We start from the raw sequence: 123,785 nt of genomic DNA on the forward strand, positions 1-123,785 counted from the left end.
CAGCTTCCCACTACTGCTAATTCCAGGGTGCTTTACTATCCCCATGTGTGTGTTATCCCAGTATATGCATTTGCAGAAAGTGACTTCATTAGACTCTCTTCAATTGTCTCTTTAATGTGCCATCTGTTTCCTACTGGATGCTAATACAGTAAGTAGTACCCAGGAGACAGACTCTCAAAACATAATTCTGAAATGGCTCACATATCTGATGAAAGCACACATAACCTCTTTTCCAGACATAAGGTGGCCTCACAGTCACTGAAATCATTACTCATAGTAGCAAGGGATCAGGTATGAGTCCAGGGACAGTAGTTGAGAGGTAGGTATGGCATTTAGTTGCTAAGAAAAAAATGTGGCACTTGTTTGTTAAGGTAAGTGAGTTCATGATAAAGACCGTGAGGCCAGCTGGCTATTTCTGACTATCTTACGCAGAGAAGAGGACACTGAAACTTTGAAATCCAAATTCAAGTATGGGTGTAAAACCAAAATACAACTATGAAAGGAATCTCTTCTCTCCTATGACCACAGAACAAATTTAGTTGAGGATCAAACTCAGGGCCTGATTGGAAGGATTATGAAACCGCAGCGTGAGTTACCTGGGAAAATCTTCCAAGTCCCTCATACTAAGGTAAAGACATTGGTGTAGAGAGAATGGTGTGGCAACATTGGGGCAGATACTAACAAGCCTAAGAATTTTGAACCCCTAATTACCCTTTAATTTTTTTTACTGGAATACCTCTTAATCTATTTTACTGGCAATAGTAGCCACACACACACACACACACACACACACACACACACACACATACACACCTGGCCCTCATCTAATGAAAGCAGACTTTGCACCATTTGAAAAAAAAAGAAAGAGAGAAGCAGGATGGCGGAGGAGTAGGAGACTGGAATATTATTGGGTCCCAGGAGTTTAGCTAGATACTTATCAAACCATTCCAAACACCTACAAACCCAACAGGAGACAGAAGAGAAGAAAAGCAGCAATTCTAGAAACAGAAAATCAACTACTTTCTGGAAGGTAGGACATGGAAGAAGTGAATCTGAAGTGACAGGAAGATAGACGTGGGGAGGGGCCAGCTCCTGGCAAGCAGTGGAGCAATGGAGCACAAAATCAGAACTTTTAGAAGTCTGTTGCACTGAGGGACATTGCTCCAGAGGCTAAGCAGAGAGTGGAGTCCTCACGGGGACAGTGTGGTCTCAGGACCTGCGGGGCCACAGAAAGACTAGGCATGCCTGAGTCTGGCAGAGCTCTCAGGTATTGGAGCAGGGAAGTCGGCTGCAGAGACAGAGCCAAGTAGTGAGCTCTCAGCTTGGGGTTACCTTAAACCATGATCCAAGGCACAATTGGGCCACTGCTGTATAGGTAGGGACCCCACAAGTGGCAGATCCAGAGAGACCCCCCTCTTAACTCCTCCATGCAGCAGTAATGGGCTGGGCTTGGAGACTCCAAATGAGGCCGTGCGCCAGAGATAGAAATGCTCAGTCACAGGCCAGGTGAGCATGGAGTGCGGCCAGAGACCAAGGAGATGGGAGGGGTTGATTGCTTTTCTCTGAGAGCACGTGGAGGAGTGGGGCCCCAGGCTCTTGGCTCCTCTGGGCCAGGGATTTGGAGGCCGCCATTTTCATTCCTGTCCTCCAAAGCTCTACAGAAAGCTCCAGAGAGCAAAACTGCCTGGCCCCTGGCAAAGGCCATGTAATTCCACCTGGGGCAAAGACATTGGAGAATCTCTGGGCTTGAAAGGCATGAAAGATATTAGAGAATCCCTTCCTGGAGAAATAAAATCCCTTTCTGGAGAAATGAAAGAACTAAAATCTAACCAAGTTGAAATCAAAAAAGCTATTAATGAGGTGTGATAAAAAATGGAGGATCTTACTGCTAGGATAAATGAGGCAGAAGAGAGAATTAGTGAGATAGAGGACTAAATGATGGAGAATAAACAAGCTGAGCAAGAGAGACAAAAAAACTACTGGACCATGAGGGGAGAATTCAAGAGACAAGTGATACCATAAAATGAAACAATATTAGAATAATTGAGATCCCAGAAGAAGAAGAGACGGGAGGGCAGGAAGAAGGTATATTGGGGTAAATTATAGTAGAAAAGTTCCCTAATATGGCAAAGGGAACAAGCATCAAAATCCAGGAGGCACAGAGAACACCCTTAAAATCAATAAAAATAGGTCCACACCCTGTCACCTAGTAGTAAAACTTACAAGTCTTAGTGACAAAGAGTAAATCCTGAAAGCAACTCGGGACAAGAGGTCTGTAACATACAATGGTAGAAATATTAGATTGGCAACAGTCTTATCCACAGAGACCTGGCGGGCCAGAAAAGACTTGCATGATATATTCAGAGCACTAAACGAGGAAAATATTTAACCAAGAATACTATATCCAGCTAGGCTGTCACTGAAAATAGGAGAGATAAAAAGCTTCCAGGACAAACAAAAATTAAAAGAATTTGCAAACACCAAACCAGCCCTACAGGAAATATTGAAAGAGGTCCTCTAAGCAAAGAGAGAACCTAAGGGTAATAGGCCAGAAAGGAACAGAGGCAATATACAGTAGCAGTCACCTTACAGTCAATACAATGGCACTAAATTCATATCTTTCAATAATTATCCTGACTGTAAATGGACTAAATGCCTCAGTCAACAGACACAGGGTATCATAATGGATTAAAAAACAAGACCCATCAATATGCTGTCTACAAGAAACTCATTTTAGACCCAAAGACACCTCCAGACTTAAATTGAGAGGGTGGAAAATAATTTGCCATGCTAACAGACATCCAAAGAAAGCTGGAGTGGCAATCCTTATATCAGATAAGTTAGATTTTAAGCCAAAGACTATAATTAAAGATGAGGGAGGACAGTATATCATATTCAAAGGGCCTGTCCAATAAGAAGATCTAACAACTTTAAATATCTATGCACCTAACATGGGAGCAGCCAATTATATAAGCCATTAATAACAAAAATCAAAGAAATATATTGACAATAATACAACAATACTTGGGGACTTTAACAACCCCCTAACTGAAATGGACAGATCATCTAAGCAAAAGATCAACGAGGAAATAAAGGCTTCAAATGACATACTGGATCAGATGGACACCACAGATATATTCAGAACATTCTTTCCTAAAACAGCAGAATACACATTCTTCTCTAGTGTACATGGAACATTCTCCAGAATAGATCACAACCTGAGTCACAAATCAGGACTCAACTAGTACCAAAAGATTGGGATCATTCCCTCCATATTTTCAGACCACAATGCTCTGAAGCTAGAACTCAATCACAAGAGGAAATTTGGAAAGAACTAAAGAACATCCTACTAAAGAATGAATGGGTCAACCAGAAAATTAAAGAAGAATTGAAAAAAATCATGGAAACAAATGAAAATGAAAACACAACTGTTCAAAATCTTTGGGACACAGCAAAGGCAGTCTTGAGAGGAAAGTATATAGCGATACAAGACTTTCTCAGAAACAAGAAAGCTGGGGTGCCTGGGTGACTCAGTGGGTTAAAGCCTCTGCCTTCAGCTCAGGCCATGATCCCAGGGTCCTGGGATAGAGCCACACATTGGGCGCTCTGCTCAGCAGGGAGTCTGCTTTCCCACCCCCCTCCACCTCTGCTTTCCTCTCTGCCTACCTGTAATCTCTGTCTGTCAAATAAATAAATAAAATCTTAAAAAAAAAAAAAAAAAGAAAGAAACAAGAAAGTTCTCAGGTACACAGCCTAACCCTACACCTAAAGGAGCTGGAGAAAGAACAGGAAAGAAAGCCTAAACCCAGCGGGGAAAGAAAATAATAAAGATCAGAGCAGAAATCAATGAAATAGAAACAAACAAAAAAAAAAAAAAACAAAAACCAGTAGAAAAAAAATCAACTAAACTTGGAGCTGGTTCTTTGAGAGAATTAATAAATTGATAAACCCCTGGCCAGACTTATCAAAAAGAAAAGAGAAAGGACCCAAATTAGTAAAATCATGAATGAAAGAGGAGAGATCACAACCAACACCAAAGAAATACAAACAATTATAAGAACATATTATGGGCAACCATATGCCAGCAAATTTGACAATCTGGAAGAAATGAATTCATTTCTAGAGATATAAAACTACCAAAACTGAACTAGGAAGAAATAGAAAACCTAAATAGACCCATAACCAGTAAGGAGATTGAAGCAGTAATCAAAAATCTCCCAACAAACAAGAGAGGAGGGCCAGACAGCTTTCCAGGGGAATTCTACCAAACCTTTAAAGAAGAATTAATACCTACTCTCCTGAAACTGTTCCAGAAAATAGAAATGGAAAGAAAACTCCCAAACTCATTTTATAAGGCCAATATTACCTTGATCCTCAAACCAGACAAAGACCCCATCAAAAAAGAAAATTTCAGACCAATATCCTTGATGAACACAGATGCAAAAATTCTCACCAAAGGGGCACTTGGGTGGCTCAGCGGGTTAATCCTCTGCCTTCAGCTCAGTTCATGATCTCAGGGTCCTGAGACTGATCCCCACATTGGGCTCTCTGCTCAGCAGGGAGACTGCCTTCCCCCTCTCTCTGCCTGCCTCTCTACCTACTTGTGATCTCTCTCTCTCTGTGTGTCAAATAAATAAATAAAATCTTTTAAAAAAAATCTCACAAAAATACTACCCAATAGGATCCAACAGTACATTAAAAGGATTATTTATCATGATCAAGTGGGATTTATTCCTGCACTGCAAGGTTAATTCAACATCTGCAGATCAATCAATGTGATACAATACATTAATAAAAGAAAGAACAAAAACCATATGATACTCTCAATAGATGCTGAAAAAGCATTTGACAAAGTACAGCATTCTTTCTTGATCAAAATTCTTCACAGTATAGGGATAGAGGATACATACCTCAATATCATCAAAGTATGAAAAACCCAGGGCGAATATCATTCTCATTGGGGAAAAATGGAGAGCTTTTCCCCTAACGTCAGGAACACAGCAGGGATGTCCACTATCACCACTGCTATTCAACCTAGTACTAGAAGTCCTAGCCTCGCAATCAGACAACAGAAAAAAATAAAAGGCATCAGAATAGGCAAAGAAGAAGTCAAACTCTCACTCTTTGCAGATGATATGATACTTTATGTGGAAAACCCATAGGACTCCACTCCAAAACTGCTATATCTCATAGAGGAATTCAGTAAAGTGTCGGTATACAAAATCAATGTACAGAAATCAGTTGCATTTATATACCGCAACAGCAAGACAGAAGAAAGAGAAATTAAGGAGTTGATCCCACTTAGAATTACACCCAAAACATAAGATGCCTAGGAATAAACCTAACCAAAGAGACAAAGAATCTAAAGCTATAAAGTACTCATGAAAGAAATTGAGGAAGACACAAAGAAATGAAAACAATGTTCCATGCTCATGTATTGGAAGAACAAATACTGTGAAAATGTCTATGCTACCTAAAGCAATCTACACATTTAATGCAATCCCTATCAAAATACCATCCATTTTTTAAAGAAATGGAACAAATAATCCTAAAATTTATATGGAACCAGAAAAGACCCTGAATAGCCAAAGGAATTTTGAAAAAGAAAGCCAAAGTTGGTGGCATCACAACTCCAGACTTCAAGCTCTATTACAAAGCTATACTCATCAAAACAGTATGGTACCGGCACAAAAACAGACACATAGATCAATGGAACAGAATAGAGAGCCCAGAAATATACCCTCAACTCTATGGTCAATTAATCTTCGACAAAGCAAGTAAGAATGTCCTATGGAAAAGAGTCTCTTCAACAAATGGTGTTGGGAAAATTGAACAGTCACATGCAGAAAAATGAAACTGGACCATTTCCTTACCCCCCACACAAAAATAGATTCAAAATGGATGAAAGATCTCAATGTAAGACAGGAATCCATCAAAATCTTTGAGAACACAGGCAGCTACCTCTTCGACTTCGGCCACAGCAACTTCTTCCTAAAAACATCACCAAAGGCAAGGGAAGCAAGGGCAAAAATGAACTATTAGGACTTCATCAAGATCAAAAGCTTTTGCACAGCAAAGGAAACAGTCAACAAAACCAAAAGACAACTGACAGAATGGGAGAAGATATTTACAAATGACATATCAGATAATGGGCTAGTGTCCAAAAATCTATAAAGAGCTTAGCAAACTCAACACCCAAAGAACAAATAATCCAATCAAGAAATGGGCAGAGGACATGAACAGACATTTCTGCAAAGAAGACATTTAGATGGCCAACAGACACATGAAAAAGTGCTCAACATCACTTAGCATCAGGGATATACAAATCAAAACCACGATGAGATACCACCTTACACCAGTCAGAATGGCTAAAATTAACAAGTCAGGAAATGACAGATGCTGGCAAGGATGCGGAGAAAGGGGAACCCTTCTACACTGTTGGTGGGAATGCAAGCTGCTGCAGCCACTCTGGAAAACAGCATGGAGGTTCCTCAAAAAGTTGAAAATAGAGCTACACTACAACCCAGCAATTGCACTACTGGATATTTACCATAAAAATCTACTGATCCAAAGGGGCACATGCACCCGAATGTTTATAGCAGCAATGTCCACAATAGCCAAACTATGGGAAAAACTTAGATGTCCATCAACAGATGAATGGATAAAGAAGATGTGCTATATACATACAATGGAATACTATGCAGCCATCAAAAGAAATGAAATCTTACCATTTGCAATGACGTGGATGGAACTAGCGGGTATTATGCTGAGTGAAATAAGCCAATCAGAGAAAGACAATTATCATATGATCTTTCTGATATGAGGAATTTGAGAGACAAGGTGGGGTATTGTGGGCGGTGGGGAAGGAAAAAATGAAACAAGATGGGATCGGGAGGGAGACAAACTATAAGAGACTCTTAATCTCACAAAACAAACTGAGGCTTGCTGGGGAGTGGGGGAGTAGGAATAGGGGATGGGATTATGGACATTGGGGAGAGTATGTACTACGGTGAGTGCTGTGAAATGTGTAAGCCTGATGATTCACAGACTTATACCCCTGGGGCAAATAATAAATTATGTGTTAATAAGAATAATTTTTTTAAAAAATACAACTCAACAACTACTCCTGAAGCACTTGACTCACTAGATTTGCAGAATTTCATCACCTATGCTGTCCCTCATTGGCTCTGGACCTAAAATAAAAGTTAGATTTAAGCATAGTCCTAACAGAGCAGTATAACTCTGCTCCTGGAGAGACATATCATATACCAAAAGGAGTGATGGGATATCACCAACTAGTATCATCAGGATTCCAGTTAACATGTATGGATGTAGACCCCAAGGGTATTATATTAAGGAAAATTAAATATGTGTTTTGAGTTTCAATATAGATGCACTTGCTGGAATTTGGTTTTTTTTTTAAAAAGGTTTTATTAAGTAATCTCTACACCCAACATGGGACTCAAAGTTACAACCCTGAGATCAAGAGTTGTATATTCCACTGACTGAGCCAACCAGGAGCCCCCAGAATTTGAGATTTAAACTATAAAGTGCCTTTATAGTTTCTAGTTGGTAGACTAAGATTGAAGCTTAGACACAACAACAGCCTATAGTCTATGAGTTTGAGATGCCAAAACTTCTGTGGCATGCTGTAGAACAGTGATTTTCTTACATTTTTACAGTGATTTTCTTACATTTTTACATGCATCAATATCCCATGGAGATGTGCTTAAATAGTTTCCTGGATCTCACACCCAAAAATTCTGATCCAGTAGGTTGAGGGTGTCCTTGAATTTGCATTTCTAACAACCACAGGGAGTATGCCACTGCTGCCAGCACTGGGACCTGGGACTACACTTTGAGAAGCACTACTATAAAGGAATCTGAAGACTAGGGGAAAGAAGAACATTGGAGTATATCCATTATGTGCAACTGCTGAACCACCACTTAGTCCTACTCACAGAAAGTGCTTTGGTAAGAGGATACCCAACATCCTCAGAATTTCCATGGTGGTTGTCCTCTGCAGTTTAGAGACGACAATTTTGTGATGTCAACATGGAATTGTGCTCCCTGATCTCAATGGGAATGATGAGATCCCAGTGCACTAGAGGCCAGATTTTGATCCTTAGCAATTAGGTAACAATGGTAATAATTGCTATAAAAAACCTCAAAGACAGAGTAGTACTCAGAGTAGTGCTGTGTGGACAAATGTGACTAACAAAATGGACCATTCAGTCCCTGGAAATGAAATAAACAAGTAGCCTAATGAAGTGTTGTTTCATAATATATAAACAGAAAATGTCTTAGTCCGATAAGTGGACAACAGATTGAAGTTGCCTTAGTGGAGATTCAGTGCTTCTTGCCTAGTTCCTGGACCAAAACCATTAAACAGACTCAGAAATCTTTGTTTGAATGGGAGACTAAGTCCCTCTGAAGAACGATCTTGAAATACAGCCATAAGCATGGACTATGATTCTCCTTCGAAGTCTTCTTTGGAAAGATCTATGACCATTTACTAGAGAAACAAAAATACCCAGCCATTCTGCACATTATTAGATACTGCCTCTGAAGTGTCACTAATCCCTGAAGAATCACAACATTGCTGTGATCCACTGTTAAGCATGAAAACTTACGGAGGTCAGGTGCTATGTAGAATCTTAGCCTGAGTCTGTCTTACAGTAAGTCCAACAGGTCTATAGACACATCCTGTGGTTGTTTCCCAAGAACTGAACCATAGAGTAAAGAAACTACTTATAACTGGAAGAATCTACACATTGCTTTCCTCCTCACACAAATTATGGAAGGGTCAAGAGGAAGCCCCTGGAATACTCCTCGCCAAAATAGTAAACAAAAAGCAATATGCATTCCCAAAGAAATGCAGGAATAATGTCATTCCCAAAGACCTGTAAGACCCAAGGGTGGTAATTTCTTCATATCTCCATTTAACCTGCCAAAATAGCTGGTGTGAAAGTCTTCTACACCTTGGAAATGACTCTTAATTATCATAAATTTAATCAGGTGGTGATGTCAAGTGTACCTGAAGTTCCAAATATAGTATCTTTTTTAAATCCCAGTATAGCTAACAGACAGTGCTACATTAGTTTCAAGTGTATGATGTAGTGATTCAAGAATTCCATACATCACAGGGGCTCATTACAAGTGCACTCCTCAATCCCCACCTTCTATCTTACCAGTTCCCCCACCGATCTCCCCTCTGGTAACCATTAGTTTTTCTCTATCCATAAGAGTCTTTTTCCTGGTTTTCTCTCTCTCTCTCTCTCTCTCTCTCTCTCTCTCCTTTACTTTACTCATTTGTTTTGTTTCTTAAATTTCACATGTGACTGGGCGCCTTGGTGGCTCAGTGGGTTAAGCCGCTGCCTTCGGCTCAGGTCATGATCTCAGAGTCCTGGGATCGAGTCCCGCATCGGGCTCTCTGCTCAGTGGAGAGCCTGCTTCCCTCTCTCTCTCTCTGCCTGCTTCTCCATCTACTTGTGATTTCTCTCTGTCAAATAAATAAATAAAATCTTAAAAAAAAAAAAATTTCACATGTGAGTGAAATTATATGGTATTTGTCTTTCTCTGACTGACCTATTTCTCTTAGCATTATGCTGTCTGGCTCCACCAAATATAGTATCTTTACTGTAGCAACCACAAACACCCTAGCAGCTGGTAGGTAACAGTTAATGTAGGAAATATTTCCTTTTATATTCCCATCAATAAAGATTGGCAGACAAAATTTGTCTTCTTGTGTTAAGGTGATCAGTCCATCTCTGTGAAGCATTGTTTCAGCTGCATCACACGAATGTTCTATGTTCCATTTTTATTTTAATTCAATTAAAAAATATTTTCTATATTCCTTTGAGAATTCTTCTTTGATTCATGGGTGACTTAGAGATATATTGTTTAATTTTCAAATATTTGAATATTTTCTATATAACTTTCTGTTATTGGTTCCGCACTGAGTTCCATTATGGTCATAAAATACACTTTATATGATTTTAACTCATTTAACTTCTTTACGGTTTAGCCCAGAACATGGTCTATCTTGATGAATCTATCATGTGTACTGGAAAAGAATGTGTAGGTTGCTATTCTTGGGTGGAGTCTTCTATAAGTATCAATTAGATTAAATTGTTTTTAGTGTTGTTCAGGTCTCCCATAACTGTTCTGATTTTCTGTCTGTGTATTCTAGCATTTACTGAAAGAGCAGTATTGATGTTTCCAAGCATAATTGGGTATTTGTCTATTTCATCTTTCAGTCACATCCCTTTTTCTTCATGGTTTTTTAAATCTCTGTTTTGTGGGAGGGACACACACATCCAAGATTGCTATGCCTTTTTGATGAATTTAGCCTTTCGTCAGTATGTAACATCCCTCTTTATCCCTGGTAATTTTCTTTATTCTGAAGTTTACTCTGTCTAAAATTAAAATAGTTGCTTCACCTTTCTTTTTCTTAATGTTTGCAAGGTATTTGTTTTCCCATCATTTTACGTTTAATCTATGTTATTTTATTTAAAGCGGGTTCCTTCCAGATGGCATGTACCTGGGTCTTCTGTCTTTAAAATACAATTTGAAAATCTGTATCTTTAATTAGGGTATCTAGACCATTTATATCCCAGTTAATATTGATATGGTTGTATTTGTTGTATTGATAAGTTAATATTGATATGTTTGTCCCCTCTTTTTTTTTTTTTTTTGTTCCTTTTTTCTCCCCTCCCTGCATTCTTTTGGAATATTTGACTATATTTTAGCATTCCATTTTAATTTATTCCTTGACTCTTTGGCTATATAACCTTGTATGATTTGCTGTTGTTGCTTTGGTTTTATTTTCTTTTTTGTTTTGGTGTGGTTGCTCTGGGACTTACAATATATACATACCAAACTTTCACAATTGACTCGAATTTAATATTTACCACTTCAAGCAAAATTAAGACTTACCACCATATAGATTTCTTGATATCCTCCCTTTTTGTTAGGATTGTTGTAAATTGTGATTTACAAAAAATATATATTTAAGTGGCCATGATTACTGGCACACAGTTCCTAAAAACCTTAGAATTTCCTAAGTGATAAGAAGGGAGATAAGAAGGGAGAGATCACAGGTGGGCAGAGAGTCAGGCGGGGTGGGGGGTAAGCCAGCTCCCTGCCGAGCAGGGAGCCCGATGTGGGGCTCTATCCCAGGACCCTAAGACCATGACCTGAGCTAGAGGCAGAGGCTCAACCCACTGAGCCACCCAGATGCCCCAAGAACCAGCGGGGGGGGGGGGTTACTAGAAAACAATTTTATTAGTTTTCTTTTTTTTAAATTTTTTTTGTTTTTTTAATAAACATATAATGTATTTTCCCAAGAACCAGTTTTTAACCCCCGTTGAGAATGCTTCTTCTAGACCCAGATCTACCATTACCTTGCTGTGTTTACTTAAGTTAACATCATTTATGAGTTTTAGTGTCCTCTTTGCAATCTGACCAGAAAGTGTGAGATTATTCTCAAGATTCCCCTAATGTTCTGCCCCTTCACAGATACTATCCCATTAATGAACTTGCTCTTTTGATCCATATGCAGTATTTGGATGCATCTCAGTGAGGGGTATACACTGAAAAACTGCCAGTGAAATGAGTATGAAAATGAACTACATTCTTCCTTAATCTGGAATCAGTGTTGCTTTTGAGCCAACAGTCGGCCTAAAGCACATAGCTTAGTCTATTCCATTCTGGTAGGCTCAGGACAGTCTGACAATTTATTAGTCAGATTTAGGACATCTCATTACCAGTCACCTTCCAGTTCAAAGAATTTTCTCCTCTCCTGGGCCCCTTATGGCTGAGAAACTTTACATTAAACAAGAAGAAACAGGTGTGGACTGCTTTCTATTCCTCCACTCTATTTTCTGGTCAATGTACCTGCTTCCAAGTAATCCTTCCAGCAGAGCCCAGAGGGAGCAGTTTCTTCTTAGCTACGGCTTCATTTCTCTTCGGTTGAGGTTGGCACAGTTGGATCTCTGACTCAGACAGAGAGATGCTGGCTCTGTTGTGTATCACCCACCATGATCTGCTGGTGCCCATCTAAGTGTATTTCTGGAAAGGGACTGCCTCACTGATGAACAGTGTCTTAAAGGGTGCAAACAAGCTAGCCCATACTCACAGCTACATTCTTGGGTTTATCCAGGTCTCAAGAATTCTAGGAATCTGACCTGGCAAATTTTAAATCCAAGACAAAACAAGGAGGGAAGATCTTGACCCCTTCCCACCTGCTTTGTTTTCTGCCACTTAACAAACACCATATGAAAAGCGGCTACCAGTTGGCCCCCCATGTTCACAAGCATAACCAACCTTTCAGGGAAGCACCTTTTCTTTGTACGGAGACACATTGAGCACATTGGGGAGAGCAGTGGTAAAACCTTCACAAACTCCCCTTCCAACTCTCTTTCACCTACCCCACGTCTCCTGATCGAAAAGTTTAGTGGGGGAAAGGGAAAAACATCTCCACAGTCCTCTTGAATCTTTTTAACCAAAAAGAAAGAAATTCTTTTTTCTTCAGTCCTTGAATCTGATTTTTCTCCTCTACAACCCAGCAGTTTTCATTTAGTCAGCAGGTGGAGGATAAGGAACCAGTAAGCAGGCTTCAGTAAAAATAGTGGTGGATATACAGCATTAGGATTCATAACTCAAGTCATGTTCTGGTTTCCGTCCTATGCTCCAAGGCCTTAAAACCTGAGAACTTAGAGTTTAACACTTCATTCTGATGCTCGCAGGCAGGGTCCAGGGATCTAGAGGGGGTCATGCAGGACCAGCCAAGAGGGTCCTTGGTTTCCTGTAAGATGGAAATTAATTGCGAACCAGCAGGAAGTGAGAGTAGAGTTTATGGAAGATACAGAGCAAGCAGATAGAGAGGGAGTGTCTGGGAGACTCAAGAAGGAAAGGACCATGAGTCTTGTCTTTCTTTGTTCAGGGTCTGGGGGTTTTAACTGAGGAGGGTGGTATGGTATACATGTCCCGTCAGGCATCCAGAAACTGGTTAGAACAAAATGGGGGCCCAGGTGTTATTCCTTGGAGCCAGGGGGCCTTGGCTTCTAGATGTCTAGCACTGTGGTCTGGAATATCCATATAATTGCTCTGTCCAGCTATTGTCACCTTGTCCTTCCTTAGATGTTATCGATTCTAAAGAAATCATTAACTCCTTGTCCCTTACAAGGAGGATATTACAAGGCATATGTAAAGTGGGGTGGAAGTGCAGGTCCTGGCAAGAATAGAAGCAGGAAAAGAAGCAAAAACATAGATTTTCGTGGAGTCCTTCAAATTCCCTGTCTCAATACCAACTTTTACTTACCTACTTCCCCCACATCTGTATCTCTTTCCCCCTCCTATCTCTAAATTAATGGTGTAATTATCCACCCAATTTCACTCAATTCAGAATACATGGATTACCCTGGGTGCCTCCCTCATCCTTATCAGCTATATTCCATCAGTCATTAAATCCTGGATATTCCTCCTTAGTCATATATCTCTGTCATAAACCCCCTCTCTGTCCCTCTACTCTCTTAATTCCAGCCCTCAACACCTTTTGCTTGAACAATTGCAATAAATTCCTAATTAGTTTCCAGTCAAGGAAATCTCTCCCCACCCCACACTCAGTATATCTTCCCAATGATGTGACCAGGTAACACTCCTTTTTCAAAATATCTGACATCTGTGGAAACAATACAAACCCCATACTCGAGAAAAGAAAATAATGCAATCAGAAATGTATTTTTCTTTATAAGGAGAATAAGCTTTAATTAATAAGAATCTTATAAATAGCCCGGGTGGCTCAGTTGGTTAAGCATCTGCCTTCTGCTCAGGTCATGATCCCGCATGCTGGAAAGTAGCAGGTCAGAGTCCCTGTTCAGCAGGGAGCCTGCTTCTCCCTCTCCCTCTGCCCCTACCCCTGCTTGTGCTGGCTCTCTTTTTTCTCTCTCTCTCTCAAATAAATGAAATGAAATGAAATGAAATGAAATGAAATGAAATGAAATGAAATAAAGAATCCTACAAATCACTTAAAAAGGCATATTGTTTATTCAGGTACTGTGTTGTGAATCCCTTCTCTTTGCTGATAACAGAAGCTATAGGGAGAAGAAGAAGAAAAAAAAACACTAACGTAGCTAAACAAAGAATCCATTTGCTAGCTAATCAAATTGGGTGAAGATCTAAAGATTAAATTGATCTTGCTTGACCTGTTCACTATCTTAAGTGACAGCTTCTCTACAGTGTTTTCTTGCCATTTTCAAAGTACAGATATAAAAATTGTGAGCTGCCAAACTGTTTTATTATCCACATAAAATGTAAACCTTTATGTTTGTCAAGATTTACATGGTTAGAGGATTATCATAAATCACAATTAACAATAACTGAGGAGATAAGGCTCATGAATTTTACATGTTGTTAATCATCTTATCTAAAATAACATCCCTCTAAGGCTTTATGCGGCTTTATTTTTCTCCATGGTACTTATCACCACCAAACGTTTTGTCTATTTTTTGTCTCCACCAGAAAGTCAACACAGTAATGGCAAGGACTTTGTTTTGTCCAAACAACAGTATTGGTTGTGTTTTATTCATTTGTATACATCCCTAGTTCAGTGTTTGGTACAAAGTGCGACTCAGCAAATATTTGTATAATGGATAAAAGATAGTGAAAGAAAAAAACAAAACAAAATCTCTGTCGTGTAGCCGAGAGGTGGCTTTTCACTTTATAAATTATGTGTAATGAAAACATCTTCACAGTCCTCAGGACAAAGTAAGACGCAGAGACTGTTGTATCATGCTTGTAATACAAGTACACACCAAAGCTTGAAAATGTTTCGTGGAAGATCAGAGCAACCGGGAGGAAACCCTGCTAAAATCCGGCCGGTGACCTTGTGTGATTTAGACCCCTTCCTAGATTTCATGAGCCAGCCTTAGGCGTCAGACCCAAGAAACGGACTGGCTCCACTCTGAAACTACCACGTTTGGCACACTCTCCATCTCGCAAAAGGAGAAAAAAAGCAACATGAGGAAAGTAAAGGGGCAACGGAAAAATTTTTAGTTCTCACACATTTAATATTCTTTTTCAATTTTTACATTTTTGTTAAGTGCCGCTAGTGAAACTGTTCAGACAAAAAAGACTAGCCCCGCTACCCATAGCTAACATGGCTGAAATGCTTTCGCTGCCCACACCCAAAATGGACTCCGACTATGACGCTTCCCTCTGGCCCGGAAGCCCACCTGCCTACTGTACCAGCTCTTCCGTCAGAGATCTGCTCATGATTGGGTGACCCTAGTGTTTGGCGATTCTCCGGATGTTGCGTCACTCAGTGAGTAGGGGAAACTGCGCGCGCAGAGGCAGTAAGGAGCGGGCGGAGGTCCAGAGAGGTGTGCGCGTTTGCGTTTCGCCGGCCCGGAAGGGTAATTGTGCGGTTGAGGTGACCGGGGACTGAGGTATGGCTACTCCGGGCCTGCTAGCACCGGAGATCCGCTGCCCTGACGATCGGCTTCGTGGGGCCGTTGGGTGCATCTGAAATGGGCTGAAGGCGGCGTCGCTGCTGGATGCGTCACAGCCTGGCGGTGCCACAGCTTGGCGGCTCGTTAGGGTCATCGTTCTGCGGGTGACCGGGTGAAAGGGGGCGGCGGCGGCGGGGCCTGGGCTGGCGGGCAGGGGCTCGTCCCCGCTGCCCTCTTCTCCCTCGGGCAGAGGTGCTGAATCACCCAGCGGCTGGGCCGCACAGCCGCCGCCCTTTCAGATAAGGGAGTGCGGGAGTGGGGGTGTTAGAGGCGAGGGTGTTGTAGGGTTATGCGTTGACTTTGGGAGACTGGACGCTTGCTGCCGAGTTCTCTACCGAATCTGGAGAGCTGGGTGAACTTCCTCGGGGGACCGGGCCTCTGGGCTCGGTCATACTTCATCCGTTTTATAGCCAACGCACCTGAATCTCGGAGGGCAGACACTCACGAGGCCACTTTGGGCAGATTTCCATTTCGTTCTGTTGCGCGACATGCAGGCCACTCAACGAGGCCTCGTTCCGGGTCAGTGTGTTAACTACCGAAGGAGGTAAACCGCCACAGGCTGAGATGATGTAATGGCGTGAAAGTTGTAGAAGGTCTCGGTACATTCTCAGTGGTGTACACCCGGTATAGATTCAGGGGCAGAGCTGGAAGTTCGCTGGGTTAGGTATTTTTTAGCGAAGATTCTTAGCTTTGGGGGAATGCTAGGTAAAACATTCGTGGGTCCCGGTCCTAGAGGTTAAATCATTAGGACCAGAGTTAAGACCCAGCATCTGTATTTTAAGATGCATCCCAGGTGGTGTCAGTGCCTTGAGTATTTTTATCACATTTTGAAGGGAAGTAATATTTGGCATGTTTAGCAGAAATTTAAATGTTTGATTACTGTTGTGAAACCTTACAGTGCAGCATGACCTTGAAGAGTTACTAATCTCTTCCTTGGATGACATTTTTCTTCTGCTCAAAAGTTATACAGTCTTGTTTTAAATTTGCCCATTGAATGCTTAAAACCACATTTATAAAAGCCATCACATACACTGCAGTCGTAGTAAGATATTACCATCTGCACAGACAAGTCATACACCATACTGTTCAAGCTGGGATTTAATTCTGTTTTGGTGATCATCCCAAATTGGGTTCTGTGGAAACCCATTTGTGAAATAACAAATAAGCCGACAATTCATCATTAAATTTTAAAAGGTCCCTACTCCATTTTTCTACTAAAACATGATTGACCGGCCCTTCTGTGTCTCTGCATCTTTTCTGTGCCATTCCCTTAGTTGGTTAATGGGTTATTTTTTGTTTGTGTCTCAAACTAGCATTTCAGATCTGCTTGGTAAACCTGGTGCACCATCATGCTGGCAGCAAGATTTGTGTGTCTCCGGACACTCCCTTCCAGGGTCTTCCAACCAGCTTTCACCAAGGCCTCGCCTATTGTGAAGAATTCCATCACGAAGAATCAATGGCTCTTAACACCCAGCCGGGTAAAGATAATCTGATATTTTAATATTATGTCCATCTCTTTGTGCACGGGGACTCTTTCCTTTTTTTTTTTTTTTTAAACTGTATGAAGCTCCCTGTTCTACCATTAGTGATTTACTGAAACACTTAGCCATGATAATAGTCCCACATCAGCTCTTACTCCCCATTAGTTTTGTGTCATTGTGTTCCTCCTTATCATATAAGATAGAAAGAGCTTCTATAACTTTCTCTTTATCTACAGCTTTTAGAGTTTTATTCTGAGAATTTACAGTGATTGTGTGAGATTGAGAGCTGTATGGTACAACAAGGAGATCTTGGAACCTATAGTCAAAAGCTTAAGAACACAGGAATATTAACATTTCATTAGTAGCTTATTAATAATGTCATTTCAGCTCTTGATTAAAGAGTGGTAAAATCCATCAGGTTAGAGATTTTCTTTTTCTTTTCTAATAGATTTCTCCAGAATTCAGATTAGAAGTATAAATTTTGAAATGTGAGGTAGATAAAGAAATATATATAAGCTAAAAGAGACAACTGTTTTCCTCTTGAATTAACTGTTCTGCTGTTGAAAAAGAGCTAAAAAAAAAAAAAAGGTAATAATCATCCATCCCTTTGACTTTATGTTAAGGAAAGGTAATTTTCTTGAGCCCATTTCCCAGGTGAAAAAAAAAAGGTAGCCAATACTTAATGCATGAATGTTTTTTATAATTTTTTTTTAATATTTTATTTGTTTATTCGACACAGAGAGAGATCACAAGTAGGCAGAGAGAAGAGAGGGGGAAACAGGCTCCCCGGTGAGCAGAGAGCCCGATGTGGGACTCGATCCCAGGAATCTGGGATCATGACCTGAACTGAGCCACCCAGGTGCCCCTGCATGAATGTTTTTTAAAAGCTAGTGTTTAAAATATGATTCTGGAGATATAAGTCTGTAGTTAATGAAGTAATTATTATTGAAACTTTAAGAAGTTAAGTTGTAGGGGCACCTGAGTGGGTTAAAGCCTCTGCCTTCAACTCAGGTCATGATCTCAGGGTCCTGGGATCGAGCCCCACATCAGGCTCTCTGCTCCACGGGGATCCTCCTTCCTCCTCTCTCTCTTCCTGTCCCTCTGCCTATTTGTGATCTCTGTCTGTCAAGTAAATAAATAAAATCTTTAAAAAAAAAAAAAAGTTAAGTTGTAAACTAAGTCTTTAAGTGAATCACTTCAAAGATAGACCATAGGTAGGTAGGGTCTGCATTTAATTTTTTAGATTGGCTAACAGACCTTTATAATGAAACTACATACATAGAAAGTACCAAGTTATATAGAGTTTTCTAGTATAATGAGATATAATTATCTTCTATTAATAACATTGTTTTGATTTATGTGTCAATTGTCTTTGTTTTCATGTATATCAGCAATATGCCACCAAGACAAGAGTTGGGATCCGGCGCGGGAAAACTGGTCAAGAAATTAAGGAGGCAGCAATGGAACCATCAGTGGAAAAAATATTTAAAAGTAGGCAGTAGTCTTCAGTTTTTGAACTAGAGTATGTGAAAATGTTTTAAGAAGTCCATGAACAGCCTTCTAAAAATGTGTGCAAACTTATGTATGTGACTGTTTTCTGGGAAGAAAGGCAGTCATTCTTCAGGAACTCATGATCCAGAAAAGGTTGATACTTCACACTGGTTTCATTGATTCCAATCATATTTCTTCTAAAGAAAATTTTACTTTTACCATTAAAGTAAAAAAAAGGATTAATAGTTAATATGCCATGATATAAAAAATACAATCTGTTAAGGAAGTTCAGTTGAAGTTACATGAACTCTTAATTCAAGCATGTAATTATGAATGTTTTAGGAGAAAAATCACTAAAACAGATATTAATAAAAGCCTAGCTCTTCAATAAGAGTCCTCATAATTGGTTGTTCATATATGGCCTCCCTGGAAACAATACCTTAATGAAGTTTGTTTGAATTTCATCTTTGCAAGTTTAGATTGTTAATCTACCCAAATCTATTCATAGAACACTTGCTGGCTAACAACCTTACAAAGTGTCAATATAATGGGAAAGAGCTGTAATCTGTATCCATCTGGACAGTTCTTCCTGATTAATAAGTTTGCCCTAAAAAATAAATTACATGAATCATAAACTATAGCTTAGTAGTACTCTGAGTGAACAGATTCAAACTAAAAGGAGTGAGGTGCAGCCAGGTAAGGGTTGGTCAATTGTTTGTTTCACCTGCTCTTCTTCAGGGCACCCTCTCCCTTGATTGTGCTACATAAACACTGATTACATCCTTGGTTCCTTTTTTCCTTTGTCTACATCAAGCATCATCTTTGTTAATGGCACTTTATTTTATTATTTTTTAAGATTTTATTTATTTGACAGTTAATGGCATTTTATACACTGGTATAACTATTAACATTTCTTTCTCATCTTTTTCTTTCTAAGAGCATGAGGACATAACCCAGATTCTTATGAATGAAATAGTATGTATTAGAGAAATATCCCCATGTCTACAGACACACTGCCTCCTTAAATTTCTTCAGAGTGAAATTAGAGGCTAATCAGTTCTGGTCCTTTTTGTATTATTACACCTATGTTTTAGCAGTGCCCTTTTTACTGGTCCCCTAATTTTGAAGCCACTTACATCCGCATATGTTCTAATTATGGCTGTTACAAAGGACTGTGGTATATAGATTTTCCCCATACAAATATTAGAAAGGGCTTACCGTTAGCATGTTTAATTTAGTCAAGACATGACTGTATTAATTAATGTGCATTTCCCCCTGTGTTCTGCAGTTGATCAGATGGGAAGATGGTTTATTGCTGGAGGGGCTGCTGTTGGTCTTGGAGCATTGTGTTACTATGGCTTGGGAATGTCTAATGAGATCGGGGCTATTGAAAAAGCTGTGTAAGTAAATCATTCCCAAACATTTCCTATCTTCAAGGCTCCAGTTTTGTTTTCATCCATCTCTTTTGCCACTTTTGGAATGTTTTATATCTAAACTTCTAACTATAGAAATACACTTGCATGAAAAAAATTTCTTAGCATCTGTTCAAACGTAAGTCTTTTGCTAAGGTTATATGTGTTTAAGCAAGGAGGAAATGTGTTGCTTTGTATATGTGCCGAGCACTTACGTTTTGTATCATTTAATTTTTTTTTTTTAAAGATTTTATTTATTTATCAGAGAGAGAGAGGGGGAGAGAGCTAGCACAGGCAGACAGAATGGCAGGCAGAGGCAGAGGGAGAAGCAGGCTCCCTGCTGAGCAAGGAGCCCGATGTGGGACTCGATCCCAGGACGCTGGGATCATGACCTGAGCTGAAGGCAGCTGCTTAACCAACTGAGCCACTCAGGCGTCCCTTGTATCATTTAATTTTATAACTCCCAATATATCCGTCATTTCCATAATAAATAAGACTAGAGGAATAAATTGGTATTTCCCAAAGTTTCCCAGCTGTGAATGATTTAACCAAAACTTATATCCATATTTCTGTAAATTAATCATGTTGTGTTTCTTACAGAATTTGGCCTCAGTATGTGAAGGATAGAATTCATTCTACCTATATGTATTTAGCAGGAAGTATTGGTTTAACAGCTTTGTCCGCCCTGGCAGTGAGCAGAACTCCTGTTCTCATGAACTTCATGATGAGAGGCTCTTGGGTGGTAAGTCAGATTTGTTTTCCTTTTTCACTAATTATCAAATGATTAAACCAAAAATATTGGGGGGGTATTAAATGGAAGGGAATCCCTTACTATATTGAACAGTTGTTCAGATCTATGAATTAATAAGGCAACTGAGACAAAGTAGAAATTATATTCTGAGGTAAATCACAGATTATTCTTTGTTGAGTATTGTATTCAAATAGTGGCAAAGGGGTTGAAAATCAAACTTTACAAGGAATATCCAACTCACCTGGGAGCAGAGATCAAACAGCCTGTGTTTTATAGAGTTTGATTAATGGGAGGTGGGGGAGGCCGGCAATAAATGCAAAATCATCAGTGGAAAATACTTGTTGCTAACACTCTGAACTCTCTTGACCCTGTGTAAGGTTTTAGATTCTATGTTTCTTGAGCTTTTGTTATTTTGCTAGATAAAAAAAAAATTCAAAAGTGATAGCTATTTTTCTATTGTCTGGTTGAAGAAATGAGCTTGAGTAAGTGGTAAAGGATGAGCAATAGGAATTAGAAAATGTAAAACAAGTTGAAAGACTGTTTTTGTCTTAGACCAGTCGTGACGTTCTATGCAAGAGACATTATTGCATCAGAACTGTTGGAGGTTGGCATTTTTTATTGCAGGAGAGGACAAAGGTAGTCAAGGTTTGCAGAACAACTTGAACAGAGGAGAAGAGGAGTCATTAAAACTGGCTTCACACATGATCTGAGGGTCCTGGGATTCAGCCCCGCACTGACCTCCCTGCTCAGTGGGAAGTCTGCTTCTTGCTTGCTCACTGTCTCACTTGCTCACTCTCTCTCAAATAAATAAAACCTTAAAAAAAAAAAAAAAAACTGAGATAAAACTGGCTTCACAGTAGTGTCAAGAGTGAAGTTGGAGTATTTGAGGTCTAGAGTGTGAAGAAGACAATTAGGAAGACAATGTTTAATTGCCACACTGAGGAGAGTACCCAAGTAGTCAGAGGCCAGGGCAAATACTGAAACAGCAAAAAAATTTTTTTATTTAAGAACTCAAATGAAAGACACGAGAAGCGAGTATACCAACTACGGCTTTGTAAAATCTGTGAAATGAGGAATTGTAAGAATGTGAACTATGAATTTGAGACTAGAAGGGACTGAGGGAGGGGAGAGTTTGTATCATACAGATGTCCCATCGCTAGCCAGATCTAACTAACTTCCATCCATCTTCCAAAACCATACTATTTCCACTGCACTTTCCAAAGGAGAACCATTTAGGATAGCGTGGCCTTTTGGACACAAGTATAATTCAAATGGGTGTTATGAATCTCCTAACCCAGAAGTTCATGAGGGCACAGACTAAGCATGGTGCATTCTCACCAGAAATGTAAGTTTTATCAGGTAGATAATATAAAACAGGGCTTTTTAACAAAACACTATGGCTGCAAGAGAAAAATTAAAATATACAGAAGAGTTCAGCCCCTGAAGTAAGACTTCAAAGAAGTTTTGTGCTTGGGCCATATTCTCAGCTTCCTGTGGGCAGAAGATGACTCACCTGCTGTTAGGGCTACTTAAATAAAATAGTTTGGAAGGCCAGGCAGCTGCTACAGAGATGAAGATGAAGCTTTTGAGGGGTGACAGACATACCAATAAGGTCAAAGTTAGTACCAAGTGATTTTGGAACAGAGAAGAGGCTTGTGGCAGTCAGGGTCCCTCCCAGAAAAACTTCCCATGCGAGAAGGTAACCCTTGGATAAGTCAGCCAGATAGAAAAGAGGATTTCTTAGGCAAAATGAATAGAATTAAAGATCTATTTGCAGCTCCACCATTTCATGTAGCTGGAGTGTGTAGAGTATGGAAAAGTAAAAAGCAAAAAATGCAGTCGGGTCATGAACATGAAGAACCTTAAAGAAAAAAAAAATGTAATTGTAAATATCCTGAAAATGCCTTACATTTGAATGAAGTATGAAGAAATGTATGAAGTCATTTTTAGTAATTATCTCTCCATTAAAAAATGATTAAGTAGAACCCAGTGTGCTTATTTATATTAATGGGAGAAAAAACAGCTCTACTTTACATCAGTGGTTGAACATTCTCGTGCCGTGGGTCAGACAGGTAATGCAGAGGAAATAAATTGATCTTTGAATAGTTGGGCTACAAAATATCTGCCATTTTATCCAAGAGCTGCAGGTGTGCAGTTCCTGCTTCATGTTTTTTAAAGGTTCAGTATCATTTTCTATTATATGCACAAGGAATATTTAAGTGTGAAAAACAATATGGCAATCTAAGGCAAAGAAAAGGGATGGAAGACCCAAGTCAGCCAGAAAACTAAGAGAATAGATAAGTAGAATCTTACCCTCTCCTCTATTTTCCATGTGCTTCAGTTTTTTAGGTTTTTATTTAGCATATGATGGAGTTCAAGACAATGCACTATTATGTATATATTCTAATTAGTGTATCATGATTAATTTTTTTAAAATGCTGTCTGTGCTATACAAAAAAAATATTTTGGAATTCTTATTTTTTAAGATTTATTTATTTAAAGATTTTATTTGAGAGAGAATGAATGTTGGGGGTGGGGCGTAAAGGGACAAGCAGACTCACTGCTGAGCAGAGAGCAGGATGTGGGACTCAGTCCCAGGACGTGAAATCATGACCTGAGCTGAAGCCAGATGCTTAACCAGCTGAGCCACTCAGGCACTCTCAAGATTTATTTATTGAGAGAATAAGTGTGATGGAGCATGTGTGCCTGAGGAGGTGGGGGGTGGGGGGGTGACTGGGAGTAGTGGGGTAGTTGGGGCAGAGAGAGAGAATCCAAAGCTGACTCCATGCTGAGCTCAGAGCCAGACATGGGCTCCATCTCATGACCCTGAGATCATGACCTGAGCCAAAACCAAGAGTCAGATGCTTAACCAACTGAGCCATCCAGGCATCTCTATTTTGGGATCCTTAAAGAGGTTTTGTTAGACCTCTCTGTCTATCAAAAATAAAATTTTAAAAAGATGGTATCTGTCAAAGCTCAACTCACTTGAAGGTGTCTGCAAAACTTTGTGTGGCAGTAGGGGGCACTCTTGCCTCCTGCTTGGATCCCTTCACTATCCTTTAAGTGGGGTGTTTTGGAGGGACTAGCAAAACTTGGAACTTGTAGGCTTCTACTTGGTTGTTGTATAAAGATTGATTTTTCTCAGTAATAATGTGTCTTTTAGACGATTGGTGCAACCTTTGCAGCCATGATTGGAGCTGGAATGATGGTACAATCAATACCATATGACCAGAGCCCAGGCCCAAAGCATCTTGCTTGGCTACTGCATTCTGGTATGTTCTAATTTTAATTTTTTACTTAGCAACCTTCATTACTTTTTTTTCTTCTTTTTTTAGTGGCTCTTCATAACTGTAAATGACTTGTGTATAATTTAATAAAACCTTGTGTTTAGAAAACACTTACTAGTTCTTTTGTACTTACTAGTGGTTGTTTATTGCCAGACATCTTCTCTGAAAAGTTAATGATTCTGCTGCTTAGACCATGGGCATCCCCAGTATTACATTTGGCCTCCTATGGCAGTCTAGTATATATGCAGAGATTTCCTTTATGTATTTTGTGTGCTTCTGGGAGGGTTTCAGACCTGGTACACATTACCTGAGAATTGTTCTTAATGTATTTTTAGAAAATTTTTTAAATGAGGGTGGAGAAGAAAAGGAGGAGGTAAGACACATGAAAAAATAGGAGTAGAGGATTTTGCAGTGGAGCATTGGAAGAAAGAACCCAGTAAAAAAGATCATTGGAAATGCACATTTGTGTCTGATATGGTTAGCTCAGTCATTATTTAGATAGGTTTAGCACAAAGTTACTGTAGACAGGGCGAAGGCTACCCACCTTGGGTATTGTAGGACAGTTTTAATATCCTTTTGTAGGTGTATGTTGTGATTCCTCCCTTAATTGTGGAGACACAAATACTTTGGATAACATGTTTTCCTTCTCAGGTATCCCAGGAGAGTCTGACTGTGGGTTGAACAGAGGCAGCTAGACCCAGAAACAAAAGTACTTAGATACATGTTCTTTACCACAAAATGAGACATATTTTGTTTTTTTTCCAGTTGTTTTTTTTTTTTTTTAATTTGAGTATCGCTGACACAATGTTACAGTAGCTGCAGGTATACAGCATAGTGATTCAGTTTCTCTGTATGTTTTGCTATACTCCCCACAAGTAGCTACCATCTGTCACCACACACAGCACTATTGCAGTATCACTGATTGTGTTCCCTGCGCTGTGCCTTTTGCTCCTGTGACTTGATTGCATAACTGGAAGCTTGTATCTCTCACTCCCCTTCACCCATTTTGCATACCCTGCCACCTCCCCTCGGGCAACCATCAATTTGCTCTCTGTCTTTATGGATCTGTTTCTGCTTTTTATTCGTTTATTCACTTAAATAAAACAAGACAAATTTTATAAGCATTTTCCTTGAAACTTACAGGGAAACAGACGGAAATGTTTCTAACCTGGGTCAGTAAATGGAAATTAGGTATTTGGCATCCAGTATGAAAAATTTCTGGCGTGAACTGTCATTTATATTCTTCCCGTGCTGTCTTTGTTTTGGTAAATATGAGACAGCATGACTTGACAGCCTTAGTTTTGAAAGTCTCTTCTGTTAAGGTCTGAGGTTATTCAACTGTAGGTACTCTCCAGGGAGCTTTACCAGATAAAATCCTTGTGATTGAGGGAGGTGGTCTATTGTCTTCTAGTACCAATAACCTGCTTTTAAGGAAAAAAAATTACTCAAGATACATGTACTTCTATGACATGTAATATCTGAGTGCTATCTGCAAATATTTAAGGATTATTTTGCTTTAGAACAACTACATACCATAGTAGTATACAAAACTTTTTTCTCTCAGGTATATGTATTCTTGCATTAAAACACCAAAATCCTCACCATCTGAGTTTAGCATTAGTATGTTACCCAGAGAATGGAGTTCTGCACCTTTTTCCCATTTTAGACACTGTTTTCCTTGAGAGGACAAGTTCAGTGTTTTTATCTCTGATAAGTATTAAATACTTAGAGGCTTATTGAATTAAGTCAAAATAGCTATATAGTGTGAGTTTAGAATAAGGGCTCTCTGGGTTGCTTAGAAAACTCCTTTAATGTGCTATAAACTACTGGGCTCAAAGTATTTTATGTGTTGGAGGAGGCCCCCAAGACCACCCATTCATTCGTTTAGAGTTCTTTTGGTTTTTTTAGAAGAAGCATATACTTGTACTCAGAGCTAAAGTTTATTACAATAAAAGGACACATGATAGCATCTGCAAGGGGAAAAAATACGGGTAGAGTCTGGAGAAATTCATCCACAGGCTTTCAGTGCTCCCTGCTTTCTTTGAGGGGACTTAGCAAGGAAGTGAAAAGTACAGTGAGATGGAAGCCCATTAGAGACTTGAAGCCTGAGGGCTGAGGGTTTTTATTAAGGGCTAATCATAGAAGTACCTTCCTAGTAACTACCAAGATACAGATTTCCAGAAGGAAAGCAGGCTTTCAGCATAACTCACATTGTTTTCACAAGTAGTCTAACCCTGCCAGTTACAGAATGCTTCATGTGCCAAGTTCTTAAGTAGCCAAGGACCAGCCCAGCAAGCAAGTCTTTTTAAAGATGACCTTGGGCTTGCTATAGTGACCTTTCGCTGTACAGCATGAATGTCAGTTTTTGCTTTACATTTCATCTGTATCTTGAGCCATGCAGGCAGGCATTCGCATTTCCATTTCATGGATGAGGAAATAGAGGCTATGTGAGGTCACACTGGCAGGTGCCACAGTCAAAACTGACACACTTACTTCTTCGAGTCCAGCCCTCTCTCTTCTACTCTTTCTTTCGCTGGTATGATTGAGATGAGACTTGCAGGGAGTTTGGATGACCCAAAGGCAGTCCCTCACAATATTAAAGGGACATCAGAGTTGGCTTTTGACGAGTATTAACTTACCAGTGCATTCCATTTTCATTTTTCACCCAGATGTTTAGCATTGTGTTAACACAGCTGTGGTCTTACTCAGGATTAAGTGATACTATGTAGGAATTACTGAATGATCATTGGAAAAACTATTCTAATTGTGTTTTTCCTCCCAGCTTTATTAGGATATAATTGACACATAACATCCTATAAATTTTAAGATGTGTAACTGGTTGATTTAATACATTTATATATTGCAAAATGATTACCACCATAGCATTAGCTAACACTCCATTCCACATTTACTATTTTTTGTGGTGAGAACATGTAAAATGTATTCTGTTAACAACATTCAAGTATATGATACAGGATTAGCTGTAATCACCATGATGTATGTTAGGGCTTCAAATTTGTTCATCTTATAATTGGAAATTTATATCCTTTGACCAGTTATCTCCTCATTTCCCCCACATTTCTACCCCTGGTAACCACCACTCTTCTCTGTTTCTCTGAATTTGACTTTTTACTATGACTTTTTTACTATGTAGGAATTACTGAAATGATCATTTTTTTAGGTTTCCTAATACAATTGAGATCATGTGCTGTTTGTCTTTTTATTCTTTCTTTCTTTTTTTTTTTTAAGATTATTTATTTATTTATTTGACAGAGAGATCAGAAGTAGGCAGAGAGGCAGGCAGAGAGAGAGGGAGGGGAGCAGGCTCCCTGCCAAGCAGAGAGCCCAATGCAGGGCTTGATCTCAGGACCCTGAGATCATGACCTAAGCCGAAGGCAGAGTCTTTAACCCTCTGAGCCACCCAGACGCCCCTCTTTCTCATATTTCACTTAGTGTAATGCCTTCAGGGTCCATTCATGTTGTCAAAAATGGCAAGAGTTTATTTTTTTTATATCTGAATATTACTCTGTTTTATATATATGCCACATTGTCTTTATCCATTCACCCATTAAAGGACAATATGATCTTTGCATCTTGGAGATTGTGAACAGTGCTGCAGTGAACATGGGGGCACAGTCACCTCTGTGACATCCTGATTTCAGTTCTTTTGGTTAAAAGCCCAGAAGTGGGATTGTTGAATGATATGGTAGTTATAGTTTTAATTTTTTAAGGAACCCCCATACTCTTCCATACTGGCTGTACCAGTTGGATGAATGCCAGTTTGATCCACAATAATGTTGAGCTATCCTTGTTCTGTAACTGATATGTCCTTAAGTAGCAAACATCTGTTACCATTTAAGATTTTTATGAGAAAATATTGAAAGATCTCTGACAGCCTCCCTAAAAGTTTTGCTAAAGGTGCAGGACGGCTGGACTACAGCTGCCTACACCATCAGAAAACTAGCCTTAGAGAACAGACTCACCAAAGAGCCAGATGGTGCGGAACAGACCTTTGGAGGGACCTTCCTGCAGCTGACAAGAAAGTCTGGAGGACCAGACTACCCCCCACAAAGGCCTCTAACTTAGGGGCTACTGTTGTGAAAAGGCCAGGACTCAGGTGCCCACATTCTGTGAGGACAGGTCTCCCAGAGGGCCAGAACACACGAGCCTGATTGCCAAAGAGTTAGGCCACGAGAGTTGGACCTCTCAGAGGACTGTGGCGTCTAGGATGAGGCCTTGGCAGAGCATGGTGGCCAGGATCTTTGGAAGATTAAGCCACCCAAGGGCCAGCCCCCCAGTGATAAAAGCTCCAGAGATAGAATCTCCAGTGAACCTAGCCATGAAGAACGGAAAGAGGATTGTACCATGGTTGTCAAGGCCAGCTGGGAAATTGTTCAGCAGGGTCAGCCTACATAGAAGAGAACCATGGGAGGGACAGACCATGGAAAACAGGACCACCAAGCTGGACCCTGGAGAGCCAGGGGACGACCAGGTGTCATGGGGTGGGAGGTGAAAGGGCCATGAGGAAGACAGGGCCTCATTCATCCTTGCTCCCTGGTACCAGCTCTGTGTCCTACCCCCCGCCATTGGTGGCTAATGGGGTCAAAGGAAGCTGGAGAAATTAGCTGGCACATCAGTATAGAGAAAGGAGGAAGAAGGACACTCTTTCATCCTCTTCCTGTGGCTTAATCCAAATTTCAGGACAGGGAGTTACCTGGGGTAAGTAAAGTTGGGAGCCTGATGGAGAATAAAGGTTTTTCTTGGCTTCTGCAAAAAAATACATTTTGGGAGCACCTGGTTGGCTCAGTGGGTTAAGCCTCTGCCTTCAGCTCAGGTCATGATCTCAGGGCCCTGGGATCAAGCTCCACATCAGGCTCTCTGCTCAGCAGGAAGCCTGCTTCCCCCTCTGTCTCTGCCTGCCTCTTTGCCTACTTGTGATCTTTCTCCCTGTCAAATAAAATCTTTTTTAAAAACATTTTTTTGCTAAAAATTTTGCTGTCTGTTGTAAAACTGTTGGGATTCCTTATACACAATGGAATACTATGCAGCCATCAAAAGAAATGAAATCTTGCCATTTGCAACGACGTGGATGGAACTAGAGGTTATCATGCTTAGCGAAATAAGTCAGTCAGAGAAAGACAACTATCATATGATCTCCCTGATATGAGGAAGTGGAGATGCAACATGGCAGGTTAAGGGGGTAGGAGAAGAATAAATGAAACAAGATGGGATTGGGAGGGAGGCAAACCATAAGTGACTCTTAATGTCACAAAACAAACTGAGGGTTGCCGGGGGGAGGGGGATGGAGTTATGGACATTGGGGAGGGTATGTGCTTTGGTGAGTGCTGTGAAGTGTGTAAACCTGGCGATTCACAGACCTGTACCCCTGGGGATAAAAATACATTAATATGTTTATAAAAAATTTAAAAAATTAGAAGAAAGACAGTAGAGTAACCGAGAAAATTAAAAACATACACACACACACACATACACACACCCCTACACCTCTGTTGGGATTCCTAATAGAAATGTAAAGATTCCTAGAGGAATGTTTATCCAGTGTCTTTCTTACAGCAAAATATATTTTTAATTATTTATTATCATGAGTTATATCTTCCTACTCAATCTAGAAATGTTACTCTCAACAAAAGAGATACTGGTGTTGACATTATATATGGCAATAGCTGTGCCTATTCCATGAGTTAAATATGGACATTTAATGTTTAAGAGGATTGATAACTTGCTCTACTTACCACTGAAATAATGCCTTGTCTACAATTAATTTTTTTTTAATTAGGGAGTTCTGTTTGCTAATTTTTGATACCTTTTGCTGTAATTTTTCTGAACTTGTTTGTAAATATCTGACAACTGAAATTACTATTCAGAAGCTGAGATGATATTCCCTATTCCACAAGGAAACAGCACTGCCTGTCCTTGAAGTTCCTGCATTTTAGGATTAGCATCCTATACCATTCTCTCGCTCTACCTTGTTCCCTCTTGGCAGGAGCCAAGACCTTCAGTTATTCCTATCAAGGCGTTTAATCTCAATTCTCATACATAATGGTCGTTGTTGCATAGAATACCAGTAGGCTCACATCCCGGTAATGACGTATAAAGAATTTGATAAAGTTACTTAAAAATCTAGATTAGTGTTTGTACTCTTGATTTGAGACAGTTTAAGAATAGTGTTATTGGGGCACCTAGGTGCCTTGGTTAGTTGGGCGACTGCCTTCAGCTCAGGTCATGATCCTTGGAGTCCTGGGATTGAGTCCCACATCGGTCTCCCTGCTCGACAGGAAGTCTGTTTCTCCCACTGACCTCTTTCCTCTTGTATTCTCTGTCTCATTCTCTCTTTCCTTCTCTCTCTCTCTCAAATAAGTAAAATCCTTAAAGGAAAAAAAAAAAAAAAGAACAGTGTTATTGTTGTGATTTCGAATTTGGATAGCCGCAAGTTTAGGTTGTGGGATTCAGGGGTAGTATGACCTAGATAAGGGAGAGACTTCGTAGTCCTGTTGTTTAACAATGAGGTGTACGATATTCACCTAAAAGTGGCTTTTTTTTTTTTTTTTTTGGTTATTTAGTAAAAACTGCTTGCTGTTTCTCCAGGTATAATGGGTGCAGTGGTGGCTCCACTGACGATATTAGGGGGGCCTCTTCTCATCAGAGCTGCGTGGTATACAGCAGGCATTGTGGGAGGCCTCTCCACTGTGGCCATGTGTGCACCCAGTGAGAAGTTTCTGAACATGGGAGCACCCCTGGGAGTGGGCCTGGGTCTCGTCTTCGTATCCTCACTGGGTAAGCGGCTGTGTTTTGAGACTCTTGGTATCCTAAAATCATTGTTGGTACTCAGTTATCCTAATGGAGGGAATTTATTAAGAGTCACTTTTAAAAGTTTAAAAGGGAGACACTGATTAGAGTGTATTTTCCTGTTTGGCATCATGGTAAACTATTATTTTTTGTTTTACCCAATACATCTAAAATGGAAAAGTTGGTCTGAAGAACATGAAAGTTACTCTTGATCAAGAGCCTTTCTGTAATGTAAGCAAGTGACCTGCTGCAGGAATGAGTATAATGGATTTGGAATTGAATATGCATGAAATTATATAGTGTATATAGTCAGTCCTTTTCTTATCTGTGCCGTACATCAAAAGAAGTTTGCTTGTTTCTGTCTTAAGTAACATTCATCATAGATCAATTATAGAAATGAGGCTAGTTTTTTTTTCTCCCCTTCCAGGATCTATGTTTCTTCCACCTACCACTGTGGCTGGTGCCACTTTGTACTCAGTGGCAATTTATGGTGGATTAGTTCTTTTCAGTATGTTTCTTCTGCATGATACACAGAAAGTAATCAAGCGTGCAGAAATAATACCAGCGTATGGAATTCAAAAATATGATCCCATCAATTCGTAAGTAGTCTTTAACGTCTTCCCTTTGTTACATAGTACGTTTGTGGAATTATCTATTTTAGTTTCCTAGGGTTACTGTAACAGACTACAAACTGAGTGGTAAAACAAGGGAGATTGACACTCCGGCATTTCTGGAGTCGAGAAGTCTGAAATCAAGGTGTGACCAGGATTGATACCTTCTGAGGTCTTTGAGAGACTGTTCCATGCCTCTCTTCTAGCTGTTTGTTTTGGCCAGCAGCCCTGGGTATTCCTTGGCCTGTAGACACATTACCCCAGTCTCTACCTCTGTCTTCACAGCACTCTTCCTATGTGTCTGTCTCCAGTCATTTGGGATTGAGGCCCACCCTACTGCCATATTAACCTCATTTTTTTTTTAATTTTATTAATTTATTTGACAGGCGGAGATCATACGTAGGCAGAGAGGCAGGCAGAAAGAGAGGGGGAAGCAAGCTCCCTGCTGAGCAGAGAGCCTGATGTGGGCCTCGATCTCAGGACCCTGAGATCATGACCTGAGCCGAAGGCAGACGCTTAACCCACTGAGCCACCTAGGCGCCCCATATTAACCTCATCTTAACTCACATCTTGTTTACATTTGCAGACATCCTATTTCCAAATAAGGTCACCTTTACAGGTAGAGGGATTAGGATGTCAGTGTATCTTTTTAATTCAACCCACAGCAGTAGGTTTGTCAAATTGTATCATATTTATTTCTGTTGCTGTTTGGTCTGTTTTTTATCTCGTCAGTAAGCTAAGTATCCACAGAACATTTGATTAGATCATGACTAAGTAATATTTAGGTATTCGGTTAAGGCAGTATTTACCTGTTTTTGTTGATTAGCTTTATGGTGCAACTGTTACATAATAATGCTTTTCCCTTTTCTTGGACTCTTCACCAGAATAGGTTGTTTTAGCTTTCTTGAGTTTCATGTTGTCTGTCACATTTTTTGAAGTAATTTTTTTTCCCTTGAAACTGAAATTCAGTGTAATTTTTTTTTTTTTAAATGCTGCTTTAACACAGATTATAACACTTTTCTTTGGTTGGTGGTAGGAAGAGGGGTTGCCTTGAGGAGATATATTTAAAAATGCTAGACTTCTGTCTAACACATTTTTGTGAAGGTGTTTCTTTGGTTTTGGCTCGATTATTTCATTGTCTATCACCCAGGGGATTTTTTTGGCAAGATACTACACTCATAAGAACATGTCAGAGGATAGAATAATGATTTTTTAAATTGCCTTTTAACATTTCAAAGATTAATCTGCCAGAAAACCTTGACTTCAGTCCACGGCTTCCTTAGTTGACATCTTTTCTTTTTTTAATTTCCATTTCATATACCTATGACAAGTAATCAGTATTAAGAAATAGCTTGTCTAGATTAAGAAATAGTTTTTATCATTGTTATTAGAATTACATCCTCTATAACTGACCATAATTTGCTTTTCCAGGATGCTGGGAATCTACATTGATACATTAAATATATTTATGCGAGTTGCCAGTATTCTAGCAACTGGAAGCAACAGAAAGAAATGACATGCCTCAGCTTCTGACTTCTTTATACGTCAGATATCTTGCTTGTTTAATAGGGACAAGTATTCATTAAATAGTTCGTACAAGCAGCTTTCACTGAAGTTTAGAAGATAAGACTTGTCACCATGTTTCAGTTGTTCCGGTGATGTGATGCTTCCGGTCTCCTTTTTCTTCTGCAGAATAAATTCATTTCTCTTCCAAATAAGCACACACATTTCTAGTGCTCATGTTTGAGTAATTCTTAAATGTTTCAATGAATGTGAAAACTAAAGTTTGTGTTGTGAGAATTTAACTGTTCTATTCTAAAATTAATTTGACTGAAAACTAGACAACTCTGTTTTGCTGCGTATCTTTTGAAATGCAGAAATATTACAAGTAATCTTGTAGGTGATGTAGAGGTTTGGTAAAGGGACCAGAGAGAAGCAAAGAGTCACCTGCAGTCATTCTTTGAATATGTAGCACTTGTGTAATTGGTGCCGAGCTACTGAGAGGGTTTTGGCTATTTAAAAACAAATCATAGCTATTTTTACATTGATCTGTTGAACTTTTCAAAAGCATTGAGCATAAAACAAAAATACAGGTGATTCATTCTCCTGATGTTCCTTTCTTTCTCAGTGCTATCTTTACAACATCCATATAATTTTGTTTGGCTTCTCATTGTTTGACATTGCTAGGACAGTCCAGAATGTTAATTGTATGGAGAATTCCTGATACGTGTTATGTATGTGTAAGTTTTATTTTTGAACCTTATAGAACAAAATATCCTTAAAATTCTTCTCAGGATAAAGCATTCAAAGCATGAAAACTCTTGCATTTTCAAATATACAAACACTGTGTTCCTAATTGCTGGATTTTTGTGCATATTTATTGAGATATTACTGACATATTATTAATAGAATACATGCTTGCGTTTCCCATCTCACTTCAGGCATCAGAAAAGCCTTATGTGGCTCACACATAAGATTATGAAAGCAGTTTTTCTCCCAGCTCCCAGGACTTGGTTTCTTCTGTTCCTCTCAGACTAAGCACTTAAAAAAAAAAAAAAAAAAAAAAAAAAAAAAAGGGAGGACGTAGCTAGTCTTTCTTCATGAACTGTGTCAGTCAAAACTGTAATAGGCAAAATGCTTTGTCAGAGTTTCCCACAGCAGACTTTTCCTTCACCTGCATAGACTATTACTTGACTCTCTTGTGACATTTGTGTTTTGATACGAAAGAGTTATTTTTGGAAGTTCTTAATGAATGAACTAAGTATGTATGATTATCAAAATGACTTGTATTTTTGACAAATATTTATTACAGTAATCCAGAAGTAATTATTCTTACCACCTCAAATTACATAGGATGCTTCTTTCTGAAATAATAAAGGTTTCAGCCAGATGGTGATTGGTCTATAATTTTTCCAGCTGAACCATATGCATACTGTTTGAATAGAGGATTTGTTTCATTTGTTTTCTCTTCCTGACCTAGTATGTAGAATATAGTGTGATGATGACCATGGTGCTTACCTCCAGACTACCTTTAATTGAGCCTGCCTTTTCCACCTATTTCTTAGGTGACCTTGGGCAAATTACTTCACCTCTCGTGCCCATTTTCTTATCTGTAAAATGGAGATGGTAACAGAACCAGCATCATAGGATTGGGGTAAAATGTGTGGACATTTAGCACTATGTAAGTTTTAACTGCTATTGCTGGTTTGTGGGGGGCTGGGTGGTGAGGAGAGTTGTCCTAAGAAAAATCCAAGCGCCAAACTTCTATTTTTTCCCTTCTCTACTTTAGTCACTACCCTTCAATGTGATCTTGAAGGTCCTTTTGTCTTCAGTCATTTTAGAACCCAAAATTTATATCCCTATGTTTGGATGGTATCACACAAAACAGAATGATAGAATTTCAACAGTAGGTATTAGGCAGAAGCTTATTTAGGAAAACAAGGTGGTTAATTTAGTAACTTGGTATATTTTTACATCACTTTTTCTGACTTTGCTAAGACAAGACTTCAATATATAAAGTGAATTATATAAAATGTGAATTCTACAAAATAAAATACTATATAAAGTGGTAATGAAAAAATCCCTGGTTCCTAGGCTCTGTTAACATGCTGCTGAGGGGTTTTCTTCACATCACTCACAGGAAGAGTGAAGACCTACACATTAATAGGCTTTAGGCAAAAAACAAAAACCTTCTCATTTTCTGAAGCATCACCTGAAGTTTTACAGAATAACTGAGATGTGTGTTTAAAAATAATCACACAAAAAATAAAGGCCCTTTTGGTTTGCCTAGAATGCTCTTGTGACATGCAGTCAGAAAATGAGTGTGGCAGGCACCGTGCCACTGAAACCCAGGGGAGACAGCCAGGGTCCATTAGGGCAAGTGTCCTAAGAGCACAGCAATGAGTTTCCAAAGTGTGCCAGGAAGAAGTCTTCCAAGACTAAGCAAGAGTTCCAGCACATAATAAAGGCAGTGAGGGTGTTTTCTCACAGCCAGAATGTGATGGAGAAAGGGTCAGAAAGCAGGGAAGGATGGCAAGAAATACCAGTCCCTTGAAGCCTGATTTCTGCTCACAACACGTATATGTTCTGTGCACTTTAAAGTGTTAGCATGTGGGGAGGGAAAGGCAGGCACATTTCCCTTAAAATTGTTCATCTACATAGAGGGTGTGTATATCCATGTTCAAGTTCTTGAAACTGAATGACAACTGAGATTTTTGTCCTTTCAATATGGTAGGAGGGTCCAGATACCCTGTTAATTGCTCATGATTCAGTTATTTGCATAATGTGTGCTAAGTCTTGTATAAATCATAACATTACTTTGAACTAGGTTCTTAATCCCATCTTGCCAAGGACTAAGCTGAAGCCCACAAGCTCAGTATTTGCACAAGGTCTTAGGGCTGGGAAGAAGTGGTAGAGTTGAATGTCTTAGCCAGTTATGCTTGGAAAGTTTGACCAGTACCACAGATCTGAAATCCTATTTGAGGATCAAAAGCACTGTACAAATTAAATAGATTGAGACTTTGCTAAAAATACTTTAGAGCATTAGAATTTTAATGTTTATCAAAAGGGGCACCTGGGTGGCTCAGTTGAAGTGTCTGCCTTTGGCTTAAGTCATGATCCTGGAGTCCCAGGGTCGAGCCCCGAATCTGGCTTCCTGCTCAGTGAAAAGTCTGCTTCTCCCTCTGCCCCTCACCCCACTTTTGTACTCTCTTCTCGCTCAAAATAAAGTCTGGGGGGGGGGGGGGATTGACCTTAGTCTCTTAAGAATAAGTGGTAATCATGTTTCACTTTCCCAGATCCTACTTCTTATATATAGTACCAGAAACTCCTTTTCTCAATTGCTGAGGTCACCTCTTGCTACAAATCAAAGGGTTTTTTTAAGGTCAGTGTAATGAGTAAGATGGAGTGCTCCCTAAATGTACTCAATTTAGCTAGCAGTCAGAATGGAAGCCATTTTTCAGGAAAAGATGAAGCTATGACTTTGAAGACTTGGCCTTTTGTAAAGAAGCTGTTCAGGAAGCTGGAGAAAATTCCCCCAGTACTGACACTTGAAAACTACAAAAGGAGCATATTGTGCCAGAAGCAAAGGAGAAATTAATTAGAGGTCTGATGGGGGAGGAGGGATTATGCGGGCTCTTCTGGCCAGTTAACATGAGAGCAGGCGCTGCACAATCTCTTCCTGCCTTAGCATTTCATTCTGCCTCTCTCAGCTTGCTATTCTTCTACGGGGCCAGAGTCTCATAGATTGGGTGCGGGGAGGGTATGGCAACCTCCCTGGATCTAGAAATAGAGAATTGATACTTTCTAGCAAGACCACATTGACATTCACACTCAAAGATGAGCACACAATTTGAGGAACAACTTTTGAAAATAAGACCTGCTTTCCATGAGCACTTTATAAAAGTTGCCCGATTACCTGTCTGTCCACCTGGACTCTTCACATATATGCCCCAGGGTGGTTTTACATAGCATCACAGAGCTTGGTGAAACAAGGTTCATACGATGATTTCACAGGAAGGGTGTTATATTTCTTAATTTATTTGCTCATTAGTCATGTTAACTCAAATCCAAGATGCTGTATTTTTCACACTTCATTTCTGAAATGTGTATTTAATTTCATGGGTGTTTAATTTTAATGTGTGTTTAACTTCATGATTACCATTCTTCAAATACTAAAACTAGGTGTTTTTTTGGTTTTTTGCAAAACTAAATTACCTTAAAATCAGTGGAGTTTTAGGATTTAAAGTGTTATTTTTCAGTGGTTGGCTTATTCCTTTCTAATAATTGTCCTATAAGAACAGATACCTAAAGGATTATCTTTTCATAATTGTAGCTTTTTATTTTTAAAAATTTTTATTTATTTGAGAGAGAGAGATGGAGAGAACCGAGTGGAAAGCAGGGCAGAAGGAGAAGCAGATTTCCCACAGAGCAGGGAACTGTATGTGGGACTCAATCCAGGTCCCTGGGATCATGTCCTGATCCAAAGGCAGACGCCCAACGGACTGAGCCACCCAGGCACCCTCATTGTAGGAACTTTTACTGATGATTCATAGGGGAATCCTCTACAAGACAGTACAAACTTAGCCCCACCCAGTTATGTGCACCATGGAGGTTAAAGGGACTGATTTCCCAGCAATGCAGAATGATTCCAAACAGGAGAATCCGTAGAAGTTGAGAGGGAAAGCATTGGTGGTTTGATGTGATCTGTTAACAGAGTAAGGGATTTGACCGGTTTGTTCAGTTTGCTACTCAGGAGGAATTAACTCAGCACCAACTGTGGGGAGAAACAAGGATGAACATCACAGCCGGGCTTGAAAGTCTATAAAACAGCATCTGCTGGGCAGAGGCAGTGTGTGGCAGCCGGGAGGGATTGATGGTGAGCGAAGGTTGGGAGTCCTGCTGGCCTTTGAGCAGTGAATGCTGCAGGCCGAAGGCCTTAACTGCAGGTGGGGGAACTTAGGGCCCAAATACAAGTCACTTTTTTTTTTTCTTTTTAAGATTTTATTTCTTCATTTGACAGAGATCATAAGCAGGCAGAGAGAGAGGAGGAAGCAGGCTCCCCGCTGAGCAGAGAGCCCAACACGGGGCTCGATCCCAGGACCCCGAAATCATGACCTGAGCCAAAGGCAGAGGCTTAACCCACTGAGCCACCCAGGCAGCACACAAGTCACTGTTATTAAGCAATCAAGTCAACAAATGCTTATTGGGCCCTCTATTAGGTACCATGTAGATAAAATATGAGAAATAGCAAATAATGACCCAAGGTAATTGTGAGGTCATTTTCTAGAAACTTCAAAAACATATCCAGGCTAATTGTTCCGGGAGTTCGGAGAAAGGGGGCAGTTGTGTGAGTGCCCACAGGAATGTAAGTGTCCACACACCCCAGCACAGGGCTGAGGGCTGGAGGGGGCTCCTCACCTCTGTGAAAAGGGGGAGTGCTTGGGCAGCCCCCGTGTGCAGCATCGGGAGGAATCCTGCGTGGCTTTGCTGAGCCCTCAGCCTTCTCTGCTTGCAAACCAAATGTGTTTGTGACTGTGTGTGCTCACAAAAGGTCTCCCTGACCGTACTGGGTGCCTCAGAAACGAGGGAGATCGCTCACTACAGCATTTCAGTAGAGGAGTCATCTACAAAGAAGTTGGAGACTATGCCAAGATTTTCACTGTTAGTTCTGAGCAGCAGAAAAAAAAACCAACGGGTATTTGGTAGAAAACTGGGGTGTTCTGTATCTTCGTCAATTACAGCCGCCCCTAAGCAATTTTTTTTTTTAATGGAAAAACATTGGAGCACTTTAAATAAGTTTTTCAGGTTTTAGGAACTTAGTGGAAAGACCCAGAACACAGAACATCTCTCTACTCTGTGGCCTTTGGCACATCTCTGCTCAGACGAACCAGGCCCAGAGCCTTACTGGGTCTTAGCCTTACTAAGTTCCCCTTAGCTCTGCCCATGCTGTGTCTGCAACAACAGGACTTAAGTTTCACCCAGGACGCAGCGCTCCGGTGGCACCTTGCTCATCCACCCTGACCTGGTGGTGCTGGGTGTGGGGGGTGAGAATCTGGGAAGGAGACACCTCTCTTCTGGGAAGCCTGCTGCCAAACCTGCAAAGCACAGAGCAGATGCTGGCAAACAGGACTCGTCCAACTCTACCTGCAGCTTCCCAGCCGCAAGTGCTGGCGAAAGTGACCGACTTTGGCATTCCTCGCGCCCCTGCTGCCCAAGTCTCTGGCAATTGCTGTCCTGGCCCTTACCCTCTTAGTCCAGCTCCACGTTTATAAATGGACCTGCTCTTGAGTCATTTAGACCTGAATTTCAGTGTGCTTTTTATTTTTTTTTAAAGATTTTATTTATGTAATTGACACACACAGATTACAAGTAGGCAGAGAGGCAGGCAGGAAGAGAGAGGAAGAAGCAGGCTCTCCACGGAGCAGAGAGCCTGATGTGGGGCTCCATCCCGGGACCCTGAGATCATGACCTGGGCCGAAAGCAAAGGCTTTAACCCACTGGGCCACCCAAGCACCCCTCAGTGTGCTTTTTAAAAATCTGCTGTGAGGGGCACCTGGGTGGCTCAGTGGGTTAAGCCTCTGCCTTCGGCTCAGGTCATGATCCCAGGGTGCTGGGATGGAGCCCCACTTCAGGCTCTCGGCTCAGCGGGGAGCCTGCTTCCTCCTCTCTCTCTGCCTGCCTCTCTGCCTACTTGGGATCTCTCTCTGTCCAATAAATAAATTTTTTTAAAAAATCTTTAAAAAAATGCTTCCCCTCTCCTCATACCTCATACTGCAACACCAATGGTCTATTTAAAAAAAAAAAAAAATCTGCTGTGAAATGCAACAAAAGACAACCATTGTTCTGCATTAAAGAAGCATCATACATCCTTGAACACAAGTGGAAGGTATGTTTTGGATGCTGTCGACAAAGGGAAGGAAACTATGCCCCCCTCTCCTGGCAGTGGACCACCTAGTCTGACAATTGTTTTCATATAGCACGACACTTGAGTGTTACCTTCTCAGAAAGATGTTTCTCTCGAGCTTCAGCTACTCTCTTACTGAAAAACAGGCTGAGCCATTTGGCCAGGGTCACACAAGCTAAAACGTGGCAGAGCTCTGGTTAGAGCCTGGACCCTGTGACTCTAGGGGGTAGGGAAGGGAGGAAGACAGAAACTGCAGACAGGGGTCCTTGGTCCCCCCCACTGCAGGCTAAAACCACGGGGTGAGGGTGAGGTGATGAGGGCAAAGGGTCAGGAGCTGCAGAGACAGGAGACAGAGACAGGAAAGCAGCCAAGGGAATATTCCTGTCAGACAGTGGCTTCAGAAGTATTCCACCACCAACATAAGTGGCCGCAGGATAAAAAAAAAAAAAAAAGACAGTGCCTACTAGTGTCCCCAGGTGCCTTGGTGGTGTGGAAAAGGTAACCTTCCAGCATGATTTCCATGGAGGAGCCCTGGGCCTACTGGCACACACCGCGGTGAGGCAGGACCGCCCACAGCCATGGCTAGGGGTAGACAGTCCACACCACAGGGGAGGGGACAGAGGGAGGGTGCATGGCATCTATGAGAACCCAGGAAACCAGTGATGGCAGGGGTAGAAGGGACAGATCCTGGATTTACCATCTTATTCCAGGAGCAGGAGGCAGGCAAGGCCCAGGGAGCTGGAGGCTTATGAGGAAGTTCGGATCAACTGTAAAACATGGAGGAAGCTATTGGTTTATTGTACAGTTTGAGGGTGGCATGTAAGATGAACATTTTCAGCTACTTGTGAGCTCTCATAGAATCAATGTTAGAAAAGAAACTCAGCTTTGGAGTCAGGCAGACCTGGTTCCAGATAAGAAGTTACCACAAGTCTTTTTGTGAGATAAAAGAAAACCTCATTTTCCCCTGTTGCAAGCTGGAAATACAAGATCTGTATCCTTGAGCTTGGTGGGAGGTGCGGGGGGGTTGTTAAATAAGCCAGTTGAAGGATCGCTCCAGTGTCTGGCCCCTCCTACTATAAAAACTGGTCTACAGTTTGCTAAGCAAATAAAGGCAGGAGAGTCATTTCTGATCAACTGCAGGTTCATAAAACATCTTTGGAAGAAAGCCTCACACAGGTGAAGAGTAAGGTGTGGGAACTCCTGCCAAAAATGCTCTACCTGTAAAGGGTGGGGACGCTTCAGGCATTTTCCTAATTGACTGTAGAAATCACAAGTTTGACTTGAATACACTTCCTTCCTAGTAAATTTCCCTTCGCCTTAAGTGTGTTTCTGAGTTTTCTTAGGAAGGTTTCCAAGTGTTCAAAATCATCTTTAGAAATAATTCAAAGCCTCAAATATTATTTTTGTACCCAAATGGCATAAGCTTAAAAACTAACAGGTAGGTGTTCCTGTTAAAACGCTTCTCATTTTCACCTCCCTCAACTCAACACGAGATCTCAAATATTCTGAAGTGCCCAAGGTGTTTCTTCCTTTTTTAAAGTAATAAGTTGATAGCTATCTTTGAAATGTTAAAAAAGCAAGTGAGAATTTGTGAACAGTGTCTCTGGGTAAGGGGATGGGGGAGCCTGGGGGAACCTGGGTGGAACCAAAACTTTATACCCTGTGTTATTTAAATTCGTGCAGGCCTAGCTTGCTTCAGTAAGTTGTCATAAGCATTTACAAAGCATTGTGGAATTCTGACATCTGAATCTATTCTTCTGTTTAAACATATCAGTCCCAGGAACACCTGCAAATCTGTGAATTTTATGTGTGAGTGGATAAGGAACAGAAGAACCCTGGAGATAGCCAGTTCTGGCCCTGATCTGTGATCTGTGGTGAGAAAAAAACCGTGTTGAGAACCTAACATCTGTTTCTGGCTCCACAGCTGCGGGGCTGAGGGGCCTGGGAAAATTACCCAAGTCCACTTCGTCCAGACATATCTCCCCCTTTACTAGCCTGAGAGTCTAGTTTCTGCACCACTGCTCAGCAACTGGAGTTAGTTTTAAGGCCTGGCCTAATCCCTGCCCCCTTTGGCAGGAAGTTGCTCTTTTCTCCTCTTATGATAGTCTGCCAAAAGCAAAAAGTACCTGTTACAACCACAGATAATGGAAGAATGGCAGCCCAAAGGTGTGTTGTTGTGCAGAGAACTCAGTGGGGTCCCCCAAATGACCTCACATCAAAATAAATAAAATAGTGGTGCTAGTCCTTGATGTGGACCACAGATGCAATTCTAATATCAGGAAACAACATCTTTAGGAAACTTTGTGGAGCTTATGGGCCTGTAATGTTCAATCTAAGTAAGAACAGGGTGCTGGCTGGCAAGTGCAACCTCAGGATCCATCCCACACTGCTCCCAGCCCTCTTTCCAACACTGGCTGCTTGGAAGTCTCTCCTAGGCTCCAGCTCCAGAGTTGTCTATGGTAGGCTCTGGGGCGTCTTCCTGACCACACCCTCTGCCACGGCCACTGCCTGCTCAGAACTCAGCCTGGATAGGGAATCAGGCTGGAGCTGGACAGGTGACTCACATGATAAGATATATGGTCCTTAAGTCCAGTGGCCCAGCCAGTTTCTTTGGATTGCTTTTACAGTTTCTGCAAATGCTAAGAGTTGACTTTCAAAAAACATCCCCAGCTACCACTTTGCTCACCATGCTATCTGAGCACGTGGTTTAAATTGTATCTCTAATCTCTAGCCAGAGAGGAGGGCCAGTGAAGCTCCCCACTGACCAGTCTCGGACAGCAGGGAATGTCTGCATTGGCTGCCAGGAACCAGCAAGATTCCTGGTAATGGAACCGGATACTGGCTTCTTCCCATGTGCCCTTGGAAGCTGGAAACCAGAGAGATGGTTAGAAGGACATTAGGACATTACCACAAGGGCAAACACAATTCTGTGTAATCTGCACGGCTGTCTCCACCAACAGAGGCTCCCTGAGGCCAGGCGCAGAAACTTCAGCATCGCCTGTGCACATCCTAGCCCAGAGAATATGTCCAGTTAGTAGGTGTTGATGGCGGACTCTTCCTTATACCTGCCCTTGTAAGATGTTTTCTTCCTCTGTACATTTGCTCAGGCTGACCCTGTGCCCGAAGCCTTTTCATTTCATCCTAAACATCTGTCAAGGTCCGGCTGCAGCCCCACCTCCTTCATGGCTCTTCACCGTGTCACACATGGCCCCTCACACACGTGTGCACATTCAGGCTTGTGTCCATCTCACCAATAGGAAGCAGACTCCAAGACATTTCATGGCAAGTGCAAGGTCACAGTGCTGTTATATGGCAAAGAACTCAAACCCAGGTCCTCTGATTCCAGGTTCTCTGCTCCCTACATTTCGCGGATATCTTGACACTCTTCCCTGAGGCTTCGCAAAGGGTTTTATGGCCCTCCCAGCCCCATCTTAGGAATGATCAGGAAGATCTGTGTTTGATGGGATAATTACTGACAGTAAAAGTTAACGTTCAACATTGGAAAGTGGCCCTTCCCTGGTGGGAGTTTCCCACTCTGACCACTGAGGCCGGTGCTGGGAGCTCCCGGGCTGGGCATTTATAGCTCTGCGTGTTACAGTTCACTAAATACCCTCACATTCTTGAAAAGCTGGTTTTTTCCTCTTGGGAGCGGCTGACTCTACCCTTTATGAGAATTCCAGGGCTGCCGGTGGTGCCCTGCCCATTGGGAAACACCTTACTGTGTCACCCTATAAAAGTCTGAGGCAGCCCCAGGAGGACCTCTGCAGCACAGCTCTCTCCCCGGGACGTGAGGTTCTGGCCACCCCGCCATGAGGCTTCTAGTCGTCTCCAGGCTGCTCTGCATCTTGCTCCTCTGCTTCTCCATCTTCTCCACAGAAGGTAGGGCCCTCTCCTGGGGAGCCGGCTCCTGAGCAAAAGGCAGGGCCTGGGGAGGTTGGAATCAGGTAACATCTGAGGGCAGGCCCCCCAGGAGGCAGGCCTGGGCCCGGAAAGACAGGCTCACCCTCCGAAATCTGTGACACCTCTATCCACAGTGGCAGTACCCCCTGATCTACATCCATAACCCCAGCTCCCCTAACACACACACACACACACACACACACACACACACACACACACATACACACAAGCTATGTAGAAAGTGATGTGTGACTGCAAGCACACAACTTCCCGGCAAGACTGATTCTTGCACCTGAATCCTACCTAGCTAGAAATGCTGGAGCCACTCTGCTGTAGGCATATCATGCTTTCAGGACAGGAAGTTGGAAGAGTGGACTGTCTGAGTCCGAACATCTCCAGATCTCATGCACAGCAACCACGTACAGCAGACGCAGCAGACCAGATGCATGGGGTGGGGTGGAGGGACATGTTTTCTGTGTTTGCAAGTAGGGGAGATAGTCCTCGCACCTCTGTGGATATGCATATTTTCGCTCTCCTGCCTTTCTTGTACCAAGTAGCTATTTTGAGCTTTTTCTCTTGCCTACTCCACTAGACTATGCCTATTATTATGATTATCATTATTATATATTATTAGCAATTATGGTTATTTTAACATTTATTGGAGTTGGGGATACAGACATGTGTAGAGATGGAGCAAAACACACCTTCATGACTCAAGAATACCATGTTCAACATTTTATTTCTTTTTAATATTGCAGGCAAGCATTTTTTTTTCTTGAAATTGATATATCTCTATATGTTCAATGCTGTATCTCTTTGTTATCACTGTATTATTATAATCACCAAAGATACTTATGATCAAAATTATTCTGGAAACATTTCCACCAGAATATCAACAGCCATTGTCTCTGAGCTTTAGGATCATAAGAAGTATTTGTTTTCTAAAGTTTTTGCCATGAACATTGCTGCATATGTAATACAGAAAACAGTGATTAGAATTGCTCGTCAGCACCGTCCAAAGCAATGCACTCTACCAGACCTCGGATTTGGGGCCATGTGAGAGGCTGCCACTGTTACCTTAATGACAGCCCGTTGAAGATAAGTACCTTTCCCCATAAAGTCTCTAGTCCATTTAGGAGCATCGCTGGCATAGGCTCCAGTGTGTGTTATTTAAGTAATATTTGAAGGTATAACGTGCCATCCAGTGAATGTGTTATGATGAATTTCATGCTTCGACATTTAGATGGTTCACAACGTTGCCCTGTTTTACGCCTGTGGTAAAAAGCATATCTGTAATATCAAACATGTCTTGTATCTAAGATTATTTTCTTAGGCTAGATGGCCAAAGGGAGAATACTGAGTTAATGGGCATAGACACTTTGTGTGTGTGTGTGCACATTTTGAGCACTTTGAGCGATGGTGTTGTTTTTTGAACAGGGACGTGAGGAAGACGGTAGCTGCACACACTGATTTTGTTCTTTTTGAAGAAAAAAAAAATCACCCCCAGGCCTACCCTTCCCCCCTCGGCCCTCCCATAGCCTGGCCCATCCTGATTTTCCTTGAATAAATAGTCCTGACCCCTGCACCTTGGGAGTGGAGGCATAATCAAGTCATTCCTTCACAGATCCCAATACCATGGTGTCCCCTAAGGTGCCCCTCTGTGTCCACCCTCAGGGAGAAAAAATTCTAGTCATCTCAGCAGGCCCTGGAAACGCAGACCATGCTGTTCCCGAGTTCCTAACCCTGCCCTGATGACCCGGAAAGGTAAGCACCGCACCCTGTCCAGATGGTTAAGAAGAGCTTCTGGGGAGGCCATGGGACAGGTGGTACATGTGGGTCAGCCCCCAGCTGTGCCTGACATGGAGGGGCCACAGCAGATGTGACCTTGGCCTCGTGGAACTTCCTGTCTAATGCAGAGAACCATACCCTCCCCACCAATAAAAATCAAAGAAGTAATCATCTTGAACAAAATACTTCTGTCAAGAGAAAGAATGGAATGCAATTTGAAATGATACCAGGAACAACCCCTACCCTGGGTGGGTGACATCAGAAGAGGCCACATTTGAGACCTGAAGAAAAGCAAGGAGTCAGAAGGAGGAATGTGGAGGGGAGTGTTCAAGCAGAGGAAGCAGCAGTCATAGGGGCTTGAGATGGGCAAGAGGGGGCCATGGAAGACAGAAGAGAGGCTGGTGAGTCGGGGGGTGTCCACAGAAGCTATTACCCAAGGCAAAGCTGACCTTGTGAGTTGCACATGAGGAAAGGTGATCCAGTAGGGGAGTGGGATTCACAGGTTCAGAGAGTCCCAGGATACAGACTGGAAGTGCAGAGCTGGGCTCCATGACAGGGTGAGGCCTGGAAGAACAAAACTGCCCTCTCCCACAAGGCCTGGCAGGGGGGCACTGGATGCTGAAGGAGACAAGCCCAAGGGGGGTTGCAGACCCCCGGTTTCCAGCACTGGCCTAGGCTGGGTGCCCACTGGTGCATGGTGGTCGCTTGGCCCCAGCGTGCAGTTAGCACCACTAGACTTCCGCTGGCCTTCAGTAGAAGGGCCCCACGGCCCCGGGGCAGGCAGAGCGCACAGGGGAAAGCAGCAGAGCCTTGAGCCACAGACCTGACACTAATCCAGGGCTCCTGCCCCCTACTCTCTGCAGCCTAAAGTCCCTCCAGGGGTCTGAGAAGGCCCCATTCCTGCTGGCTCCCCTGGGGCCATGGCCCAGGGAGCCCATGACCAGAGTCAGAGCCTCCAACCCACTCCCAGCCAACCACTGAGAGTCCTGTGCCAGGGGAGCTTGGGTGTGAAGGGGAAGGAGGGAGGGAGACAGGGTAGCTTAGTATCAGGCCACTTCTCTGGAGAAGCTGACAGCCCCTCCTTCCAAACTGGCATCACATGAATTTGGGGCAGAATAAAAATAACCAGTACTCACACACTGGACCCAAGTGTGAAGCACCCGCCCAGGAGAGGTGAGAGTAAGTCACTGACTGACAGACTGCGGCTCCGCTCCCCGCTGAGGCCCCAGCCAGTGGTGGTGGAGGTGGAGGTGGAGGTGGAGGAGGAGGAGGAAGAGTGTTTCCATGAAATAAATAAGGCAAAACCCTAGGGAAGAGAGAAGTAGGTCCTTCGCTGCTGAGTGAGCTCATCCCCAAACCCCTCTCCAGGATGGACTCACAGGCTGTAAAAAGAAGTTAAGGATGTGCACACACGCACATGGACACACAAACATGCACACACACAAACACACAGTTCCTAGGAGAAACAGCCAGTGCTGTTTGTTTAACTCCTTGTGCACAGTACAAGGGCAGCTGTTTTGTTAGTGACTCAACACTTTAGAATAATCTAGGTGCATAACTTTCATGTTGACTCTGGATTTCTCTCTCTCTGTGTATGTGTGTGTGTGTATATATAATTATATATTTTTAATTAAAAATATATTTTTTAATTCAATTGCAGAAACTTGCAAACAACTTCGAACATAAAGAGCGTAAAGGTCCCTATTATATAATCTCATTTAAATCCTCAGAACCACCCCCAGGGAAGCATTGTCCCCCTTTTACAGATTGGGAAACTGAGACTCAGAAAGAATCTGAGGTAGAGTCAGGAACCTGTACCTATCCACCTCTTTCCACTGCAACAAACTGCCTCCTCCATAGAGAGCAGCTTTCCTGTCGTGAGCTCCAGAAGACATGCCCATGCCCAAGACCTCAGATTGCCCCAAAGCAGAACACCTCCTGGGCTGGAATCTCAGCTCCACCACCTGCTAGCTGCGTGCTCTTGAGCATGTCGCCCAGCTCTGCTAAGCCTCAGTCTCCTCACCTGTGAAAGGGTATGATACTAGAATCTACCATGCCAGGCTCTGGTAAGGCGTCAGTGAGGTCATGACTATAAAGACAGGTGTTAGCCTGTGACCGAGTACCCCATCAACACATCCAACTGTTGCTGTGGAGGAAGTCGGAGCCCTGCCAGGGCACCTGAAGAAGGAGGCCAGCGATTTCCACACTGAAAACCAAAGCCTAAGGTGGTTCCACCCGCCATTTTCCTGGCCCGACCCTGGGGCTTACACAATGCCGCCCAGTCAACAGCAGAGGGACTGGGGGAGCCACGCTCGGGGAATTTGGCCTCTCTACTCCTGTTCCCTGATATATGAGTGTCTGTACACCTGTCTGTCCGAGGAGAAAATAGCTGAGTGTGCCGAGAGGATGTCCCTGAGCTGACACCACCAGCACACACGACTCTTCAAACGTCTTTCCAGGGCTTTGCTTCATATGCAAGTGCAGTGCTAGGCCTGTGGGCATTACTGAAAGTGGCAGGCACAGGACTCTGGGTCAGTTCCACAAAACCAACACCCAAAATCGATGGGCTAAATGAATAGCCAATTTGCTGAATTTACTGCATTTACCAGTTCACTAAAAAAGAAAAAAAAAAGAAAAGGAAAAAAATACTCTTCCAAATATTTGAAAAGTTGTGTATAGTGTATAAATCTGTATGGCAGCGTCTTTTTTTTTTTTTTTTTTTGATGGAGTGTTCAATTTGTGAGCTCTGTTAGAGTCTGAGGGACATCAGGGTGAGGCAGCCGCAGAATGACAGCTGTTTAGGCCCCACCTGGGGCCTCTGTCAGGTCACTTTCCATCCAGGTGTCCCGAAGCTGTTGATAAGAAAGCTCTGGGGGGAAGGCTAGGAAGTCTTTCTGGAAGACCCCTGGAGCATGAACATGTACCTGCCCCTCCCACAGACTGCCCGGGACCCAAGAGTTCCACGCCACCTTCCCTGTTTTGAAGACAAGCAAAATTACTTGACCCACAGTAGGGAGACGGGGTGGGATGGGCCCAGAGAGATTCTCCCCTACTATGGGGTTGTCCTTGTCTTTGAGAAGGAGCCCAAACTGCAGAGACAAAGATTACCCACCCAGGACCACGAGTGTGATGACTTGAGGGTTTTGGTGAGTTTGGGTGACACCTGGGTGGACACAGGGCCAGTACCATGGACCCTGGAAGGGAGGAGGTGAAGAAGGTGCCCTGTCTATCCTGTCCAAGGGCTCACTAGATCAGAGGCTCTCACAGCAGTAGCCTGCTTCCTTGGGATTATACTTATGAGCCATAACTACATAACAAAACACTCCTGGGGCAAGCTCAGGTCATGATCTCAGGGTCTTAAGATCGAGTACTGCATTGGGTTCCCTGCTCAGTGAGGAGCCTGCTTCTCCCTCTCCCTCTGCCCCCACCCCCTGCTTATGATCTCTCTCCCTATCTCTCTCTTAAATAAATAAAATCTTAAAATAAAAATTCCCAACTTCAGTGGCCCAAAGCAACATGTATTTCATATTTTCCACGAATCTACAGGTCAGCTGAGCAGTTCATCTATGGTGATGTTGGCAGGGCCCTCTTACATGTTCAGGGGTTGGTGATCTGCGAATGTGGGATGATCTCAGTCGGGCACCTCGACCCTGTTCCACATGGTCTCTTGTCCTCCAACAGGCTAGCTCCAACTTGTTCACAGAAGCTGCAGGGTTCCACCTATGTGAATGAGGGCACCCCAGGCTTCTTGAGGCCCCAAAACTGGCCCACCTTTATCTCTGCTGCATTCATTTGGCCAAAGCAAGTCACCAGGGCAGCCTCGCTTGAAGGAGCAGAGAACTAGACTCCCTATCTTGGTGGAGAAGATACAAAATCACATTGTCAAAACAGGGTGGAGAATTGCAACTATATTTGCAATAAGTCAACCACTGTATTTATTGTAGGAACCAGAGAAGAGAGTCTTGGGGATCTGAAGGAGGGGGACAGGGGGTGGAAACAGGGTTCAGGAATCATGGTCCTCCATCAGAAATGCTGGTGAAAAATCCTCGCAACATGATATTAATAGAAAAGATAATTTCACACTGTATAATACTGTGACAATCACATTTGGAAGATGAAAGTGCTTTCAAATAAGGGGGAAAAAATACAAAGAAAACCACACCAATACTAGCACAGATTCATGGTTAAGATATGAGGCCATGAATAAATTATGATAATTAAATTTATTTTTTATAGTCAGTAGCTATACAGCAATTATTGTATAGCATTTACATCTGCTAAATCACAATAATTTTAAGAGTTAGATGCTATTACTGTCCCCACTTTTACAGATGAGGGGCCAAAACGTAGAGAGGTTGAGTCCTTGGTTGACAGTCACCCAGCTATTAAGTTGGTGGTAAAGCTAGGACTTTGAATCCAAACCCTCTGGTTCCAGATTCTGTTTTCAACTCTCACACCACTTTGCACATAGTAACAATCTGGAAACTGAAGGAGAGAAAAAAAATAAAGAATAATCCCATCACAGCAACTTAATAACTCTTCTCATTCGTTTCTTTCGTTTTTATCTTAATGCAACCATGTTTCATTTTTATTGTATCTCATTTTTTTCATGTTAAAATGAACATTACATCATGAGCATTTTTCTCCCTGTTGCTACCTAGTCTTCATAATCACAGGGTTTTATCACCACTAACCATGTGCCATTGTAAGATACCACTACCAACATACTGTTTCTCCACCACGCAATATTCAGTTTATTTTCAGAAATTTTTTTTCTGGTATTCAAACTATAAAGAACAGTTTGTTGCCGGCGGGGTTTTTTCTTGTGCATTATTCCTCCCATAAGTGGAACGGGTCTGTCAAGATGCAAACATAGCTTTGAGACACACGTTGCCTGCAACACGCTCTCTGGGAGAAGAGAGCCCGAGGGGTCTGAGGGCCTGCGAGGACATATAGGCGCACCCTCCTACCGCGGCCATCAGAAAAACGCCTCCCAGACCTGTCAGCTTCAGTAAACTGTGCTCTTGACGGAGCCAGTTTAGCTCATAAGCCGCCTTCTCTCCATCTTCTGCTGGTAAATCAGATTTCTTGCTGATGCTACTAAATAAACTGAACCAGTCATATTTGCCATGAAAGGTCCCTTCTGGGCCTCCGTGAAGGAGATAAGCTTCTTGCCTTGATTTTTAAAAACTCTTTGTGCCTAGAAATGAACCTTACTTGTGTTGTCTCCTTTCTCCACCCCAACTCTGCCTTCCTCTCTGACTCTTGTCTGCACCATCACCTTCCCAGGGCGCCGTGTGAGGATCTGCAGACTGTGTAACTTCAAGCCAGAGTCCCGGCTTTGGGTGGTACCTGGGGCTCTCCCGCAAGTGTAATGTTCCCCAGACAAGGCTGCATGCAGCTGAGACCCTCATGCCCAGTGCCCGAGACCTCCAGAAGTCTTGGGTTCTCCCAGGATGCTCCTCTTGAAGCTGGGGCTGATGGCAAAGATGTCAAGAGCTTTGGCCCATGGAAGCTTCTGCCCATGAACCACGAACCTCTTCTCTTAAAGACACAACATTTCTTGCCTGCCGTGTTGGACTGTATTCATAATGCCTTTTAGAAAAACCTGAACCAGAATTTTCTAAAAACCACAACATGAATACTAAGGTCAAAACTCTGGATTGCCTGTCTTGCTGTGGGACCTTGAACAAGTAAGTTAGCTTCTCTGGGTTCATGCTGGCTTCAGGGATGTAAAGTTCAGAGAGGAAAAAAACCCTCCAGGGAAGACCCTTCGGTCACCGGCATCAGTGGGTTTCACTACCCTTTTCAACCTTCATAGCAGTGAGCTGGGAGGTTGGAGGGATTCACCTTGGGCAGAAAGGGCCCTGAGAAAGTTCTGGAATTCCCAGAGGCCAGTCCCAGTTGTGCCACCAACTTTAAGAGCTATTCAGGTTCAGCCCACCTGGTCTGAGTCCCCACCTGGCCCCTCCAGTGCAGACGGTCAAGATTCCACTGTGACGTGGGGCGGCTGCAGATCCAGACACTTTCGAGCCTGCTAGGGTGCAGGGTAACAGGCCCCCAAGAGCAGAGGCCAAGTCTGCAGAGGCTCAGTTGTCCTGAGATACGCATAGCCTTTATCCACCCCACCCCCGATAGCCCCCTTCCTAACTTCCTGATGTGAGTCTGCTGGAAAGAACACCAAAGCTCACAAATAATAATAAATAAATGCATAAAACCCATGGCACATCCCAGTTTGAGAAAGACAGCAGTGCGGCCTGAGCCTCCTCTGCTAGAGGAGACCTGTGCCCTGAAGCCTCTCCTGCAGCCCACCCCTTCATCACAGCAAAATCTAACTCTGAGAAGGAAGAGTGGGCACTACTAACAATGGCAAAACTCTTGTTCTGATACACCAGGACTCAAATCCCAGTCCTGTCCAGGATTTTCTGTATGACCCGGGCAAGTCAGTTCCCTTTTCTGTAAACTGCAGAGCCCAGGACCCATTTGGAGGGCTGACAGGAGGCTCCCGCATACAAATGGATGTAAAGGGCCCACAAAGGGGCTGGCACACAGACCGACTAGCTTCAGGAAGTCCCTGCTTTCCCTGCCCTCCCCCAGGGCTGAGCTTCTGCCCACAATGAGCCCGGGCTCTGGAGCTGTGACTCAGACTTAACAGATGGCCCAGGTCTAAGAGGCTTATCTCTCTGTAAAGCTTCCTTCTTATCTGATTCTCCCGGCAAGGTGAAAAACCCCTCCCCACACCTCCCCCATAGCCGTGTCTGTGAGTGCCAGGCCCACCAGGAGAAAGGCTGGTGGGCAGAGGTTCTCTGGCATGGGGCTCTGGGGACAGCAGTCCCAGGGTCAGCCAGAACCCTTACCTTGCCGTCAGCCAAACCTTTCACTTCCATTTCGGAGGCTGCATCCATGGGCTGGCTCCTTCACTCACTCACCCATCCCCGCAGTAGGCAATGGTCAGACAGCGCTAGGTTCTGAGGCTCAGACATGAACCAATGGGGTCCTTGCGGGCTGAGAGACACTGGGGTGTGAGCACAGGGGCAGAAACAGAGGGACGTGCCCAGAGAGGGAGGGAAAAGATGACCTGACGCTTGAGTTGAGTTAGGGGAGAGTTCCAGCTGGAGAAGGGATGTGTGGGCGTAAGTACAAGCATGTGTAGATGTGTGCATGTGTGTACGTGTACGTGTGCCTGTGTGGGGCGGGGGGTGAAGAAGGGAGCAGTTAAGGCCAGGCAGAAGACTTGAGTGAGAATTCCCAGCAACTGGACAGCAGGATCAGGGGACAAAGGGAAAGCAGAGAATTCGATCTGCGGTGTCCAGACTGTCATTAGATGCTGAAAGTTTATCCTAAGGACGATGAAGAGCCGGATGTATTTGCAAGCAGGAGGGAATGCAGAGAGGAAGGGCCATTAGGAGGAGATGGAATGAGCTGGAACCAAGGCAGGGCCATCGGCAATGCACAGAGGAGAGGAATTAAAGGGTTCTGAGTACCAGCGAAGTGGCCTTACAGACTTGGTAGCTGGGTGGGCTGTGGACACAGGCCCACGGTGCACATTCCCGTGCTGGGACAGACCCTCACCAGGAACTCCCTTGACAAGGGGCACCACGCAGCTACCAGCAGGGGGACAGCTGACTGTTCCACATCCCTGTCCCCAGTCCTTCCCCTCTCCTCTCCATCACCACCAACCCCACCCCCACCGTGCAAGACACAGACAGATAAGGAAAATACTCACCCTAACTAAACATGTGTGCTTGAGAGTCAGCCAGGAAAAACAATTCAGAGGCTGTGTGTCCACCACTGAGCAAAGTCTGACCTTATGCTCAAGAAAGCACAAGCCCCAGGAGCCTCAGCGTCCTTGTCGGCAGGAAAGACCAGTTTCTTAGTGTACACAAATAAAAAGAGGACACGGCCAGCCACTGAGGGAGGGAGGAGGGTGTCTGTGGGGCAGGAATGCAGCACCTGCAGCTCTGAGCCCCCTGCTTACAGGGAGACCAGCCCCAGGTAGGATGGGCAAGGACTTTCAGGGACACCAACCCCTCAGAGCAGCCCAGGCCAAAAGTGGGAGGCACAAAAGGGAGCGGAGGGCTCTGCTCCTCCTGCCTGCCGCCCTCCAACTCCCTATCTCTTCTTCCTCTGGGAAGTGAGGGAAAGTGTAAGACCCTCTCCCAAGCAGAGATGCCCATGCAGACCTGGAGGCTGGCCAAAGGCCAAAACCTTTCCTTCCCACTCTCTCCCCTGTGGGATGTCACCTCCAGAAGTTGCACCATAAAGAATGTCACCCTCGAAGGGTAGATCGAGTCTACGGGGAACGTCTGATGAATAAGGTTATTTGAGACTACTGGGGATCCTGGGGTGTCTGGGTGGCTCAGTGGGTTGGGCCTCTGCCTTAGCTTGGGTCGTGATCTCAGGGTTGAGCCCCTAGTCGGGCTCTCTGCTCAGTGGAGAGCCTGCTTCCTCCTCTCTCTGCCTGCTGCTCTAACTACTTGTGATCTGTCAGATAAATAAATAAAATCTTTAAAAAAAAAAAAAAAAAAAGACTACTGGGGATCCCATGAGTACTCCAAACATCCAGAAGTGACTTGAGTTTATAAAACTCGAATTCTTATTTTGCCCTTAATTGACTCCCTGAAGAACCTAGACAGAGTGGCTGCTGGCACTAGTGTCACTAGGGAAAGTGTGCAGTCCCCGTGGCAACCTCCTGGCTATGGAGGACACATGACAAGGTGACAGAGCACAGGCTTCACAGATGTGGGTTCAAATGAGGGTCCTGTCAGGTGCCAACTGGGTGACATCAGGGAGGTCAGGTGTCCTCTTGGAGCCCCAGATTCCCCACCTGTAAAATGAGGCTGACCCCTTGCCACACAGGGCTGCTGGGGAGACTAAGAAAACAAGAAGTGCCCGGCTCTGAAATAGAACCAAATGGTGGTCACAGACCTGCTTCCACCAAACTAGACGGATCCAGCTCTCGGCCCCGTCCCCACTGCCATTCAGGATAGGGTCCTCCTGGACCGATCTCTTCCCTGGCTTGCCACATGCCCTTCATAGCCCTGCATGCTCACCCGCTCTGCTGACTCGGCTCCGAGCTGATTTGGGGGCAAACTGTGCAAGGCAGACCACCTTCTGGAGCGCAGCAGAGGCCACACGCTGACTGGCTAATGGTCACGAGCGACCCCCCACGTGACTTCCCTGACTGACTCCACAGCATCATAAAACTTCTAGGGTAGGAATGTGTCCAGGCTTCTAGTCTGCTGTCCCAAGCAGTGGCTGGACCTTGTCTGTTGACTAGCAGCTTTGTAGCTTGTGGACAGGTCCAGAGGCAACTGGCAGAATTGTTGTCAACAGCTCTGCCTCTGGAAAAGATCTTCGGTTCATCTGTTGTTTAATCTGTCAAAGCACACTGCCCCTGAGGAGTTGCAAAGTGTGAACCAGAAGGTGGGAGAGCAGAACAGAAAAATAGGTTCTTCTAAACATCAAAAGGCAGCCATGTCGCTTGTTCAATTCAGTGTTTATTATTATTTTCAAAGATTTTATTTATTTGTTTATTTATTTGACAGAGAGCAAGAATAAGAGAGCACGAAGCAGAGCGTGCAGCAGGAGAGTAACAGAAGGAGAGGAAGAAGCATGTTCCCTGTTGAGCAAGCAGCCAGACACGAGGCTCTCGGATCATGACCTGAGCCAAGGGCAGACACTTAAGCAGCTGAGCCACCCAGGGCCCCCATCAACTCAGTGTTCAGAGACACTGTGGGTATGAGCACATATTCCTGTGCGGCAATCTCCAGCACTCTCTGCTGCCTGTCCCTCAGCCTCTTCACACACTAGCCTCCTGCCTGGCTCAGGAGGCATTCAGTGGATGCTCGTGCCTACCGCAGTCTACCCACTTAAGGATGGAGGGAGTGGGAAGGAGTGTGTCAATGGCATGCAGACGATTAGCTACTGACTAGGATCAAGAAGCAAGAGTTATGATGTCATCAAGGACCTTGTCATGCATTCATTATTCAGTCACTCCTTCAGCTGGTCAACAACTACCCACTGAGGACCTACTATGTGACAAACCCTGTGCAGATACTGAAGAAACCTACGCATGACTCCGTCTCTGCTCTAAATGGTTCACAGCACTCTGTGGGAGATAACAAGGCAGACAGATTACAGCACTAAAGGTTTTTAAAGACCCTGTCAACGTCCCAAGTAGGGACCAATTCCTCTTGGGGGCAGAAGATGTCAGAGGGAAAAACTCTTCTGGAGGAGAAGACATTCTTTGCTGTGTCCCCTACCTAGACTTAACCAGGAGGCAGCCAGGATAGCAGAGGAAAGTAGTGTGGCCTGAAGACAGGTGACATCAGGATGGAGCTTCTGCCACCTGTGTGAGTGTCAGTGGCCAAGAGTCAGCATTACAACCCAGAAGTCCAAACCAGTGGGTACTAGTACCAATGAGATGGGTACTGGGGAACAGGTGGCAGCCCCAGACTCCTGCCTAGTACCTCAGTTAGGGGGGCAGGCAGTGCCTTAGACAGATAGGGGAGGAATCCCATCTACATGCTAGAGAAAACGGAGACAACCACCCTACACCTGGCCCGGACAGAGCAAGGGGACAGGGAAAGCCACATTTCTGAGTAGATGGTGTCCCGGGCTCTCAGGTCCCTCAGCTACTAACCCCAGAGGCCACTGCTATGGCAAAAGATTCCCAACTTCCAGCTAGGTGGGTACACCCTGATCCACAACCACAGAGGACAGTTGTCAGGACCTCACCTGGGCTGGGACAAGTTGGGCAGCTGTCCGAGCGTGGGCACAAGGGAGCAAGGCTCCATGGGTTAGCACATTCAGGTAGGTCATATGGGGGCAAAGAGGCTATAAGAGCCTGGGTTGGTGTGCTGGCAGCTAGAGGAAGCACCCACGTGCATGCCCAGGCTGGCAGCTAACACTTGAATTCCCACTTACTGACACCTGGACCAGCTATTGTAAATCTACCTGAGGAAATGCTGTCAGGACAGGACCAAGAGGCGAAACTGATTTGATGCCTTAGATAGGAGGCCCTGTCAAGAGAGAGCTCAGCACCCTGCCGGGGTAATAGATACATGGAGGACAAGGTAACATGTCCGAGGCTGCCCAGGATCGGCAGGTGAGAGCCAAGCCGGTGTCTCACAGCAGGCGAGCCCTTCCCAGCTATGACATACTGAGTCCTCCACAGAGTCTCTCACTCCTCCACGCTAAAGGTCAAGACCAGGGTCCATGATAAGAACCTCCATGAATTACTGCTGTTCTCCTAGGTTCTCAAATGCTCTGTGGACAGGGATCGATCTGCAGAGACCAGTTTGTGCCGGTTTACCCCAGACCTTCCTAGTTTGAGCACTGAATGTCCCACATTCCTGGAAACCCCCTCAATCCCAGGCAAACCAGGACAGATAGTCCTTCTCGCAGATCTGAGCCTATACAATTGAAAGGGGAGGTGGCCTTTTTAAGGAAAAAAAAAATAGATGTAAACCACAAATAAAGATAGACTACGGAAGAGATGTGTGAATCGGGGGCCCCAGAGCTGAAGCTTCAGTAGTTTCACGGTCATCTCCCTCTATCATGGAAAGTTTCAACTACTTTTGGAGCCGGCCCAAACTGGATGTGACTCTAGGCTCTGTCCCCAACCGGTGGTGTGAAGCTGGGCAAGTGACTTACCCTCTCTGTGCTTGACTTCTTCCTTTCCAAAGCAGGGACAATCGCATCAGAAGAGGTCAAACTGGTTACAGGAGATAATATGGGTGAACACACACACACACACACACACACACACACACACACACAGCATGTGGGAATGTGCGTTCGCTATCCCTCTCTAGTGCAAGTCTGCATACTGAGTGAACGGAGGCCAGAGAAGTCAAGGCACCAGAAACAAGTGATGAGGAAGGAGACAGACAGGCCACAGGGAAAGCTGCTTTGCTCAGCACATGGGCAAGATGTTGGTCCCAGGACACACTTGCTCTGCCTCTGGCCTACTGAGGCAGTAACCTGGAGGTTACTGAGTCACTGACAGAAAGCCCCAATCTCCTCATCTCTATGCAGACTTATGAAAGCTTGCCTTGGCCTTGTCCCAGTATTTTGTGACCAAAAGATGCAGACATGTCTGTGCAATTTAAAGTGCATTTTCCAGGGCCATGTGGGTGGCTCTGCTGGTTAAGCATCTGACTCTTGGTTTAAGCTCAGGTCATGATGTCACGTAGTAGCTCCATGCTCAGTGGGGAGTTTGCTCCTCTGCCTCTCTTTTTCTCTCCCCCAGCTCACTTACACATGCATGCTCTCTCTCAAATAAATGAAATGCAGTGCATTTTTTTTTTAATATTTAAAAAAATAGAGTGCATTTTCCAGCCAAAGGGCCAAACCCATGGGGATTCAAGAAGGATTCTGGTTAACTGGGCCTGAAAATTGCTCAACACTCTGGGATTACTGATTCATCTCCTTGTTCTGAATCCCTAACTCTTGCCAACAGTAGGTCAAGGAGGGTTGGCCCAGGGGGATGGGTGATGTTCTACTCTGATGAAGGGCCCTGGGGAGGAATACCAAGACCCCAGCAGTGGAGGCCTCTCCAGGAAGCACCCAAAGGTGTTTCCTCGGTCTGCGGACACACCCTTCCAAGACCATCCTGGGAAGTGGCCAGGTTTGGGCCTAAAGTGACCTCCCTTGTCTCCTCTGAGTAGAAGAGACCAGGCCGCTTCTCCAACCAAACTCCAATATCAGAGTGAGAGAATGAGTGCCCAGCCCAGGGAAAAGCTACCACCAACCAGGAAGGTTCCTGAGCTTACCTGCTTCTCCTTCTTCTCAGTGTCGGGGGGGCCCCCATAGCAGTACCTTGCTTTGACTAAATGCCCTCGGGGATGGGGAGCTCACCCCTCTTGGGGCAGTCCATACCTGTGCTGGCCAGCTCTGTTGGCAAGTGGGTCCCAGGGAGGTGCTTGATTCTGCCTTCAAGCCATTCATCCTTCCTTACAAGGCTTGGGTGGGTCTGCTACTTCTCCATCGGCACCCACTGGACCCTGGGTATAGGGAGTGAGGCCAGTGTGCTACCTGGTAACTTTCACCTCCCACTTTAGCGGTGACTTGAACACGCTCCCTGCTGCGCACCACGTATGTGGACCCTCATTAGTGACCACATTAGCGATCCAGTGAGGTGGGCCTGATACCCCCTCCCCCATTTGCTCCTCTCCTAACCCTCCTCTTTGTCTTTTGATCTCCATCCCCACCCCAAGCCTGAGGTACTATCCCTGGAACCTGTTTGCCCTGGGGGGCACCCGCCACGCCAATCCACCCGCTTCTGCGCATTTTCCCTCCCAGGAGGGACCCCTCTAGTCTCAGGTTGGTCTGTTTCCCGCCTACCGCCCTCTTACAGCCCGGAATGATCAGGCTCAGAGTGCCAAACTCCCTCAAAGTCACAGTGGAAGTTCATAAAAAGGGAAACCTCCAGCGGAGCCCCCAAAAGCGCCGATTTTCCAGTGTCCTGCTCAAGGCCATCTAGGGGAAGACACCGCCCCCGTCCCCCTTTCTACCCCGCTCCTCCCCGCTGCGGAGCTGGGGACCCCTCGGCGCCTGCGCTCCAGACCTGGGCGAAGGGGGCGTGGTAGGGAGAGGACTTCGCCACCACCCCTCCCGGCCCCGCCTGCTGCTGGGAGCCTGTCCCCTCACCTCCGCGCTCACTAATTGGTCTCTTTTGACAGCCCGCGGGAGCGCTCCAGCTGCGCGGATCCGAGCGGTGTCATCCGATTAGCGCCCTCGCGCCACCCAGCGCCCCCACCCCGCGCCCCTCCCGCCGCCGCCGCCCCCACTCTCGGCTCTGCACTCCGCGCGGCCCGGGGCATGCTCCGCGCTCCTGCGCCCGGCCCGGCTGTGGCGAACGATTCTGTCCGCCCGCGGAGACATGAGGCGCAGCCCGGGGGCCGCCCTGGCCCTGGGGCTGCTGCGCCTCTGCCTGGGTGAGTGGTCGCGGGCCCCCGAGCGCGGGGCTAAGCGCGGGTGCGGGCACTGCCCGAGTGGGCGCCGAGGGAGAGCGCTGGCCGCTCATTTCCACGGTTGGACTCGGGCGGGGAGACGGGACGCGGCGGGGTGGGGCGATCCTTCCACCTGCCGGCCGTGGCGGCTACCCTGGAGACACCCCGGTTTGGAGCCAGGATCATCTGCTGCCCTTGTCTTCTTCAGAAGGGAGGTTTGGTGATTGCTTTGAAGGCTGCTGGGGCAGAGGAGGGTGCCCCAGCTCCCAGTGTGACCTTGGCCAGGGCACCGTCCCTCTCTGGGCGCGGGGTTCCAGGTCTGTCCATTGGTGGGTTGAGATTGGCCACTGCCTGGGTTCTAAGTGCCCCAGATGGTGCGTGTCCCTGACAAGCCTGAGCCGAGTCTGAGCCTGCAGGAGGTGGTGGTGGAAGAACCCCTTCGCAGCTCCCAGCCCAGTCTGACGGTGTGCAGGGGGTTGGGGAGGGGACACCCAGCCTGGCCAGACTGGGACCACACAGATGTGAAGCTGTCCCTCCCTGTGTCTGTTCTCCTGCCTGTTCTCCCCCTAGCCCAGGCCAATTTTGCCCCCCACTTCTTCGACAACGGGGTGGGCAGCACCAACGGAAACATGGCCCTGTTCAGCCTTCCGGAGGACACCCCTGTAGGTGAGTACCCCTGGCACCTGCTCTCTATTGGTTTCTCGGAGGATGGCCCTCATTCCCCTGGACACAAGGACTGAACCCGTGACTCCTCTGAACCTATGGAGACACCCAGTGCCAGGCTGTGGGCCCTCTGGGGCGCCCTGTTTGTGCTCTGAGTTCCCCAGGGAAGTTGCAGGAAAGGAGGTCACGGCTGTCATGGAGACCTAAGCCAGCCCAGTCCTGGAGACCCAGCTGCGGCTGCAGGGCCCAGAGACAGGGCCACCCTAGACAGCAGGCAGCAGTTGGCAGCTTGATGAGAAACCTGAAGCTTGGCCACAACATCGCCCCTTTCTCACTGTTGTGACCTTGAGCAAATACATTTACCTCCTGGAGCTTCCGAGCTTGGGATCTTTAGGCTTTAAACAGACCTACGAAAGTCCAACTTGCTGGGGTCTGCATGAGAAAGGGGGAAGGGGGAAAGAAGAGGTTCTCCCTTCTTCCCTCTCCCTCTGTCTGGGTTGGGAACACTGAGCAGGATAGCAGTGTAAAAAATGCATCTACTTAGAAATCCCCAAAGAACTCATTCAGACATGGAGGCATAACGCTGCACCCTGGGTCACTCCTCCTGTCTTAATGGCTCCTCCCTTTTCTCCCCCCCCCCCCCCCATACCAGGGAACCCCAGTCTTGGTGCCTGGGACTGGAAGAAGCCCTGGGGTTAGGCACAGCAGCCCTGAAGCTCCTCTGTCATCTGTATTATGGCTTACAGTCCATACAGTGACTGACACTAACATCTCCCTGACAGTTGTAAAGAAAAGGGTGGGGGGTAGGAAGCAGCCCATGGGTTGAGCCAGTGAGCCAGTAGCCAGTGCTCACTTCGGCTTAGGACCTTTAGCACTGGATTGATTACCTGCCTTAGAAACAGATGAATCCTTGGTCTGAATAGATGCCACTTTTAGGAAATTTGGGTCCCAGATTCTAGTCTCCCCTTCTGTGTCTCCTTCCAGGTTCTCATGTTTATACTCTAAATGGGACAGATCCCGAGGGAGACCCTGTCTCCTACCACATCAGCTTTGATCCCAGTGCTAGAAGTGTCTTTTCTGTTGATCCCAATTTTGGAAACATCACCTTGGTTGAAGAGCTGGACAGAGAGGTATGGAGAGGTGTGAGAAGTGCTATCTCTCAGGTGTGCAGACAAACCTCTGTGGGCTGGATGTTTCCCTAGAGGTCATCCCTGGAGAGATCCTGTAAGCCTCAGAAAACTGACAGCAGCTCAGGACTGGAAAGAGTACTTTTTTTTTTTTTTTTTTAATGTGTAACCTCTATGCCCAACACTGGACACGAACTCATAACCCCAGGATCAAGAGTTTTATGTTCTACTGACTGAGGCAGCCTGGAAAAGAGTGGTTTAGAGAGTGGGTCTGAGTTTGGTAAACCTCCACCCCTCTATCCCTCTGCACCTTTCTGAACCTACAGGTGCTGGGGCCTGGGCTACATTTCTTTTTTGAGTCCCACACCAGGATGTTGGGCCTCGTGGACCCCATAACTGAACCTACACTGTGGGCTTACTGCCAGCTCTGGTCCGACAGCCGACTTACCCTGCCGCAGGCCAGAGTCGAGAAAAGAAAGTTAGGTCTCAGAGGCTGCTGTAGGGACCACGAGGGGGAAGTATCACCATGCACCCCTCCCCAGCACCCTTGGGGGCCTGTTGACCTCAATACCCTTCCTCGCTGGGGTCCCACCATGGGCTAGGGAGTGCTTGAGACACTGCAGACCTGGACCATGGAACACAGAGAGGTGTGGGAGAGGTGGGGAGGTTGGGGAGGAAGAGAGGGGAAAGAAGAAAAAAGGGAAAAGTCCAGCTCGCTGGGATGTCCAGCATGTTGGGTTAGCATCTTTCCTCATTCTAGCAGGGGAATATTCTCTCTCGGTGCCTCAGTACTACTGTGGGTTTATGAGAACCCCTGATGTGCCAAGACCCGAAACAAGGTCTCAAACATGGCCAGAGGCAGATTTTGGTCACCCTGCCTTGCACCAGGGCTCCCTTGACATGCACCGGTCTGCTCTGGTGGGCTCAGTGGGGGCAGGGAGAGTCTTTCCCTGCCTCAGGGTCCCCAGGTACATCAGACTCTCAGACACTCACTGGAGCTTTATACTTTACAGAGGGAGGACGAGATTGAAGCCATCATCAGCATTTCCGATGGCGTGAATCTGGTAAGTGTGCCCCTGAGCCAACCTCCTGGCGGCACCTGCTCCCTAGGCTTGCCCACAGCTTCTCCTCCCTCCTAGGGGCTCTCTGGTAAATCCAAGCCGAGGCCCTCCAATGTGCCCACAGGACAGGACTGCACCAGGGGAGGCCAGTGGGGATGTGTTCCCATCTGCCTCCTCCAACCAGCTCCCGCCCAGCCAGGCAAGGTGAACGCCTGGGGCCCCAGACCTAGCTGCTCCTTTACCTCCTCCCCCACAGACACCACTCCCACCCGGCCCTCATCAGTGCTTGCCGGGGTGATTGCAGGGGTTCCCCAGCTTTCAGGCTACCTGACCCTAGTCCATCTCTGAAGTTCAGCCAGAACCATCACCGTGAAACTTTAGGCTTGGTCATAGCTTGGCTGCAGAAGCACTCACAGCAGGTCCCCACTGCCCTCAGAATGTGGTCCAAGCCCCAGTCTGGCCCTCAGAGCCTCCCCATCTAGCACTATCTGCCTCGCCCACCTTCCCTCTCAAGTTCACCCTCCTGAACATCTAGCCCCAAATCTGCTTATGTTCTCTCGCCTTTGCATATGCTGTTCCTTCTTCCAGGCATACCTTTCCACCTCTTTCCCTCTCACCTGCTGAGGAGCTTAAATCTCACTCCTCTGTGAAGCTTTTCTGCCGTCCCCACCACTGGCTGGACTAGATGCCTCTTCTCGGGGCCTCTGGAGACAGCCTCTTAGACCATGTGCCTACAAACCCAAGGGGTGCGTTTACCTAGGCCATCATGCCCCCAGACTCAGATAGCACAGGGGGCTGCCCACAGTGCCTGGCATGCCCCTGTTAGCACCCTGCATGAGATCACCACCTTTCTTTTATACGGGGATCTCGCCTGGTTGCTTCGTAGTATTTGTTGCATGGATGAAGAAAAGAAGGAAGGAAGGGGGGGGGAGGGAGGGAGGGAGAGAGGGAGAGAGGCAGGGGATGAAGAAGGAGAGACACCAGGCAGAGACATACACCTGGGCTATTAGAGGCCACTGTCCCTTTATTGCCCAGAAAGTCTCACTGCCCCAACTCCTGTTCCCTTTGCCCCCTCTCAGGTGAAAGAAAAAGTCACGATCCTGGTGACCGATGCCAATGATGAGGCCCCCAGTTTCATCCAGGAGCCCTATGTTGTCCAGGTTCCTGAGGTGAGCAAGAGGCCTCTAGGCAGAGCCGATGCACTCCATCCCCAGACTCCGCCCAGCCTTCCCCCTGGGCTGCCCTGTGACCTGCCCCCAGGGGACCAGCCCCAGAGGGATGAACACCTCCTCATGCTAACTGCCCTCCACCCTCCGGAGAACCCCCACTTCAGGTCCTCCCCTCACCTCTGCTGCCATCCCCTCACACATTCTTTTTTATCCACAGGAATGTCCATTTCCCATTTTCTGTTATAATATATGTTTATTGTGGAAATTTGAAATATATAGAAAAGTAGAAAAAAACAAATTTCTCCAGCCTGAGACAATATTGTCAAATTTTGATGTTCTTCTCTCTAGTCATTTTGGGATTACTGGATTTGTTTTGTTTGTTTTATTTACATAATTGTGACAATACTAAACATATGCTTTCTGTATGCTATTTTTCACTTAATTTCACAACATAATGCACAACAAGCATTTCCTCAGTAATTGTGAAGTTTAGGCAACTGTCGTCTTAATAGGTTCCACTTAGTGCATAGTCCATCATTGACTGGATGAGTCCTTTACATCTGGATGTTTAAGATGCTTTAGATTTTTGCTGTCATAAGAAACATCAAATTCTGAACATTAAACATCAACATAAAACTTCCATATAGCTAATTAGAACCATTTCCTTAAGAAATGGTCCAAGATGTGAAGTGCCGAGGTTGAAAGCGTGAGTTACCAGAGCGGCACGCGCTGGCTCTCTCCCCTTACGTGTGTCTCCCCATCCCTCCCCAACACTGGGGATTCTCGAATTTTTTAATGTTTGCTAATTCAGTAGGAGGAAGATACTTCATTTGGGCTCTAAATGGTATGTACGCGATCCCTGGGAATGTGGAATGTCCATTAACCATTTCCGCGCTTCATGTTCAAACGCTTTGTCTAACGGGAGTCTTATTTTGAGAGAATGTCTGTTCCCGCCTTTCTTTCCCCTTCCTTCCTCCTGGCACCCACTCACCTACGCTGACTTTGGCTGCCTCCCCAGCGGGGTGCCCTGGTTAATCCTCCCCTCTTCACCTCTACTCAGCCCTTCACTCCCTGACGCCATCTTTTTATGCCCCCCCCCCCCCGCCCCTGAGCATTCTCTCACTCACTGCCCTGGGACTGACCCCTCCCCCACCTCCATGGCTGTGACCCCTCAGGACTTACCTACTGGGAGCAGTATCATGAAGGTGCATGCGGTGGACAAGGACACAGGCTCTGGAGGGAGTGTCACCTACTTCTTACAGGTAAGGAGGGGCACACGGGTTATGACCAGAGGCCCCAGGCTAGAAGGGACACCTGGATGGCCACACCCACCTCCATCCCCAAGGCTCTGAGTCAGCACCTCCAGTCTTCCCAAAGATTGTCAGAGATGTCACATCAGCTTCTCAGGGCTGGGCTGGGCTGGTGGGGAGATGAGAGGAGTGTGGGTGGAGGCCATCTTCCTCTGACCGGCCCATCCTGGCTCCGTCTGCATTCCCTGCCACCCTCTCCCTGGATCTCCAAGACCCTCAGCTCTCTACCCCCAACCTCTTCCCCAGGAGAGGTCTGGGCACATTACACCCACACAGGGTGGGGAATAAAAAAAACAAAAACAAAAAACCTGCCTGGCCTAGAACTGAGGAGAGGAAAAAGGGCGAAAAGGGCATCTGTCAGGAGGAACAGAGTGATGACACCCCCGACCCACCCCTTTCCATTCCCCCAACCCTGTCAAAGGCAGAGACCCCTTCCTGCACCTCCTCCTCCTCCCTGACCTCCTCCCTGGGCTCCACAGGAACCAGCCACACCTCTCACAGCTGCTGGTCCTGGGGCCGCTCCTCAGCTCCCCGCTGGGTTAGTCCCTGGCTCTCACAACTGTCAAGGCAGTACAGCTTGGTGGCTGATGACAAGGCTCCTGGAGAAATCCCCCAGGCTCCACCTGTACCGGAAAGATGCCACCCCCCCCTGGGGAGGCCTTCACCCCCTCATCTAGCTCTCCCAGCTCTCGCTCCTCGTGAGCAGAACTCGAAAGGCACAAGCCCATCCTCACAGGTTCTTGTGGGGATTAAATACACGTGCAGCTCTGATAACAGCTTGTGACACACAGTAGCCCTTTTCCAGCTTGAGGATCACCTCCTGTCCCCACCCACCTCCACCATCCCCCAGGATGCCTGTGACTGGCCCCCAGGCCCTTCCTTGTTGAGGTTCATGATCCTGAAGCTTGTCTCCACCACTGTGGCTTCTGAGCCCTGACACTCTCTAGGTTAGAGCACTCTGCTGCCATGTCTACCTGTTGGAAAGCCCAGGCCGGAGCTGAGCTGGAAGCTGGGCAGCAAGAAGGCTAGGGCCCTACCGGGAACATGTTGAGGGACGGGAGGGGGACCTTCGGGGCCCACAAGGCCAGCGTTCCTGTGACAGAGGACAGTGAAGACCCCGTCAGAAGCAAAGCAGCCATTCCTGGGCCAGCCTGGGTCCCCCTCTGAGGATTAGCGTGCCCCTCATTCTTACAGAATGTACATGCCACTAAATTCGCCTTGGACCACCACAGCGGCGTGCTGCGCCTCCGGGCTGGGGCCACCCTGGACTACGAGAAGGCCCGGGCCCATTTTGTCACCGTGGTTGCCAAGGTAACAGAGAAGGAGGCACTGGAAACCTCTGGTCTTCCTTCAGCTTTATCATGGGAAGCGGGCCCGGGGACTGGAACAAAGAGTTCGGTTCTGCAAGGGAGTGGGAGTGCTTTGGAGGGCTGAAAGTATGATGGCAGCAGGGGTGGGGGGGTGCAGCTGCTCAGAACCTCTGTTGATGTGGACTCTGCCTGGACATGGAAATAGTCTCCAGGGAGGCTGGAGTGTGGGGGCTGGAGAGGGTATATTCTGTTCTGGAAGATGGTGTATGTCCCGTGACAGGCCAGGTTCCCCTCCTGAGGACCAGGTGGCCATGGCTTGGAGACCTGGGCCAACTCCCATCCCCCCACAGCCTGGTCTCTAGGCGCTTCCCTCTCTCTGCTTGGGCTTGCTCACCTCACCCTCTCTCGGTGATCAGTGACTCTCTCTGCACCTGGGGTTTCTCATCTGCCCACCCCTGAGGCTAAGCAGTTCCTCAGATTTCTAAAGGGCAGGGAGCGGGAGCCGGAAGTCAGCGGGTGCTCCGCCAAGGTGGCACTCTGTCCCCTGAGGGGGGGACAGCCCAGCTGTCCCTCTGGGCTCAACATTGTCTCTTCCAGGAACAGGAAGGCTCTTGCTGGTCACGTATGGCTGCAGGCCATCCCTCTGCAGCCCGTAGCACCTGCCCAAAGCTCCTCAAGGGCTGGGCTTCCTGGGCACACATCTACATCATACGGCCCCCGTCGCGCTCTTAGTAGGTTCTCAGGAGTTGGAGGCTCAGCTCCCAGCAGGAAGGGGAGTTTGGCACTGACCGCTCCTCTTCTATTTGTCCAACATAATTTCCCAGGAGAAGGAATTCACTCTTTCCCAAAGGAGCACTTGAGTGCCTAGGGCCTACCAGGCACTGACTAAAGACCTCCACGCATCAGCTCATTTCAGTAAGCTCTTCGAGGAGGAACTGATCTCCAGGTGACACAGGAGCAGACAAAAATCAGAGAAGGAAGCTGGTCTTGAGGCCAGGAAGTGGCAGAAGCCAGATGCCGCCGGGGGCCATCCAGGGCCCAACCTCTCTTCACTCTCTGGTTCTCTCCCAGGATGGCGGAGGGAGGTTGCGAGGGGCCAACGTGATATTCTCCACCACCACTACAGTCACAGTCAATGTGGAGGACGTGCAGGACATGCCCCCCGTCTTCGTGGGCACACCTTACTACGGCTATGTGTATGAGGACACCCTTCCGGTGGGTGGCTGGCCCCTCAGCCCAGTGTCCCCTCCAGGCAGCACTGCCCTGGGATCCCCTGTGGCTTGGCTCACATGGCTGGCTCTGGACGGGCCCAGGCTCAGCCCCTGTGCATGTCCTTTTGCCAGTGGGAGTGGAAGGGAGAGGAAGCAGATGCTGGTGTGTGGAGCGCCTGCTGGGTGCCAAGACTGTGACAGGCACTTCTTCCCTCATTCAACTTACTCTAATCCAGCTGCTGATGTTCTACCCCTCAAAAGGGCTGAGAAGAGGGGCTGGCAGGTGGCCCCTTGCCTTGGTTTGGGTGGGGCCTTTTCTACACCAATAGGCGGGCAAGGGGGGTGAGATTCCTTTATGCCTCCTTAGCTCCAAGCCCCTTAGCCTGGGGTGGCTCAGACCAGCGATTGTCCTGAAGGCCCACTTTCAAGGCCAGCCTCATCTTCCTCCCCTTCAGTGCAGTCTTTGCCCCTGATGTTTTGGTGACTATGCTTGTTTTCAGGCCTCTCAGGGAAGGTCCTGCCCCCAACTCTGGCATCTAGGGGCCAGCCTCCCCTCTACCCCTGAGTCCTCAGCCTCCAAGCACCCAGCCAATCTCCCTGCTGTGCCTTTAGCCTCTGCCTAAAATGCGCCCCCAGGCCTGAGGCTCCTTGCCCTTCTCAAGTCACCCCAGGCACTGTTTTCCTTGCCATCTTCAGCTGAGACGGAAGCTCTCTTCTTCGCTCCCACACTCTCCCCATCCCGCCTTGGGATACATCCATGGATTGACATGTCCCCACCTCAGACAGACTAAGAGCTCCCTGGAGGCAGAGACCAGGTGGGAACAAACTTCCCAAAGACTCTGTAGAACTGAATCGCATTGTCACTTTCGCTTCCCCTGGTCTGATGATTCTAGACTTGAGGAGATAACGAAAGCACTTTCTGAGGACCACTCACATGCTGGGCCCAAGTTAAGGTACCTCTTGTCCAGAAGCTGGCAGCTGAGTGGTAGAGATGAGCTCAGAGTGAGGGAGAAATGGCGGGTTCCTCTGGTGGGGGCCAAAGGCAGGGCCGGGGGAGGCCAGCTGTCCTGCCAGGAGCTAAGGGTGGAAAGCATTGCTGAGGGAGAGCAGGCAGCATGGGGACAGTCAAGAGGCAGCCATGAGTGTAGACAGGTGGAGGAGAAGGGCCTGAGCAGAGGGCTTAGAAGAGGGCAGCAGGCTGAGGTGGAGCAGGCTGGTTAGTTGTGCCATCCCTGCCCAAACCAAACCCCGGCATTAGACCCTTCTGTGGCCAGCCCCTTCAAACCTGCCTCTGACTCTCCCTCCGTCTACCTCCAAAGGCAAAAGGTGGATGAGGCAGCAAGGGTGAGACTTGAGGGCTGGATAGTGGAGGCCAGAGCTGAGTGTGTGTGGGGGAAGGGAGGGTTGTGAGGAAGAGGCCTACTTGGGGGGCCTGAGTGTCGCTGGGTGGCCATGTGCTAACCTATGTGGTGGGAAGAAGCAGGGCTCAGGCTGTCCCTCCAGCCCACTGCTCCCCCCGGAGCAGTGGGTGCTCCAATCTCCCTGTAGAACTGGTGTGGGGCCCCACAGAGGCCTGGCCTTTTTCTTGGGTGGCAGGAGCACCTCCCCTCTGACGGTGGCAATATTTGGGGGGAGGGGAGAGCCCCAGCCATACCGGTTGGCCTCAGGCAGCTGCTTCTGTTCCCCCAAAGGGCTCAGAGGTACTGATGGTGGTTGCCATGGATGGAGATCGAGGCAAACCCAACCAAATTGTCTACAGCCTCTTGAATGGTAAGTCTGGGCAACTTTGAGGACAGGCCCGTGGCTAGACTGCAGCTCCTACTTCCTGGGTGACCAGGGTGACCTGCCCAGATCTCTCTGGGTCCCAGTTTCCTCATTTGTAAAGACAGAAGTACAAGATGTATTGGGTGGGGGGTCTGGGTCCCTCCAGGAGGTGACAAGTCTCTTGGGCATGTGCTCCTGTTTGTCACTATGTCCAGCAACAGAGAGAAGCATTGGTGGGGGTGGGGGGGACCGAAAACAATGTGTGTGGCTCCAACTCATGTCCCTTCACCCTGGGCACACGCTGATTAACAAGAGGGAATGGCCACATTTCTTGCACTTTTAAAATTACTGGGGTTTTTTTCCCCCTCATGGGAAAGGGGCAGAGGGAGAGAGAGAATCCTAAGCAGGCTCTACTCCCAGCACATAGCCTGACATGGGTCTTGATCCCATGACCCTGAGATCACGACCTGAGCCCAAACCAAGAGGCAGATGCTTAACTGACCGAGCCACCTAGTCACCCCTCTCATTTTTTTACATTTCTGGCCTAGAGCATATAGTTGAATTAAGAGAATTAAATGCAATGATGATAGGACATTTCCTACCGTAAGCCCTATATATGGACAAGAAAACTGAGGCTCAGAGAAGCTAAAGAGGCATCCCACATTCCCATTTGATTTGAACCTAAGTCTTCTGTCTCCAAGACTCTTCTTTGCATAACTGAGCAGCAACTGAGCAGGTCATGGTGGCCCCGGGTGGGTGGGTTCTGTGGCCCTCAGTAGCCAGTCCCCACAGGCCCAGACCCCTCAGTGGGATGGTCACGCTTGGTGCCTGATCACAGATGTGCACATGTCTCTGTGCTCTCATTCAGACCCTTCCCCTCCCTGACCCTATCCCTGGGATATGCCTGGTGCACACTCTCCCTCCAACAGCTCACGTATGCGTGAATGTGCCCCCATCACTTGCAGGCTCCTTTCCTCAGGCACGCAGACACCCCCACCAGACCCCACCCTCACCCCATTGCTCCCCGTCCCTGACCTTCATCTCTGCAGCCTTCCCTCAATTACCCAGCACCTACCATCTCTTCTCTCCTCTCCCTCCTCCGTTCTTCTCTTGCAGCCTCTGGCCTCTTTCTTCCCTTTTTTCCTTTCTCTCCTCTCTCTCTCCCTCTTTGTCTCCTTATCTTGGTGTCTGTTTCTCCTTTTCTGTTGCCGTCACACACACGCATGTGCGTGCGCACACACACACGCACACACACACATGCATACACACGGCAGTAAGAGAAGCCAGTTCTATGAAACCTGAAAGCCAGACTCAGAAGTGAGTTTAAGTCCCAGCTCTACACGTGCTGTGAAATCTTAGAAAAATGCCTTAGCCTTTCTGAAACTCAGTTTCCTTATTGGCAAGATCCAGCTGATAGAAATACATTGTATACAGACCTCAATATGGGAATGAACACCTGAGGAGCACGGGGCACCCTGCCTGGCCTGGCTCCACTGCGCTTCCTTGGCCATGTGTGGAACTGCAGGGCACATCTTTCCCCCTTGACAGGGAGTGATGGAGCCTTTGAAATTAATGAGACGTCTGGAGTCATCTCAGTCATGCAGAGCCCTGCCCAGCTCAAGAGAGAGGTGTATGAGCTGCACGTACAGGTACCCTCCCTCTAGCTTGACCCTTCCTCCTACCCTCCGGCCCTGGGAGATTCCAAAGTTGATGAGACCCAGCCACCTCCAGCACCCCACCTTCTACCCAGGGAAAGAGCTAGCTGCTGCTCCAAAGAACACCTACATCACATAGCCTGGGTGAATGTTGCAGCAGACACACAAAGCCCCTGGCAAGAGGAGAAGTGAATTCACAAGGAGGTAGGACTGAAGCAGCAAGGTCTTGAACAGGGGAGGACCCAGCAGGTGGAGATCAGTGAGGGGCACCACTGTTGGGGGTGAGGGTGAGCTGGAGGCACCGTGGGCTAGGAGAGCCAAGTGAGGCAAGGCTGGAGGTGAGAGCACATGACGGACTAGGGAGGCAGCAAGGAGTCATGAGCTAGAGCCATGACTAGAACTAGAGTTCACGGGCAGCATGTAGACAGAGAAACAGTTGGATCTAGGCTGGGGCCAGAGGAGTGAAAGCCCTGAATATGAGATACAGTTTTTATCCTGGAACAGGGCCAGCTTTGTGGGCATGTGGTCTATGTAATTACACAGGGATCACGGTCAGAAGGTTCCCATGCTGGGCGTAATGCTCTGCTCTTGCTGTCTTGAAATCCTTAATAATTTTTTAACAAGATTTTAAAACAATTTTTAAGAAAATTTTTGTTAGAGGATATTTTCATTTTTCACTGGGTCTGCAAATTATGTAGCTGGTTCTCCCCAAGAGGAGTAAAAAGACATTGAAGGGTTTTGAACATGATTAGAGTCTTGTTAAAAAACTCATCTGTCTGCTTTAGACCAGGGGTGGAGGGGCAGGGGGATGGCGGGTTTCAGATTCAGAGTTTGGCAAACAAAGATTTCCAGGACCTAGTCCTGGCAGCAGGAAGTTTGTGTGTCTGGAAGAAATCCAGGACTCTGCATGTTCTAATCTCTCGAGTGACTTTGGCACCAGTTCCAGCCTAAAATTTGAGAACACTGGTCCCACCTTGAGTTTGGAGGAAACTGGATGAGAGGCAGGGAGGCAAAGCCATTAGTTAAGAAGGCCCTTGGGGATGGAGGGAGGTGGAATAGCAGAAATAGACAAATTGCAAAATATGAAGGAGGCTGACTCCACAGAATGTGGCTGTGAGGGGTAAGGGAAGGGACAGGGATGGGGCATCTGGAGTGGTGCCATGCCATCAGGAGCACAGAAGAGGAGTCCAGCTAGGGAGGACAGGCATGGAAAGCTTCTCTGTCTCAGGAACATTCAGGTTGAACACACAACTTGGATATACAAGTTTGGAACCTGGGGAGACAGTGTCAGCATACAGGCAGCTGTGGAAGGACGGTTTTGGGGAATGGGATTGCCCAGAGAGTGGCCGTGGGGACAGAGGAGTGCTGGCTGAGAATGCAGCTGTGGGGGCACTGGAGGCTGAGTGAGGATTGTGGGGGGTGGGGGGGCAGGTGAGGGAAATCCAGGAACAATCGGAGAGGTAGAGAGGAGCCTGCCAAGAGCAGAGTCACATTAGCAGAGGACACTCAGGAAGGCAAAGGAGGTGACAGTGCTGCATGCAGCATGGAAATTGGTGTGAAGGATCTCTGTTGGGGATGGGCTGAGAGAGGAGGAGGCATTAGGAAATGGAGGTGTAGGCTTCTGAGAAGGGATCCAGGATAGCAGCTAGGGTGTGACAGAGTGGTTCCCAGGAGCAGAGTTTCAGGATAGGTAGGACAGAGCATGCTTAAAGAACAAGGGCAGGGAGGTCCTTGATAGTATCTGTCACAAGGAGTGGTTCACATGGAGCCTGTGGATTCTCAGCCCTGGCTTTGCCGCCCATGTTAGTTATCTGTTGCTGTGTCACCACACCTCCCCTCCCTACAGCCTCCCTGTGGCCAAATGGACACCAGGACAGAATGCGGCAGGGCTGGGATTTGATCCCATATGTCTCAGGATGCAAAGAGGGGCCAGTGTGGGGGGATGGAGAGAGCGCTGGTCAAGGAATCAGACACACCTGAGTTCTTCCTGTTCCAGCTCTGCCACTCACTAGCTGTGTGACCCCAGGTGACTACTTCACCCCTCTGTACCTCATCTGAGAAATGGGATCAGTACTAGCACCATCTTGTTGCCTGTGGCTGTTGAAACGTTTCCACAAACTTAGAATCTTAAAACAGCTCACATTTGTATCTCGCAGTTTCTGTGGGCCAGGATTCCAGGTTAGCCGGGTCCACAGATGTGAGATCTTTCATGTAGCTGCCATCAGATTGTCAGCCAGGACTGGGTTCTCTTGACTGTGGAAGGATCAGCTTCCAGGCTCACATGATTATGGGCAGTGTCCTGTAGGCTAGAGATCACCATTAGCTCCTTGAGACATGCACCTCTCCAACATAGCTACTCGTCTCTCCAGAGTCAGCAAGAGAGACAGTCTGCTAGAAAACAGAAGTTACAATCTTCATGGTCTAATCACTAAGTATATGCCATCACCATTGCCATGTGCTATCCAAAGTCAGTTGCTAGGGCAGGCCACACTTAAAGAGAGGAGATTATACAAGAGGATGAACACGTGGAGGCAGGGATCCATGGGGCCATCTTGGAGTCTCCTGCCACACAGCAATAGCCACCTGTCCCCACCCCAGGTGACTGAGGTCAGCTCTGCCGGGATCCCAGCTGCCCAGGCCATGGTCCCAGTCACCATCAGGATCGTGGACCTCAACAACCATCCGCCTACATTCTATGGTGAGAGTGGACCCCAGAACAGATTTGAGCTGTCCATGTACGAGCACCCACCTCAGGGAGAGATCCTGCGGGGACTCAAGATCACCGTCAACGACTCAGACCAGGTGTGTGGTCCTGCCTTCCACCCTGTCTTCCAAGGGACTTGAGCTGAGCGCTCACCAGCCTTCACTGCTTGTGTCCCAAGGGCCTGGCAAGTCGCAAAATGAATGAAACAAGAAGGTGTAACCAAGAGAGAGATAGGGGAGAGTAGCTAACCACAGACTCTCTGCTTAGCCTAAGGACATTCACAATCAGTTAAAAAGTAAAGCCAGCCAAACAGAGGTCCCTCTGTATTAGATCCTCTGGGGACTTTTTGTGACCACTTCCCATCACCTCCTCTGCCCGGCAGAGGGCTGGGCTGTGAGCATTTGTTACCTGACTTAGTCTCCATAGCCTGCTAAGTCTTTTTGATTCTCCATGGTCTGGCTGACAGAAAGAAGTAATAATACTCACCTGCCAGGGCTAAGGGCATACGGAAGGCTCCTCACTTAGCATGACCCTCTAATGAGTTTCTATTCTCACTAATCTTCCCCGTTGCCTCCCTCCAAACTCTGTGGTCCAGGGAGCCAATGCCAAATTCAACCTGCGGCTGGTGGGACCTGGGGGCATCTTCCGAGTGGTCCCACTGACAGTCCTGAATGAAGCCCAAGTCACCATCATTGTGGAGAACTCAGCCGCCATTGACTTTGAAAAGTTCAAAGTGCTAACCTTTAAGGTAGGTGATGCTTTGCACTGCCCTGAATGGGGGGGGGGGGGTCCTAGGAGCTCATAGCAGCTCCTGGATTCATTCCTGAGGGGGCCTTGTCACCTCCTGCCCCTTCTGGCCCTCCTTTTTTCCTCTTAGTTCCTCTGCCCCTCCTGCTGACTGGGGGAGCAGGAATGGGGGCGGGGAGGGAAGAAAGGGAGGGTAAAAAGAGCCTGCTCCCACTGCTCACACAGCCTCCCTAAGCCCCTGTTCCTAAATTATCATTGTCCCAAGAAAGCACTGGCATTCAAGGTGCCATATTAATAGACTGAGACAGAAAAACTATTTGATTATCAAGATAAACGTATTTCTCATAGGTGTTTGACATCTATCATTGATTCTGATAAAAACTTAAGTAGAAGTTAAAAAAATACTCCTTTGTCTCTGATTTTTAAAAATTATGAACATATGTAAATAATGAATATTAGATATAAACATAAATACTATTTATTAATAAGAAGGAAAAACATACTTCACTAATATTATTTAAACTGTTACAATTATTTATAATTATACCTACATATACCACTACAGCAAGTGCCATGCTTAGAAGTGAGAATCTAAAGCTTCTTATGAAGTCAGAAACAAATTGTGGGGGCCTGCTATCACCACTGTTATTTAGCACTATTCTTGGAGTAATGTTATTCCTGAGTAAAGAAAGGAAATAAGAAGTATGAATGCTAGAAAGGAAGGGACAAAATTATCATTGTTTGTAGGTGGTGTTTTTGTTTGCTTAGACAAATCTAAGAAATTCTGGAAAAACAAACACAGCAAAGTTGCTAACATGATTGATTACAAACTTAATACACAAAATTTGAGTATTCCTACATAAGAAAAATAGCAAAGAGAATAATGGAATAAAAGATCCTCTTTTATAATAACAACTAAAAGATAAAATTCCTAGTTATTAGGATAATAAAAAATATACAGCATCTAAATAACAAAAAAAACACAAGAATTTAACAAAGGGATATAAAGAAAGCAAGAAGTGTAAAGGTGTACTTTGTTTTAAAAAATGCAAAGTCTCATCAAGTGAATAAAGAATCCAATATCATTCCAATTAAGTCTTATGTGGAATTTCCTTCGGGGACAGGGAGGGGGATTGACATTACTCTGATTTTTATCTGGAGAAATAAACTTGTAAGAATAGTCAGGAAAACAGAAAGAAAGAACATGAGGCAAGAACTTCCCTAACAAATATTAAATTATATTATATAACAAAATAATTTTTGAAATTGAAACTGAAAAGGAGTAAGCAAATCAATGGGACAAAAGAAATTGGCCCAAATACGAAGGCCTTTCAAGACAGTGGGCCTTAGAAGTGCCCCCTGCAGGCACCTGGGTGGCTCAGTGGGTTAAAGCCTCTGCCTTCAGCTAAGGTCCCGATCCCAGGGTTCTGGGATCCAGCCCCACATCAGGCTCTCTGCTCCGCGGGGAGCCTGCTTCCTCCTCTTTCTCTGCCTGCCTCTCTGCCTACTTGTGATCTCTGTCAAATAAATAAATAAAATATTTTTTAAAAAAAGAAGAAGAAGAAGAAGAAGTGCCCCCTGCAGGTGGCGGCAGTCATCACAGGCTGGCGGTGGAGATTGAAGTGGTACTAGGCAGGTGTGCGCCCGACCCTGCTGGGACAGGAAGTGGGAAGGCTTTCTGCCCTGTGACCACTGCCCAGACAAGTCCTTATTTTCTTTCCTTCCTCAGCTACTGGCCATTGAAGTGAACACTCCAGAGAAGTTCAGCTCTACAGCAGATGTTGTGATCCAGCTCCTGGACACCAATGACAATGTCCCCAAGTTCACCTCCCACTACTACATTGCCAGAATCCCTGAGAATTCTCCAGGAGGCTCCAACGTGGTGGCTGTCACAGTGGGTTGAGGACTAGCCCAGGGACTGGAGCTGTGGTTAGGAGCCCCTACTGAAGGAGGCTTGATGAAATCAGAGAGACCTGGGCTCCAGTTTGAACCACAAAGTCCAAACGCATTAACTGTGTCCTTGGACAAACTACCTGACCTCTCTGAAGCTCAGTTTCTGCTTCTGTACAATGGGGATAACAATACCTCTCAGGACTCTAAGGAAGACATAGGCAAAAACCCCGAAGTCAGGGCACAGGATCCATCTTCTTTTCCTTTCTCTTTTACAAAGGAGGGATATATGCCTTCTAGATCTAAACCTTTTGTTTGATCTAGGAGGTTGAGACCTCCTGGGTAGAAAGCTAGGGCTCTGGAGTAGGCCTTCAGATCAATTTCTGCCCAGTTGGGTAAACCCCAAATCCCCTTTTGTTGCCAAGGAAAGCAGCCCTCAGATACATGAGCTGCCAACATTCCCCAACAAAGGACAGGGACCACTAAGAGCTTTCTCTCTTCCAGGCTGTAGATCCAGACACAGGTCCATGGGGTGAAGTCAAATACTCCATCTATGGGTCCGGAGCAGACCCGTAAGTAGATCCAGAGTTCTGGAAAGAGCCTTGGGCAAGGGATTTGGGAGGCAGAGGGCAGAGGGGATCTGGGCGAATGCAGGAGGGACCTAGACCGGGTTGGAGAAATGAATACAAGCCCAGTGGGGGAAAGGAAAGCAGTAGAGACCCTGAAGCAGAGGTTCAGAGATCTAAGAGAAGAAGGGTCACTATCATGGCCTGGAGCTAGGGAGGGGTAGGCTCTGGGTGGAAAGGGAAGGGCTGTGAGTCTGAGCCTGGGTAAGTTCAGGGTTAAGAGGTGGGTGAGTAAATGGGTGTGCCTGCGTCCATCAGACTGCAGGGTTGGGGAAAGGATCAGGTGAGCTACTTTGGAGAAGCTGCATAATGCATTAGAGGTAGGTCACTCCTGCCGGTGTGCGTGTGTGTGTGTGTGTGTGTGTGTGCATGCACGCTTGTGCCTGTATGCATGCACCTGTGCTTGTGCACACCCAAGCCTGCTCTCCCTATGCCTGGCAGCTTCCTGATCCACCCATCCACTGGGATCATCTACACCCAGCCCTGGGCCATCCTGGATGCTGAGGCCACAGCCAGGTACAACTTCTACGTGAAGGCAGAGGACATGGAGGGCAAATACAGCCTGGCCGAGGTCTTTGTCACTCTCTTGGATGTCAATGACCACTACCCGCAGTTTGGAAAGAGTATCCAGGAGAAGACAATGGTGCTGGGGACCCCGGTGAAAATTGAGGTGAGCTTTGAAGGCAACAAAGCTTCCCTAAAAGCCTTGTTCTAGCTGCTCCAAGAGGCACCATAACAGAAGAATTTATTTTAAAATAAAGCTAGTGGCTTCCCAATATGAGCAGAGGATTTTACGGTTCATTATACATCCCATCCCCAACTCAACCCAGAAATAACCTCTAAGAGAGAAACTATTATTGCCACTTTACAAAAGAAGCAATTGAGGCTTGGGGAGCTTAAGTGTTTGGGTTGCTTTTGTTCACACAGTTGGTCTGCCTGTTTTCAGAGCAGCGCTGAGCGAACTGTCTTGCTAACGTGGAAGAAGCATGAACTCTGAAACCCAAGGGACTTGACCTTGAATCCCATCTCCCCTCCTTCTCTATATCCATCCTTAGACAAGTCACTTATCATCCAAAGAAGAATTTTTTTTTTTTTTTTTTTAACAATACCTACCGCCCAGACTTGTTCTGAGGATGGAATGGTGTAATACACATAGGGGGCCTGGCACAGACCCTGGATCATTCAATACTTCTCCCAACTCCAGTCTACTCCAGGTAGGGCTAGGATCATTTCCCTTCAACCCAGCAAGCCACATATGATTTATTGGTTTAGCCAGGCCACACAGGTGTTGTCCTCGAAGCCAAGCTCTGTCCAACCCTCCCCCCCACACCCAGGCCACAGACCAGGACGCAGAAGAGCCCAACAATCTAGTGGACTATTCCATCACACACGTCGAGCCAGCCAATGTGTTCGACATTGATGTGCACACGGGGGAGATCCGGCTCAAGAACTCCATCCGCTCCCTCGATGCCCTGCACAACATTACACCTGGCGGAGACTTCACATGGTCCCTAGAGGTGCAGGCCAAGGACCGTGGCTCCCCATCCTTTAGCACCACAGCCTTGCTCAAGATTGACATCACAGACACCGAGGTGGGTACCAAGTCTGCGTCGGGGAGAGGGTCAGAGGGCCAGCTCGGGCCTTGCTGCAGTGTCATCAGAGGAACAAAGACCATCTCCAGCCTTCCTCCAAGAGACACTCAATGCTAGCAAAGGCTGCTTCTGCCATCAGACACATAGGCTTTGGAATCAAATAGAAATCCTGTTGCAACAGCGTTTAACAGTGTGATCTGGGGGCTTTGCCCAGCCTCTTCTTCCTTTCCTGTAAACTGGGAATAGTGATGGCTCTTTCGCATGGGTGTTAAAAGGCAGAAGTAAAATCATGGTACATAGTTCTCAGCTCAGTATCTGGCAGAAAATAATCACTTAATAGGGGTTCTGATTCACTTGGACAGAAGAGGCCCTCCATAACCAAAGGTAAGCAATCCCCTAATCTCTCAAGAAGAGAGTCCAGCTAATGTGGGAGTTCTTAATCTGAAAAATGTTGTTTGCATTATGCTCTCTTGCTGTGCATTTTTCTGGAGAGCTGTATGCATCACATTTTCTCTGTGTGCATTTTTTCTGGACCACAGCCCATGGTGCTCATCAGATTCTCCAGGGATGCCTGACCCCAGAAAGATGTTTTTTTTTTAAACCATTAGGCTTCAGGGAGCTCATGAGCCCTGCTCTGTCCTCCAGGGACCGGGCAGGAGTCACAGAAGGCAATGGAATGGCTCTCTCTTCCAGATGCTGTCCCGAAGCCCCATGGCTGCCTTCCTGATGCAGACCAAAGACAACCCCATGAAGGCTGTGGGTGTCCTGGCTGGCATCATGGCCATCATCGTGGCCATAACCGTCCTCATCTCCACTGCCACCTTCTGGCGCAATAAGAAGTCCAATAAGGTCCTTCCCGTGCGGCGCGTGGTCCGTAAGCGGCCCAGCCCTGCGCCCCGGGCTGTGCGCATCGAATGGCTCAAGTTCAAAAGGACCAAGGCTGCTGCCAAGTTTGTGCTCAAAGAGGATCCTTCCAATGAGAACTGCAACAACAACAGCCTAGGAAGCACACTGCCCCCCAAAGCCCCAGCTCCCCCTCCACCACCCACAATGGCGCCCAAGATGGGCGTGGCCCCCTGGACTGTGCCTACAGTCTCTGGCTCACTCACCCCTCAGCAACCCCAACGGTCACCAAAACCCAAGGTGGGAAGCCCTGTCCAATCAGCTCTGGTCTCCGAGCTCAGGCAGAAGTTTGAGAAGAAGAATGTAGGTAATAAGGCTTACTTCTAGCATGTGTCCTGTGGACCTCCTTTCCCCAGCCCAGTTGTCCTACACTTGGACCACGCTCTCTGCCATCCGCTCCTTAGGGTCACCTCTGTTTTGTACCATGATGTAAGCCCCATATCCATGGCTCTGGATATGCCTTGGATGAGGGATTTCTCTGTTTATGGGATGCAACTGGCAAATACTTCCTCATCACCCAGATGGTTGGCACAGCTCTGATGCTCCCCATTCCACAGAGGCTGGGAATCCACAAAGAGCCAGCTCTGGGTGTTTTCTGCTCACCAACCTCAGGCCTCACAGAGTCCCTCAAGTCCTCCTGGACCCTCAGCATCCTCAGTTGAGGACCAGGGCCCTGGCTGCATGTAGCAAGGCCAAGGGGGACCTGGATTCTAAAGCCTCCAACTAAGAGCAGGAGCAGGAAAACGAGTCAGCCCTGGCGAAGATTGTGGTCAGTGACCCCTGCAGGTTGTAGGAGAGTGAGTGCATCAGGGCAGGGCCATGATGCACTGAAAACTCACACCGACTGTGGGGCTGATCCCCAGAGCTATTGGAAAGATGGGGGTTGGTGTCTGGGCAGAGTCTGTGGCCCCCTGCTGTACTGACACGGGACCAGGGGACAGAGGTATGAGAGACCCCAGCCAGGGCTGTCCTGGGTGGGCCCAGAAATGTCCAAGCTGGAGCCCTGCAGTGGTCCTAGAGACCCCCAGAAAAGCTCGAGCCCCTCCTTAAGGCGCTGCCCTATCACGAGTCCTGAAAGAGACAGGGCAGGGCTGAATTTTAGAGAGATCTGTTTTTATCCTTCTCACATTGTATAACCTTGGGAATGCCGTTTAAATTCCCTGAACATTCACCTCCTCATCTGTAAAATGAAGTAAATCTGTCCTCACTGCCTCACTCACATGGCCAAGGTGAAGATTGAAGAAAATGTGATAACAAGGGCTTTAGCCAAGTGCAAAGCACCACAAATGCAGAGTATTTTTCTGCAGGCCAATTCTCTGGGGTAAACTCTTCCAGAAAGTATTAGGAGCCTTTCAAGCTGTTCTGCCAAGCACCCCTAGGAGGGCCTGTGCTGGGTTTGAGTGCAGCCCCTGATCCATGGTGGCCAGAGCTGGACGATGTCACTGGCCTTGACTGAGGCTCCCCCAGTTTCATTCTCCCCCACCACGTCCCCCATGCCGCCCTAGCCAGCCACCGTCAGGAAGGACCAAAGCCAGGTAGCACATGCAGCCCAAGCCTCCGTTTTGCCAAGAAGACAAATGGGTTTCCAAGGGAGGAGTGATTGCTAGAGACCACACAGCAGGTTGGTAGCAGAGACCTGGTTGGAGGGTCCTGGATTCTCGATGTTTTCCCCTGACTGAGCACACCTCGTCAGCTTGTGACAACCTGCCACAGGAGAGAAGACACGCAGGCCTCTATGCTTAGCGCGAGGAAGTTCTTCCCAACTTCAAGGAACCCTGCTTTATGAGGAGTCTGGCCATGTGCAGGGAGAAGGAAGTAGAACAGTTCTTTGCATCTTGCTCCCCTCACTAATAACTGCTCTGGAGTATCGTCGGTGATTTTATTTAAACCGATTATATGCACATGCACTTTTCTTGATCTCTGAGTCTGTGTGTCAGGGTGTTACTCAGATACGCCGATGTGTAAGCTCCTGGCTGGGGTTTCTGCAGTCTCCACCCCGGAGTGTATTAAGAAGTGAAATCTAACAAGCTGGGATCCCGGACTGAACAAAGGAGGCATTGTGCAGCGTATATTTCAGGAGGGGACTGCGCTGGACCAAGTTTGTCCCGTACGGGAAATGCGACATCCTTCCAATTTGCATGCGATCAACCTCTTTTGTAAATGGTCAATAAAATCTGTTAAGCAAGGGCCAAGATGACCTCCTGCTCCCTCCTTGCGTGTGTGTTAGCTCACTCACAGGATCAGTCTCCCGGACAGCCAGGCTTGGCCTGCCTCCTGGCTCCTTCGGCAGGTGGATCCATCCCCCAGCCCCCAGATCTGACTCTGAGGGAGGCTGCAAACCTTTGTCCGAAGGGCCACGCATGTACTTCTAATGGTAATATTTGCAGGGCTTGTCTATCCGGCCGTGCCCCTCAAGGGCCTGGACTGGGCTTTTCTCCTGAGCAGGACAAGCCCCAACAGGGTTGCTTGGGAGGGAATGGACTCTGGAGCTAGACCTAATTAACCCCCAGCCCAGCCCATTGAAGGCAGGGATTGGGAGGCCTGACATGGACACAAAAGCCTGGGCAGCCGTGCAGTCTCTGGGACAGTGGTCATGAGAGCCTCTGGGATAGAGGCTCAGGCCAGCATCCAGGCCCTGGGAGGGGTGTGAGCTCTGGGACAAATCCAGAACTTGAACCAGGGTAGAGGTGATCCGAGAAACTGGGCCTGTGGGGTAACCTCCTGCACTGAGAAATACGGGGAAAGTACCCACTTGCTGGCAAGAGCCATACTGAGAAAGAATAAGAGGTACAGCCAAACCTTGGGTTCCAGCAAATGTAGAGACACTGCAACACTGCAAGTTACCCCCATCCAGTGGCAGTGAGGCTGGGCCAAGCTCTACTGCATGAAGGAATGGTGAGGGTCCAGGGACTGCCTCCCCAACCGCGCTGGGATGGGCCTGGCCTCTAAGCTGGCGTAATTTTAAGCCTCTAGCTAAAGAGCTGGGAGACAAGGTTTCAGCTTAGGGGTGCTCTCCCATTTCTGGGGCCTAAAAAATGGATGGGTAATTAACAGATGTATATCCAGATGTGTCTCCAGGAAACCTGCTGGGCATTGTGTGTTTCTCCCTACGGTTGAGGTCAGACTTTCTGACTATATGAAATAACATGGTACTTTCTGGTCTGACAGCCCTGGGCCTGAATCCTGGTTCTGCTGCTTACATGTGACTTTGTGCAAGAGACTAAGTCTCTCTGGGCTTCACTTCCCACATTAATACGTGGTGTTAAAAAAAAAAAAAAAAATCGTTGCTATGGAGGTGACGAGAGCTATTCTATTGTAAAGATCCTAGCAGCAGCTCTGTATCTGCTGATACAAGCTCAGGAGATAGTTGCTATTCTTAGGTGGATGAGAGGACAATTGAGGATGTCTGCAGGCTGGAGCGCCATATCCTGGAGAGGAGGACCTCTGCGCATGCTGACCTCCAGGATGTTGCCACCCACCAAGAGGCCCGGGAGCCTCTCCTCTGTATGAGAGGAGAGGGGCCTCGGAGGGAGGTGGAGGAGAGCAGGAAAGAGGGCACAGCTTTGGCCCTGTGCAGCCCTGAAGCCTGCATTCTGCAGGAGTTAAGAACTGAGGAGACTGGACACCTGGGTGGCTCAGTGGGTTAAAGCCTCTGCCTTCAGCTCAGGTCATGATCCCAGGGTCCTCCGCTCAGCAGGGAGCCTGCTTCCCTTCCTCTCTCTTTCTGCCTGCCTCTCTGCCTACTTGTGATCTCTGTCTGTCAAATAAATAAATAAAATTAAAAAAAAAAAAAAAAAAAAAAAGAACCGAGGAGACTGTCCCTAAGAAAACCTGTGGGACTTGGTACGGAGCAGCTACCCTCAGAGGCCAACAAGCAAAACGTGGCAAAACCTGGGCACAGCTGGAGCCTCCTGCTTCTCCGAGGTCTTCTGCAACACTGATACCCTGAGGACTGGTGCCTTCGAGAGAAGCCAGGTTCAGCCCCATCTAGCATGGGTGTTGTCATCTGTTGGCAGGCAGTGATGCTCTCTGACAGTCCTGGAGGGCCCTGGCCACAGGGGGAAGGACAGGAGAATGGGGAGGATGCCCTGTGAGGACTGAGGCTGCCACAGTCCATGTGGACACAGGGAGGGTCCCTTAGAAATAACGTGGGTGCAGTGGGGGATGGTGTTGTGAGGTTTGGTGTAGTTTGCAGGATTAAGCGGTGGTGGTGTAAACCCACCATAAATTGATCCATAAAGTAAGTGACTTTATTTTGCAGCAACAGGCTGGTGATGTTGGGATATGACATTAGGAAATTGTGCAAATGCACGTTTTGAACTGAATGAGGTTCAGTCATTTATTTATTAATCAATAACATACTCAGTCTTTTTTTTTTAAGATTTTATTTATTTATCAGAGGGGGGGGGGAGCGAGCACAGGCAGACAGAATGGCAGGCAGAGGCAGAGGGAGAAGCAGGCTCCCTGCTCAGCAAGGTACTCGATCCCAGGACGCTGGGATCATGACCTGAGCCGAAGGCAGCTGCTTAACCAACTGAGCCACCCAGGCGTCCCCTCAGTCATTTTTTTAATAACACATGTTCTGAGTGTACTGTGCCAGACCCTCTTCCAGGTATTACGTCTACAGGCTCCAACAAGCCAGAAGAAAGGAAGAAAAAAGAAAAAGGACAAAATTCTTCCCTCAGGTTGACAGTAGCAGACGCATGCGGCCAGCAAAGGCTTCATTCCAAAAGCAAGTAGCACTGCTTACAAATGTCTCCTGAACCAAAGGCACTCATCTTAAAATCACTAGGTCTAAGCTCTTAAGAGATAAGATTCCCAAAAGCATGACAACTGAATCTGAAACTATAGCATCTTTTCTTAAAAATAAAATTTATTTATCTATGTGGGGTAGGGGAAAGGGCAGAGCAGAGGGAGAAGGAGACAAGCAGACTTCCTGTTGAGCGCAGAACCCGATGCAGGTTTGGGTCTCATGCCTCTGAGATCACGACCTGAGCCAAAATCAAGTGACTGAGCCACGCAGGCGCCCCTGAAATCACAGCAGCTTTTAAACATTAATTAAACAGAATGTGAAGGGTATTGGCATAGTTACCACATTATCACACATATATCTATACATACGCAAACACGTAGTCTTAGTAAGACCTGATGTTCCAAATGGCCTAATCTGTATACTGACTCACAGTCAAGGAAAACACAGATTGAGATACTCTTTTTTTTTTTTAATTTTTTGATTTTTTTAATAAACGTATAATGTATTATTAGCCCCAGGGGTACAGGTCTGTGAATCGCCAGGTTTACACACTTCACAGCACTCACCAAGCACATACCTTCCCCAATGTCCATAACCCCACCACCCTCTCCTTCCCCCCTCCCCCTGGCAACCCTCAGTTTGTTTTGTGACATTAAGAGTCACTTATGGTTTGTCTCCCTCCCAATCCCATCTTGTTTCATTTATTCTTTTCCTACCCCCCAAACCCCCCACGTTGCATCTCCACTTCCTCATATCAGGGAGATCATATGATAGTTGTCCTTCTCCAGTTGACTTATTTCACTAAGCATAATACTATTCCATCAACGTCGTCGCAAATGGCAAGATTTCATTTCTTTTGATGGCTGCATAGTACTCCATTGTATATTTATATACCACATCTTCTTTATCCATTCAACAGATTGAGATACTCTTAATGGTGATAACGTTTATTGTGATGACATTTATTGAGGGCTTACTATGTGCCAGGCTTTGTTCTGAGAGTTCTGAGAGTTTTACATCATCAGGAAAACCTTAGGAGCAGGTAGTATTATTATTCTCATTATTTTGAATGAGGAATTTGAGGCACAGAACAGTAGAGTAATTTGCCCAAAGTCACAGAGTCAGTAGGAAGCAAAGCTAGAACTTAAGCCCAGGAAATGGAGTTCCTGGGTTCCTGGGTCCCAGAGCCTATGTTCTTTCTTTCTTTCTTTCTTTCTTTTTCTTTCTTTCTTTCTAAGATTTTGTTTACTTATTTGACAGAGAGAGAGATCACCAGTAGGCAGAGAGGGAGGCAGAGAGAGAGAGGGGAAGAAGGCTCCCTGCTGAGCAGAGAGCCCAATGTGGGGCTCAATCCCAGGACCCTGAGATCATGACCTGAGCCAAAGGCAGAGGCTTAGCCCACTGAGCCACCCAGGCACCCAGAGCCTATGTTCTTAACCCTACTGTCATCACATTGCCTAATCGAGCTGGAGAATGTGCATCTCTTACCCTAGATTTTTTTTTTAAGGGCAATTCAAGGGTCTTGAAATAATTAGGAATCCTCTCCAGACCTTGAATCCTCTCCCTGAATTTCCATGTCCGTAGAAGCACCTGGATGCTGCCCCTGCTATGCTACACATGTCCTCCATGGCCCTTCCTCCTATCCTGTCCCTTCTACCCACCACGAAGCTTTCTTTGCTGGAAGTGGAGGCCAGAACATCCACTCTTGCCTTCCTGGTAGTCCCAGGTCACTTCAGAATTGCTGTACCCTGCATGACCCATAGACAGACTCCGATTCTATGGAGGGAAAGACACAGAGGCCACAGAGGCCAGAAGTGCAAGTTCTTGCTTTGCTCTGATCACGTTTCTTCAAAAGGTATCATGGGAAATTATTCATGAACAAATTCTCTACCACATTACACGCATGTATATGTTGTTTATATACATATAACTATACATATGTATGTATGATTTTAAAATATATGTTCTTAGGTGTGATCATGTCTCTGTATGTGTGTATATATATATATATATATATATATATATATATATATATTTTTTTTTTTTAAGCCTAGGAGACCATGATACACGAAATGGGCCTGGAAGGATGACTAGGAATGGGTGAAGAAGGCAGGAAGGAGGGAGAAAATATTTCTTGGAATGTCACAGAGAGATAATCAACAGTTTGCAGGGAATTTTCCTGTGGCCCAGGAGAAGCTGCAGAAAGGCAGATGTGGGTTTATATCCTGAGAAAGATCAGCAACCAGCAGGGATGCCTGGAGGGACAATGAGGTTCTCTGGGGTTCATGGGTATACTACATGTACACCCAGATAGGAGGAGACAATTACCTCTCAGGGGTTTAATAGGAGAACTTGAAACATTTAATAGGGGAAGGGAGTGGAGATTATACCCTCATTCATGTAATAGACACTTGGCCTCAGAGCTGAGATGTTAGGGACATGGGACTAGAAAAACCATAAGACTGGTTGGCCATCAGGGTTCTGTAGCCCCCCTCCCATTTGTAGATAGTAATAATAATGATTATAGAGTCATTTGATTCTATATAGATTCTGTTCCTTCTGGGTATGGCCCTTCCAACTCTACTTTCTTTTCTTTCTTTCTTTCTTTCTTTCTTTCTTTCTTTCTTTCTTTCTTTCTTTCTTTCTTTTTTTCTTTCTTTCTTTCTTTTTTTCTTTTAAAGATTTTGTTTATTTATTTGACAGACAGAGATTACAAGTAGACAGAGAGGCAGACAGAGAGAGAGGGGGAAGCAGGCTCCCCACTAAGGAGAGAGCCCGATGATCATGACTCCAGCCAAAGGCAGAGGCCCTAACCCACTGAGCCACCCAGGTGCCCCTCAACTCTACTTTCTAACAATCCCTGGAGCATGAGCCCTGGGTTGCAACCAGTCTCCTATTCCTCCGTCCTAATGGCTCCAGGCTCTCCAGAGCCCCAAGGACTGCTCATGGAGACACAGACACCCACAAACAGAGAGTCATTACCCATTGGATTCTCATTGCCCCATAGGGGAGCTTTTTGGATCCTCAAATTTATGTGATCTCATTGGGAGTTTGCAGTAAGAGGAAGAAGAATACTTTCTGAAGGAGACACAAGAATGTGGCAGAGCAGACATTTAGGGGAAACAATGGAATGAGAGCTCCTCTCGAGTGGTGCCCCCACCAGCTGGTTAGATGGGTGATGTTGCACAAGCCACCGTAACTTGCTGGGCTTCTGCCCATTCACCTCTAGAAAGGGGTGGAATTCTACCTTTCTCCAACAGGATAGCACATGCAGCATGTCCTATGTAATTGTCCTATGTATGGCTATATCTATGGAAAGAGTAATATGTGTTGACTTCTAGCCATCATGTATAGTAAGATAATTAATTGGGCCAGCATCCCTTCCATGAAGAATTGTGTCTTCCTGATCATTGTGTCAAGTTCAGTGCCTGGAACAGAGTAAGTGCTCAATAAATAGAGTTGAATAAATGGGTCAAGGCAAACTGAGTTGCCACAGAGGTTGGGTTTGGGGACTACTGCCCCACATTCCCTGCCGCAATGCCCCCCCCCCCGCCATGACTGCCATGCCCAGCCTGAGCTGTTCAGCCCCAGTCTTCCTCTCTGTCTTTCTCCTCATGCCCTTCAGCATCTCTGGGGCTCAGGCCATCCTCACAGACTGCTATGGGTTCTCTGCAGGAGGAGTCCCACTGCTGTGGCGCCGCACGCGGGCACCTGGGGGCCTTCCTGCGCTGAGGACAGCAGGGAAGCGTCCATTCCCCACAGCTGCAGGGAGCCTGGGCTGCCCAGACATAGGCACCCACGGGCACCACAAGCAGCACCGCACACAGGACCACTGCGACATGCAGAAGGCGCTCCCGGCCCTCCAGCTCATGGTGGTCTCTGCCCGTCACAAAGACCACACACCGGCCCCGGTGTGCAGGCTGGCCCTCCAGGCTGAGGCATGCCTCATATTTCGTGCCAGGAAGGAGGTCCTCCACAGCGTACATGTTGATTCCGGGGCCAAGGTGCACCACTTCCTTCCTGAGCGTTTCATCTGATGTAAGGTAGAGGGTGAACCATTTCTCCTCAGGAGCATCTGCCACTGCCAACCACTCCAGCAAAATCCCGTGCACCGTCTGCCTGATGACCCGCAGGTCAACATAGGCATTGTCCTGTGAAGGGAAAGAGGGAGGCAGGGCCTGGGCGGGCTGGACATGGAGGGAGATGACAAGGGTGCTCCTACCCAGGAAGTTGGAGGCCACACAGGTGTAATTGCCTCTGTCTACCAGATGGGCAGCAGGTATGATCAGTTCCGACAGAGCAGTGTCGTCTGCAGTAGATGAAGTCAACACTGGGAGAGAGAGAGCAAAGCAGCTCAATAGACATGTCTCTGACAAAAAGATGGACAGTTCAACAATGCCAGTTATTTCTTTTTAAGCTGGAGGTGACCATTTATTAAGCAGTGTTTGGTGCTGTGTATTTGCCTCTCAGCCCCCCTGTAAGGTAAGTACCCCAGTTTCACACATAAGAAGCTGAGGATAGGAGTGAATAAGCAACTTGCCCATAGGGAGACATGTTCAGAGGCGATGACTAATCAGGAACCTCGTTCTTCTGCCTATAAAAACCATACTTCCAACCTCACTAGCTGTTCCCAGCAAACCACCGGAAGTGTTGCTGAGCTAACAGCATGTTTTTGGGGAGATCTCTTACAACGATGTGGTATTGTGAGCTTCAAAAATTGCCTTTTGGGGGCACCTGAGTGGCTCTGTCAGTTAAGCATCCAACTCTTGGTTTCAGCTCAAGCCATGATCTCAGGATCATGAGATGGAGTCCTGTGTTGGGCTCCATGCTCATCAGGGAGTCTGCTTTTCTCCTTATCTCTCCATCTCCCTCTGACCCTCCCCTCCACTTGTGCTCTCTCTATTTCCAAAATAAATAAATAAATCTTAAAAAAATATTTAAAAGAATTGCCTTTCTACTTCCCAGATATAGAGAGGCTTAGAATCTGGATCCAAATGCTTAGATTCTATTCCTTACTAAGTATATGGTCTTGGACCAGTTGCTTAGATACTTTTGGCCTCAATTTCCTCATTGGTAAAATGGGATGATAATAGTACTCATTCCCTAAGTTTGATAGTAAGTGCTCAGTGTGAGCTGTGTTATTACTGAGAGGATACATATAACATGGTACCAAAGAAACTGACTATAGAACACTAAAAAAGACATGTGCATGCATCTCACTGTTCTTCAAGATGCTATAAAAACAAATCCTACATTTCTCCTTCACTGGTACTTAATCTTAACCCAATAAGATATGATTAAAATGATAGGAAAAAGTCAACAGTTCATTTTGTTAGGTATTTTTAAATCTTCCAGCAATTTGTCACTATGCATAACAAATATATATGGGTAACTGACTGTATTTCTCAAGTTTTACTTATATATTCCTAGTTGTTGTCTAGACAGCATTAAGATGTCACCAGGGAGGCCATCCTTGGTCTTGTGCTGTGTCCCAACCCTGTAGGGTTGCACTAAAGGTGATTGCAGCTGAGGTATGAAAAGAGAGCATAGAGTTTCAGGACATGAGAGGCAGGCTTGAATTCCAATGTTGAGGCCCATGGGGGTCATTTCCTCACCCAGTGTCCCAGTATTACAACTTTAAACTAACAAGATCTGAACAACACTGTGGTGGGAAGTATAAAATTTAACCAGTATGTAGGAATTCCCAACCTTGCCCAATGGTAAGAATTACTTGGGAAAGGAGGAGTGGAGAAGAGGAACCCTAGTCAATATACATTAACCTCAGACCCTTCCCTAGACACAAGGAATCTGAATCTCCAGGGCAGGGCCTGGAAATCTTATTTCTAACAAGTACCCCCAGATGAGTCTACTCCAGAAATTTTAGGAAATAATTAATAGATAATCTCTAGAATCAGTCCTAGTCAGAAATTCTATGATTTAAAAATATACAGCACAGTATTTTTGCATCTAGAAGTCTCTCAAAGAACATATTTGTTCATATATGATTTTATAATATTTATACAATATGTCAAGTATATATATACGTATATATATATGTATATATACGTATATACATATGCATACAGATCTTTATGGGATATATATCCCATAAAGATCTGCATGCAACCATTTGAAATAATGCCAGTAGTGGAAGACTGTCTTGGAAAATTTCTACTGTGGTGGGTATAATTCAGGTCCACCCCAATCTTACCAGTCTTACCAATCTTACTTTGTGATTGATCCAGTATAGAAAATCCCTACTGAGGACTGGGTTGCTGTAAGACCTCACTATTCCCCCAGATACATCAAGAGGGTGTCTGTGGCTTACCATTGAATTCCCGCCACATGCTCAGGGGGTAAGTCCACGCAATGGTTGGTGAAGGGCTGGCCCGTGCCTGGCATCTCAGGGTCACATTCTGTCCCTTCTGGATGGTGACACTGGCACTGGGGGTTGAGACTTGTGGCTTCATGCAAGCACTGAGCTCAGTTTCATGAAAAAGTTGCCCTGCCTTGGAGAGAGGGCGTTGGCACATCAGGTAGGAATTCGCCAGGATGACCGGGATGCTGATGGACTTTACAAACTGGACAAGTCCCCTCAAGCGACAGTCACATACCCAGGGGTTGTTGTGCAGTGCTAGCACCATGCTGGAGAGAACCTTGGCTCCACAGCCAGGCTGCGGGTGTTTCTGATAGACTAGCCAGTTCAAGAAGACACTCTTAGATACAACTGTAAGCCTATTGGAGGATAGGTCAAGGTAGGTCAGGTTGATCAAGAACTGAAGGGCTAGCTCAGGGAGCACATCAATCCTGTTGTGTTTGAGATCCAAGACCCTCAGGAGAGGTGTGGCTTGGAATGCTGTCCATGGTACTGAACGGAGTTTGTTCCCCTCCAGTCTCAGCTCTTTCAGTTCTGACAGGTGCTCTAGGGCTCCCGGGTGTATCACAGAGATGTTATTAAAATTAAGCCAAAGGTATTCCAATGTGCTCATGTTGATGAAGGACCCTCGAGGCAGTTCAAATAAGGGTGAATTTTCAATTCTCAACAACTTTAACTGTTCAGGATGGTTCCTTGGGATCTTTCCTAAAGAGATAGATATGCACCGCAGAGCCCTGTACAAGAAACCAAAAGCTTTAAGGTGAATATTGGAGGGGTCTCCTGGGTGGCTCAGTCAGTTAAGCGACTGACTCTTGGTTACATGCAGGTCATGATCTTAGGGTCCTGAGATCAAGCCCTGAATTGAGCTCCCAGCTCAGCGGGGAGTCTACTTTACCGCTCTCTCTCTCTCCCTCTGCCCCTCCCCCAACTCATGCACATTCTCTCACTCTCTGTCTCTCTCTAAAATAAGTACATATATCTTTAAGAAAGAAGAACATCAGGCAAGTGATACCAGGTTTATTCTAGCATTAGGCATATGAATTTAAAAAAATAGGTGTTATTCACTTGAAATAAAAGAGACCCATTTTGGTAAAAGTGCACAGTTCTCCAAAGTTTAGCACCAACTAGAGATTTGGCTGATTTCCTGCCAAATATAGGTCTGTTCCCACTCCACTTCATCTCTAAAAATAGCCCACCCCCTACAACCTCCTGGCATCTTGTCAGCATAGCCCACCTGCTGAAACTGTCCTCTGAGCAGGTACATCCTGGCAGACAGGGTGGCTGAGCTGCATGTGAATCCAGAAAGACCAGAACTAGCAGGAAATAATGGGAAACTGAAGCCATATTCTTCTGTAAGAAATCACCTTGCAAGTTTTGAATAAGTATAGCCCAAGCTCTGAGTGGCAGATCCTATTATTGGTAATCCATGGTGATGTAGGTCAGCACAGCAGTGGCAAAGCTCCTGGATGCTCATAGGTCTGTTATGGCCCAGGTCCCAAGTTCAATAAGAACCCATGAAGAGGAAGCTATGCCCCTTAACTAAGATCACAGGATTCACCCTTTGTCCGGTTCTTCAGTCTGCTAAGCAAACTCTAAACCAACTGTCCTATTCAGCACCAATACTGCCTTCCCCAAGTTTCTTACAAAATGATCTAAGAAACAAGCAGGAAATACTATCCTGGGCACTGTGGTTCTGGTTATCAGGCCAGAATCCATCTAATATTTCATCTATCACAATTGGCTCCTGAAAACTCAAATTTTCAACCACTCTCTAGAAGTGAATGCAGATGGTGGGTGACAAAGATGGACCCACTGCCATCCCTGGTTTTCTCCCCACACCTCATGTGATGGATTCATTCGTATACTGCATTAAGACAGCTGTCTATGCCACGTAGATGAGCTGAGTCAGAGAAGCATCACAGTGCAGAGGTTAAACCACAAGACTGTATTTTCTGATTAAGGAAATGTGTGTTTGTTATTCTGGATCTCACAACTTTCCCTGAATGCTGTGTATTTCACATGATAAGCATAAGACTTACATTTTAAGGTGAGATATATGTGATTTGGGGCACTTGCTCTTCCACTCCTTAATTATTCAACAACTACTTATTGGCCCTCTTCACACACTTTCTAGGTGCAAGGAATCCACTGGTGGGCAAAGCTTTTTAGACCCTACGCCATGGAGTCTTCTCTCTAGTTGATGCTTCCTTGTCTTGAGATCTTTGGAAGGTCACTTACCCTCCAGGAGTCTCAATTTCTACCCTGCAAAGTGAGGAAATTAATAAATACTTTACTGTGTTTCTAGGAAACTTTGAGGTTATGTAAATTAAAGTACCTAACATACAGTAATTATGTTAATTCCCTTCCTACACCAACAGACTCTTGAAGAGCAGCTGATTCCACGGTCCTAGGATCAAGCCCCACATCAGGCTCTCTTCTCAGCAGTGAGATTGCTTCTCCCTCTTCCTCTAACTGCTGCTCCCCCTCCTTGTTCTCTCTCTTAAATAAAGAAAAAAAATTTTTTTAAAGAAAAAAAAAATTTTTAAGGATGACCCATCCATATGCTGTCTATAAGAGACTACAAGGTACTTCCTGGTAAATATTGACATTCCATGAGCTCCCCTAAGACTCAGGATATACATTATACTGTACAAAAGGCCTAAAGGAAGAAAATCCTCTTAGTAGTTAACCAGTGATGAGGGAAATGGGTCACCAACTAAGCTGATTACATTTCAGGCTTTCCATCAAAGCCAGATATATTTGTTCGAGTTTCTTGTCTAGCTCTACAATATGGCTAGATCTCTGATGTCCTCTTAAGGTAAAAATCAAAACAAAGACAGTGCAGTGGGTGCAAAGCTTGTGCTAGACATGGAGATGTGTGGCCTAGACCCCCTTCAAGGAATTGGTTCATGCTCAGCTGCAAAGATTGCTTGCATGAGATCATGCCCTTCCTAAAGCAACCCATATACAGCAACTGAGGGTGAAGAGGTTCCAAGGGCCCAGCGAGTTTGGTCTAATGGTTAGGGGGGGCACTCTGATCTCACTCCAGAGGTTTGCACCAGATTGGTCAGGATTTTATCAAGCTTTCTTTTTGGGAAAATTTGATTTAATTCACTGCATCACACCCCACTAGTGAATTATTTTCTCACCTCCAAATATAAGGAATTAAAGATATCTCCATCCCCCACAATTTCTTTTATGTTCATGCCAGGCTACCCTCTTCCAGTGAATCCAGCTGAACCTAACCTTCCACTGGTTTGCTGAAAGCCTGAGAAGAACAACCACTGGCATGTCAACTCTGGAATTACGCAGGCCACTTCTGCACTGCTCCTTCTCTCTTGACCTCCCTCATCTTCTGATTTTCTTACTTGGCATATGGGCACAGATGTGTAGCTGTGTTGTCAACTAAGGCAAGAGATTGGGACAATTAAAGCCGGGTTATGTCATTTACCTCAAATAACTAAGTGGTGTCCCTAAACTCAAGAGATATAACAACAAGGGGAAATTGAAAGCATCTTGGGGGTCATTCCATCCAGACCCACCCAAATAGGTCTTAATGAATCATTGAAAAGTTTGAATTTTCTGTCTGTCTCTGTCTCTCTCTTACACACACATATCCACACAATATTGGATAAACACTAACAAATTCTTGCTTTCAATTCCTGAATATTCAACAAAATTTAATAAAACTAATTGGATCTTACTTGTCTTTAGGCCAAGAATTTCTCAATCTTGATTGGCTCTGTCAATCATTTAGAGGAAACTTCCTCACTATTTCAATAGGTGGCTGCTTTCATCTATTGCATTTATATTTGTGCTAATTTGGGGAAAGCCTGTCAATCTCATATATCTAACAATCAGAACTGAGTCTTGGGTCTTGACAGCAGAAATACCTTGAAAAATTTACATCAGAGGTTGGAAAACTACAGCCTGAGAGCCAAATCCAGCCTGCCATCTGTTTTTGTGAATAACATTTTATTGGAATACATCCATGCCCATTAACCTATATATTGTCTATGGCTGCTTTCACATTCCATCAGAGGAGCTGAGCAGGAGTGACAGAGCCTACACTATTTACTATGTGCTTTTCTTTACAGAATATGTTTGTTGATCCATGATGTAGACAGTGGTCTTGTCATCTTCCAACCAAATAATTTCTCTTACCAATGGCTATGGCCCTTAAGTTATGTTCAGATGTATCCTCCAGATGATGGCCAGAAAATACCCATATATAGAAATACCATGTGCATGTATATTGGTGGTCTTATGGTTCTTACGGTTTTCGGTGACTTGAAAAAAAAAAACCCATTTCCATACTGAACTTGCTATAGATTGCATTGCAGAGATCACCACTGAATAAAGACCCTCAGCCTGGAAGAAAGTTATCAAAGGCTTAGACCCTCCAAGAAAAACTGATAACTACTCTCTATGAATTATTCAACTCATTGCGCTTGTTGTTTCATCTGTAAAATCAAGTAGCTTAGCATCCATAATGGGTTGATGTAAAGATCAAATGAAAGAGAATAGGAAAATATGTTGTAAGGTCATATGTTGCAAGATCTTTTGTAAATATAAGAGGGAGTACAGAAACTTTAGAAATCACTGCACTGGGACACCTGGGTGGCTCAGCTGGTTGAGTGTCTGATTCTTGGTTTCAGCTCAGGTCATGATCCCAAGGTCCTGGGATTAAGTCCTGCACTCAGCATGGAGTCTGCTTGTCCCTCTCCCTCTGCTCCCCAGTGCCCCCCACCCCGCTCACTCTCTCTCTCCTCCTCCCTCTTCTCTATTTTTCATAAATAAATAGTCTTTAAGAAAGGAAAGAAATCACTACATCACAGTGTTTCATATTTGGCAATGGTTCAACACAATACGGAGTCTCTTAGTTGATATCAGCAAAATAATTTTCTTGAACCTCTTGCTATCCCCAAATTTCCCCAGTTGTTAGCTAAAGGCCTTGGCACCAAACACCCTGGATGCCCCCTTTGTTAGAGCTCAATCCTGCAGACAAGACACAACATTGACTCTTTTGCTGGGATCATTCACCCTCACTTGTGTGCAGAGACAACCTCTCAGCGGTTCCCCAGTTTAAAACAAACTGAACAGGAATCCCACTTTGAAATGGCTTCCTGAATAACTGGGAAGGCCCTGAGACACCCTCAGGCACCCAGGGAAGTTAAGTCAAATAACAAAGGCCGCTGCACGGGGACCAAGGTGAGCTGTGTGTTGAATGCTCCGTGCCACCCACCGCGAATGCTCCCTTAGACTCACATTCCTCCAGCCCGAGAGTAAATGAGCAGGAGTCTCTTCGACATCATCTAAACCTCTAGAATTTACTGAAAATCAAATGATGATCTAGGATGAATGGCACCCAGAGACAAAAGTGTTAGAATCCCTAAGTGTAGACAGTGAGGACATAACATGCATCTCTGCATGTGTGGGACTGAACGATTGTGGCTAATGCATAAAGAGACTGTGTGTGTGCATGTCCGTGAGTGTTGGGGTCCAGGAGGCCTGGTCGAGGGCATTGCCCCACTAGGTTAAGGTTTGAACTAATGCTGGCCTAGGCCTTCGCGGGGCAGGATCACTCCACAGGTGACTGCAGAGGGCAGGATAGCCCTGCAGATAAGCAAGGTCTGTTAGTCTCTTGCCTTTTCCTCTGATCCCTGTATCCTCTCAAATAAAGACCCCTTGCTAATCTGCCAGAAACATCTCTCAGGCTTATGGGCCAGAACTCCAAGGAGATAAATTATTCTGTACCTAGGACAATGGAGAACTTTAAATGTGGACCGCAATAGACGGTTTTCTACCTAAGTTGATGTTTGTCCAAAGCTTTCACAAACTGAGCCATTAAAATACACTCTGCCTCCTGCAAAGCTAACACCTTCTTGTTCCTACTTCCCTCCTATATCCTTAGTTTGTACAGAAAGCTTCTCGTTTTCCATGAACCTATCTCTTGTTTTCCTACAGTTCTTTATTATCTAGTTCATCCCTATAGCTTCTTGTTTTCCATCAACCTACATCTTGTTTTCCTGCAGACCTAAGAATAAGTTACCAAAAAGCACCTATTTGTGCTACCTCCCATGGCTTTCTGAGGGACATGATTACTCAAGAAGCAAGACCCTGTCCCCCATCCCTGGTGCCAGTCTGTACCATTATGGCTTAAATAAAATAACACGGGGTGAACAAAGAGGAAGTTATCTGATAAGTGCTTGTAACCTCCTACCCCAATTAAACTGCCTATATAAGAAGCTCAATAATCAGAATAAAGATGGAGATGCCTGACTACTGACCAGAACTCGCTGTGTGTCTCTCCCTTTCATCTTGCCAGCACCATTCCTCCTTCAGGAATACCTGGACCTGCCGAGGCTGGACCCCAACATGTGCGTTAGCATAAATGTAGTCAAGATGCCAGTGAGGGGAGTGGTAAGGACTGTTTGCTCTGGAACTAATTCCTGGTCCAGATTCTGGAGCTGTCATTTGCTCTCTGTGAGCCTTGTGGGCAATGCAGCAGATCAGATCCCTGCCCCACTGTCAGGTCCCTGCGAGAACTGTCCTTGGCTGCTCTTTGAAAGTTGGCTTTGGCCCTGGGACTTGCTTTGGCGGGTAGGATATGGGTGGAAAGGGCAGCGTGCCAGTTCTAAAGTTGAGAACTCAGGAGACGTCACCTATTTCTGCTCATGTTTCTGATATCATCCCACCCCTCCAGGAAAGCCGCCGGCCCCAGGCAGCCACTGACTTTCCATCCGAGGCCACAAAGAGAACTCATGGGGCAGAACCACCCGGGTAGACCTATCATGGCATGAAAATAAGCGCTTATTGCCATGTACCACTGAGGTTTTGCTTTATTTGTTACACAGAAAAAAAAAAAAAAAAAACAAAAACTGACTGATACAGGCAAGTTGGTTAATCCCCTGGTTTCTTCTGCAGGAGAATGGGGGGAACACATAGCGCCTGCTGCAAAGGGCTGTGACGAGAATGGATTAAGTTAATGTACATAAAGCACTTAGAACACTTCCTGGCATACCAGAAGTGCTTAATAAGTGTTACCGGTTGTTGCTGTGGGTAAAGGTCTGAGGAACTGGGTACCCGAGCGGGGAAAGAGTGGATGAGTGTGGACCCAGGTGTCAGGGTAAGCAGGTGGGAGGGGCCGAGGGAGAATGGGCTGGAGCAGGTGTGTGGGCATCTGGAGGGGAGAGCCCCCCCTTCAGCAAAAGTACTCATTGATCCGCCTGCCCCCCCTGGAGCCCAGGACCTGAGAGTCCAGGCTGGACCGGGCAGAGAGGAGCCTGTCGGCCTCACTGAAGCTGTGCTGGGACAGCTCAGAGCCATCCTCGCTGTGGCCCAGCCTCTCCAGGTTGACATAGGCCCCCGTGGCCTCAGCAGAGCCCCCCGTGCGGCACTTGCGGCAGCGCCGCTGCACAGCTCCGCAGCACACGAGCAGGGTGAGGGGCAGGGCGATGACAACGGCCACACTGATCACCACCACGTTGATGAGCCGCTGAGTGGCCTCGGCATCCACCACCCCGTCCGTGGAGAAGATGACGCACTGCTCCTTCTGGGGCATCAGGTCCCGCACGCAGACACATGCAACGTACTTTGTCTTGGACGTCAGCCCACGGATTGTGACGCTGGTCTTCCCAGGTGGCACCGCCAACCGCCACATGTTGTGCTGCCCGAAGACCGCATACAGGACACTGAAGGTGGTTGTGTTCCCAGCTTGGGGCGCCTTCCACACCAAGGTCACGCTCTGGTAAGTGTCTCCCACCACCTTGAGAGACCTCACCATTCGGGCCTCCTGGCGTCCTGCCTGCCCATTCGAGCGCTCTCCTGGAGTCCCCACCTGGAAGTGCTGGAGGGTCAGCTCCCCCTTCGTGTTGGACACAGGGGACGCAGTGGCCGGAACAGCAGGTTCAGGGATGTCAGGGACATGCCTGGCCACCATCTTGTTGTATGCAGCAGCTTCCGCCCCCTCACCTGTCCTTGTCCACAGTGCCCCTGGGCTCCCACTCCGTTCTGTGGAAGCCTGAGGCTCTGTGATGGATAGGGAGATGACAGTCTCAGAGACTCCCAGAAAGTTCTTGGCCTGGCAGATGTAGTCTCCAGAGTCGAGGAGGGACACAGCAGGCAGGCCCAGCAGCGTCCAGCTTGTGCCATCGCTGGAGACTTCCTGGTGCACTGTGGGGAAAGAAGCACAAGGAAGGAAATGAATGGGCTCATCAGTCCCCAGCTTCTCGCCAGGGCCAAGTTCATAGTCCCCGGACTATGCATACTCTTGTATACACAGCAGACCTTGTCATCCCGAGAAAACTCTAGAAGTTGTTCAACTTTCCTTAGACGAGCCAAGGGGATCAAGATCACTGGGGTTCAGAGTGGGGAGACCTGGCTCAGGCCAAGTCTAAAGATGATCTGCCTTCCAAAATCTGCGGTATTCAAGCAATATTCTCCAGGGCTCTGGAGTCCTATAGAACGGACTCCTTGGGGCAGCATGCAGTGCTTCGGGGGGTAAGATGGGTCAGGTAAAGATGAGACAGAGGCCCAGCTGGAAGTGCTTGGCGACCCTGTCCAGACCCACTTGCCACCCCAACACCAGCATTTCCAGCTCTGTTTTACATAATGGAGATCTTGATCCAGTTTTGCTTGTAAACTGATTACAAACTCACAGTCTTAGAGAAACACTTGCCAACCTAATTGAAGGAGACGCCGAAGAAAGTGGCAGAGACATAAGGTTTTCTGGTCAGGCGCTAAGAAATGATTACTCCTCGACCCCCTTTCTGCACATAGGTGGGCCATGACTCCTGCAAATCCCACCACCCCAGGCCAGAGATGAACCATCTCTGTCTAAAGGGCAGAAAGAACACAGGCTGTGCGCTGTAAGCCAAGTGCTCAGCCTCTCAGAGTCTGCATACGTACAAAACAAGAAGGATAATCAGGTTGTTCCTTAAAATTCAGTGACATGTGTGCATAACATACTTAACATGTGAGGTGCTCAAGAGAAGGTAACTCATGTGATTATTTACTCCTCATGATATTGGCTTAACAATTACAGCTGGACACTTACTCTAAATATTAAATATATTGAGAGTATCTTCCACCTAAATGGCAGAGTCTTGTTCTTCCCAGGGGGGCCCAGATTCCAGGGCCCTGGATGGAACGGCTCCTAGAACACGTAGGACAGGTTGAGAGCCACTGTCCCCCGACCTCCCCCGACTGAGCTTGCACAGTCTCTGTAGCTCACACACCTGTGCCTTTGAGTGGGTGCCCGTTGGCTCTCCTCCAGCTCATCTCTGGCCCAGGGACGCCGGTGGCCCCACAACGCAGCAATACCGCACTGCCCAGTGGGGACCTGACGCTGGCCGCCCCTGGACGGAGCCCCGGACTCTGGCACTTCCTCAGTTCCAGCTGGCTGAAGGCCACTCCGGCCAGGCTGCGCGGGCTGGCGCACTTCAGCCTGGCCTCTATGAAAGCCAGATGTGGGGCCCAGCCTTCCAGGAAAAGGGCCAGGTCATAGAGGCGGCAGTCGCAGGCCCAGGGGTTGTCCTGCAGCCCTGCAGGGGTGAGAAGGGAGGCAAGTGGTGAGCCCTCGATATTCAGATCCCCACACCCAGCTCCTCTTCCCCCTCAGGGAGGACAAGGCATGTCCTGAGTCAGCAGAACTGGCCTCCAGGTCCAGCTCCTCGCCTCACTAGCTGTGGAACCTTAAGGCTGGTTCTTAATCTTAATGGTAGCAGTACTTCTCTTTCAGAGCTGCTACAAGCATAAACAAAGGTAAATCATAGTAAGCTTTTGGGTAAGTCATGCAGCATGCTGAAAAAATTGGCCAATTCCTGCTGCCATCCTTGGACTGAGCCTTTCAGGCTACTGGTCAGGCAGGCAGTATTTCAGCAACACCTGCCAAGTGCCAAAATCCATTTCTCAAAATTATCAAATTCAAAATTTCCCCAAGTTTTTTTCATGACCCCTGACCCTTGACCTCTGTCCTCCTGGCTTACATGGCACTTTCCACATCACGCTAGCAATGAAGGTGACTGTTCTGAGCCATCACCCCTTCGGCACAAGCTCAAAAGTGGAGGAGTGAAGAGTCCAGGAAATCAAATCCTATGTCATATCCGCAGACTTCTTTACTTTAAAACTGAACTTCTTTATAGAGATGAAAGCTCATCTCTGTATCCAGCCTGCCCAAGAACCTTCTATAGATAGAGGGGTATCATGGGTCCTCACTTCTAAGTCACAGTTCCTTTTTATATGTTTGCATTTCTAAAATATGAAATGAATGCATTTAATGCAGTATCTTTTTATTTTCCAAAGATTGTTACTAAATTTGAGAGTATGTCTGAGAATCAATGGCATATGATTTATTTACATATTTTATTTGATATGGTTGGAAGTGGAAACTTCAGGGGGTGGGCGGATTACGTTCATCCGCTTGTACAGGGGGTATAGCTCAGGGGCAGAGCATTTGACTGCATCTGCTTGTACATCCACGACTCTGAGGTCCTTCTGAACACTTGCTGGGAGAATACCAGTTCTTTCCCCCACCCCTCCACACCCCGTCCCTCTGGTAGCTGCTACCCTGTGTCACTGGTTAAATGCACCCCAAGAATTGTCCCTGCCCCACTGTGGTGGTGAGATAGTTGGCTTTCACCTGTTGTAAGAGAGTTCCCTAAAGAATTAATCCAAACAGGAAAGTTAAATGACAGGGAAATGTTTACCCCTCAGGCTGGCAAAAGTTAAATGTTCCAACCATTTTCATTATTAGCCTCATGAGGGAAGAGATTTTCATCTATCTTCTTTTCTGCTATATCCCCAGCACCTAGAACTAAGACCCCACATTCATGGGCAATAAACTTTCAGAGTGGGAACATCTGCATGGGTGGTCTCACGCATTACTGGTCGGCATGGGGGAGAAATGGCCCAGCCACTTGGAGACTATCAGACTGATATCAAAATGTCTAATGTGCACACTCCATGACCTAGGATTCCCCTTTTCAGTTCCTACCCTAGAGAAATATTTGCATGCCCAAGGAGGCATTGTCAAGAATGTTCTCTGTGTCATCATAGGTGTTAGTAAAATAATGGAAAGAATCTAAAGGTCCATTAAAGGAAGAATGGCTAAATTAACTGTGTGTAAGTCTACTATGGAAAATTATGCTGTTTACAAAAAACGAAATGGATCCATAACTAGATCTCCAAAACATGCTGTTGAGTGAAAAAGTTAGTGCTGGTTGATATATACAATATGGTCTGTACAGTATGAAAGTTTATATAAAACACACAAAGAATTTCTATGTGCGCATATATATATATATATATATATGCATGTAAATGCATTCTAAAAGATAGGGAGCATGCAAATATAACAGTGGCTACCTGTTAGAAGGGGAAGTAGGAATTAGAATCAGAAGAGGGAACAAGAGTCTTTAGCTTTTTCTGTAAAACATATTATATATATATATATGAATATATCATTTAAAGGGCACTTAGTTAAATTTTATTTTCAAATAAACAATTTTTTTTCCACATAAGTACTATCCTATACACTATTCTTTATCAGGTGAGAGAGTCTGCACGGCAGGCAGAGCTGGAATGGGGCTTGCTGTTCCCAGCCCTGCTTCTAGTCAGTAGGGCTTCTAAATATTCCCTCCTCCTGAGACTCTCCTGGGCCTTAGGGCAGAAGCTGCCCCAAGCCATTCTAAGCTTTCCCTAGCCCCTGGTGCTGAACCCCATAGGAGCCAAGGCCTGCCCCAGGCACATCCTGCTAGGAGGTGTCTCTCCTACTACCCATTCACTGCCTAACCACCCACCCTCTGCCACAATGCCATCAAGGTTCCCATCCCTTCACAGGACAGAGGAAAGAGAACCAGTCTATCTGACATGAGCCTTGGGCCCAAACCACTGCTTACTACTAATCCCTAGGTTGTGTTTGTTTTATAAAACAAAGGGCCTTGTACTTGTGCTATCTACCCTGGGATGCGGCAAGGGTCAAGTTCTATGAGAGGGCAATAAATTAGGAAAGCTTCAGGGCCACACTAATGCTAGATGGCCTGTAAGGACTGACCGGTTAGCAAAGAGCTAGCACCACCTTCCTGCCATCTATGCATACTTAGTGCTCCAAGGAGATTCTCAAAGGGATGGGGGTGGTCACGAGCCTTGAAGATTGTCAGAGGTTGGGTTTCCGGGAAGCAGACCCTGAGATGAAGATTAGCACACAGCATGTTCATTAAGGAGGAGAGGAAGGAAGAGAGCAGGAGGGAGACATGGAGCTGAGATGAATGGGGGTCTGGTGAACCCTGGGGGTTCGGGAGCTGAAATAGCCCATCTTAGTTATGCCAAGTGGCTGGGCCCTTAGACTCCCACCTGACAGGTCTTGGGATGGAGGCTGTGTCCAGAAAGGGTGCATGGCCTTGGTCAAGGCTATTCTGCTGTGAAGGCTGTCTCTGACAGCGCTGACAGCTGAAGGCTGCGGTTGACAGCCCCTGGAAAAGTGGGGCAGCCAGTCCTACTTTGACAGGGAGCTGGGTGGGACATTACTGTGCCAGCCACATGTACCTACCATATGCTAAGGACTGTCTTTTTACCTGCAACACAACCTTTTGAGAGAGATATTATTATTATTATATTATTATTATATATATTATATTATATTATATTATATTATATTATATTATATTATTATTATTACAGAGGGGAACCAAGGCACAGAGAAGCTAAGCAGTTTCCCCAGGGACACACAGCTGGTAAGAGGCAACGCCGGGCTTTCCACTGGCAGCAGCTTGAGCTCCAAAGCGGCCAGTGGAAAAGGCCAGTGTGTGCCTCTTACCCAATCTTCCCTCGAAGCCACAAGGCAGGCGTGATTTCTGTTTTTCAGGTAAGGAACAGAGACTCAAAGAGGCTTAATAATTTGGCTAAGACACCACCTCCCACCCGCCCACTCCAAGCCCCACGCACAAGGTGGCTCCAAGAGAAGAATGCCGCCTCTTACCTAGCACCAGCCTGGTGCGGTGCCCGGGAAGGACGGGCCCAGGCTGCGGGTGAGCCCAGGTGGCCAGTAGCTCCTGCGGGAGCCTCAACAGCTGGTTGTTGGAGAGGTCGAGGAAGGTGAGGTTCCCCAGGAAGCGCGCGGCCTCGGGCGGCACGGCGGCGAGCCGGTTGGCTTGCAGGTCCAGCAGCCGCAGCTGGGGGGCGTCCTTGAGCGCCGCCCAGGGGAAGGCGGCCAGGCGGTTCCCAGGCAGGCGCAGCTCGCGCAGCCGGCGCAGGCCCCGCAGCATCAGGGCGCTGAGCTCGCTGAGGGCGTTGTAGGGCAGCCACAGCTGCTCAAGGCGGCCTAGCGGCTTGAAGACCTCCCCGGGCACCCTGCGAATGGCCGTCCGCTCCAGGCGCAGTCTGGAGGTGTCGGGAGGGAGCGACGCAGGGGGCAGAGTCATGTCGGGGTCGCTGCACACCACCGTCCTGGTCACAGAAATGGGGGACATTTGAGTGACGAGCCTGTGGGGTCCGACACCCTCTCCCACTCCCTCCCGGACCTCCTTACACAAGGTGTCTTCTGGTCTGCACCGAACCCGGGACCCCCGAACCCCCGAACCCAGGCTCCGAGCTGCCGTGGGCCCTGGACGTGGGCCCGGAAACAAACAGCCTCCTGATTTCCCTTCGCGAGGCGGGCGGGATGAGGGGGTGGTTCTTGCTTTCAGACCCTCGCACAAGGCCCCTTGGTCGCGTCACTGGCCTGAAGGACCCCAAGCTTAAACTGCCCTCTCTCAGTGCAGCTCACACAGCCTGCCTGCACTAAGAATGAATAGTATTCATAAACCCTGAGATCATTTTGTGCACTGCAGCAGGGCACGTAGGTATTAAAAGTGTTCCTTTGTTAAATTATATCTCAGTTTTGGTGACCACTTTGGCTTATCTTCATTAAAAATACATAAATATAAATTATATATAAATATATTAAATATATATGAATATATATTTATGTATTATATATAAATATAAAAAATATATATATATATAATTTATCTCAGTGGGCGTTAGAAATGGAAGCCATACACCGGGTCCTTCAGGACTTCCCTGACTCAGGGACCACAAGATGATGAAGGCCTCTAAGAGCTAGGACTTTGGGGCTCAGCAGTTGGATTCGTATCTGGGCTATCTGCTTCGGGCTATGTGTCCTTGAGTCCATTGTATAACTTCTATTTCTTCAATTTCCAATAACAGACTCCACCCCTCAGGGTGGTTTCAGGGATCAAATGAGGTCACATTGTGGACCCACTCTGCATATCTGTCATCTGCCGAGGTGCCACGCTATTTATTGACGCTATCACAAAGTTCACCATCCCAGCACTGCAAGCTACTTGCAATGATCCCTCTGCCCAGAGAGGGTCATCCTAAACCTTGTTCTATTAAATTTAACACTAAAGCAGAGACTAGAAAGAGAAAAGGAAGCAGGGCTTGCCCTCCGAGAGCCTGCCATTCAAGGCTGTGTTGCATGCTATCCTGGAGAGCAGCATAGTCACATAAGGTAAAGAGGGGAAGATTCTCAAGGAGATAAAACTCCTTGAGGGACTCAGCCCTTGTCCAGCCTGTTCCATCCAGAGGGCTTCTCGGCTCACAGGGGAGGAGGTGGGGACAGGAGTCATGGTTTGCTTTGCTAGGCGAGTTCGTTCTCTTACTGTAATAATGTCACAATGCATTGTTCGTTGTGGCCTTCCCAGGGTAGCACCCTCTGCCAGCATCCATCAGCTCAGCTTGAATGCTCAAAGTCCACTGGCTAAACTTGGTTGGCTTTTTTGGGTCAGTGGCATCCACAAAAGGCACAGTGACTCCCACCCACTCACATTCCTGAGCTATACATGGTCCCCCTCCTGAGGGATGGGTGCTGTAGAGATTCGCAAGAATAGCCAACTCACTGATGCTCTGTCCCTGTCCCCAGATAGCCTATAATCCAGCTAAGGAAGAAAGAACACTGGAGGCTGTGGTATTTTCAATGATAATGGAGGTTTGGATGCTGCAAGGAAGAAGGTCTTGTTGTAGGTGGGAGGAAGGTGGTGGCGGAATAACATGTCTTGAAAGGTAGGAAAACATGAAAACATGTCATCAAGGGAAGAATCAAAGAAATCATTAAGAAGCCAGCACAGGCCAGTAGCACATCTAATGGGGCAAACTGGGCCTAAAGAACATGGTGACACCCTCTGTCCAGGTGACCAGACCGGCCCCCCCAGGAGAGTGCTGTAGCCAAGAGTACCAAGAGTGCACACACCATGTTCATGATGTGGGAGCATGGAGGATGGGCAGGGAGTATGGGCAGCTCAGGTATAAGGACTGAGCCCTCTGACAGGCACTGGTTGGAGGAAAGCTGAAGAAGACATCTGGGACACAAGGGGAACCTTCGTCTGACTGCGCTATCCGTTCCTGTGGCCACTGAGGACCTCAGGGCCCCTAGAGCCTTTCATGGCATCATTGCCCTCCTAGGACAAAATAGGTAGGTGGGCTCGTGCGTATCAGTCATGGGACAGTTAGACAGGTAGAACTGATGAGCTCCGGCTTCAGAGGAAGGATGGCCACTGGCTGACATTGAGGGCCCTGGAAAGTGACCTTAGAATTTTATTTTCAATCCTAATGTTAATCTGGGGATGCCCTCCCCTCATCCCTGCCCATGACATCATCATCAGATGAGAAGAGATCCGGAGATGGACCTAAAGCCCTGGGTTCTATGACCAGGTCTGTCACTGATGCTGGGTGACTTTGAGCCTTGTGCTTTCTTTGTGGTTCGGTGGGCAGGGGAGGCTCTTCATCACCCTGGTCACGCTGTCCTGCACTGTGGGCTATCTCCTGGCCTGCTCAGGGCTCTGCTCTGGCTTTCCTTGGGGAGAGGATCCTTATATCTAATGATCCATGTGGGTTGGAACATCAGAGACTTGGGTCAAGAATGGAGCTTTTCTTGTTCTTCAGACCACACGGATATCCTTTCATGGGAATGCCTCTCCATTCACTCCATCCCCTCACACCCCATCAACCCAAGATGCATTGCCAGGATCACTGTAAGGGTCACACTGATAACCTGCTGCTCTGATCAGAAACCTCAGCGGCTCCCAGCAGCCACCTAAAGCAAGGGAGAAAAGGAGAATACCGTTCCAGGATGTTGAAAAGATGTTAGGAAAGACCCTGTACCAGGAGCTCAAATCCTTGAGCACGTTTGGAAATGCAATGGTCCTTAGTGGGTAAGTTGACTATATCAGAGAAAAGACGGTGTAAAGACTGCCAGAGAGAAAAAGGAGAGTGGCCCATGGTAGGAGAGCGAGGGTTCACAGATCATGGGGGCTTTGGAACATCCCATGGAAGTGGAGGAGGCGAGGATGGAGGTATTCTCAGGGCTCAGGTGGGGCTTAGGGAAGTGAAAGAAAAGGCTGAGAATGGAAGGGGGCTTGCCTGTACGGAATGAGGATTCCGAAAGCCCAAAGAAATGGGTTGAGGCCAAGGCTGCTAGGGGCTAGGCCAGAGGAGCCCAAAGTGGAGAAAGCAGGAGAAGGCAGGTGGTCGCATTATGGGCAGGGTGGTATGAAATACCTGGGATGTGACTGTGTACCCCCAGGAGCCAGGGCAAGAGAATGGAAGAGGCCCGGGAGAAAAGGGGCTGGGAGCTAAAGGGAGGATGGTGGAATGGGAAGAGGAAAGGAAGGAGAGGACAAGAAAGAGGTAAGGGGGAGACCCCCCTGCCCTGCAGAGGGCTCCTCACCACCAGGATCCTGGAAGAGGACTCAGGAAGGATTTCCTGGAGTGGGCACACTGGTGCCCCACCCCCACTCCCATGTGTAAAGGGACTTGGTACTTCCCATGCCCTGCTGGCTGGAGGACAATGCAGAACAGACCAGCCCCCTTGGACACCTGGGTCTCAAGGGCCCAAAGATGGAAGTCTCACCCAGCCATGTTCTGGGGACCCTGCATCCAGGCCTCCCAACCCAGCCAGAGATGCTACAGGGACCCGGGGGGGGGGGGTGAGGGGAGGAGGCTACCCATCCCCCACACCTGATGCCATACCTGGCCTTGCTGCCATCACCTAGGATGTGGAGGCTGCAGCTGCATTGAGACGGGCAGGAGCCCTGGGCTTGGGGGTGCCCCCAGAGGGCCAGGAGCCAGAGCATGCCCACTGCTACCCTCATGGCTCCTGGCTCCTCTGTAACCCGGGCAGGGGCGTCCCTGCAGTGCGCTGTCGTCTTGGCCCAGGAAGCCCAGCAGCTGCCCACTGGCTCATCAGCCCCCTCCACACCCCTCCTGAGGCCATCGGATAAACAGGGACAGACTGGGGATTAGGGAGGGGAGCCCTGGCCACAGCACTTAGCGGCTTATAGCTCCTGGGATCACCCAGTCCTGAGGGTGAGGGTCAGGGATCCTCTTCGGTAGCAACAGCCCCAGGCCCAGAGAGGCCAGGGAGTGGCAAGGTGGGGCAGGTGGGCAACGACTCAGGGGCAAGTGGCTCCTGGACTTGCCAGCTTGGCTGTTCACCTGCAAGGTCACCCCATGCTAGCCAGATTGTGGCCTACAAAGACCCTGCCTGGGTACCTGGGCTCAGAGAAGATGAAGACAGACCTGGCTTCTGATAAGGGCCACTGGAAATTCTCTCCCGTGACAGCTCAAGGGTGAGGGTTCAAATCCCAGCTCTACTCATTTACTAGGATAAGTTCCATAATCTCTTCATCATCTGAAAAAGGGAAGTAATATTTCTCTACCCCGCGTGGTTGTGAATAATGAACACCCCACGTTTCCCTAGATTTTGATGGCCTGTGGGAATAGAAGCCCCCTCCTAAGTTGTAAGTACTCAGTTTCACTAGTCCTTACAAGCACTTGCTCCTAGAGATATTGGAAAGATTCAGAGATCTTGGGGGAGACCACAGAGGCATGTCCCATAGCCTCGTGAACTTTCCCACTCTGCTGAGCAAGCAGCTGGCTCCTTGAATGCCCCCTGGACATGCAGTGTCAGAACACTCTGTCCAAGCCAAGGCTTTGTGGGCATCGCCATCAATGCCAAAGGTGTGAGGTGTCTCTGCATGAAGGCAGAGAGCATCCCTCTCCTCTGGTTATCATACTCTGAGCAAAGTCCCAGAGCAGGATCTCAGGACTTCTTAGAGAAAGCACTTTGAGTTTTTGCTGCTTGTTGCCTGCCTCCCACCTCGTCGCATCATAGACATCACCCTTCGCTCATTCGTTCTTCACTTGTGACCCCAAAGCTCTGCTCTTTGGTCCGGCATGGCCTTCCTGGTTCCCTCAGCTTGTCCAGAAGATTCCCTAGTTCCTCCAACCTATAGGCCTAGGCAGCCTTAGACCAGTGAGGTATGACCAAGCAGATACCTGGGACCCTGGCACATACATGAAATGCCTAGCTCTGTGCCAGGTCTGTTTTTGACAATCTTGGCTTCCAGGAAATGTTGGTTTCCCTCTCTTCCTCTTTTCCAACCTAGCCAATATGATTTTCTCACTGCTTCCCACCTGTCTCCCCTCCTCCCAAAACCAAGAAGAGCACTGCTTACTATTCCCATATCTCTGCCCTTTCCGCCTTCAGCTGGGGATGTCTTCCCTTCTCTCTCTGGCCTAACAGAGCTCAACCCTTGATTCCTGTCCATGTCCTCTTTCCCCTGTCCCTTGAAGTCTTCTGTGATCTTGTAGGCATGGAAAAAACCTGACATATGTATGAACCAGTAATGCAAGATAGAAATTAGGAAAAGGGGGTAACTGGGTTATCAAAGAAAGTTTTCCAGGAGGATATGGGCGGTCTGCTCAGCCCTGCGGGGTGGCTAGGCTTGATTAAGTGGGGACTGGCAGCAGGAAAAGCATGGGAAATGAACATCTGTGGGATAGAATGAGCTGCTTGACCCAGAGTCTGGGGACAGGAGATGGGGCTTTGTTTCAGCTTCATTCACAAATCACTGCCTGACCTCAGGTCAATTCTGAACTGCTTTGAACCTGCTTCCTTACAGGAAATGAAAAGGATGATTGTCTCTAATTCATAGAGTTGCTGTAGGAATTATCCTCAGATCAATTAGCCCAGAGTCTGGCTCTTAGCAGGGCCTCAACATTAGCTATATTGTTGATAGAGCTCCAGGTCTTGGTTTCTTTATCTGAAAATGAGTGAAATCACTCTAGATATTTCCCCATATCAATTTCACCACTGGCCAACACATAACTTCTCATTTGTAAGAGCCAAGGCTCTCAGTGGGTTGAGAGGCTGCTAAGACAGCAGCCCCCCTGTGCCAAGCTCGTGCCTTGGGAGATTTTTTTATGCTTGTGTAGAGTAAATGCCTTGTGGGAGTTGGGAGCTGCAGCCCAGAGGCCATATGTATGACGTATTCTTCCACCAAGACTTACGCAGGCCATGGGAAAACATGTTTGTTTGTTTAAAGATTTTATTTATTTATTTGACAGACAGAGATTACAAGTAGGCAGAGAGTCAGGCAGAGAGAGAGGGGAGCAGACTCCCCGCTGAGCAGAGAGCCCGATGCGGGGCTCGATCCCAGGACCCTGAGACCACGACCTGAGGCAGAGGCTTAACCCAGAAGCTTAACCCACTAAGCCACCCAGGTGCCCCAAACATGTTTGTTTACCTTGCAAAGGAGGAAATTGAGAAGACCCAGGTGGTCCCACCCCAGCACACCCAGCTGGTTAATGGCAGGTTCTGAACCACAAACTCCGTCACTGGTCCCCGTTGGGATTCTTTCTATGACAATGCTGGCTTGCCAATTATCATCCTTTACCCTTCGTTTGTGAGGACACACATGCGGGGGAGGGGTTGGCCCCGAACAAATTCTCAGGGACAGCTGCAGCTCAAATCCCTCTCTCTGCTCCCCCCACCCCCCTTGGTTATGCAACTCTTTTCTAATTTGGCTCTCAGCCACAGCCTTTGGATTCTGGGAACTTAATCCTGCCTGATTGGGCTGAAATGAATGAAAAAGGGTTCCATTCCAGCTTCACAAAGGCTGCACTGTCCAACTGATGAATGTGTTCCTTCTACTTGGGCCAAAAGCACAGTTTAGGGCAGGGGCAGCAAGAAGGAGCCCAAGGCCTAGCATAATCACCTGCGTGTGCCTGTACGTGGACTGGCCCTTTAAAAGGTGGGGCCTGGCTTAGCGAGCCAGAGAAGAGCTGGGAGGCAGGGACAAGGACCCAGCATGGCAGAATCTGGGTCCCTGCCCACCGGCTTTGGGGAGCTGGAGGTGTTGGCTGTGGGGACGGTGCTGCTGGTAGAAGGTGAGCAAGGAAGGGCCTGGGTGGGGCAGGGACCCAGTGGGCTCCCAGATTCAGGCCACAGCCATGGAGCTGACAAGCAGAGGTCCCCAAACCCTACTCCTCTGTCCCCAAACCCTACACTTATACCCATGGGGCTTCTGATGGGTGCACCTGTGGGATGCCGGCTGGGAGCTGAGAGAAACCAGCAAGGCTCAGAGAGTCTGCCCAGAATATAACCAAGAACCAGGCTCAGGCCTTTTCTTGTCCCTCCAGCTGGGTTAAAGTTTAACCTACTCCCTGAAAATCCTGCTAAGAATCTCATGTAAGCTCAGACCTCTGGCAGGCTCTGGAGACAGACAGCTCTGTCACCTGCTCTCCATGTGACTATAACCAAGTCAGCCAGGTTCTTGGACCCCACGTGGGTGATCTTGAAGGTTAGGTGGGGTCACGGGCGCGAAGGTCTAGTCTCGACAGACACTCAGGATTTAATCTCTTTTGCCCCCACCCTTTCCATCTCCACATTGCTCCTGTCATCTCCATTCCCCTGCTCTAAGCATTTCCATTCCAGGGGCTGCCTAACTTTCTGAGGGGCCCATCTTAAGCCCAGAATCCCTCAGATGCTCCTCAAGGCCAGAGTTCACCCTGGAGACCTGGTGTGCGGGTCCGTTCACAACTGTTCATCAGGAATGCAGCCCTTGTTCACCCCTGAACCAGAGAGATTGTCAACCTGTTTCCTCCCCCAAGGAGACTGACATTGGGGAGGGAGTGACAGCCACTAGGCCCATCCCGAAGGCCCTGGACACCATTGTCTGGGGGACCTGCCCTCTTCCTCTCTTCTAGGAACCCTACAATCCAGCAACCCTCTCAGCCCTCAGTCATATATTGAAACTTTACCACTTTAAGTCTCTGCACATGCTGTTCCCCTTGTCTTGAATGCTCTTCCACACCCTCTCCTCCCAGTAAACACTCGCATTTTTGAAGGCAGGATCTCTCCCCATTCCTACCTTTCTTTCCTTCTTTCTTTCTTTTTTTTTTTTTTTTTTTTTAAAGATTTTATTTATTTATTTGACAGACAGAGATCACAAGTAGGCAGAGAGGCAGGCAGAGAGAGAGAGGAGGAAGCAGGCTCCCTGCGGAGCAGAGAGCCCGATGTGGGGCGCGATCCCAGGACCCTGGGATCATGACCTGAGCCGAAGGCAGAGGCTTTAACCCACTGAGCCACCCAGGCGCCCATTCCTCTCTTTCGATGGGGAAGCCAGGGTTCAGAGACCTAAAGGAGCAGCAAGTGAGAAACAAGCTAAAGCTCCAGGTCTGGTCTGCCTGCTGCCTAAGGTTGCCCCCTCCAGCCCACCTCACCGGCTGCTGTCCCAGGCAGCCCCCAGCTCAAAACTCAGACCCTTCTCCTGGCTCTCCCTAATATTGCTGAACGGCCCTCAGAGTGACAGATGTGAGTCGTAGTCCCAGCTCTGCCACACTCACCAGCTGTGTGCTTAGGGCAAGCCAACTAGTCCCTCTAAGCCTGTTTCCCAGCTGCACATGGAGAGGACAGCATCCAGGTGAACACTGAGCAGGAGGACCCGAAGAAAGTTTTCGGTCCCCTGCACAGATTAAGTGTCAGCCGCTGTCGGCAACTGCTACTGCTCCATCATGAACCACGCTACGCCTTATTGCTTTCTTCCTTACTTTTGAGTCAGGAGGAGGCAGGATATGCATCTTACGACTGATGGTATCTGAGAGCCAGCACTTCTCAGATAGTTTGACGAGCTGTACCGACAAGGTTGCTGAGCATGGAGAGGCAGGAGGCTGAGGCTCTGTCCACCCCAGGCCCTTGGTTCTAACCCCAGTCGGCCTCTCCAGCCCTGACATCTGCCTCCCCCTTCTTTCCAGCGCTCACCGGCCTCTGCCTCAATAGTCTCACCATCCTCTCTTTCTGCAAGATGCCAGAGCTGCGGACCCCTACCCACCTGCTGGTGCTGAGCCTGGCTCTGGCAGACTCTGGGATCAGCCTGAATGCCCTCGTTGCAGCCACAGCCAGCCTCCGCCGGTACTAGCTCCCCCCACCCCCTGGGGCCTGACCGCTGGGCACTGGGCACTGGGCACCGGGCAGCCAAGCCAGAGGCATTTTTCTCCTCCTATAGAAAACCATAGGGGACAGGCTGGGCAGGCAGTACGAGGCTAAATCCGAATTCCACACTATCCCTGAAGGCCCATGGCTGATTTGCCCATGAGCACAGGAGTTGCTCCAAACCCCACAGACCTGGCAGACTATAGGGATGAAGGGCACAGGCTCCGCAAACAGGCTGCCTCGATGTGAGTGCTGGCTCTGTCTCGGTTTCTGCTGTAAGTTGAATATTATTCTCCAGCTCGTAGGGTGGCTGGAAGTATTCACTTGATATTAGGTGGAAATAAGTGAAAATGATGCGTGGCATGCAGGAAACCCAACAGACGTCAAAATGAGGTTGCTTTTACAAACACAAGTGTCTAAAACCTCCTTAGGTGAAAACCAGGATCTTTCAAGACGGTGTCGGGTGTTTATAAATTGTTTTCTTAAGTGAACCTGCTCCGGTTCCAGGCACTCAAATGAAGGCTGGAGCCCACCTGAGTGTGCGTGCTTAGGGCTGACCAGTCTGTGGGGCTGGGATCCGTGAGGATTTCCTGTCCTGATCTCCTCCTGCCCCTTAGGTTCCAGGAGGAGGCAGTAGAAGCTTTTACACTTGCTTGGCCCTTGGGGCTGAGAGCGGGGAGCCCTGGGGTCTCCCCTCTGACCTTGCCTTCATCTGCTGTCTGACCTTGGCTCAGTGCCTCTTCTTCTCTGAGCCTAATTTTCCCTCTCCATAGAATAAAGGCATGGACTCTCTTCCCGGAATGTCCCATTTCCTTTGCCGAAGGCTTCGGACCACACAGGAAAACCCTTTGGTCTGAGATACAGAGAAAGACACTGAGCCCAGGCAGTTTGCATTGGGCTTCACTTGGTCAGCCCAGGGACTTGACCTCTGGGGCCCCTGTTACCTTATAGGAGAAACAGACAATGAAGCCCTCTTCTGGGGACCCGGGCCAACATTCAGGAGGGTGCCCTCCAAGCTCCTGAGGGGCAGGTGTGGGAGAAGGGCAGGGACAGAGGGAAGGGGTTGCTGGTCCCGATGTCTCCCACAGGAGCTGGCCCTATGGCTCCGATGGCTGCCAGGCTCACGGTTTCCAGGGCTTTGTGACCGCGCTGGCCAGCATCTGCAGCACCGCGGCCGTCGCCTGGGGGCGCTATCACCACTACTGCACGCGTAAGTCTTGGTGCTCCCAGAGGGAGGGATGTCTGTGCGGTGAGGGTGATCAGGACAAAGGTCGGCTCTGTGTTTCCCAGTCCAGGGGAGACTAGGTGGGCCTGAGTGTCCGTAAGTATGTGGAAAGGAAGGAGGCAGGGAGAGCCGACAGGAAAGGTGCCCCAGGCCCATGCTGGATTGTCAATGAAGCATCAGGCAAGTCAGGAGTCCTCTCTGAACCTCTGTCTCCTCTAAGAGCAGATTTTTATAAGCAACCTCCTGGTTTTATTCTGAAAATCAACTAGGGTCATAGATACAGAAAATGGCCTTGCAGTTGGGCTCCATTGGGGGGCAGAGACACTGTGTGTGTGTGTGTGTGTGTGTGTGTGTAGTGGGTGTGTATCCCTGCACTTCACATTCCGTGGGGCCTCCACTATCTCAGGGCTTCATGAAGACCAGTCCAGCCCCAGAGCTCCCAAGAAGCACTGTCAATGCCACCTTCTTAACTGGCTATGTCACTGTACGACCCGCTCTGTTATTTACTTGATTTTTTTTCTTAAAAGTTATTCATTTAAAAAAACACAAACACCTGCTCTAGTCTCATCCTAAGCAATGTCTCTGAAATCACAACTTTAATGTCCTTACAATTTTAGTACACATTAAAATTTAAAAACACGTTTACCCACTGGCCTTCTAGAATCTCGCTCCCCACCAGGGATATGTGAACAGACCTCGGGGAGCTGTGAGTCTGCTAACTCTAAATCCCAACTTGCAGACTGGGAAGTGGGGACTCAGAGAAGTTAAGCCCTTCCCCAAGGTCACCCAGCTAGGAGAGGCAGAGCAGGCACTGGGCGTGGCCAGGATGCCTCCCACGTCAGTCACTACTTTTGTCTCCTGTGCCCTACATCCCAGCCTGTGGCTTTCTTGGCATGGAGCCTGCTGTGGTGGCTGTGGCCAGCATGGCCTGAAGCCCTGGGCAAGGCCCCTTTGGAATCTGCAGTTCTGCTCTCACCCCGCCATCCCCCCAACATACACAACCCACCCCACCTCCCCCCTCGGCAAAGTCACTTACCTCTCCCCAGGCCAGAAAGTTGATAGAAATGATAAGATTATCATTTCTAGAGGCAGATGAGTCTCACTTGCCCCACCTGACCTCAGAGCACCTCTCCTGCTTCTCCTATCCCAGTCTGACCCCCAGGGCTCCCTCAGACCACTGTATGCACACATATACACACATACATACTCACACACATGCACATACACAATGCACACCTCCTCGGACAGCAACACACTTCCCTCCCTCAGTATAGAGCAGTTGATCCCTATTCTGGGGTCCCTAGAGCAAAGCCTCTCCTAAGCTGGAGGGCACCGTGGAACAATATGAAAGCAGGGGAGGGGGAAGGTGGGTGTCTGAGCTTATCCACTCCATACTGGATGACCCTGGACATATCACTGTGGTCATCTGTTTCCAAAGCCAATAGAGCAATACATCGTTATGGTAACTATTAATCGTGTCCCAGTCAGGGGCAGGGGTATCCCGGTCAGCTTGGGCCTCCATAACAAAATACCATATATGGATGCTGAAACAACAGAGATGGATTTCTTAGTTTCTTGGTGCTGGAAGTCTGAGATCAGGGTTCCAGCATTGCTGGCTTCTGACATCTTCCAGGCTTGTGGACAGCTGCCTTCCTGCTCTGTCACCTCATGGAGAAGAGCGATCATCTCTCTCTCTTTTTTTAAAAGATTTATTTGTTTCACAGAGATCACAAGTAGGCAGAGAGGCAGGCAGAGAGAGGGGGAAAGCAAGCTCCCCGCTGAGCAGAGAGCCCGATGTGGGGCTCAACCCCAGGACCCTGGGATCATTACTTGGGCTGAAGACAGAGGCTTTAACCAATTGAGTCACCCAGACACCCCGAGATCATCTCTCATATCTTCTCACATAAGGGCACTAATCAAATCATAGGAGTTCCACCCTTGTGACCTAATTACCTTCAAAACATTCTCTCCTGGAATGCCATCACACGGGGGGGGAGGGGCAGGGAGGGGGAGGACTTCCACACAGGAGTTTGGTCAAGGCTTAAACACTGAGTCCATAGCAGGAGGACACATTCAAGCAAACTGCCTCCAGGGCTGTTGTTGGGGAAGCAGTGTCCGGATGCGGGAAGGTATAGATCTGCTCTTCTATGTGGATCAAACCCCACTTGGAGACCTGCACTCTGCCCTGGGGTCTTGTCCACAAAAGAACATGACAAATAAACCACAGACAGAGGAGGTGCAAGGGAAAAGCTTTCTGAAGCCAGGACCAGGAGGAGCCACCGGATGGGAAAGGCTGGAGGAGGCTGCTACAGACAGGGGCGTGGGAGGAGGGGACAGGGAGGAGGTCAGGTCCGTGGGACTGGTCACATGAAAAAATGATGTTGGGACCAAGCCCCTGCCATCAGCACTGAGATGGCACCCCAGGTCCTCAGAAGGTATCCTGGAAGTGGGACAGTGGCCTGTGTCTGAACCACAGCCAAGGACCATGGTAAGTCCAGACTTCTGCCTCCCTCCCTGTGACCCTTACCTGAACTGCACTGCCCATGCTTCTTCCCTAGTTGACTTGGGGAGGCATACCTGTTTTTTTGCTGCTCCCTCCTTCTCTGTGCTCTAAAGAAGGTGGTATAGAATGTCTCCCAGGAAACATTCGCCACCCATTATCTCTTTTATTCTTCATAACCATCCTCTGAGACCTGGATTATCATTCCCATTTTGTTGAGGAGAAAATGGAGGCTCAGAGAAACTTTCAACTTGCCCGAGGCACTAAACTAGGAGCATCAGAGCCAGGATTTAGGAGCATTCTGTGTGACCATGAAGTCCATTCTTTGGCATGCCAACAAGCAAGTACCTCTCTGACCCTCTTCTTCCTCCTCTCTCCCATGCAGGCAGCCAACTGGCATGGAACACGGCCATCTCCTTGGTGATCTTTGTGTGGCTGTCTTCTGCCTTCTGGGCAGCACTGCCCCTCCTGGGCTGGGGCCGCTATGACTATGAGCCTCTGGGAACGTGTTGCACCCTGGACTACTCCCGGGGGGACAGGTGAGGTGGGAGCAGCTTCAAGGCTCCCTTCCTTGGGAATCTTTGCTTTGAGTTCTTATAACAAGAGTGTCACAGCTGAAAATCCACATGGGGAAATGTCAACATGTGACAGATAATCTCAACTCCTTGGTCATGATACCCACTTGCAAGTGGACAGTGGGACTAGGGAAAGCCCATTCTGCAAGCCGGACAACTGATGGGCATGTGATGCAAATAATTAAATATTAACAAATATAAAGTTGTGCCCCAAAAGAAGTATTACCTAGTGAGCTGTTGGCCTGTGTGAGTCACTGAATCACAGTCAGCAGTCACTGAGCCCCATGACCCCTTTGCCGTCTTCAGTGCAGCCAGGCTGTTCCAGCTCCAACTTGATCAGTTTCTTAAGGGAGTTGTGTCCTTTGTTCAGTACAAAGAATGTTAAGGTCTTTGCATTGGGAGGGACCTCCTTGGCATAGAGTTTAGTTCTTGAGTTTCCTGAGCACCTGCTGTGAGCCAACCCCTGGGCCAAGCCCTAGAGAGACAAGATTGATGCATGATGGCTCCCACCATCATGGAGCATGTGTCCAGTACTGCCCCATCCATGTGGCTCTGGAGACACCAGGGCCTAGAGAGACCCTTTAGGGGACATCTTGGGGAGGAGCCACATAGGCTCCAGCCCCGCTCTTTCTTCTACTAGAGCTGTGTTGCATTCATCTGCTTTACATGTCTATTCATGACCTATCTGCCCCTGATGATAGGCTTTCCAGGTGAAACCTGCTTGAGACCCCAAGTCTGGTACAATTGTCCTTCCAGGACACTCCCTACAGGTGTCCTCCTGGCCAGTGTCCAGTTCTCTGGCAGCCTTTCCTCCTACTCCTCCCTATTGGGCAGCACCAAGGTAACACAGTCTTCCCTTCACAGAATGGGAGACTACCTTCCTGGGACTCCCACCTGTTCCTGATCAGCCCTCCCACTTTCCCATGACCCTTCCTGGGACCCCAGACTCTCCTGTGGTCCTTTCAGTGATTTCTTCATTGACACTGTCCAGTCTCTTTGTCATCTCCAGAGCCCTTTCAAGTCCCTGTGCCAGGAGCATTCCTTGAATGATCCTTCCTCTTGGTCCACTTGGTAAACCATATTTTCCAAACTGAAGTGTCCTATTATCCATGCTTGGAGCATATACAGAAAGCAGGCCTGAGTACCTGAACTGCCTAACAGAAAGCTGAAGTAGGACTCCCCCTCATCTCAGCCCTCTGGCTCTTAAAGGCAAGTTCAAGAAGGACCTAGTGTCTCCCTGTCTCTAAGGGGAGTCTGTGTGGGACCTGGGTGCAACTGCACTCAGAGCTTTTGTCTGATGAGAACAGTTCCTCACATGTGGCTGTCTAGGGTGAAGGCTAATACGCCTTCAAGGGCAGCTGACCTCCCCCCATCCCCAGAGATGACCCTGACTCCTCTACCCCCTCTGCCTGCAGAAACTTCATCAGCTTCCTCTTCACCATGGCCTTTTTCAACTTCTTCCTGCCTCTCTTCATCACAGTCATATCATATCAGCTCATGGAGCAGAAACTCAGGAAGACGGGCCACCTCCAGGTGAGGATCAGTGCCAGAGAGGAAGAAATCCCTCTGTCCCTCTCAAGGAACATGACTGATGTGAGAGACAGTAGTTAGGGGTTTTCTGCGTTTTCAGTGATCAGGAAAAAAATTCAATGTTCACAGAGCTTGGGCTGTTGGGTCAGGAATGTCCCCTCCCCATTGCTGGACATTGCCAAGACCCAGGAGGAAGGGTCAGGACTGCTCAGACTTACCGGACCCCAGAACCTTGAGAGTCAGGGCACCCTGCCAGACCCCATTCATGCTGTCACATTTCATTCTTTCCAAGGACATAGGGGTAGGCACAGAATGACATACTTTTTAAATATTCCTTTTAAATCGCTCCAAGATGTTTCATTTAATCACAGACTGTTATCCAGAACATAAAATCACACTTGCAAGCACATTTGTCCAAGAAAAACAATCTTTCAAAAAAAAAAAAAAAGCCCTCCTGGCCATTCCTGAATTTCTGCATTAATAGTCCCTTTCTACAATTTTCTTTTGTCCCCTTGACAATCTTTAGCAGATGAGCCATAATAAGCACCCAAGTTTCAAAAGAAAACCAGATACTAATACTACTTTTCTGTGTATGAAGACATTCCATCTTTGCAACTACTCTCTAAAGAAGGTTTTGTTATCACTTTGCCACAGGCTAGAAAATTGAGGCTATAATAAGGGCTTGTTAAGTAACTAGCTACAAGCCGGGAAGCTAGTAATAACAGAATTGGATCAAACCCAGGCCTGGGACTCCATGACCCAAGTGGTCATAGTGCATAAAAGAAACATTCAATCTTTGTTGAGACACTTAATCTGCCACATTATTATTATTATTATTATTATTTTGTCCTTGTGAATTGGGAAAGGACTGTACAAATCGATTTTAGCCGGAGATCCAGGTTGCTCAGAGTCAGTGGGAGGACGAGAGCTGGGCCGAGACAGGAATCCTGCTTGGCTCTGGGCTCCTGCTCCCCTGCCCCTCACCGCCTCGGGGCTGTCCTCCACGCTGCCTGCCCAAGCACTACCTGGGTGCCCAAAGTCGCCCACGTTTACTGGAAATCCAATCGGCCAGGAGACAGGGCTGCCACACCGGTGTGCTTTTTTCCTCTCCGTGGCCTGTCGTGAAACCATCAGTTCCCCCAGCATCAGCAGAGGCCGCGGCGTGTGGGCCAGGGACCTCGGTCAAGGGCAGGCCGGCCTCTGGCGGTGCTGCGGCCTCAATGCTCCTCCGGCCTCAGCTCCTCCCGGAGCCCCTCTGTCAGTGCGAAGCACAGTTTTGTTTTTTTCTTTTCTTTTCTTTTCTTTTCTTTTCTTTTTGGAATGAGGGAGGGGCAACTCAAGAGAATAAATGTCTCCCAACTAACATATTTTTATTTCATAAAAGAAATGTGCCCTCTTTCAACTTAAGTCACCTTCTTCGTTAAAGGGAGACACAAAGAGAAAATAGGCACTGATTTCCAGCTGCAGCATTTTAACATCTGAATGTGCGGGGGAAGCCTTAACCCCAGCTTCCATCCTGAGAATAGATCGCAAGTCTTACGCCTTCCTGTGGCCAGAGGCGGCACCACAGGGCTCGCTCCCCGGGTTGTCTCACACCTTGCAAAGCCGCTTTGAACCGGGGACAGGTAGATCCACCAGGTGACTGCAGCTGCCGCAGGCTGATGGCAAGCGGGTTCTGAGACTGAGCTGTGAAGGCAGCTCAGCCTGGGGAACCTCGCTCACCCAGCCGCACTCACGGAGCCCAGAGTTCCTCAGAAAGAGCGTGGACCAGGAAGGGAGCTCATTATCCAACCCCTAGTCCCTGCCTCCAGGTAAGTGAAGCATTATCAAACCATTTTTGCAAACAAGACAACTGAGGTCAAGTGAAGTTAAATGGCAGGTTTAGGGTCACACAGCTTACCTGCCAGAGAGGTCCATCTGACCTCAAGCTCCTCTGCAGGCTCAGCACCTTCCCACAGCTGGGTCACACAGTCCCCCGGCCCTGCTGAGTGCCCACCTGGTCCCTCCCCGTGGGGGGATGCAGCCAGCGAGAGCAACTCAGCGCCTCTCTCCCGTGACCGTCTCTCCGCAGGTGAACACCACTCTGCCCGCCAGGACGCTGCTGTTCGGCTGGGGCCCCTATGCCCTCCTGTATCTCTCTGCAACGATCGTGGATGTGAGCTCCATCTCCCCCAAGCTGCAGATGGTATGGAGCCGGCCCGGACCCAGAGTTAGAACTCACTCCATCTCTGTGTCTCTCTGTCTTGCACCATCTCTCTTTCCTGCCTTCTGGCCTCCTGGGAGTCTTTTCCTTTTTCCTTAGAACACCCATATTGCACTGGGAATTTGCTTTTCTTGGGGGCCACATGGGGCTGCTGCTTGACATTGCCACCCATGAGAGGACAGGGACAGCCCCACTCTGGGACCAAGGCTGAGACTGGTGCTCAGGACGGGGGGTGCTTCCATGCCTCATCTGCCAACTGGTCAAGGAGGCCTTGGGAGTTGCAGAATCCAGCCCAGGACCGATAACTGGTGGCTGTGGCGTGCGGGGTGAGGGTGGGACTGGGGTCACCAAGTGGGACCAGGGGGAGATGCTGAGGCTGTGAGGCTTCTTCCCTGAACTTTTCTGTCCCAACAGGTGCCTGCCCTCATTGCCAAAACAGTGCCCACGATTAATGCCATCAACTATGCCCTGGGCAGTGAGATGGTCCACAAGGGCATTTGGCAGTGCCTCTCACCCCAGAGAAGCGAGCAGGATCGAGCCCGGTGAGGTTCTCTGGGGGGCTGCTCAGACCCAGGCCCACTCCAACACCCTGGACTGAGCCCCATGCTAGGAGGCTGCCCCAGAGTCCTGCCCAGCAGCCTCAGAAGCCAAGCTCCAGACACTCATTCACACCCCTCCCCACCGCACGGAGATGGCCCTGTTGGGTGTGGCCCTCAGTCAGACATGGGGGATTCAGAGAGCACCCAGACAACATGGGAGGACCTGGGACTTTGGAACCAGACAGACCTGAGTTTCCATCACAGCCCTCCAAACGGAGGCTGAGAGACCTTGGGAAAGTCACTCCCTCTGAACTGAGCTTCCTGACCAACAACATAAGGACTCCACTGGGCTGCTGTGAGGTTTAAGCAAGATAATGCGTACTCACCACGCACAGGGAACTTCACTAAAACAGCTGTCAGGGCTCTGAGTCTTACATAGAAAGGCATGAAAGCTCCTGGTTTCTTATGGGAGGGCCACTCAGGCAGTCAGTGTTCCAATGCCACTTATTAAATTGAGATCTGGTGCAAGCGACCGTGTCTGTGTATGCATCTGTTTCCTGGCTTGGGAGCGGTGGTGACCAGCATGGTGACTTCACTGTGCAGAAGGGACCAGAACATCACATGGTGCATTAAGCTTTCACTGACAGCCACCGGCACCCGCCAGCCAATGACAGCCAGCTGCATGCTGCTTAGTTGCCATCATTAAAAAATCAAGATAATGTATTTAAAAGCCCAGATGTCTGAAGATAAGGTCTGAGGGAGGCTCCATGGTGACAGTCTGTAGAACTCGGGGCAGCTCTGCCCTTTGCCTGGGGCTTGTCCCCTTCCATCAGTGACAGCTTGTATGTTCCCTGCAGAACCTATAGGCATCTGGGTTTGTGACAGTGGTGGGGTCCCCAATCCTGGATGGACATCTGCACCTCCAACAGAGTCCGCGTTTCAGGGGCAATGTGTGGCAGGTGTACAGACGTTGGGGGGGGGAGCATTGTCCCAGAGGGAAATGGAGGTGGTTGGCCGGGAGGTAGTGGGTTCTGCAGAAGGTCTGATGATGGAGAACCGGCTGCCCCAGGCACCCAGGATGCAGGGAAAATGAAAGTTCAACCCGTAGATGCTGAGCAGGGAAGAAACAGGATAGGGTGGTCACGCGAACAGCATCTGGGGGCCCTGTGTGCCAGCACCTGCCTCTCAGCTTTGCAGATGCGGAAAATCAGGTCACATAAGCATGACTCATAAGAAGTCTGCACTCCGCAGAGGCTGGCTCAGTCATTTTGCAAAACCACGTGAAATGGAGAGGAAAGCAGCTGTCCCACAGCCCTGTTTTCTAGACCATGCCCTGAGCTGCGTGCTGTAGAGACAGGAAGCCATTCAGCCTCAATCCAGTGACCAGTCAGATTCCTAGTCATAGGCCCTGCAGTGGGAACTGAGAGGGGGAGTCCTGGGGCCTGAGCTGGGTTTACACACAGGCTGAGTGGGTGGCCACAAAGGTGACAGTGTCCAGAGTCCAGAGATACTGGCCCTTCCCCCACAGTCCACGAGTCCTTAAATTGTCTTTATTTAAAGAGGACCCACCCTTCACTCCACCGTTAAAGACACTAACCCCGAAAGGTGGGACAAGAGAACACAGAAGAGAAGGGAAGGACACCCAGACTCAGAGAGAGAAGTGGGGAGATGAAAAGGCTGAAGATGCCCAGCAAGAGTAGCCAGTGTCCCCACACAGACTCTGCCCCTACCTGTGATCAAAGAGGTGCGGGGCAGGTTGGCCAGGCATGGTCATAGCTCCTGCCCTGTATCCCAAGCTTGTGTAGAGGGGAGAAGGTGGGCTCTGTGCATGTCCACCCAGGACTGGGTTGGCAGAAGATAGCAGGGACTGAAGCAGCACCCCATGGGGAATGACCAAAGCCCTATGGGAAGCCCCAAGCCTATTTACACCCCCGCCTCTCACCCACGGAATGGGTTTAGGGCACCTTTGAGCTTTACTGCCCATGTCCCAAAGCACTTTCAGGATCTCAAGTCCTTGTGGACACTATGTGCAGAACCTCTCCTCTGCCCTACTTGCCACCACCCACCAGCACCCACCCTGCCCTTCCATGGAGCCACTCACTCCCAGGCCAGAGGGCAAAAACAATGGCTGGGTCCTTTCCGACACCCAACTCCCTGCAAGACTCCATCCCAGGGACAGGCACTGGGCTGGGAGAGGAGTTAGAGCTGTTTCCTGGAAAAGTCAGCACCTGAAAAAAGTTAGAGCACAGCCCCCAAAGCCCTGGAAGCTTCTGGGGCTCCCCCTCCTCTGCCAAAGCCCCCCCCCCCCCCAAGACCCATTCACGGTACTCAAAATGCCTGCTGATTTTCTCCATGTTCACTGTAGACTACGTTGGGAACTTCCACAGTTGGGAAAACATATGAAGAAATCAGTAACTTCTGTCTCCTTGACGTGTGTGTTTCCTGGACCCTTTCTGTTCATTGATTTCAGTGAGCGCACCCCCCCCCCAACTCTCCTGCCTCCCCAGGCTCGGGTTGAGCAATCTACCCCCCAACCAACCCACCATGTTCCTTTCCTCCATGTGTGTATGTGGCCTCCAGTGCCACTAGTAGGGACAATGCTCTACTTCCCCCACACAGACACAACTGGCTTTGGGAGACATGCCAGCCTTGTCCCCCAGCCCACACCATCCATCAC

At 47.3% G+C, this 123,785-nt stretch overlaps 5 protein-coding genes and 1 long non-coding RNA gene across 8 annotated transcripts; 4 read left to right on the plus strand and 2 right to left on the minus strand.

The window, feature by feature from the left end:
* Positions 1–15,298: 15,298 nt before the first annotated feature.
* Positions 15,299–34,242, plus strand: GHITM (growth hormone inducible transmembrane protein). 3 transcript variants are annotated; one of them, XM_004765763.3, is made up of 9 exons: positions 15,299–15,449; positions 16,826–16,990; positions 18,385–18,484; positions 19,773–19,884; positions 20,497–20,638; positions 23,811–23,919; positions 30,541–30,729; positions 31,169–31,340; positions 32,784–34,242. In XM_004765763.3, exons 2-9 carry the CDS (start codon positions 16,862–16,864, stop codon positions 32,866–32,868), a joined length of 1,038 nt encoding a protein of 345 aa, XP_004765820.2. In that variant the 5' UTR covers positions 15,299–15,449; positions 16,826–16,861; the 3' UTR covers positions 32,869–34,242. The 3 variants fall into 3 exon arrangements, with proteins under 3 accessions (XP_004765820.2, XP_044939506.1, XP_004765821.2); XM_045083571.1 differs by lacking the exon at positions 15,299–15,449 and adding an exon at positions 15,592–15,616; XM_004765764.3 differs by lacking the exon at positions 15,299–15,449 and adding an exon at positions 16,032–16,056.
* Positions 34,243–43,485: 9,243 nt separating this feature from the next.
* Positions 43,486–51,100, plus strand: LOC101679224. The gene is made up of 3 exons (XR_200439.3): positions 43,486–43,635; positions 45,331–45,420; positions 50,734–51,100. It is a non-coding gene; the product is annotated as an uncharacterized LOC101679224 (long non-coding RNA).
* Positions 51,101–59,059: 7,959 nt separating this feature from the next.
* On the plus strand, positions 59,060–81,323 carry CDHR1 (cadherin related family member 1). The gene is made up of 17 exons (XM_004765766.2): positions 59,060–59,387; positions 59,973–60,068; positions 61,050–61,195; positions 62,206–62,256; positions 63,333–63,422; positions 64,598–64,684; positions 65,927–66,043; positions 67,114–67,257; positions 68,945–69,023; positions 70,566–70,666; positions 73,271–73,474; positions 73,972–74,124; positions 75,853–76,017; positions 76,518–76,585; positions 77,081–77,309; positions 77,974–78,231; positions 78,925–81,323. Exons 1-17 carry the CDS (start codon positions 59,333–59,335, stop codon positions 79,459–79,461), a joined length of 2,580 nt encoding a protein of 859 aa, XP_004765823.1. The 5' UTR covers positions 59,060–59,332; the 3' UTR covers positions 79,462–81,323.
* Positions 81,324–87,468: 6,145 nt separating this feature from the next.
* LRIT2 (leucine rich repeat, Ig-like and transmembrane domains 2) lies at positions 87,469–91,607 on the minus strand. The gene is made up of 3 exons (XM_004765884.1): positions 91,498–91,607; positions 90,216–90,997; positions 87,469–88,217 (listed from the first exon to the last, which is right to left on the minus strand). The coding sequence occupies exons 1-3, from the start codon at positions 91,605–91,607 to the stop codon at positions 87,469–87,471; spliced, it is 1,641 nt and encodes a 546-aa protein (XP_004765941.1).
* A 5,535-nt stretch (positions 91,608–97,142) lies between these two features.
* On the minus strand, positions 97,143–107,428 carry LRIT1 (leucine rich repeat, Ig-like and transmembrane domains 1). The gene is made up of 4 exons (XM_004765767.2): positions 107,292–107,428; positions 103,243–103,709; positions 99,503–99,808; positions 97,143–98,438 (listed from the first exon to the last, which is right to left on the minus strand). The coding sequence occupies exons 1-4, from the start codon at positions 107,411–107,413 to the stop codon at positions 97,468–97,470; spliced, it is 1,866 nt and encodes a 621-aa protein (XP_004765824.1). The 5' UTR covers positions 107,414–107,428; the 3' UTR covers positions 97,143–97,467.
* Positions 107,429–110,361: 2,933 nt separating this feature from the next.
* RGR (retinal G protein coupled receptor) lies at positions 110,362–121,640 on the plus strand. The gene is made up of 7 exons (XM_004765769.3): positions 110,362–110,492; positions 112,359–112,515; positions 113,625–113,746; positions 116,647–116,800; positions 118,252–118,369; positions 120,438–120,551; positions 120,984–121,640. Exons 1-7 carry the CDS (start codon positions 110,414–110,416, stop codon positions 121,113–121,115), a joined length of 876 nt encoding a protein of 291 aa, XP_004765826.1. The 5' UTR covers positions 110,362–110,413; the 3' UTR covers positions 121,116–121,640.
* Positions 121,641–123,785: the final 2,145 nt, after the last annotated feature.

The sequence above is a fragment of the Mustela putorius genome, unplaced genomic scaffold (assembly GCF_011764305.1).
Source record: "Mustela putorius furo isolate JIRA1106 unplaced genomic scaffold, ASM1176430v1.1 tig00000698_pilon_pilon_pilon, whole genome shotgun sequence".
Taxonomy (NCBI): Eukaryota; Metazoa; Chordata; class Mammalia; order Carnivora; family Mustelidae; genus Mustela; species Mustela putorius.

What these genes read in the sequence shown, in the direction of transcription:
- LRIT2 (XM_004765884.1), bottom strand. Translation starts at nt 91,607, where the DNA reads ATGGCTTCAGTTTCCCATTATTTCCTGCTAGTTCTGGTCTTTCTGGAT. An exon ending in TCAGAGGACAGTTTCAGCAG is followed by an intron (nt 90,998 to 91,497) that starts GTGGGCTATGCT and finishes TTTCTTGTACAG; the next exon opens with GGCTCTGCGGTGCATATCTA. An exon ending in CATGTGGCGGGAATTCAATG is followed by an intron (nt 88,218 to 90,215) that starts GTAAGCCACAGA and finishes TCTCTCTCCCAG; the next exon opens with TGTTGACTTCATCTACTGCA.
- GHITM (XM_004765763.3), top strand. Translation starts at nt 16,862, where the DNA reads ATGCTGGCAGCAAGATTTGTGTGTCTCCGGACACTCCCTTCCAGGGTC. An exon ending in AGTGGAAAAAATATTTAAAA is followed by an intron (nt 18,485 to 19,772) that starts GTAGGCAGTAGT and finishes TGTGTTCTGCAG; the next exon opens with TTGATCAGATGGGAAGATGG. An exon ending in GGGGCTATTGAAAAAGCTGT is followed by an intron (nt 19,885 to 20,496) that starts GTAAGTAAATCA and finishes TGTTTCTTACAG; the next exon opens with AATTTGGCCTCAGTATGTGA.
- RGR (XM_004765769.3), top strand. Translation starts at nt 110,414, where the DNA reads ATGGCAGAATCTGGGTCCCTGCCCACCGGCTTTGGGGAGCTGGAGGTG. An exon ending in GACTACTCCCGGGGGGACAG is followed by an intron (nt 116,801 to 118,251) that starts GTGAGGTGGGAG and finishes CTCTGCCTGCAG; the next exon opens with AAACTTCATCAGCTTCCTCT. An exon ending in GGAAGACGGGCCACCTCCAG is followed by an intron (nt 118,370 to 120,437) that starts GTGAGGATCAGT and finishes GTCTCTCCGCAG; the next exon opens with GTGAACACCACTCTGCCCGC.
- LRIT1 (XM_004765767.2), bottom strand. Translation starts at nt 107,413, where the DNA reads ATGAGGGTAGCAGTGGGCATGCTCTGGCTCCTGGCCCTCTGGGGGCAC. An exon ending in CCGCACCAGGCTGGTGCTAG is followed by an intron (nt 99,809 to 103,242) that starts GTAAGAGGCGGC and finishes TCACCCCTGCAG; the next exon opens with GGCTGCAGGACAACCCCTGG. An exon ending in GCACCCACTCAAAGGCACAG is followed by an intron (nt 98,439 to 99,502) that starts GTGTGTGAGCTA and finishes CTTTCCCCACAG; the next exon opens with TGCACCAGGAAGTCTCCAGC.
- CDHR1 (XM_004765766.2), top strand. Translation starts at nt 59,333, where the DNA reads ATGAGGCGCAGCCCGGGGGCCGCCCTGGCCCTGGGGCTGCTGCGCCTC. An exon ending in GGACCCCGGTGAAAATTGAG is followed by an intron (nt 77,310 to 77,973) that starts GTGAGCTTTGAA and finishes CCCCACACCCAG; the next exon opens with GCCACAGACCAGGACGCAGA. An exon ending in TTGACATCACAGACACCGAG is followed by an intron (nt 78,232 to 78,924) that starts GTGGGTACCAAG and finishes TCTCTCTTCCAG; the next exon opens with ATGCTGTCCCGAAGCCCCAT.